The 121,990-nt window shown below is 38.7% G+C and overlaps 3 protein-coding genes across 6 annotated transcripts; 1 reads left to right on the plus strand and 2 right to left on the minus strand.

The window, feature by feature from the left end:
• The first annotated feature begins 2,155 nt into the window (after positions 1-2,155).
• OSBPL11 (oxysterol binding protein like 11) lies at positions 2,156-61,957 on the plus strand. 4 transcript variants are annotated; one of them, XM_070949310.1, is made up of 14 exons: positions 2,156-3,041; positions 22,358-22,426; positions 26,983-27,158; positions 28,687-28,787; positions 31,354-31,533; positions 33,793-33,828; positions 33,955-33,994; positions 39,375-39,520; positions 42,298-42,438; positions 46,644-47,142; positions 50,765-50,951; positions 53,179-53,361; positions 55,023-55,176; positions 57,026-61,957. In XM_070949310.1, the coding sequence occupies exons 1-14, from the start codon at positions 2,842-2,844 to the stop codon at positions 57,101-57,103; spliced, it is 2,190 nt and encodes a 729-aa protein (XP_070805411.1). In that variant the 5' UTR covers positions 2,156-2,841; the 3' UTR covers positions 57,104-61,957. The 4 variants fall into 4 exon arrangements, with proteins under 4 accessions (XP_070805411.1, XP_070805218.1, XP_070805331.1 ...); XM_070949117.1 differs by having other exon boundaries at positions 33,793-33,994; XM_070949167.1 differs by having other exon boundaries at positions 2,157-3,041; positions 28,687-28,766; positions 33,793-33,994.
• LOC139320899 (small ribosomal subunit protein eS27-like) lies at positions 36,992-37,297 on the minus strand. Its single transcript, XM_070949437.1, has one exon. It carries the CDS (start codon positions 37,295-37,297, stop codon positions 37,058-37,060), a length of 240 nt encoding a protein of 79 aa, XP_070805538.1. The 3' UTR covers positions 36,992-37,057.
• Positions 60,708-114,834, minus strand: TGFBR2 (transforming growth factor beta receptor 2). The gene is made up of 8 exons (XM_070934426.1): positions 114,603-114,834; positions 107,275-107,421; positions 79,370-79,520; positions 78,151-78,353; positions 70,838-71,649; positions 69,472-69,613; positions 67,193-67,320; positions 60,708-60,964 (listed from the first exon to the last, which is right to left on the minus strand). The coding sequence occupies exons 1-8, from the start codon at positions 114,832-114,834 to the stop codon at positions 60,755-60,757; spliced, it is 2,025 nt and encodes a 674-aa protein (XP_070790527.1). The 3' UTR covers positions 60,708-60,754.
• Positions 114,835-121,990: the final 7,156 nt, after the last annotated feature.

Consider the following 121,990-nt stretch of genomic DNA (forward strand, 5'->3'; position numbering starts at 1 on the left):
ACATTAACACAATAAAACACAGTAGAAGTCAACAAAATAAATAAGGCAGCATGTAAAGCGTTCTAAATAGGAAAGGCAGCATAAAAAGCTAATGAGGAGGAAGTAATTCCAGAATTTGGCGGAGTATCATAAACAGGAAGCATCCCACTTGGCAACAGCCACAACTGAGAAAAAAAAAAGCAGTACTAGAAATTCTGGATATTAATATTGTTAAAACTATGCAGTACTCACAGTATTTATGTTGTGATGAATTATATCTATTTACCTACCTACCTGTCATAAAACTTTTAAAATGACCACATGGGACATAAGAAAATTAGCTTGGCTGATAAACACTGGCTGAGTTTATGCATTGTATGGAAAGTTAATTATCAGATTTTAGTGCAATGTCTGAAATGTATTCAGGAGGATAAACTTCCTTTCAGTGAAGGTTGATATGGGGCCAATTCAGAGAAGGGGCTATGGGGGAAAACAACTCTGATACCAATGTAGCCCCTCTCCTATTGATACTTCTGTTGCCTGCATAAAGAAATTTCCACTATTGTAACCGGCAGGGCATTTTCATTAGCAACAGGCCCATAACGAGGGACCCGAGTTTACGAGACCGCCTTCTGCCATCAGTAGCCTCTCACCGACCAGTACGCTCCCATAGAGAGGGTCTTCTCAGGGTGCCGTTGGTCAAACTATGTCGACTGTCGCCCCCAGGGGGAGACCTTCTCTGTGGGGGCACCTGCCATCTGGAATGAGCTTCCCCCGGAGATACGGAGGATCCCGGATTTGCACACTTTCCACCGTGCCCTCAAAACATTCTTATTCCAGCAGGCTGGTCTGGCCTAACCTCCCTTTTAATTGCTTTTAAATTTGTTTTATAAATTGGGGTGTTTTAAATTTGTTTTGGGCCAAAGTATTTAATGTATTTTTAAATGGTTTTTTAACGTTTATGTGTATTTTATTTTTTGGCTGTTCACCGCCCTGAGTCCTTCGGGAGTAGGGCGGTATATAAATTTAATAAATAAATAAATAAATAAATAAATAAATAAAAATAAATAAATAAATAAATAAATAAATAAATAAATGTTTCCACCTGACAGTTTTAAGAGAAGAACGCTTTTTTTTCCTTTTTTTTTAAAAAAAGCTAGATTTGGGAAGCTTTAGAGAGCATATGATATTCTGCTACTAACCTTCCTACTCTGTGGGCTACTTTACTACCTCCACCACCGAAGGCAGCGAATGACCAACCATTTCGATCTGCATTTTTTTGGGGGGGGGGCTTTAACTAAATACATTAATTTATTAGAAACTACTTCCCAGTTTTTCTTTCTTTTTTTCTTAAAAAAGTGTTCTGCAGTATTTGGCACACACAAACACACACACACACACACCCGTGCTTACCCCCATTGCATCTTTCCTGAGCTGTATAGTCTAGAGAGGGTATAATTGTAGTACCGTTGCATGTATCTTGCAAAAAAAAAATCACAAAGACCCTTTTTTTAAAAAAAACAAATAAATAAAAGCACGGCTATTTAAAACTGATTTTCTGGAAGGCGAAGCTAAAATTAGATACTGGTGGTGGTGGTGGTTGGTGGGGGGGGAAGGAGCTCGGTCCACGAAAGAGGGCTACACAAGAAAGGACCCGCCCCCTTCGCGAGCTCTGGAACTCCGCCCGACCCCCTTTTTTTTTCCTCCCCCCCCACGTTGTGGCCAGAAAGCCATCACGTGCCGGGCACGGGAAACTGCAAGCCTGACCGAAGGGCGACCTCAAGTCCAAAGAGCCGCGTTCACAGCCTTCCTCCACCCCATCCCCCCAAAAAATACGCACCAAACGTCCCTCCACCGCCCTACGATACGCGCCTACGTTTCATTAAAACAAAAAAGAAAAACCACGCGCTGCATTTTGGCACGCGCAACAAAACGGGGGGGACGCTTATTTCTTCGCTCGCGCAGCGTGAGGTGGGGTGGGGGCGGGGTGAGCGTGGCGGACTCTGCCCTTAGCGAACATGGCGGCGCCGGCACCACCTTCCTTATTTCTCAGGCGGTGTGGGGTGGGGTTTAAGGCTATAACCCGGAAGGGGTGGAGGCCTGGTGCTTGCTTGCTTCCCTGGTTCGGGGAGCGGGAGGGTGGGAGAGGCAGCTCGGCCGAGCCGGGCTCTCTCTCTTTCTCTCTCTGTATCTCTCCCTCGTTTTCTCTCCTTCCTTCCTTGGGTGGATCTGACGGGGGGGGGAGGGCGTGAGGAGCGGGCTTCCTTTGCCGGGCGGAGGAGGCGAAGGCGGAGCTGTTGCCCGAGGGCGAGAGCAACCCACCGGCCGCTTCTGGGTTAGGGTGGAGAGCCGCCTCTCGGTCTCCTTGCGCCGGGAGCATCCTTCTCCTGGCAGGGGCGAAGAAGAAGAAGAGCCGCCACCGCCCTCCTCCTCCTCCTCCTCCTCCTGTGACTCCTGCCCAGCTCTCTCTCTCTTTCTCCCCTTCGCCTCCCCACACTTGTTTACACATCCCAGGGAGCTCGGGCTAAGCCTCCGCCCCGGCCGCCTTCCTCGCCGGCGTTGCTCCTGAGCGAACTCTTCCCTTTCCCCGCCATTGAAAGGGAAAAAAAAGAAACCAGTTTTTGGCTTTTCTTCTTCTTCTTCTCCTCCTGGGGCGACTTTCTCCCTCGAGGAAAAGTTTCCTTCCAGGCTGCGGCTGCTGCTGCTGCTTGCTGAAGGCTCGTGTTCCTTTTGTTTCAAATTGATGCCATTTTTGTCGCCTTTTGGCCTGCCCGGCTGTGGCCCTAGTGTGCAGCAGCCCTGCCTTGCCTCCTCCCACCCCTCCGGTGGGCGGAGGTTGGCGGCTTCGTTTCTTCCTTTGCCATGCAAAGCGGGGAGCCCATGCCGGCAGCTACGGTGGTTACAGCGATGAAAGTGTCGGAGAGCGAAGGCAAGCTGGAGACTTTCCTCCCGGCCCAAAACTGCTCCAGCAAGTGCAGCAGCAGCAGCAGTAGCAGCATCGGCGGCGGCGGCGGGCTTAACAGCAGTCGAGGGGGAACCGGCAGCAAAGTGTGGCAATACAGGTAAGGGCTGTGCTTTTCGCTGGAGCCAGGTGGGAACAACAGTTTAGGAATCCCAATCCGGCTGGCTGGCTGGCTGTGATCTTGCTTTTGTAATCTGGGAGTGTGAGAGGGTGAGCACAGGCGCCTTTAATAAGAAATGGTGGCCATGCTTTGTCCCCTGCTCCCTTCAAAATCCTACTTGCATTATAATTTATAGGTCATGCTCCTTTCAAAATCTTATAATTTATAGGCTGTGCTCCTTTCAAAATCTTATAATTTATAGGTCATATGCTCCTTGACAGAACAATAAAGCCAGTGGAATGGCTTGCCTTCAGAAGTTGAGGGTGGAGGCTTTCAAAAAACAAAACAAAACCAAAAAGGCCGGACAGCCATTTGTCTGAGACCTCTATGGAGATTCTCTGTCATACGGGGGGTCCTGGTTGTCCCAAAGGTGCTTTTTCGAGAGGGAACTGGACTTTCTGGTTTTTCTTTGAAGACGTTTGGCTTCTGATTCGAGAAGCTTCTTCAGCTCAGAAGAAAAAGCACCTTTTGGGACAATTTGTCTGAAATGGTAGAGAGGGTCTCTAGCTTGAGCAGGGGCTTGAACCAGAAAGACCTCCAAGGTCCCTTTCGACTCCATTATTCTTTTAAATTCATTACTTTGTGCTTTTCCAGATGGGGAGCTGTATTTTCAAAATCCTTTTCTCTGAACCCCCAACAGGGGAAGTGTATTTTGAACCCTTCAATTCTCCCCACCTCCCACCCCCAGTTCAGTCATGTCCAATTTTCAGAGACTGACCTCGACAACTGTTGTAGTTTTCTTGGCAAACTTTTTCAGAAGTGGGTTGCCATTGCCTCATTCCTTGGTCTGAGAGAAAGTGACCGAGTTCATAGTCACTCAGCTGACTTTGTGCCTAAGACTGGACTAGAACTCATGGTCTCCCAGTTTTTAGCCTGATGCTTTAATCACTGCCATTAAACAGGCTCATTTAACTTTCAAAGTTACTTAGTAGGTCTGTATGTTTCAAAAATAAAATAATTAAAGCCAGTCACAAATGGTAAACAGGTAAGTGAGAAGCTCTAGAGAAAGAGCAGTAGGACAAAGGGCTTTGATGTGCTTCCCATTTTTCAGAATGAGTTTGATTTAAAATGTCAGAACTATTACAGGAAGTAAAACGAATCCATTATAATCAGTTAACGCTTCTTGCTGTTATATATAATGTTTTTTTTTCCAGAAATGCCATTATTCAGAGAGAACGTTTGTATAAATATGTTGAAATATGATACATGTCATATGTTTAATATATTTGTAATCGCAGTATGGGGCATTTAATTACTATATATTCGACAGACGCCAATATGGGATGGTCCTTTGCCTTTTCATTGTAAGAGTCATAGATGTTATATGCTTAGGTGTGTTAATGAAATATAAATGAAATAGCAGTTTGTAAACCTATAAGCTGTATATATATTTTATGCTAAATCACAATTTCCTTTAGATAATAGAACGATTGCTAAATTTACATATTGTGTGAACCAGAACCAAATTAATTTTTCTTGGTCATTATTCAGGGCAGCTAATCAGGGAGGTGTGATAGAACTGGAACTACTTCTTGAGTATATGTTTGTGAGTCACCAAATCTGGCATTGGAATTTTTGAAGTAGGTCAGTGTGCCTGCTTTCAGCCAAAGCTCATTTTCAATTTGCATTATTTATATTTTTCATATAATATGGTAAAATACAAATATATTTTTGTGTAATGGATTAAAAACAGAATGAGGAATTGTTCTTCCTTAGGAATGAAAATCAGCTGGGTGACCTGGTCTACTCACTTTCTCTGGACCGAACACAGCTCATAAAGTTGTTGTTGTGGAAAAGAATATTATTTGGTTCCTTGTATAGTACAAAGAAAATAAGAGTATAATATATTTTTTCTATTTTGAATGCTATAGATATGCCAATATAAAATGCAAGTTTTACATGCTGCATTCACAACTGTATATTCTTCAGTATTCTGTAATCTCACAGCTCTTTTGAGTATCAATTTATTTACTATTTCTCAAATTTTACCCAGCTTAAAATTTAGCCATTTCTATTAAACTTAAGCCAAAATGATTTAAACAAGCATTTGTAATTTGATTGTTTTCCTATAATGTGGGCATTTAAAATATGAACACATTAAAAATTCTGCCAATAAAATATTTTCAGCTACTAATTAACTTGTTTTAAAAATTTGAGATTTATGTTAAATAATCATTTTCCTTCCTTCTAAATATTAATATATGATGCCCTTTTCCTTGAAGAGAAGAAAGGAACTCTTGTCAATGCGTGCCTTTTTATTTATTTCTAACTGTTAGACTATTGACTAATGTAGCTGTACATAATATAAATCTCATGTTTTATAATGAAACAAAGCAGATACTTTAAAACACATAAAATATTTTTATATAGTATTAAAGTAGCAATTAAAACATGAAAATGAAGCCATCAACAATTAAAACGCTGTTAAAGTATGTTTTAAAGCCTTTTAAATTGTCAACAAGGTTAATCTCCTTACTTTAGTAGAGAGTGCATTTTAGACAAAAAAGATGAGTATAGAGAAGGTGTAATTGAAAAGTTGATCATTTAACATTTATGGACACCTATATGAACCAATCTATTCCATTATGAATTATAATTTTATCAGAAGTTAAGTAAAATTAAAATGGTTAAACAATCTAGATTAGATTAGATTAGCTGCTAGGTTTGCCTGGCTTTTAAATCAATGCTGTATGCATGTTAGTTGTAATTTCAAAAATACCTGTTCAATTAATTTCTAAATTGTAAGGTTACAGTTGTTAAAGATTACAGTCATATCCACATTTGCTTGGTCCTACAAATCTAGCAAAATTTAATTCTGAATAAAAAGGAACAAGTTAAATATTAAGGCATGTCTACCTTTTCAGAGAATACATTATTCCCTCTGGGATTTTTTTGGTTAGATTTGTTGTTTAAAATAGTGGTGAAAGAGTATTCTTAGGAGATGAATAGGAAAAAATGCTGGGATATTGGTTATATTCTAATTTGGCCTTTCTACAGCTTGTTGCTTGATTATATGCTGTCAAGTTCCTCTTGATTCTTAGTAATCCATTTCTGCCTAAAATGGTTTGCAACATAATACAAGTAATTACCAGTATACATAGATTAATAGATACAATCAAAATTAAACTTCTCAATTCAGTCAACATCAATTAAAACAATACAAATAAACTGCAATAATTCATAGCTTCATTGATCGGAAATAATGAAAATTGACTAATTTCAGAAAAATTCTGCAGAGGAAATTACCCCTCCTTGACAATACTACTATACTATACTACTTGTCTATGGTAGACTTCCCCATGGAGAAGAGACTTGGATTTCTTCTGTCTGGTTAACAATGGCTATGAGAAAATAGTTAATTTTCCAATGAGACTTAAATCTCAGAGGATTTATTATGAGCCAATAATTACTCATGTTAAACTATTTTATTGAATTTCTTATAGCATGTGAGCTATTCGGGAGTTTTATAAAAATAAAAGAATATCCCATGGTTTGTTTTTGTTTTTTTAAATCTCAGAATAGTGAATCAATTAGTGTACAAAATGGATCTAGAGGAATGTAAAACAGAATACATACAGTACATTTCTGAAAAAACACAAATGTTTTACTTATAATAAATGAAAACTATAAAGAAATAGTTGCTTGTGCAATATTATTTGTCACAATATGCCCCAAGTCAAAAATGAAATGATGTTTTCAGTGCTGTGTCAAAAAAATACAGTATGATTCATGTTTAACTTGTCTGGTAATTGAAAGTCAGTTTAAGCAGCCTGTCAAATTTATCAGCAATAGGTGCTGTTAAAGAAAAAAAAAACTGTTGTTACACTTGAATGCTCTAGACATGAGATTAGAAAATCTAAAGTCTGACACCCAACGCAGTTCCTAAAATAGCCATCAGCACTTGCCTTTGATTTACATTTTGAGCAAATATCCCATGTGAAAAACAAAGCTAGAGGGGGAAAAAAATTCAAAAATAGATATTTGATTGTTTTTTCTAACTTGAATGCAAATAGAAATTACAATAATGTAGTTACAATAACTGTTCTGTCGCTTTCAGACATTTGAACATACATACTGCGAAAATAACTATAAGGGACCATAATACAGTTATATTAACTTGAATCTATAATTTAATATGCTTTTGATATGAAGTATCTCGGCATTTACCTGAAATTGCATGACATTGAATCAGAGAATGTTGAAAGAGAAGCTTACTCTAACTTTAATTTTAAATAAAAGCCCATCTTTGAATTTAAAAAGATTGTATGATGTTACAACTCTGCTTAACACTTTTCAGGAGGACTATAGATGCATTCTATATAGTTGCCCCTAGTTGTCAGTGGATATGACTAAACTCATCAGAAATTGAGTGTGAGGGGGAAACTCTTTTGTTTCAGAAGCGGAATTCCTACTTTATTACTCCCCAGATAAACCAGAATCTGAAACCATTGTTTGAAATGGATTTCTAATTCCTGAGTTTGTTACAAGAATGACAAATCAGGATATTGTGTTGATCATAATGAGAGTTTATCGTTCCTGAACAATTTAGCTTTATTTGATGGTGAAAAGAATTAAACCAGAAGGATTAGACTATGTTCTTGTAAACAATAAATCCAAATTCATTTTGCAAATTTGACAGTTATGTTGTGTATGAAGCTGCTGGATCGATGAATTAATTTCCGACTATTTGACAATGCATGTTTCAGTAAGGCTTAATAAAGAATGCTGGTTTCATCTTTTTTTGTTGTCAGGTTCCAACAGTTGTGAATTATTTCCCTTTGGGATAGATTAGTTCATTGTCATAAAAAATGCTAAGGATTACAATATATAATCCAGGTTGACAGTATAGCATTTCTATGCACCATGTTGTTTGTGATTCAACACAAATGGTAGAACTCAAAATTTACCTGCAATGGCCAAAATCTTACTATATTTCAATGTTATTACCAGAAAACCTGTAAGATTTTGGATGAGTTTTATCTTCCAAAGTTTTATGAATATTCCAACTTTCTCAGTTAGTAAAGAAACTAACCTTGTTTATGAGTCTCATGTGAGCATAATTTTTTTAAAAAATTGGTCTTGTTTTTTACACCATAGACACAGCAAGTAGCCACATGGAGGAACATCAGTAATGTTCAGACTACAGGATGGAAAGAGTTGTTTTATCTCATAAACTATAATTAAACAAACCATGGCTTGACACAATATCTGCATCATATCAGGCTGTGCTAGTAATAGCAAATCTATGTTATATTTATCGTAGGTGGCAGGTCATAACATTGTGGGTCAGATGGGAGTATTCCCCAATATCCAGTGACAATTATTCTTGAAAACAGCCCCATTATCTTGTGAGTTTAGAGGCTGTGTGAGAAAAAGGTGGCAGCCTTTGGACCCTCGTGTGTGTGTGTGTGTGGGGGGGGGGGGGATGGAATTGTTTCTCTTTGTTCAGGGGTGTACATGGGGGGGGGAGCAGCAGTGTCAAGTTAGGCATTTTCTGAATTTTTACCCACTGAACCCAAAAGCTTCCTTATCACAAGCATAAGCTGTGTCAAGACTTCCAGGAATGTAACAATGATATTTTGTAACTGAATTTGCTTCCTAAAATCAACAACTTAGTATCAATTGAAGGCATGGCAGAAGTCAATGACAGTTAGTTGACTATCTCTATATACAATACATTTTTTCATTTTAGTAGGCAGACATTCCCTTGTTGCTCTTAAAACCATAGCAACGTCTAGAAACGTACTTATATGGATAAACATACTTTATCTATTTCAAAAAATATATCAGTTTTTAAATGTTCCTAACATTAGCTCAGGCGTGGGAAAAGATGGTGTCCAAAGAAGTAAAGAAAAAGTTACAGCAATATCAGCTAAATTGTTACAGTTTTTTCATTGGCAACTGCTTAAAATGCTGTCTGCAGAATTTGGTAGACTGCAGATACTAGAAGACACTATCTGTTTACTGCAGGCAACCATACATAAAAATACAGCCTTCCATCTCTACATGAACAGCTTGCCAGCATACAGCCTGTGAATCTGTAAATTCCTTCTCTGCAGTAGGTTCAACTAGACATACATTTGCTTTAAAAGAATGCATAAAATGGTTCTTAAAAACAAAATACTGTAATGCAGATTTCTAGCTTTTGCTCCTGTGATGCTTATAGTTACATGGCTTGGTTTTTTTGCTACTATTTCTGATGAGCAGAAAGAATTGTTATTCCTGTATCTTAGATTATTTTTAAGAATCATCATATTTGGACTTAATTGGTCATATACTGCAAACTGACCTTGACAAAGGTTCTTGAACAGGTGAAGTTCTTAAATAGATGTTTTAACTTGTGACTGAAAAGAAAAACAAAACAAAGTAAGTTCTACAACTTAAAATGCTCAGTTTCTTCTCTTTAGAGGAATGCATAGTACATGTAGTCCTCAATTTAATGACCACAATTGAGTCCAAAATTTATGTTAAGTGAGTTTTGCCCCATTTTATGACTTTTTTTGCACTGCTGTTATGAGAATCACTGCAATTTTTAACAATTGTTAACATGGTTGTTAAGTGAGTCTGGTTTACCCATTGATTTTGCTTGTCAGAAGGTCTCAAAAGATGATCACATTATCCCAGGACACTGCAAGCATCATAAATATGAGCCAGTTGGCAAGCATCTGAATTTTGATCATGTGACCACAAAGATGTAGAGGTCATAACTGAAAACTAGTCATGTCACGTTTTTCAATGCCATTGTAATTTTGAACGGTCACTAAATGAACTTTTGTAAATCGAGGACTACCTGTATACAGGAATTGACCTTTGGGAAATGGCAGTATGTCAATGATACAACATAGATTTTCTACATAGAAGGCCCCAGCTTCAATCTCTTGCATATTTGGGTCAAGTAGGAATACCTTTGAACAGTCACTTTAGTTAATAAGTAGAATAGGGAAACTTCTGACTTAGAGGAGCTTCCCATTTAACCTAAGTAGAATTTCTCCTCTGCACACAGGTAGTCCTGTACAGGTAGGGATGCTCTAATGGCCGTAAATGTGAATAATAGTTATAAGTCACTTTTTTCAGTCCGTTGTAATTTCAAACGGTCACTAAATGAATTGGAGTATGTCAAGGACTACCTGTAGTGATCATGGAGAAGAGACTCAGGTTTGTTCATTTGTTTTTTTCCATCACCATATTGTCTGTATGTAGCTTTGTAAAAGGCAGCCCAATTCTCCATGCAGGAAAAAGAATAGAATGCTCTAAAATGTAGAGGAAGTTCAGGGTTTTTTTAATTCCGTGGGCATATTGTTTTGTTTCTGTGACTGCAAATAAAAAAGTCCTTTCTCCATACAAAGATAAAATATTGATTCAGGTGTGAAGAAAATGTCTTGTTCTTGACAGTAAAATCACTGTTTCCTCATCAGTAGTTTGAAAGAAGCTTTGAACTAGACAGTGATATCATGAAACATTTGGGAGGTGTCCTGTGAGTCAATGAGCCGTACACCCCAAAACAGTTTTTCAAGTGAGGTTAAACTAACTGGACAGTAGTTTGACTCAACATAAGGCATCTTCATATGATTTCATTCCCCATCTGGCACTTTGAAATGTCCTTTGCCACTGCTATCTGAAATTATGTGAAATGCTGGCAGTGCATATTAGAGGTAATATTGTGAGTCATTAAAATCTTCCAAAGAGATTGCTTTGTGTCTTTGTATATTTCTCATTTACAAATGACTTGTTATTGAAAGATTGATGTTAACCTTGGAGATATGAAACATAGCAGGAAATATGTCACAGGGAAGAATCGTGTGGAGTCCATATTGATTTATGGCTGGATCATATTAGCTTTGCAAACATGCCTATAAAAATTATTGGGCTCATGCATTCTTTTTGTTCGGAGGCATAAAGAAAAGAATAGATCTTCATAGTATGCAAAGGCTTCTGAAGTTCAGAGTACATGAGGAGAAAACATACTTTTTATCTATTTCTTTTCTATCTTATGCAAAACACCTTTTCTACTTTTTCTCACCTTGTAAGTCACTTATATAATAAGCGTTAGCTCTGAATACCAAATAGTCCAGTGTGCAGGTTCTCATTTCTGTCTCTCTCCCTATTCACTTCTCCTTCCCTAACACACATTGCTTAGAAATGGAAGAACAAACCAAATCACCTCATTATTTGTATAGTTTCCTGGTCTATAACAGAGTGCTCATTTTTAAAATGTCCCTAAGGGCAGAAATGACAATTGTACATAAATTTACCATTTTAGTGTAGGTTTATTTTAGCATCGGCATGGCCATCTCCAAAACAGCAAACAGAAATCTTATTGCATCTGAAAAGGGCAGTTGTTTTTGAAGTTGTACATTGGAAGAAAATTTTGAGAGTAGGTTACAGTAAAAAGTTAAGGTGAAGGATTCCCCTGTCCAGTTGTGTTTGTCTTTAGGGGCTGATGCTCATCTCTGTTTCTAGCCTAGGGGGACTAGGGTTGTCCTTTCCGTGGTCATCTGGCCAGCATGATTGAACATACAGGCTCACGGAACGCTGTTACCTTCCCACTGAAGTGGTACAAATAATCTGCTTGCATTTGCCTGCTTTTAAACTGCTAGGTGGGCAGGAGCTAGAGCAAGAACGGAGTTTACCCCATCACACATACTTGACTTTCAAACTTTCAGCTTTCCAGTTGACAGCCCAGCATCTTAATTGCTAGGTAGTTCTTTTATTTAATCAGAGATGATAAGAGAGGTTAGTATGATTTCCCGACCAAAATCATGCTTATAAAAGATTAAACATATAGTAATCTGCATAGTTGTTTCCTTAGTTAGCTACCATCTAACTAAAATCCAGTATTGAAATGCATTTTGAATCCTTACATATAACTGACTTCAGTAACTGTAACAGAGTTGGAAGGGACCTTGGAGGTCATCTAGTCCAACTCCCTGCTCACGCAGGAGACTTGTACTAGGGATTCAAACTGCCGAACTGCCGACCTTTGTGATTGACAAGCTCAGTGTCTTAGCCACTGAGCCACGTAGTCAGACTTGTGTTCAGCTATGTTGCATTATTTAACAAACGCTCTTTGGGATGAAATAAAAAGTAAAGAATAAAGCAATGTCTTGGCTCCAAACAATTAGGCATATCCTCATTTTGAGCAAAAGTTTGGATGGAAAAGGAAAAAAAAGAACTCCATATGTATCAAACACTTCTATTTAACTGAAGGCTTGACATACGTAGCTCTACAGCTCTCAGAGGCAGCTGCAGTGGTGATGCCAGCAGATCCTACTAATGAGGCATTATCAATTTTTCAGTTTCTTGACTCTACGGAAATAAATAACTATCCATAGAATGTGATCTTCAGGTTGTATAACACTTAAACTTACATTTCTGAGCGAAGATGCTTAGATATTTAGTAATTCAACCTCTAGGTTATCTAAAGATGGAAGATATTCTCTGTTATCTTCTTATTTGCTTGGGTTATTTTTGTGTAACCAAACATAAGCAGAATTTAATAGCGTACCTTAGATAGGTTTGAGAAGTGTAATGTGTTATCCATTTTTTTCTGTCATGGAGGATAAAGTTATTAATGAGTATTAGTGATAATAGAGTTACTCATTACCTCGTGGTTCAGAGATAGGATGCCTATAAATAAAAATTGCTGGAAAAAACTAGTTGAATTGTAGTTTTGAATCCAGTTGTTTTTGGGGTTTCTCAGAAAAAAAACATGCACGCCACCTGGAAAGGGTGGCTACTATTTATGGACTAGATAACCTTTGGACTGATTCAGCATATTGAAATTATATAGAATATTTTAACAAACAAAGTACTTTTTAAAAGTTGCAGTATTGATGAATGTATTTCTCAAAGTATTCTAAAACTTAAATTAGAAAATCAGTTGTATGAGAGGTGTAACTGCAAATCTGATTTTTCTTGATAGAGAATTGAGGTGAATGGATTCCCTTTAATTTGAGTCTTCATAGGGTTGCCTGTGATATTGTTGATAGTTTAAAAATGAAGTCATTTGCATTCACAGAGCAGCATAAAATGAACTGAGCTGAATAATTTTGGAAATAAATAAAGACTGGGGGAAAAAAGAATCAGAATTTCATGTGCCAACTCTGCACTAACAAGTTACTTCATGGAATTCCATAGATATGACATGTTCAGTCTTCTGATACTTTTATTTGAGCTATAGGTCATATTTGTAAATTGTGCTAAAGCTTATTCTGGTTTGCTTTTCTGTGACTTATTTCATGTCCAAACCTATTTTATGAAAGAATCTAGGATGTATTTTTTGAGTGAGAAACTATGGCTTATTTTATGTATGACTTGGCATTGCATGGACAATTTCTGTGGAATATGGATATTAAATAATGTTTATATGTTAGATTGATTGTTAGAACACAGAGAAGATTTCAGGGTTCTTATGTAACTTTCTCTACAGTATCCAGGGAAGAGTGTCAAGAATTACATGAGAGATTTTGATCATTTTATAATTTTATATACTTAAAATAATTCAGCTTTATGTTATAGTGGAATAAGATCCCAATTAATCTAGCCCATCCCATTGTATCATGCAGGGACCAACTGAATTCATTTGGGAAGCTCTCAATTGTTTTTTTATAGCAAGCTGTACATTTGCTGCCTATAATTCAGTAGCAATAAACAACCATCAGTATTGGAATTCATTGATCTGAAATAACTAGCCTGGGCCCTTTTAAAAACCATCCAGACTGGCTCTCATTATTATAACTTAATTCCATAGTTTAACACATAGTTTTATCTTGCTTAATTGCTAACATTTATTTAAATATAATTGCTGGATTGCTTTGCTCTATGCATCCTGACAAGCATTGCTCACTATTCGCAAAGCTGTAAACTTAGGCTGCAATAGATAATGAAGCTGAAGGAAGGCAAATCTCTGTAGGGGCGCATGATTAAACAGTTGAAGCTCATCTCTTTGATCCCAAGGAAGTACATTGAATGTCCTGTAACAATAGCTTTGGTTTGCATTGTTCTCCTCTAGCATTTTCTGGAGATTTTCTGGGAAACTGTCAAATCTGCTTTAAAGGCATCTAAATTGTTCCTTCACGGAATAAAGGCAAATGTTGTATGCAGGTACAGTCCATTCTGATATTGTGAAAAATGGACAATAGTCCCATTCAAAAAAAGTATGGATCACTCTCAATAATAGGAAGAAAGGAATTGACAATACAATAGATCTGGGTGAAACATAATCACAGTCAAAAGTGTATTCCTTAAGTATGTTAACTGAGCATTGTATCACCAGCGGGGGCATAAAAAGTTTGTGAAGAAGCATTTCCTTTTTTCCTCCTTGTTCATAGTAAGAAAGGAAGGGTTAAGAAATCATGCTATCCTGGGTCCTAATGGCATCTGCTTGAAAGAGAAGGGGCTCAATTTCCCTTGGTGTGTGATCTTCCAAGCATAGCCAGAAAAAGGCCATATACTGAGTCTACACATGGTATGTTTGGGATAAGCAGGAAATTATTTCGGTGAGCTTGTATTTGTACTACAGTTTAGTTGAAAAACTAAGGGTGATCGGAGCATGAGGAGGGAGTGAGCAGAAGTGGAAGAAAATATAGAATGGAGGACAAGCCAGCAATTTCATGTCTAATGCAATAAATCAGAATGAACATAAAGTACGAGTTAATACTAGATTTGAATATCAGTAAAGGAGAATATTTGTAGCTCAGGGTCAAAATGAGGTATGAATATATCTATTGTGGGAACTGTTAATAAAGCTACTCTCCATGAATTAATCTAAGGACCTGTAAAAGGTTTTAGCCCCAAACTATGAATTCCATGTTATACATGTATGGTGAAATGTTGAAAAATATTTATTTGTTTTAAATGAATCATTATTATTTTGGCCAGTATTGCAAATAATGGAAAAACCTTTAGGTACTTATTCTGTATCTCCATGTTATTTTTTCCTACTTTTTAATATGACTTTTGATTTTGAGAGAAAGGCTTTAAAATCATATTTTTGAAAAGAGCTTTACATTCTTATACAGAAGGATTTTGGGTGCCCCCCCCTTTTCTTTTGCCAGATCAGATTTTTGCCAGATCAGGTCAGATTTTCAGAATCAGACATGGTGAAATAGGTCTGTGCCATAGGCTTTTTTATGCTGTAACATTACGATACTATTTTATTTTCATTTCATTTTCTAATGGTATTCCATAAAGTGGAATGCACACCTTTTTTTAAAATTGTTGTAGAATTTATATTATGCAATTATCTATGACTATGACAAAATGTCTTCCTTTGGAATCACAAACAGTAAATCCAAACCTGGCGAGATTATTTTCCTCCTGTGCATGTTTTCTTTGGTCTCAAAGAAATAAATAGAAAGATGGAATAGACTCTTCCTTAAAGGAATACGAAAATTGAAACCTTCATAAGAAGGTGTCGTGTGTGTGTGTGTTTTAATGTTGTGAATCATATATGTGATCAATTGAACATAACTAGGTGTGTGCTTTTCAGGAGATGGCATATAAATATTTTTAACCCTAAATTTCATTAATATAGGCCAGAAGAGGTGAATTGGCATGCTTGGTCTAAGAAAATAGTAGAGATATTATGGATGTAACTGAAACCTGGTGGATTTGAGAAAATCAGTGGGCACCTGGTTACAAACTATATTAATAAACATGTGGATAATGGCAAGTCAGTAAACACATTTGTTTTGTTTTTTTAAAGCCTATGATAAAATACCTCATCAAATACTTTTCAGTTAACAGCCATGGAATAAAAAGTAGATCCTCTTTGAGTAAGCAATTGGCTGAAGCATAGCAAACAATGAATAGGTATACAGGTAGTCCTCGACTTACAATCACAATTGAGCCCAACATTTCTGTTGCTAAGGGAGATGGTTGTTAAGTGTGTTTGCACCATTTTGCCACCTTTCTTGGCACAGTTGTTAAGGGAATCACTGCAGTTGTTAAATTAGTAACACGGTTCTAAAGTGAATTTAGCTTCCCCATCGACTTTGCTGGTCAGAAGGTTGCAACAGGTAATCACGTGACCCCTTGGACACTGCAACTATCATAAATACATGCCAGTTGCCAAGTGTCCAAATTTTGATCCTGTGATCACAGGGATGCTGCAATGATTGTAAGTGTGAAAAATAGTCATAAGTCACTTTTCTCAGTGCTGTTATAACTTCGAACGGTCACTAAAGAAATGGTTGTAAATTGAGGACTATCTGTAGATGAGCTGTGGTGGCCCAGTGGTTAGAATGCAGTACTGCAGGCTACTTCTGCTGACTGCTGGCTGCCTGCAGTTTGGCAGTTTGATTCTCACCCGCTCATGGTTGACTCAGCCTTCCATCCTTCAGAGGTGAGTAAAATGAGGACCCAGATTGTTGGGGGAATGACTCTGTAAACCGCTTAGAGGGGGCTGGGAAGCACCATGAAGCGATATGTAAGTCTAAGTGCTATTGCTAAATGGACGTTTTTTCACAATGTAGGGATCTAACTAGCAGGGGGTTCTGTCACAGGGCAAGTGTTTTTTAACATTGATAAATGATCTGGAATTGGAGATGACTAGTAGAATAACCAAGCTTATTGATGACATTCAATTGTTCAAAGCGGTAAAAACAAAACAGGGACTGAGAAGAGCTTTGGAGAGACCTTTGCATATTAGGGGGGAGTACGGGTCAAAATGGCAGAAGTTGTTCTCGATGAGCAAATGCAAAGTGATGCATGTAGATCCCAAATAGCCTAACTACTCATACAAGTTAATGGGATCAGAGCAAGCAGCGACTGATGAGGAAAGAGATGTTGGAGTAATGGTAAACAGTTCGATAAAGGTGCCAATAAAGTGTGCATCCACTGTAAAAAAAAAAAAAAGGCCAATGGTATGTTAGGCTTAATAAGAAATTGTACTGGAAATAGAGATGCCATTATTGTAATGCCCTTATATAAATCAATTATGTGGCCACATCTGGAATATTGTGTGCTGTCCTGGTCAACGCAGCTCAAAAAAGATATAGTGGAATTGGACAAGGCTCGGAGGAGAGCAAAGAGGATCGTGCAGCTTCCCATGAGGAATGCTTATGACAATTGGGATGTTTAGTCTAAAAAGAAAGAGAATGAAAGGAGGTAGGATTCAAGTGTACAAAATCAGGCATGTAGTGGATAAAATGAACAAAGAGAAGCTATTTCTCCTTTTTCCAAAATATTAGAACCAAAGGCTAACCCATTTTTTTTGATAATTTATCATTCAGATTTGGAATTTGTTACCATTAGATGATTACTTTCAAAAAGCTTTTGTCTAGCTTCAGAAACTGGTTTGACCAAGTCATGGAAATCATGATGGGAATATGACTGCTTTTGAATCCATTTGCTGGGATACTCGGAGGCTTCCTTCTGCAGTTGGTTGGCCACTGTGAAATGTGTTAGACTAGATGAGCCAGGGGGTCAAATCCTGCAGGGCACAGTGTACGCATTGTTATGTTCTTACCCAGTGCATAGGATTGTGCAAGTATTAATAATTGGACTGATGCAGATTGAACTTTTGAAGTTTTGCCAAAGAATCCATTAAATTGAGAGCTTTTGATCTTCTGATGAGCAAGGTGATTGGTATATAAAATTTGCGGTAGCTTGCTTTCTTTTATGCTTTTAAAAATAGCTAGGCTTCCTCCACGTCTGCTTTTTTTATTTGTACCATTTACTCTGTGTACCGTGCTGTGTTCCAATGTTGATTTAGAAAAGCTCCTATTGGATCTCATCTGTGCAAATTATTGAATATCTTTATTTGTTTCCATGATTAATTTTGGAGGTATTTCATTTTCCAAATCATTAATATAGCATCATAGTATTTCTGATTTATTTGGTCAGCAGAAGTTGGTATAGGAATGTAAAGGAATGTAGAGATGACTTTGATAAAGGAATGGATGAGCTATTAAGGGCCAAGAAATGGTAATTCAGTCTTAGGAAAGTGGAAAGCATAGGGGTGGGGGGGGGGGAAATCAAAAATAACCCCAGTTTGATTCTGATTGGTGTAAGATCAGGCAGAGAAAAACTTAGAGAGGCTTTCCAAATAGATGTTACCTTTTTAAGGTAGACAAGACTCAGAACTGCAAGGATTCCAGGAATCAACTGCTACGTTATTATTGCAGGTTATAACAAGAATCTTGAAAGCTTGTCAGAGTTTCTAGGTGCCCCATTTTATATCAGAACCAAGGCAGGCTTACACATTCCTTCACCAAGGTTATCTCTGCTGCATTCCTTTTCAGGATAAGACTGGGCAAGGCTGGCTGTTGGATCTACAACTCCTGTCAGCCAAAGCAAAATTGACAGTGCCAAGGAATGATAAGCATTCTAACTCAGAATATTTGAAGGACATCCCTAGATTAAGGAATAAAATGCTATTCTATTTATACACTGCATAACATTTTGTTTTTTTGATCTTTACAACCTTTAGATCAGCTTCCTATTTGCAAGTAGGTCAGCTGATAAACTGAAAAATAAGAACTATAATAGTGATCTTACGTATGATCCAACTTTTATGATGAATAGTTTAAGACTTTAGATAGACACAAGTTCTCGACAGCCTGTGCCACAATATTACTATATGAAGGCTCTTTGTTTCTTCCACTTTAAGAATACTCACCTGATTATTTTGTGTTGAGGCAGACATGGTTGAATGCTCTCTGCTTGCTTTCTTCTTTCCAGTTCTGCTAATTTTTCTGTGCTACTTCTCTGAAATTAGCTTATAGTTGGTTAGTAGGATGCATTGTGACATCAACAAGAAAGCTGCCAATCAATGAGGTGCTCCCTCCTCTAGTTTCATTAGATTTCAGTTCTGATGATTTATTGGTTGAAATACTTCTGTAATTATTTGGGAGTTGTTTTTAAGATGGTATTTTTTGGAAAATTTAATTTCAGCTCTGCCCCCCCCCCCCCCAATGGCTCATATAGTACAGGAGACATCAAAGGAATTAAGCATTTTTTAAAATATGCAAGCATTCAGTGAACAAATATAATTGTGTATAAAATGTATTATAAAATACTGAATAATTTGATTCCCATGAAATAAGAATTCTTTGCATTCTACAGAAATAATTGAAATTCAAAGAGAGTGATTGGCTCTCTTTGTGGTAGGGCCTGCTCTCTGGAACGATTCCCCCCCCCGTCAATTTATGGACCCAAATCTGTTGGCGTTACTAAAACATTAACAGCCTGGAGGTTTCCTTTGGTACCAGGGCTGGGATGATGGGAATCCTGTCCAGAGGAGACTTAACATTTGCATGTTCCTGCTTGCCAATTACTTGCCAATTAAGGGTGCTTTCATTTAAGTTGCAGTGTTTGTTTTTGGTTATTTTGGATATTGTAAGCCACCCAGAGTCAGGATGCTTATGGTGGACGTACATATAAATAAATAATTAGCCTCTGAAACTAATTCTACAGTATTTTAATCAGGATTTGAATTTAATCACATTTGAGTCTGTAGAAGAGGCTCTTTGTCTTCTGTGGAGGATTCTGTGTAGGATTTTAATTAAGTGAAAGTCCTGCATAGCTGATTATGAAAGCCATTTATGTGTTTAAATGGGATTAACTGTGTACATTAGCAAATGCAGTATCATTTTTACAGTTTTGCAGCCCTAATGTCAGTACAAATGAGCTTTGATAGAAGAAATAATTTTTGAACCAAAATTCAGATTTCAGCCAAGCAGCTTGTTTCATGACCACAAAAGTTTTAAAAGCATACGGTAATTTCTTAAAATTGTTTACACTACTGACATTAAATTATTCTGTAGCAGGCAAGACTCGGTTTCATCTCAGGATTATTCTACGGAGAACAAAAAATCAGAGTAGGTCCTCCTTCCTAATTCCTCCACAGTTTTCTGCCCCAAATACGTTATCCCCTGCTTCCAGATTTATGATATACTTTCATTCTACTGAGCATAGGCAATTAATTTGGTCTTCTTCACCATTCATAAATTTCTCACTTTCTACATGAATTATTCTGAAATAACTCCTTAGAATAGGTGCACAATCAGCAATCAATCTGTGAATTCAAAGGTATTATTACATACAAAGATATTGTCTGTGGAGAGAAGATATCAAAAATAAATATATACTTTCAGATATGCTTTCAGAAATTGTGACAAAGTGGCTCCTGCTGCCTCCTGGGAGGACATTCCTAGGTATCTGGATATTATCATTTGGGTTATTCAAGAAAGTTTTGATATATTTCTTCATTATTAAGTAACTTAAAATGAGTCATATTTCTGAATCCTTTCATGCCTTTTAGTTATTCAAGTACATTGTACATTATTCTGAGAGACAGGTCTGTGACATAGACTTCTGAATGAAAAATAGGTTAAATTGACATTTAGCAGGCATTTTCATGTAATTATTGCAGTTGCTTGTTTAGGAGGCAGTTTCCAATTGTATTGATTTATTTTGTTGAAAAGCCTAGTAAAATACGGTATCTCCATTCATAGCTATTTATTAAACTTTAAAACAATTTTATATAATTTGCTGTTGATATCTAGATGTGGCGATGTGATTAAATCTCTTGGCTGGAATAGTTTCTCTGACCATTTAAGGTACTTTACATAGATCAGGAAATAATGATAATTCAGATTTGCAAGACTCATTTGTAGCTTCTGATTTCTAAAATTTCCTTCAGGTGTAGCTCTACTAGGGGTGCTAATCTGTTATGAATTAATAAGGGGCTTAGATGTTTCTGAGATTGGCTTTAATTCTTTGAAATCCCTTCTTTATGTAAGGCCCCGCGTTCCCCGAGTTGTGGAATTTAAGAAAATAGTCATGTCTTCAATTTCCTAGAGGAATGCTCTGCTGCCTATAAAGCTTCTTGAATGTGATGCAGGAATATTTGTTCTTTGTGGTCTCCTGGGCAGAAATTAATTTTGTGTATTTTGAAGTGTGTGTGGTTGTGTGTGAACATTTTTCAAGGACACCTATCTTTCTTTCTTTCCACTTGTCGGCACCTCATGATTGTTAATAATTGCTACTCCACTAGATGGCAGCATCTAACTGGCTTTGAACTCGAATGGCAAACCACTTCTCTATTGCTACCCAGAAGGGGACAAACTTTGTTTGAGGGAGACATTAATATAATTCCTATGAAACTGCAAAGATGTTGTATAGGAGGACATACATAACATGGAGTAGGTCTGCTCTGTGATGTACATACTTTAGTGAAGGGTCCTTGGTGTTCTCTGAGCTGGATTGTTTTCTTGCAGATATTTCATTACCCAAACTATGTAACATAATAAGTGCCAGTTATTGGCACCTATTTTAGTTACTCGTTTTGGCTGCTGGTTGCATTTGGAAATTTGTTTGGTAGGGAGAATTTGCACATTTATAAAATGGCTTTAAAGGGGAAGTGTAACAGTTACCGTATAAAGCACTGTTGGACAAATGTCCTCCCTTTGTATTGCTTAGTATATTTTTTCCTAGTATATTTTCCTGTAGTTCTGCTTAACTTCTATTTAAGTGCATACCACAAAGAGAAACACCATTTTTATTTTCTATGGATGTTGGAAATGGAATATGAGGGAAAAGGTGTTTTTGGAAATAAAGGTGATTGAAAACTGGAATTATTTTTTTTTTTTGCATTAAATGTTGCTTTAAAACTAAGGGTTTTTTCATATTAAAAAACAGATCAGTACACCAAGAAAAGCTAGATGTGGCACACAAAGCAAAATAAAAGTCTTTAATTATGTTGATGATTTATGATAGATACTCAGGAGTCCAAGAATTGTGTATCATTTCAAAATTTTAAATGTACTTTCCCTTAATTAATAGTGGCCACTGATTTATTTGTATAGTTCAATTTTAAAGATATTCTTTTAACCTTAATCAACTTCCATTTTCATAATGAATAATAGTTAAAGAGCCCAAAAACCTTTCCTTAAGGTTGGAAAGCTGAAGGGTATTTAGTAATTTAATCTTTAATATTGAAGCTTTATAAACAAGAGGTGTCCAATAATTTGTTACTGATTCCAGTAGTTTATGCATCAGTAACGTGGGTCCCAGTTTTCAGATTGGTAGATGATTTAAAGCATCTCAGTTCTAAATCAATTCTGCAAAGACAAACAAGGAGCAAGAGCTTGCAGGAATTTCTGTTTTAAAAGTCGTTTGAGATTTGTGCTGAGTTACGAAGTCTCTTCTATTACTCTATCAAATATGAAATTACGCAGCATGTATGTGAGGTATTTTAATTGTTGTTATTTGCCTATAGCTGATGAACTCTGTTCTTATATTTGCCACAGTGATCACATGGAAAACATTTCTGGCTATTTAATGAAATATACAAATCTTGTAACAGGATGGCAGTACCGGTAAGTTCGATTTTCCAAAACATCACTATTTCAGATGGAATAGCTTTATTCATAAGGCAGAAATTGTTAGTAATATTCTGATTGTTTTAGAAAATAATATGTGAATGAAGAATTGCTTTAGCAATAATCTTTTGTTTTAGTGCATGTATTCGATTCCCTGAATGGTAATTTTTAATTGAACCAGAGGGCTTCGTGTATTTTACCCTTCAAGATAATGCAAAGAAAAATACAGCTATGAAATATATCTGAACACGGAGGGCATAACACAGTTGCTATTATAAGCAACAGAAATGATTTTGAATGCAATATTGACTTTTGATTAGTCATAATATTTACAAGATTTTAAAAGATTGCAGCTCATATTTTGAGATTTCTGAAAGTATAATTACAATAAAATTTTATCTGCCGCATGTCTATTCAGAAACAAGTTTCATGGTTTTGTTCTGTAGTTTAATTCCTAATATGTAGGACTGTGTGTAGGAATTTGCAGACACAGTTACAATTGTCTTTTTTTTCTAGTGAATATTTGTGTGAATTTGAAAATAAGATCTGAACACTTGAGTTTTTCAAAGTTTGCAAAGGCTCTGGGGAAGCTACATTTTTGCTCTCGCTTACCTTCCTCCTGTCTTTCCTTCTGTAATAAAAATTGCTATGATATGACATTATCCTGGGAATGCTTATTCTCTTTGAAATACTCTCTGAAGCATGGTCTTAAACAAGAAAAAAAAAACCATTCATGTTTTTCCTTCAGTCTATTTAACACCCCCGCCCCCCCCGGGCATGCTTTGAGTTCGGTTTGTTGTACATTAGGGATCCATATTCCACCTGTTCCTGATATTTGCAATGTAAATTGATTCTTCGGTCTAGGAGCAAAATCTCAAGGACTTGCATAGTCTTGTTGAGCTACAGAGGCTCATTTACAATTGGTTCTGCAGTGATTAAACTATGCCCATATCAAACCATTGCATCTTTGGTATCCAAGGAGTAGTAACTATCTTGATCTTAGAGGCGCTACCATTGTAATAAAATGGAATCTTCATAAATAACACAAACATGTTTCCTTAGCATAGGTTTTATTTGGACGTTGTCAGTCCTCTTATTGGTCCACTGAAGCTAAAAAATATTGTACCATTATCATAACAATAATAAGCACAGAATCATTTGCCTAGTCAAAATTGCCCAATACATCTGCCATGTTGTATGACTCGCTGTTACTAAAATAGGGATTTCTTTCAAACAGCGATTGCAAGTTAGCTCAAATTAGGGGAAAGTTTGGAATGTTACTTCTACTTATGAGCTGTGGTGGCGCTGTGGTTAGAGTGCAGTACTGCAGGCTACTTCTGCTGACTGCTGGCTGCCTGCAATTTGGCAGTTAAAATCTCACCAGGCTCAAGGTTGACTCAGCCTTCCATTCTTCCGAAGTGGGTAAAATGAGGACCCAAATATGCTGACTCTGCAAACTGCTTAGAGAGGGCTGTAAAGCGGTATATAAGTCTTTTTTAATAAAAAAGTTTTTATTTTCTGATCAAACAAGTATACAATATAAACAATCATTCATACTATCATCAGAAAAAAAGAAAAAAAAATCAATTTGGTAAACTCAATCTTCAACCCCTCCTCACCACCCCCGACCCCCGACTTCCCAGAACAAAAACAGGGCATAGATTTCACCAAACATTCGCTAAAATAAACTAGCTAACTGCAAGATTTAATAACTCCCAAGACCCCTTAACTCCCCTTTTACAATTTCATCAACCTCCCTTTATATAAACACAAAGTAACATGTAATCCAATAACTCTAAGAATTTTAAAACCATTAACAAATCTTAAACATTCAAACCTAAAAACATTTTTCCCCCTCCTACTTTTCTCAAAGTTCAGATATTTTGAAATCTCATAACAAAAAATAAACCTTAGATATTCACTAATTAAATTTCTACATTTTTATAATTAACCATTAGTACATTAACTAGAAAACCAAAAAAGATTAATCAACCATTAATACATCATATTTAAAAATCAATATTCAACTTTATACTTTTTCCCCCTCAGTAGTTATAACACCTAAAACATAATCAATTTAAACCATGAATAGAACAACTGCAAAGCCAAAAAAAAAAAAAATAATAATCTTCCATTCTTGGTTTCTTATTTTGAAATCTCATAACAAAAAATGCTGCTCAAAAGGATGGCTCTGACTTTATGATTTTATGGTTGTGGGAAGAAAGAAAATTTCTTTAAAATAAAATGGCTTCTAAGAAAGGAGATCTTGAAAGTGCTGGATGCTATTTGGAGGTGTCAGAAACGAAACAGTTGTCTGATTTACAGAGTTGTAAGGATTTTGATGCAGAACTTACAGAATTTATAAAAGAAGCCATGAATAATCATACTGCAGCTATAAGTAACCAAATAGCAATTCTTAAAGGGATAACAACAGAAATGACTGAGGAAATCAAAACAACTACGGAGCATGATGACAACTTAGGAGATATTGCAGCAGAGAGGGTGGAAGAATTTTCTCAAGAATTTTCGAGCTTACTCTCTGCTCTTTTCGGAAAAATTGATAGAATCCTTCAAAATTATGACTTGGTTTGGAAAAAAGTAGTAAATGACCAGACTTTCGAAGTTTCAGAAGATGAAGGAGACTTGTCAGTGGCATCTATACATTTAATAGAAAAGAAACAATTGAACTTTTCTTCACAAACTCTTGACAAACTTTGGTTTTACAGACGAAGGAATGAACTGATTTATATAAGCATGAAGAGGCGATTTGGGGGCTCTAAATCAGAGGAAACTTTTTTAAAAAGGGGACAATTTTTGCAGTTATATCAACCTCAAATTAAAATGAAAAACCTCCTCAAAATAGAAGTAGGAGGGATGCAGAAAGATTGGAAAAAATATAAAAAGAAAGCAAGAATGGAAGATTAACCTTTTCTTTTGGCTTTGTAGTTGTTCTACTCATGGTTAAAAATGATTATGTTGTAGGTATTATAACTACTGAGGGGGGAAAAAGTATAAAGTTAAATATTGATTTTTAAATATGATGTACTAGCGGTATATAAGTCTTAAGTGCTATTGCTATTGCTAGTTATTGGTGTCTTCATTGCTTCTTTGTTATTTAAAGACCTCAGCTAAGAAATAGGGATACATTAGTAGCCATGCCTCCTGATTCCTTATGATCTCTGTAATTCCACCTTCTTCTGTTTATATCAAGAGTTTTTCAATCTAAGGATAAAAATCTCTGAGAATGTGCAAAATCCCATTTAAGAAATGAAAAGATGAAAAGTCTCTGAACATGTACACAGCCTTTGGGAGTCAGGCAACATACAGATTTGATAAATACATGTATGAATTTTTCCTGTATGTGTTAGGAAGGCTTTCTTGCTTGTACCAAAGTATAAGGCTCCTCTACTAAAATTTCCCAGCTTCAGCTGGCCGTGTACCCAGGAACATTGCGGCTGATGAGTCTGAATGGCAAGCCATACCACACTTTTGGATTTTTGAATTCTTTTAGCAGAGGCCTCAGTGATAATAAAAGCTTCAAAACTGAACCCAGGCCTCTTTTTCCTTACAGGCCATTTTAATTTTTTTTATATATTCCAAGTATTTTCATCCTTGTCTTCATTTTTGAGAGTTTTGTCTTACAATATATTTGGTTAGTTTTGATGTAGTGCTTCATCATTTGCTTCCCTGTTGTTTTTCCAGGGGCATTATGCAAACATTGCAGAAAACAGAAAGCTCACCTGCTTAATCCCAAAGGCTGAGTCCACATTTTTCCATCCTCCAGTGGAAGATGAAAGAATGGCAGAAGGCAGCTTTTTCTCATTTGGTCCTCTCCCTGTACAGTACCCAATGCCACCTTCCACAGATTATTTCCCCATATTCTGGCAAAAACATCATTGGGCACAAATGGCTGAGAGATGGTTAAAAATTAATGTCTTTTCTCTATAAAATATATTCCATATATCCACTCTCTTTCTTTAAAAAAAAAAAAAAAAATTCAGAGCGAGGTAGGTTCCTCCAAGAAGGAATTAAGTCAAGATCCAGGCTGTATATGATTTCTGTTTAGATCAGCTCAGTGTTTTTTGAATTTGTCAACTTTAAGATGTGTGGACTTCAACATGCAGAATTCCCCATTTCCCATGCTGTCTGGGGAATTATGGGAGTTGAAGTCCACCCATCTTAAAATTGACAAGTTCAAAAAACACTGGTTTAGGTTATAATTTTTGCAATGGTATTGCCCATACACTGGACAAACAGCAAGCAGCTTTCCTCTCTCTGAATTGTGCGGTAATGTCACAGAACAGCTGGACAACATGGGCTCAACCTCAAAGTCTTCCAAAGGACTGCAGCCTTTCACTATTCAGCTTCCAGCTCACATCAAAGCATTCAGGGCTTTTCAAAAGCTGTCTGTGCAGATAGTCACTAGTAGGAGAAGATTGCGGCCTCCTGGATTGAGATCTATATGTGGGCATATTAACTGAAAAGGACTCAAATTTGGAAGTTTGAAAAAGTGAGGGGATTTTTGAATTTGTTTTTCTCTCACCATTTTACAGGTATTTTGTCTTAAACAATGAAGCTGGCCTCCTAGAGTATTTTGTGAATGAACAGTCCAGAAACCAGAAACCTAGAGGTACCTTGCAGCTGGCTGGAGCTGTAATATCGCCTAGTGATGAAGATTCTCATACTTTTACAGTGAATGCTGCCAGCGGAGAACAGTATAAACTGAGAGGTATGGGTTTTTTAAAAAATAGTTCCATTGCTTTTTGTTCACTAGGATGCAATCCTACTTCTTTGGTTTGTGGTCTATGTAGGTAGTTCTCGATTTAGGACCACAATTGAGCCCAAAATTTCTGTTGTTAAGCGAGACATTTGTTAAATGAGTTTTTCCCCATTTGACGATATTTCTTGCCACAGTTGTTAAGTGAATCATTGCAGTTGATAAGTTAGTAACCTGGTTTGTTAAGTGAATCTGGCGTTCCCATTGACTTCGCTTGTCAGAAGGTCGCAAAAGGGAATCACATGATCCTGGGCAGTGGTGGGTTCCAACCGGGTTCACTACTGGTTCTCTTCGTGCACACGCTTTGTGCGTGATCGCCATGCAAGCGCAATAGGAATCTGCCCAGCTGAGGTGCGGCAATCCAGTCTGCTGCACCTATCAGCTTAGCTAAAAAAGAAGAAATAAAAGGTAAGAATAACGTGGGGGCGGGTGGGAGGGCCCAGCTCCCAGACAAAGAGAACCGGTTTGGTGATGTCATATCGTCACCGCATCGTCACTCGGCCGAACCGGGAGGAACCCACCACTGATCCTGGGACACAGCAAAGGTCATAAATATTAACCACTTGCCAAGCATTTGAATTTCGATCACATGATCATGGAAATGCAGCAAAGGTCATAATTATGAAAAAGGGTCTTAAGTTTTTCAGTGCTGTTGTAACTTTGAATGGTCACTAAATGAACTGTTGTAAGTCGAAGACTAACTGTACTGGCCTTTGCTTTCATTCTGTCTGAATTCAGGCAGGGTATTTGTTGATACAGAGAGAGAAGCAAGCATGTCCTGGAAAATAAAATCCAGGTATTTATTTCATTGAACTAATTCATAATTCAGCAAGAGAGACTTCTGAGAAACTTAAAGAGTGCAGGTTTTTATAGGTTTTATATGTAAAACAACGCAGTGGTTGGTTCGAAATAGTTTGAAGATATCTGCACCCAGATCTTTATAAACACTGACCAGCTTGTGTAAAATTATGATAAAGTTTAGTGTACACATTTGTTTTTGTTAGGTGCATTATTTTTTGTTCTGTCATCTGAAAATGAATGCAATGTTAAAGACAGAGTATGCTTTTTGTTATTAGCTCTTATTGTTGTTATTTTACTTGTGTTTTGTCAAATACTTTGCTGTATCTTTTGCAGTTGTAGCCATTGAGGTTGAGTCTGTCATTAAATTTTTCCAGTTTAGTTTCCCTTGAGCAAAATTTTATGCTTGAATGTTGCTGCTAGCAAAAAGTAGATTTATTCAGTGGTTTTCATCACGTTTTTTCCTCTGGCAATCTCCAGCATAATCTGTTTGCTGTTTAGTTTAGGAGTTTTTCACATTCTTCTGGAAAAAAGTTTTTAGGAGAGGTGGAAATAGCCTGCCATTCTGCTATGATGATGGTGGGGAACTTCATTTGTCCATTTTCAGGAAGCTAGACTCTTTCAGTATAACTGGAATTGAAACTGTATTGTGAAAATTCTTCTCCTTTTGCTTTTTATTCAGCTACGGATGCCAAAGAAAGACAGCATTGGGTCAGCAGGCTTCAGATATGCACACAACACCACACTGAAGCAATTGGAAAGGTATTGTCTGTAACAAACACTGTAAGTCATGCAACAATAAGAATGTATAATGCCTACAAATCATGTGGACCAATAGACCAACAGATCATACTTACATTTACCAAAGAAAAGAAAACCTGATAGAGAACAACAACAAAGTCAAGATCAATTAGCTTTAATTTAATTTGAAAAACAGTTCTACAGATTAGGGGGTCAAACTTCTTGTAGCTGATTTATAGGTTCCTCTTTCCTTTAAAAAATGATACAATTTAACAAAACAATTTGAAGCAGAAGATTCCAGTTATTTTTGATAAACAATCTCATTAAAAAAAATCCTATATGTGCACATAGTTACTTTTATCTTTATAGGAACTGAAAACAATCCAAGGAGTCACAGGAAATTATAGTCCTTGGATTTAAACAAGCAATAAATATTAAATTATTATTTGAAGTTTAGATGAAACATTGATGAAAGTCATGTTTTGAAAGATTTTCTGTGTTGTTTACGGCTTGTCCAAAGAGAGGATCAAAGCAACTATATACACCCCCAGAAGTCCTTTTATTAATTGGCTTATTAGTCTGATCAATTTATATGAGCCTCTGTAATTTTCTAATTGTTTTAACTTATTTGATGTATAATTGTCTCTTGGAGCAGTTGGGAAATCTTGGATCTGTTTTCACTTGGTAAAATTAAAAGCCGCAATCCTGTGTTAATATCTGGGAGTAAAGTATACTGAATGCAGTATGACTTGTTTCATAATGAACATGGGTTATGAATGTGTTTGCTCTTGCAGAAATGAAAAGGTGGATAATATTTATCTGACTATTTATCTGATAGTATTGACTATCCTGGTTAATGCTCAGTTAATCGTGCAATCGTTGTGAGTCAGCAGCCGGCATGTGTGCAAGTGGTTGTCACTGGGATAGCTCAGTAAATCTCAAATGGAGTTTTGTAACATTTTGAGGAGTTCTATTAAGTGATTCATCGAATAAAATGAATTCTCTGTATCTTGCAGTTCCTAAATGTGTTGCTGCAGCATGACTGATAAACCAGTTTTCTCGGTTGCAAAATTAAGCTTGTCATGTCCTCTTTCAGTTGCTCATAAACAGTGGAATCTGGCTTTAAGCTGTAAGCATTATCATTAGCCAGCCATCTGGAAAAGAATACTTGTTTTGACATAGTGTTATATCTTTGCCAAAATAAAATTACTGAGGCAGATTCAGTCTATAGAAGAAGCTTCCCCCGTTCCACATGTTTATGTTTTTATTTTCATTTTTTGCACTGCCATAATGTGCAAAAAAGACAAAGTGCAAAATAAAAACAAAAGTATGAAAAAGGAACAGCAAAACAAAGGCAATAACCTAAAAATATTTACTATTAATAAATAAAAGCTAATCCATTTTAAGCAGATAACTAAATCTTGTTCATAGAATCATACTGATTAGTCTTTTTATTTTGTTAATTCAAAGCTGAGAGTGAATGTATTACTTTAGTCCAATATTTAAAGTCTAGAGTTTATTCCTTTGCAAACATCCAAATTTTTCTTTTTAGCTGCTCCATAAGCTTGATGTCCCAAATTCTTCATAAATTTATAAAATTCCATGTTTTGGGTATATAGTTCAACATTGTATTATCATTTTTAGACTTTACTTGTCTTCTCCAAATAATATTAACAATGATAAAAATAGTATATTAACTGTAGGCTTAATATGTATAAAATATCTTCAAATTTGTTAGTTTCAGGATAAAAAGATTTATAATGGTTAATATATGCTGAGATTAAACAAAAATATTTTGATGAATTAATCTATTCTTAACATAACAAATTCATTTTACATTCTTTTAAACATTTAAAGTTTTAAATTTTATTTATCTTAATAGGGTATTCTAATTCTGATTTCAAAATTCTTGCAAATTAACTGTGAGTTTAAATTCATCTAAGATACCTTCCAACAATCAAATAATTGGGAATTTCAAAAATAGCTAAAACATCTGAGCTAAACTGAGAAATAAAAAACGCTTTAACTGAATATATTTAGATCACCCCGAGTGTTTTTACACAGGATCAGGTTAATTAAATAATAATATGCTGCACTAGAATGTTAATTTTTTTGGACAAGTATTAAAACAAAACAACAGCCACTTTTATATTCAGTTATCTCAGACTATCAGTTTTTCACATAAAGAGAGATAGAACTTCAAGTTATGGTTAAGAATTTTCCAAGTATGTCTTGCAACCTTGAGTGCTAAAAAACAATTGAATTTCTGCAAAAAGAACAGTATCTCCTGCCCTCTGCTTCATTGTAGAGCTTTTCTAGAATTAATCAGATTTTACTATATGAAAAGTGAAATACAAACACCTAACAACCATACTGTAATACAGTACATTGTCTTCCATGCTGGGCCTGGGGTCATAGCCCCTCCCCCAAAATATTTAATACATGCTCCTAGTTGTATTAATAATTGCATTAGAATATATTATCAAGAATTTAGAAGCAGTTTAATAAGGGAATATTTAAGTACTTCAATAAAATGGGCAAGTTAGAAGGATGGACATTTAAACAATTAGTTTTCAAAGATTTCCTAATACATATGTTTGTTCACCAGAACAATCCTCCTCTGAAATCTCGCAGCTTCTCTCTCGCCTCTCAAGGAAGTGGCTCTCCTGGTCTGCAGAGAAGACCCAGCCAAAATGCATCTTCCTTTTTCAGTGTTGGCCATCACAAGTTGCCAGCTGGGAAGAGAATTCCAATTCTGCAGCCAGATCATTTAATCGATGTACGAGAGGTTGGTATGGATCCTTGTTTTTCTTGATTCCCTTGGAAGAATGGTTTGCCTTTAGAAGGTGAATGTGAACCTGTGCCTTCTTAAAAAATCACGATTATTTTCATGGAAAAACACTGGGACCCTATCAGTTTTGAGAACTTATTGAGGCTTGCACTTCTCTATATAATATGCACTGATATTTTAAGAAAAAACACATTCTCATAGTTCTAATTCAGATTGGAATATCACAGGATGCACAGATACAACACGTCCCCTTAAGCTGAATATTTCTATTTGCGCACTGTAGTTGCATGTTAAAAAAAGTACACATTTCTCTCTATATCTATGACATTCCTTTGCTAGTTCTGTTACTAATAAATTTATATGCAGCCCAGCTTCCAGCAACATGGTTGATTGTTGAAAATATATCAAGGAATATTTTGCCTACTATTTGCTTAGGCTTATTTAGAAGCTACTTTCTTGTAATATTTTTTTCTAAAATGATACTGTTAGTAAAACATTTGAACTAGTGACTTGGCAAAAATCTGTAGCACAGGCTTGAATGACCTACTAACTATTTTGTATATCTTGTACATCAGCTTACATCAGTTAGATGTTGCTTTTCATCATATCTTGAGATACTGTTGTAACTGACTAGAGCAGTTTGTAAAAGAGTGTTTCTAATGTTTATTTGTTGTTGCATTAAAACAAATCTTGATTTGTGAGAACAAAGGATTGCTGTATAAAACATTAAATGCATGTAATTTTGGACAGGGCTGTATGCAAATTAAAAACTAAAGTTGTGAGAATTCTGCAACCCTGCATTTCAGTTTTCCTTTTTCATTATAGATGTTAGTTAACAATGGGTGAAAGTCAGGTACAGTGTAGTCACTATGTTTCTTGATTTCTTAGGCATAGCTAGGATCCAAAGAATGCCCAGTTGACCTCATCTACTCATTTCTTTTTCTCTTCTTTGGCCCACTGACTTTTCTCATTATCCTTCTATACATCTCATCCTCCATTCTCTTTCAGCATGATCTATGTATGCCTTTACATCTCAACATTGCTAAATGCTGCCATTCCTTAATGCACTAGAGTAGAATTAGAAGCAGAATCCAAATACTGATGGAAAGCTGACTGGATTAATATTTGATTCAGCATGGATGGAAAATGAACTTATTTGACGTTGTAAAAGACTTTAAGTAGGGGAGAAAAATTTGAGCATGTAAACCGGGTGTAAGAGAACACAAAATCTTCTATTTTGCATGAAAGCTAATATCAAACGCAGCCAGAAACGTTCAATGGATTCTTTTGTATTCAAATACTTTAAAATCCAGTGAAAAAGTCTAAATATTGGAGGTTACCAAATGTAGAACATTATTCCTTTACTTTTTCTTATAGCTCTGCAATGAAGGCAAACTTTAAGAATCGTGTTTGAGAACTCTTAGAAAGTTGAAGACAAACTAATGAGAATATGCATATATGGTGCCTGGATATAAGAGTGGGAAAACAACAATCTTGAGTTCTGGAAAAAAATGTTGGCATTAGCATTTCTAATAGGTTGTGTTGGAGTCCTGCTTCTTTTATTGGTTTGGAGTTGATTCCAATCCTTGGTTTCTCAGATGCAAGAGATAGTATAATATTCATACATATATAATATTGAAGTAATACATAAAGTACTTGTGCTGGATTTTGACTATGTAACAAAATACTAGATGCCCTTACTTCTTTAAATTGTTATTTTTTCCACTTGGATGAATTTATCTCTCCTATCACATTTTCAGAAAATTCCATCCTTTGAAATGGGAAATAGATTTAAATGCAAAATATAAGACAATTATAATTAATTTATATACAATATCCAGTATAAAATCTGAGAACTTGTTAGAACTTTGAAATCTTAGGTAAGAATCAAAGACCAAGGAAGTATATTATACTGAGAAGCAGAGAACTTGGGTGCTGATTACTGAGGCTAAGAAATTGAATGGTTTTGGATTTTAAAAAAACCTTTAACTGATTCTTCTCTTTACTATCATTTCTTATTCATAAGTATGAAGACTAGTTAATAAGTTGTCAGTTATTATAGTGACACCTGTTTCTTTGCTAGAGAGTAAATTACAAATTTTTACAACCCTTGTAAGGAACAGTCAGGTTTGACTAAACTATAAGGAATGCTGTTTTCACAAAATACCATTTTGACCATGGACGTGTTTTAAGTTTTAAAAAAAAGTTTTCCATGTTAATGACATTGTAAAACCTTTGTGCCTTGATTAACTGCAGAAGATGTCTCAAGCTGAAGGACAGCAGAGAGATTTGGTAAGAAGTATTGAATGCCTTCCTGCCTCCGGTCATCTTTCCTCCTTAGACCAAGACCTACTGATGCTCAAGGCAACCTCCATGGCAACAATGAATTGTTTAAATGATTGTTTTCACATTCTCCAGCTGCAGCATGCATCACAACAAAAGGGATCCTTATCTACTGGTGAGTTATTATCTTTGCTCTGTTTGAATAAAAAGGTTAAAAACAGAAGTTGTGCATTTTATGTCAAACTCAAAGGCCCGGGGGCTGAATCTGGCCTGCAAGGTACTTAGATCTGGCCCGCAGGGCTGTCCTGGAAATAGCAAAGGACCTGCCCGCAGTACCTCTGCCAGCAAAAACGGAGCTAGGAGGGCTGTCTGTGGCCCTCCCGAGCTCTGTTTTTGCTGGCAGAGAGTTGCAGGAGGCCGTCACAGCCTAAAACGGAGCTCGGGAGCCTGTTTTCTCTGGTAGAGCATTAGGGCCACCACAGGTGCCCCCGACACAAGTGACGTCGAGCTGGCAACGCCCATCCCAGCCACGCCTCCACCGCTCCCTGACGTCAAACAAAACGCTGATGCGGCCCTCAATAAAATCGAGTTTGACACCCCTGCTCTAAGCAATCTCTGGTGTATTCCTCTTCAGAAGGTGGATTCATTGTGGGAATTTACTCTCAGTGTCATTTGGACTTATATTTGGAGAGAAGTTTCAGACAGTATTTATAGAGAGCAGTACTGATAAAACAAAAAAATGCACGCCTTAAATTAATTGCTTAAGCAGTTATTTGCTAGAACTGTAATAGCTGTAATCTTTTTATCTCTGTTCTGTAATTTGTCTCTGACTTTATGGTCGAAGTTTTGCATACACTGCCTATTCCTAAAGACAGATCACATTAAATCATGTCAGATCACACTAGAATTACCATATACGCAAACATATTTTAAATGAATGGGGAAAAATTGCTGAAGCAGAATTTATTTAGTAGACCCATTAAAGCCATTGATTGGATAAAGCACTCTTCATAGAAGCAAATTTTCAATTGCTAAAATTGCTGTTTCCTCAAGTAAAGCCTGTCAAACAAGGACAAGACATGCTTTAGCAGTTCACTAGGATTTGGTAACTTAGAAATTATCCACTCTCTCTGCTGACATTTGGTTTTCTAATAGGCTTATACAAAAGGCTGCGGGGCCAATGACTCATAATTCAGTTACACAGTTTTGTTCAGAATCCTGTAATATTTTTGATCCATGAATTGAATTTCTGATTCCAAAGTTGACTTCCAGAGGATAAAATCCTGAATTCTGCATCATTGAGTGGAAAGGCTGTGTAAAGAGATAATACAGAATACATGATGTATTGTTTCAAAACTGCAGCCTTTACTTGAAGTCCACCCACTGCCCTCTAGTGGGGAATGGTGTAATACTTCCTTATGTATAATTGTTGACATGTCTATCTCTGAAGTCGTTGTAGCACAATAAGTATGATTTCATCCTTAGCAGGGGTGAAATGCTCCTGGTTTGGACCAGCTCGGGCGAGTAGGTAGCGATGGTGGCGGGCAGTTCGGAGAACCGGTAGCAAAAATCCGCCCCCCATGCCCAGCTGAGCCGCGTGACCATAAGAGGCTTTTTTTCTTTTAAATGCCTCTGACGATCCCAGCTGAGTTGCCTGATGGCAGAGGGCTTTTTAAAAACCCTCTGACGATCAGGCAACTCAGCTGGGATCGTCAGAGCCTTTTGAAAGCATTTTTTTACATCGTTTTACATATAAAAAATGGTTTTAAAAGTAAAAAAAAAATTGGCCACGCCCACCCAGTCACATTACCCACCACCACCAAGCCACGCCCACAGAACCGGTAGTAACAAATTTTAGATTTCACCACTGATCCTTAGTATCTGCACCTTGCTCTATGGCACCGTGGGAGAAGAATTATCATGATCTTTTCAGTCAAGGTTCAAACCTGAGTATAGGACAACAATCCCAATGATAGCACCGGTGGACAATCTGGATAAGGGCCCTTCCTGGTCCTCTTAGAGATTTACTATGATTTCTGATTTCATCAATCATGATATTCCTCAGGAGTACCTGCACTGGAGCTCTGCTTCTGTTTCTTCCTGAATGATGGTTTAATCAGCAGTAGTCCAGGAAAAATGATCTTCTGCTCCCACTGGTTGCTCCAGTGCAGGATACTACAGAGTTCTTCTCTCACCCCTTTGCTGCTTAATGTTTACAGGAAGCTATCAGTGTGGGATGAGTTGATCTTAGTTGCACTGATGATACCCAAATATATTTTGACACTCCCAGCTAAATCAGTAATGAAGTGGAGGTCTTTGTTCAGTCCCTGGGACTGTTAGGATTTGGATGGGAAAAGTTTAATCCCAGCAAGGCTTGAGTTTCTATTTACCCTTAAACCATTTGGCACTCCATTCCAGTGGTAACTGGGGAAGAGTAGCAGTTCTACTGAAGGACTAGTCTACAACTTGGGAGGCCTCATAGGTTCACTATTATTGCTAGACAGATAGGTAGAAGCTGTAGCTAGGAATCCTTGGCTAATATGTCAGTTACATCATTTGGCAACATTTGGTGCCTCTGGATTAGATTGCTGAAATTCACTCTTAAGCATGGCTACCCTTGAAAATTACTCAGAACCGGCAGTTAGTTGGTCTGTAATGCTTCTGCCCACTAGGTGAGCGAGAGCCACTGTATGTCCAAAATTTGGGGCTGTGGCAGGGGTGAAATCTAAAATTTGTTACTACCGGTTCTGTAAGCGTGGCTTGGTGGTGGGGGTAATGTAACTGGGTGGGCGTAGCCAACTTTTTCTTTTTTTTTTAAAGCATTTTTTCTACAACCTCTTCGGCCGAAGAGGTTGCAGAAAAAAATGCTTTTAAAAGCCTCTGATAATCAGGCAACTCAGCTGGGATCGTGAGAGACTTTTAAAAGCATTTTTTCTACAACCTCTTCAGCTGAAGAGGTTGTAGAAAAAATGCTTTTAAAAGCCTCTGACAATCTCAGCTGAGCCGCACAATCATCAGAGACTTTTTTTTTTTTTTACTTTTAAAAGCATTTTTTCGGCTTATCCAATAGCCATCATTGGTAGCAACTCAAGCCCTCAAAAATAACTATATGTTCCCCAAATCCACTGCATAATATACTTCCATCGGTTCCCCAGAGAAAGTCAGGGTCGCAACCGGCAATTGTTCCCATAGTTCCCAAACCCATCCTGTGCCAAGTGTCCACTGTTTAATGTTGCTTTCACCAGAAAGAGCACCCTTCTGTCAACCTCGCCTTTCCACCAGTGGGCTGGCACAGCACAGTCGAGCAGCTGACACACAACACAACTGTCTGGGCGTGATTGAAAACATTGGTGATTTTGTAGCAACCTGGGCACTTGACATCCATGAAGTAGGAGTTGGGGCTCTGCAGCAGGCGCTTCTTCTTGTGCTTCCGCTTCTCTTCGGGGGAGGGGTGCAGGAGGTCTTTCGCGAGCGGCATGTTTGCGTGGAGGCATCTGTGGACAAAAAGCCTTCCTGTAGATCAGCATAAGATCCAGGAGAAAGCAAAATCATTCTGTTTCTCTGCATGGATGCCTATCCTATAAAAACAGTCATCCACTGGAAATTCTTAGAGTGTCCTTGTTCGAAAATCCTTAAAAACTGAGCTATTCAGAAATACATTCAGTGTACCTATTAGTATTCTTATCTTTGATTTTAATAATTTATGAATAGAATAGAATAGAATAGAATAGAATAGAATAGAATAGAATAGAATAGAATAGAATAGAATAGAATAGAATAGAATAGAATAGAATAGAATAGAATAGAATAGAATAGAATTCTTTATTGGCCAAGTGTGATTGGACAAACAAGGAATTTGTCTTTGGTGCATATGCTCTCAGTGTACATAAAAACGCAAGGTACATTCGTGAAGAATCATAAGGTACAACACAATGATAGTCATAAAGTACAAATAAGCAATCAGGAAACAATATCAATATAAATTCTAAGGATACAAGCAACAAAGTTACAGTCATGCAGTCATAAGTAGGAGGAGACGGGTGATAGGAATGGTGAGAAGACTAATAGTAATAGTAATGCAGCCTTAGTGAATAGTTTGACAGTTTGAGGGAATTATTTGTTTAGCAGAGTGATGAAAGGCTTTGATAATTTTAAGGAATATTTCTGTATTATTGTTGTGGGGTTTTACACATTGCTGGAAATCAATATATAGTATAGTGGTATTTAAGACAAATAAATGCTTTAAAAATGTGTCCTTCAAGAACTAGAATGGGGTAATATAAAGCTTTGCTTATATAGTTTTGTACTTGTTGGGACTAGAATATCAAAGCATGAGTAGCTTATTTATAAATGATTTTGCTTTTTCCTCTAAGTGGGTAAGGATATGTTACCTGTCTGGCATTAAGTCATATAATAAAGTCCATTATGCAAACCGGCCATCATGGCATATTCAGTTAATAGTGCTTAAGCCAACCATGACTTAATGCAGTCTGTAAACCAGGTCATAATTAGTCTGGGATGGTCTTTGGATCCCAGTTCTTGGAAGATGTTCCTTTTTCAAGAACACATTTAATTTATATAACTTAATGCACTTGAATTTGTGTCTGTTTTCTATGCTTTAGAAGTTTTTAATATGCCTATTTAAAAATATAGGGATTAAAACAATGCCCACCATATAGAAATGAGATTATTATGCAAAGTGATAAGTGTAGGGATTTATATGCAAAGTAGGACATACACACTTCTCCAATAATTAGAACTCCTGAGAGACTTCACTGCAGTTGGCTTGAAGTTTAAGTACTGTACATAAAATATGTTCAATCTATCCAGATAAGTACACTATTAAGTGCATTTTTTTTAGTAAATAAGCTGATGCAACAGGGTGTCAGTAGTGTCTGAACCCAGATGTTTCTTTATTATCTATATGCTTCTTTTTAACAGGACTTTATTAGTTTATGTAAACACTATCGTTTGAGAACAGAATGGAACATTTTCATTATTGATAAGGAAATGTATCCATTCAGGAAGACTGACTGGGGGTGGAGAGGTAATTGGAGATACCAGCATCATTACATAGTTTTTTTTTAAATTTTCAAGCAACTGTAATTTATATAACAGAGCAGGCCATGGTGACATTCTTTTTGACTTAAACTTGCATTGTTCAATTTTGGTTATATTTCCTTCTCCCTGTTTTAATTACATGCCTACAATGTTGATTCAGCAACCTGTCTTAACGATATTATATAACAATCTAGTCTTACTGGGTTCTTCATCTAGTGTCTGATTACATCTTTCATAACCCCATCTCCTTCTAGTCGGGAACACGTTCTGTGTCATCATTGCCCAGTCATAAGCCTCATTCTAATGAGAAGAGAATGAGAAGGTGGTGTTATTTTGCATCCACCTGTTTTCTCATTGCTGCACAGCAAGTTTTAGTTGCCTCCAGTGTTTTGGAAGAGAGGGCGTGACACTTTTGAATGGCAGAAGCAATTTTAGGAAAAGCTTCGATTCCTCAAATATGAGCAAATTTCACCGTAAGGTCTCTTTTCCTTCAGGAACAACAATCAGCTGGTTGGAACCAAAGATTTCTTTGCCAAATCACTTCAAAAATGGAGCTGATCAGAATTTCCCTGCAGATCAAACGAAGCCAGAATCAGTCAGACAGGAACAGTCCAGTTCTGAATCTGATCAGCTAACCAGGGTAAGCTTTAAAACCTTAGCTCTGCATGGTGGTTTTGTTTTTTCCTGTTTTGTTTTTAAAGAAAAGGACCGCTCTTGGAATATTCAACTAGGGTTAGAAATATCAAGAAAAGAACAGACTCTGTGTGAGTAGAGTTTAAACTTAAAATAAGTATTGTTTCTTACTTTTTGCTGTTCTTTTAAGCAATAAATGTTGCTGAATATTGGGACAACTGAACATTAGTGAAACTTTAATTTATGTAGCTATGTATTCTTTTAAAGTAATATGTGGGCTAAACCTGAAAACTTTCAAGGAATGCAAATCAAGAACTTCCAGAGGAATTTAACAGTAATTTGCTTTGCTTGACCTAGATAAAGGGATATTTTGTAATATTAATGAGCTTGGGAGATCACATTCCATCACTACATTTTTATTAAAGGCAAATGGAAAGGATGTCCTAAAATACTAGGTTGTTCTAAAATGCTAGGTTATTGAGGCAACTACTGTATATATAGATGGATATAAACTTTTTTGGCATGGCTGTTTATTGCAGGAATTGTTTTCAGAAGCGTCCCTATGAGTAAACTTTATATAGCAAGGGAATTTATTATTCCTTCCTTTCTCTATCGCTAGACATACATCAGTGGAGCTCTTAATAGACAAACAGGCATAGTAGATATTGATGATCTTGCTCGGGTAGTACTCAACAAATGCCAGCACTTGAAGGGAGGCTGTTTCCATTTTAATAGCTGCTGTTTATATATCTTTTTTCTCATTTTTGCTTGTTTCTGCTTGTGATATAATATAATCCAGGAAATGGTCACTGTCTGTGGCCCTTCTTGCTCGTAGCATTTGCAACCACCTAGAAGAGCTGCACTGGAAAAGACTTAAATGCCCAACTTCTCCTTCAGTGAAGGAGAATTATCCACACCCAAACATTCCTAACTTATGAGCATAACAGAGCTGAGAATGCAGCTTCAGATCATAATATAGTGTGTAGTAAACATTTCAAAGAGAAGGGCGAGTAAAAGTATACTGTAAGTAAATAATAAAAGTTAGATAAATTATTTTGGGAGGATAAAAGTAGAGGATTTATTGTATTACCTATAAAGCCCTCCATGGCACGGGCACGGGGTACTTGCAGGATCACCTCCTACCGGCCTCCCACCGCCCAGTGCGTTCACATAGGATTGCCCTCCTCCGGGTGCCATCGGCCAGACAATGTCGGCTGATGGCGCCCAGGATGAGGGCGTTCTCTGTGGGCGCACCGACCCTCTGAAATGGGTTACCCACTGAGCTCCGGACGGCCCCCCGATCTCTGCTCTTTCCGCGGTGACCTGAAGACATGGCTTTTCCAACAAATTGCCTGATCTGCTGGGAGTCTTAGTTTTAACTTCTTGGGGATTTTAATTGGATTATTTTAGTATTAATTTTATTGTTCCGTTGTTTTATCTTTGTGAGCCGCCCTGAGTCCTTTAGGAGAAGGGCGGCATATAAGTATGAATAAATTAAACTAAACTATTAGTTTTGTAGCTGCTGTTAGTTGCTTGTAGCTTTCTTCTCTTCAGGCTACTCCTCTGGCTATTATTTCTCCTTTTTATCCCACGTAAGATGGTTGCTAGAGTACAGAAATAACTAAGAAGCAGAGCATGTCTTTCAGCCTACTTAGTTGCTCCATTTCTGCTTTCTTCTCTTGGCAAAGATGGGGTGGTTGTGATTACCATCCATCATAATTCTGTTCCATGGAAAGGCAACAAGTGGCTATATATTCTTCTTTGCACTTAGTTTATGAGGACAAAATCTCCAGAAGTGCTATTATGTTGTTTTAACGATTCAGTCATGTCCGACTCCTGGCGACTTTATAGGCAAGTGATCTCTGTGCTACCCTGTCAAGCACAGCTTCTTTCAGTTATTGGATGTTTACCTTTGTATCAGCTTTGACGTTATCAAGCCAGTATGTTCTTTGCTTGCCCCTCCTTCTTGTTCCACTACCCATTCTTAGCATTGCTGACTTCTCTGATGAAGTGGCACGCATGACATGGCCAAAGTAAATCAGGTGTAGTCTTGTGATTTGGGAAGTTCTCTTTAGCCAGGCTGTAATAATTGCCAGCTCTCGGCTTCAGATGGCTGAGAAGGATCTGGATAGCTATTGCAGTAATAAAAGTATTCAAGACATCTGCACATGGACTATAGCCTTAGGAAACGACATATTTGTCTGGAGAAGTGAAACCAAGCCACATGTTATAAACAGAACGGAATAAATAATGAGCTTGAATTGTGGAAAAAATTCTGATAACCCGGTAGAGTGGTAAAGTGATAGAATCTAGACATGTGTGTGCTTGTTGGGAGAATGTAAAGAGAAGATCAGGGAAAAGAAATAGAAAGTCATACTTTACCTACAGCAACAGCTCCCTCTGGAAGGCATGACATCTAGATAAAAATAGGCAGCTTTCTTCTATGGGTTTATGTGCAGAAGAGATTTAATTATTGTTTGCTGCAAAGATTATTTGATGCAAATTCCACATTGTAACATAATTAAATATGTGAGCTAGTTGCATTGCCAGTACTAAAAAAAAAACCCAAACCATTATAGGACATTATAGTCTATAGCCTCATCTGTAGGTAGGCTAAAAGAAGGAGAATGTATACATATGGAGCTTGATATCATTTGTTGTTTAAGTAAAGAAACATTGTTTGTAGGATTTAAGAAGTTGCCTGTACTGAGTTAGGGCAACAAAAAAGTTTGGAATACTAAAGTGTTTTAAATACCTTATGTTTTTTTTTGAAATTTATCCCAGGAACCAGAAGAAATAAATCCAGAAGATGAGTTGGAAGACACATGTGAGAATAAAGAGGATGACCTTGGAGCTGTGGAAGAACAGCGCAGTGTTATCTTGCACCTTCTTTCTCAACTCAAACTTGGCATGGACTTAACAAGAGTAAGTTACTAAATATTGATCTGTATTAAAAGAAATGCAGTCCTGTATTAAGAGAAATGCACTCCTATAAACTGGAGTTCGTCTTAGCTATGTCATGTTAGAGTTAGTTCAGAGAACCGGCTTGGGATTCAACCATGATATTAAAATCATTATCTCAAATGTGATGTTTAGGATTTGCCCATTAAGGGATCTGAAACGAGCTGCTTGCTCTACTTTCGAAACTTATTGTGGTTTGTGAGTTTTTAAGACATGTTCATGGTGTAACTGTATAATTCACACTGTTGCATATTGCTTGTATCCTTTTTGTATGTCAGTACATTGCAAGTACCTCCTAATTGATGAGATGCAGCAACAGTTTTTTGACTTACAAGATAGCCTTACAGGCCCCAAGTGCCTTAGAATACTATGAGTCTGATTGGGGTAAAATTGGCCTTTGGTTGCTCTTGTGAAATACTGACCAAAAGGTGTCAAAACTAACCCTTGTGGCCCTTGCCATTAGCAAAGAATGCTGGGAGTTGCATGGATATTACTCAGGCTCATAACCTTCTCTATTTTTCAAAAAAAGTAAAAGCATCAATTGATTAAGTCACATGGGTTCATGTGATTACAGAGACACATGAAAAAATGTGACTTAGAAAATAAGTAGAGTAAATGGCAAAGAATATGAATTCAGGAATGAAAGGGGGGGGGGGAAGATATGCTGTGTGTCTGTGATACTGAAAGAAAACTGTAATATATTAGAACAAAAATGGCCTGGTGTTGTAGAGTAGAGTTGATTAATAGATGCAGGAAGTCAAGCTTTAAGATTAACTATAAACAAAAGGACTAGGATGTATGTCAGAAAGTATGAATTAGTGTCATCTAGATCAGTGGTCCCCAACCTTTTTATCGCCGCGGCCCGCTGAGCGCGCGCAGGGGTGGGGGCACGGCCCAGGAGCTTTTGCGCACGGCCCATTGCGCACGGCCCAGGAGCCTTTGCGCTGCAGCGTTCATGTCCCCCGGCCGCTGCGCGGCCCGGTGCCAGGTACTCCACGGCCCGGCACCGGTCCGTGGACCGGGGGTTGGGGACCACTGATCTAGATTATGTGGGTGCCTATGACAATAGGAGTCCATGGGTTGCGATAGTTGCATAATGTTTTGCCTGTGTGCTTAATTGTAAATCTATTCCTATGTATCCATGGAAAAGTAGTGAATGAAAAAGCATGATTGACTTGATTCTTAATGAAAGATTCTGAATATGTAAATCAGAAAAACTGGTATTTTTCTATTTTTTGCTTATTAATAAAAATACAGCATGATAAACGAGAAATAAAATGAAAATTAAAGAGATTCGTATATAGATATAAATTCACATATACTTTGTTTCTTTCTTTAACATGCTATAAATCAAAACAGATCTTATTAGTTTTACAGCCTAAAGACATCTTAGAAGTCAACAATCCAAATAGCACATGTTCTAAATCCAGTCTTTAATATGTGGGATGTCATTTTCTTTTATCTTCAGAAAAAGATTCTTTTGGGGGGGAAAATTGATATAGGAGAAAAAGAAAGAAGTGAAAGAAAAAAAAGTGAAAGTAAATTAACTGCAGGAAGAGAAAGTACTAGGGCTGTATCAAAAAAAATTAAAAGGTAGATTATTCTCTCAAGAATAAGAAAATAAGGAAAAAGAATGTGAAAGCTGCTTGGAACAGAATGAAAGGAATTTTGTTTCGGCACCTCACAGAAATGTGTGAAGTTTTGCTAATGGAAAGTAACAAAAAGAATGTTTGACGCAGCAAGAAGCTGAAAGAGACTGTTGATGAGAAAAATACACGAGAGAATGAAGGCTGTAAGTGGGAGAGTGTGGGATTTGCTGTATAGTGTGCATAAAACAAAAATAGTTCCAGAGAATTAGATTAGAGAAAGCAAGGCTTGATTAAGATTAAAAGAGGATGGAAATTAAAAACGTTGATGGGAATTTAAAAAATAGTTTTGCAGTGTTGGAAAGAAATGTCCTCCTGGGTTCGATTCCAAGTGGGGAAAAAGACACTGGAAACATGGATACTGCTTGGAAAGATGATTTTAATGGTGGACAGGACCACATGGCTTGAGTTCCTGAGCAGAAAAAGGGCGATCACATCCTTCAAGATGTTGGGGGAAGGAGAGAAAGGGCCGAGATGCTGACAGTGCCTGAGTTTTATACCCTTTGTTGGGCCCCACCTCAGAGTTTCTTGTTCCTGTATAAGAAATGTATCCTGATTGGTTGTCAGACTCCCAGGGGGCGGGGTCTTAGCTAACTTTGTAGGTTGTCTCCCAGGCAGATGAACTGGCTCAGGCCTTAATGGCCCATTGACAAAGGTGGTGGGAGAATGAGTTTCTGCCTCTCTTAATATTTCATTTTCTAGGACGGGTGGGTTTTAACTTCCTACAGCAGATATGTGGAAAAGGGCTAAAAAAAGATCCCCCAGCAAAGCTGATGGAATGGAATTAAAAATGAAATTATTTGGGATGAAACTGAAATGGGAAATCCTAGAAAGAGATTGATAAAGAAATGAAAGAGATACCGGTATATATCCCAAGAATGAAATTGAAATAAATGCTGGAAAAGCCTTAGTGTAAAAAAAAAAAAAAAAAAAAAAGATTTTAAAAAAATGCTCCAAGAATCTTTAAAAATAGCAATATTGCAGAAGTAGATGTCATAACTGGAAACATGTTAATATGTTGATATGATTTTGTGAGTTTTGTAGTATGTGTATGCATGTGCACATGTGTGTACATTTGTAACTGATGATAGGAAGATTGAAGTGGTTCTTTTCCCTCTATAAAAAAAAAAGTAGCAAGACTGAATGCAAAACAACAACAACAACAACAACAACAACAGAGCAATTAGTTTGTTAAGTCTGCCTGGAAAGCCGTTCGACAGAATTTTGATTGTCACTAAGTAAAATAAGCTCAGTGTGGCTTTGTGCCAGGCAGAAAGTGTCAGGTTTGATTTTCAACAAATCCTTGTCAAATGTACAAATGTGAGAAACTAAGTTTATTGTATGTTTGTTGACTTAGAGAAAACATATGCTAAGAGGAATTATGGAAGGTTTGGTGTGACTATTAAATTTAAGGTTGGTTGCTGAAGGCAACAAAGGCAGTATGTGATGATGAAAGTAAAGCAGGTGTGAGACTAAATTGGAAACTTAATGAACTGTTCAGTGTAGAACAGGGAATGAGACAAGGATTTGTGATGTCCCCTTGGCTATAAAGATATATACAGGGAATGCACGTGCAAATGTTGGAAGTGATTGGGATGTCTGTTTATACAAGTGATAACATGTTACTGAAGTAGTTGTGTTTGATGGGGAAAATGGAGTGAGCAATTGGAAATTATATGTATTTAGTGAAAAAAACTGAAGCAAGCAGTGACTTTGTGTGCCCTGGTAGAATATTTCTTAAAGAGGGAAAGATAGCTAAATCAATTTTAAGACGTGAAAAGGCTGGTTGAAAAGTAGTAGGTAGCATGTGTTCCGTTGTCAAAAAATAGCTAAGAATGTGCTATGGCCTACACGTGAGTTGGGCGTACCAAAAGAAACTTAAAAAATAAGTTGAATGCAACTGGAATGGGTTGCTGAAGAAGCATGTGTGACATAACACAAAGGTGTAAGGTCAAGACTAAATGGATCCTAAATGAATTTGGATTACAAATATTATCGTGATCAATGAAATATGTAAAACTTGTACAAGCCAGGCCAAAGCAATGATTGCTTACAAAAACAGAGTGTATAGAAATATATAGTGAACAGTATAACAGTATAAACTTTCCTCCCCCCCCCCTCCTCCTCCTCTTCAGCACTTGGACTCACATACCAGTTTACAGTGCTTTACAGCCTTCTTTACACAGTTTACAGAGTCAACATATTGTTCTCAACAATCTGGGTCCTTGTTTTACCGACCTTGGAAGGATGGAAGACTGAGTCAACTCCCCCTACTATTACTACTCCTCTCCCCCTCCCCTTCTCCTTTAAATGTCTTGTGGAAGCATAAAAGCACTGTGTATGAGAAAATATAAAAAACACTAAAAGCCAGAAATGTACAACTGTCATGTATACCATTGTGCCTTCCATTAAAGCCTTTCTCTCTTCCCCACCCCCTTTTGTTGGTGCTCTAAAAAAAGAAAAGAAAAGAAAATCTGAAGGTCATTATGTATGTTTCTGTAATGTCGTTTTCTTTTATTATAGGTGGTTCTTCCCACTTTTATTTTAGAGAAGCGCTCTTTGTTGGAAATGTATGCCGATTTCATGTCCCATCCAGATCTGTTCATTTCCATTTCCAATGGCACAAGTCCCGAGGAGAGGATGATCCGTTTTGTTGAGTATTATCTCACTTCCTTTCACGAAGGACGCAAAGGGGCAATTGCCAAAAAACCATACAATCCCATCATTGGGGAAACATTTCACTGTTCGTGGAAGATGGGGAAGAGCGATGTACTGAATGGCACTAATAGTAACTCTTCATCTCATTCTGCCTCCGAGCAAGTGCCTGTTTCAGAAGAGAGCCAGGCTGAAGAAGAGTCAGACTCTTACACTGTCCGATTTGTCGCAGAACAAGTGTCTCATCATCCTCCGGTCTCAGGGTTCTATGCCGAATGTGTGGAGAGAAAGATGTGCGTTAATGCCCATGTTTGGACAAAAAGTAAATTCCTAGGCATGTCAATAGGAGTAACCATGGTTGGTGAAGGTAAGTGGAAAATGTTGCAGTGCTCCTTACACTCTTTGGGCAGTTGCGATCTACAGCTCTGGAGAGCTGCATTTTAGAAAGAATGCTATCATTCGTCGACCTGAGGTGTTTTGCTCATCCTTTGACACAGCCTGTTCCAATCTAATGACTTCCTAAAGTGTTGGATAATGGGCTGGTAATTATTGGTAGTCCTTGACTTACAACCACAATTGAGCCCAAAACTTCTGTTGCTAAGCAGGGCACTTGTTAAGTGAGTTTTATCTCATTTTATGACCTTTTTGCCACAGTTAAGTGAATCATCTCATTAAGTCGGGGTGGGCAACTATGGCCCTTTTATGACTTGTGGACTTCAACTCCCAGAATTCCTGAACCAGCCATGTTAGCTCAGGAATTCTGGGAATTGAAGTCCACAAGTCATAAAAGGGCCATAGTTGCCCACCTCTGCATTAAGTGAATCTGGTTTCCCCCATTGACTTTGCTAGTTGGAAGCCAGTTGGGTAGGTTACAGATGAGGAACACATGACCTTGGGACAGTGCAATTGTCATAAATACAAGCCAGCTGCCAAGCATCCAAATGTTGATCACTTGATCATGGGTATGCTGCAAGAGTCGTGTGAAAACTGGTCATGAGTCACTTTTTAAGTGCTGTTGTAATTTCAGTCAATAAAAATGGCTGTACGTCGAGGACTACCTATATGGGAGTTAAAGTTGAAAAGAGACCTAAGAGATAATTTAATGTGGTCTCTGCCTAGAATGGGAATAACACTGTGGCATCCCTAACAAATAGCCATGCAGCTACTAGTTAAATACTTAAAGTGAAAGAAAGATTGCCACCTCTAAGGCAGTCTGTTGTTTAATAACTCCTATCCCTAGGAAGTTCTTCCTCATGACTACTTGTAAACTATTGCTCTGTAATTTATACCCTTAATTCCTTATCTATCTACCTGAAAGGCCCCTGAACAAATCTACAATGTCTTTATGTGACAGCACTTCATATACTTGAATACAACTATTATGTCTCCTCACAGTCTTCCCTTCTCCAGAATAAACACATACAATACCTCAACCTCTTAAGTTTTTCCTTCCAGGCCCCTTATCATCTTGGTTGCAATCCTCTGGACATACCCTGGTTTGGCAATGTCAATTCCTCAGATACAGCACCAAGAACTAAACATGATGCTCTAAATGTGCTCTTACCAATGTAGAATCGAGAAATGGTGTCCTCTCTTGATTAAATCCTTCCGTTGATGCAGTCTAGGATTGAATTTGCTTCTTTTGCAGCTGTATCACACTATTGTTTGCTTCTAATTCATCACTTCCTGAACTCACACCTTTCATTTTTCCTTCCCATATGAAAGACTTTTCATTTATCTGTGTTGAAATTCACCTTCCTGGATTTTCTCTTTGTTCTGGTTTATCAAAGCCCTTCTGATCTTGGTACTGCCCTCTTTGCCCCTCCTCATTTTTATCTCACAGGAATTTTTTTCTATTTATAATTTCTATAATTTCTCTTGCAAGTTGTTTATAAATATGAGGGCCTAGAATAGAACTCTGTATAAAATTTCTCTTTTAGTGACAAATTCCACAGCTATGACAGTAATGAAAAAGTAACTTTACAATCAATCCTCTCATGACCTTTGCAGGTCCATAAACCAAAGGAAAACTGAAGTAAGATTATAAACACAGGGGCATTTTTGCTTAGTGATCGTTTCACTTAACAATGGAGTTGCAGGTCTCATTTGTGGCTTCTCTCATTCTGCTAAATGAGAACTACTTGTAATCATTCCATCTTGACATGATTCCCTTTATATATTTTTGTGTGAGTATGATTGTTCTGAATCCAACAAATACCAGTATCGTCCAGTCCGTATTTTGCCATATTTTCCACTATGATCTCAAGGGAGGCTCTACTGAATGATTTGCTGAAATTGGGCCATAATAGTCTACCTCATTCCTGTAGTTAATTTAATTGTTTATTCTATCAAAAAAGGAGAGAGACTGGATTGAGTTGCATCTCAAAATGCTAGATCCTGCCAAACAATGCATTTTGTTCTTGTCTGAGAAAAACCAGATTTAAAAAAAAAAAATGAAATATGAAGTGCCTTGTAAGTGCAGACAAAGACAATTGCTGTTCTAATTAATTGTAATAAAGGCTTCTCTAAACCACGAAGGAGTTAGGAGAAATGTTTTGAGAGTTATAACAAGCTTTGTAATAGAGCTGGTATATAGGTTTTTGTTTTAGAAGCAAGATGGCTTTTAGATTTCATGATTGAAGAGATAATTAATGTTGCTTCAGTCTCCACAGGTTTCCTAATTTCCATATGTGTTTTTTTTTTCCTGATCACATGTTGTGTTTCATCCAGGTTTTTCCCCCCAGTTTTTCTTCTGCTTATGCATTCCCATTTATGCCACATCTTAGCTCTGTAAACCCTTTTCGTGAATCTGTAATATTACCTATAAATAATTGGCTTTGATGGTAGATGCATATTCAGTTCAAGACTAGCAGTGAAAAAAGCCAGTTTTGCTCCACATCTCATGTTTGTAATATGAAGCTATATGGGAATATTTATGAGTTTTTTTTGTTTTTAATTAGAATTTTTGTTGATCCTGTCTTTACTATCACCTCAGAAAAGCATAAATTTAAGAGAGTGGGAATAATAGAAATCACTGCACAAAAGGCAAGATGTTCCCCAGATGTCCTGGACTACAGAGCTAATAATGCTAACCCAGCAGAACCATTTGCCATAATGGCTAAGAGCAGATTTGGGCATTCTGTGGCCCATGGGCTTCATCTGGTCTGTTAGGGCCTGTGGGCCACATCTGATCCCTTGGCTGTCCCTGTCTGGGCCGCAGCAGTGGCCAATGGCAGCCCTATTGGTTTGGCCCTCCACAACAGTCCCAGTTTCCCATGCGGCCTCTTTGGAAAATTAATTGCCCGCCCCTGGCTGAGAAGATTATGGGGTTTGCTGTTCATTTTGACACCAGGTTGAGGTGGCCTTACTTTGGGGCTTTCAAACTTTCCCCAGACTTGGAAACGGTTAAAAAAAAAAGTTCCCCAAACCTCTGGTCTAGAGAGGATGAGTTTCTAAATGTTAGTGACAAGCTCCACTTTTTCTTCTGCATTTTAGTGATTTTTTTTTTAAAAAAGGGGAGTGGTGGAACCCTCCCCACAGGGGACTAAGCTTTTTCATATTTTTTCTTAATCCCATGGAATCTATTCCTCCCAGAACTGTAAAGTTCCATGGAATTCAGTTTGAAAAACCCGATTAAAACTGATCTCATTTTTTTGCATGGAAGAAAAAATATCTATAAATGAATTGCTTAATTTATCCCTGTTGGACAAACTGCCCAAATCCTGGTTTTTCTCTCTTTACAATGAATATGTTCCCTCAAGTCAAGTTTTATCTAGTGGTACAAAGATGAGATTATTTTTGTTTGCTGTCATTTAAGTAATCTTGCATTGCAAAACTGACGGTTAACACAGAATGAGAATGACGGCAAAATGCAGGATCTGCATAGAGGCCCAGCATAGACCTCGGCAACATCTTGTGATGTAATGACGGAAAACATAAGTTGCTTTTAGTTAATGTGGATTTCATATTTATTATTTCCTCCCTCACAGGTACTTTAAGTCTTCTGGAACTTGGAGAGGAATACACATTCTCCTTGCCTTGTGCATATGCTCGGTCAATTTTGACTGTCCCCTGGGTAGAACTGGGAGGGAAAGTCAGTGTTAATTGTGCAAAAACGGGATATTCTGCAAGTATTACATTTCATACCAAGCCTTTCTATGGTGGCAAACTTCACAGGCGAGTATTCCTGTTTGACAGGACTTCTTTTTTTTTTAATTGTAGCGCTGTGCAGTATTGTAAATTGATTATGCGTGTTTCTGAAATGCTCTTGAAATGGGATACTAGAAATTATAGTACTTATGCCTCAATTCATCTTTTTGTTTATGCTGAAGACTTGGAAAATGCATCGAAAGAAGTCAAATGATTTTTGTAAAATGCTTTTAAATTTAATTGCGAAGTAACCTTCAACGGCTTAACAAAATTCTACAAATTTTGTCAGAATTAAATTCCGAGCAAAAACAAGTTCCAAGCTTATCTTGACTCTTAAGGCTATAACTGCCAAACAGTATGTCTGGATAGGTATTTTCTTAGCTTTTTTAAAAAAGAGGAATAATGGTTTTTTCAACCTTATTTGAAGAACCTTAATGTATCATCTGGAGCATGTTCATCCAAGAAACAATACAGGTAATCCTCGACAAACAACAGTTCATTTAGTGACTGTTCAAAGTCATAGCAGCACTGAAAAAAAGTGACTTATGACCATTTTTCACTCTTACGACCATTGCACTATCCCCATGGTCAGGTGATCAAAATTCGGATGCTTGGAAGCAAGCAAAGTAAATGGGGAAACCCTAATTGCTTGACAACCGTGTTATTAACTTAACAGTTGCAGTGATTCACTCAACAACTGTGGCAAGAAAGGTTGTAAAATGGGGCAAAACTCAGCAAATATTGCTCATTTAGCAACAGAAATTTTAAGCTTGATTGTGGTCATAAGTCGAGGACTGCATGTAACTGGTTTCAGTAGTTTTAGGAATACTTGGAAATGGTCTTCCCAGTCCAAGTCTGAGAATTCTACAGGTATCCCAAGTTACATTCTGCAGTTTTCTGCAGAAGCTGATTTTCTAGCAGTCAATGGTGTATCAAGCCCGAATCAAGGTTTTCCAAGGGAATTATGACACTTAGTGTATTACTTAGCAGCATAGAATTAGATTAAATAAGAAAACCAACCATTTGATCTATTCATTCAAAATCTAGAAAATGTTTATTGTTGAGTTATGCAAATATACTCACCGTTCCAGTGACTGTGATTCTTGAGAAATCTGTCTTTCAGAAGGGGATTGGTTATGGTGTTCTGGATGTAGTTTGGTCCTAAGTCATTCTACAGTGATATGATCATAGTTTGAGAGAAAAACAGAACATTCTAGAGGACACTGGGATGTTCCATACCCAGAACAAGTTTATTGAAATTAGACCCTTCCTTTGCAAGAAATCCAAATATTATAACAGTGTTGCACAGCAGTATTTGGAAGTATGTGTATGTCTAGCTCACAATTTCCATAAGGCTTTGGTTTCTTTTTTTTCCAGCTATTTTGTTTGTCCTTAGATATCCAACAGAGATGGAGAAAAAAGTATTCTTTAAATACTGCTGTAATAAGGAGTGGTATTTTTCAGAACTTTCTCAGGCATTTTACATTCACTGTACATTTCATAGGAAATATATTGCTAATGGCCAAAATTCTGCAACATGAATTGCTTCTTTGCTTAAATAACATTTTGTGATTTATTTCCGGCTGTGGTAGTATCATTTGTAATTGTTTATACTAATTAACTGTATTATTCGAATAGTGTAAATTCTGTAGAACATTATATAAAATGAATTTAATTGATTGATACTGTAGGTGGAAAAGCAAGCTAGATTTCCCTGATCAGTGTATCAGAAAAACTTGCAGGTTTTTTTTTTTATCCATTCTAAATTTTACTGTCTTATTAGAATGTATAAGGAGTATAATATATCTCTTTCAGAGGAATTCGTAGTCTCAGCTAAACACTATACTCTAAGCAAAAATACTGTTTTAGTGGTATTTTAAACTGGTCAAAGAGCCATTGTTATTTTATTCATTATACTTTTAACATCACTTGATATACCACATGTTTTTAACAGTATATTTATTATCCTGTATTGGTGATTATTAATACCAAAACCAATTTTATTTATTTTAAAATGCAAAATTCATTTTACATAAAGATCAGTGAAGAAATTGCAAAAAGTGAACAGTTTTCATTAGCATCGGAAATGCAAGTTGTTTTTGTTTTTTTTAATAGGGATGTAAATAAGATTGCAGGCATTGGCCATTTATAACTGTGCCAAGTTCTGCATTATTTCTTGTTTATATCGTTAAGCAATATATCATTGTCATTTCCAGGTTATTTTTTATCATGTCTTTTTTTCTGCTGCTTTCAGGGTCACGGGTGAGGTGAAGCAGAATGCTACTAACACAGTGGTTTGTAAAGTACAAGGTGAATGGAATAGTATCCTTGAGTTCACTTACAGTAATGGAGAAACTAAATGTATGGATTTGTCAAAGTTGTCTGTGACACGGAAAAGGGTGCGGCCCATAGAAAAGCAAGGGCCATTCGAGTCCAGGTGAGAGAAACTGGTTTCGAAATTATCTCTTAATGGAACATATAACTTTAGACGCCTATAGTATGTAGCTCAGACTATATGATTCCCCTCATTTTCAACTGAAGATCATTATTTGACATTCCAGCATTTGTACATATGTTTTGTATGTCTGTTACAACAGGCAAGTTATGGCCTGCAAGGAGCTTTCTCCTCAGAATGCATTTAATTTTAGACTGTTGGATCTCGGAGGAGGGGTCTATGTTAGCTGCTTTTAAAGAATAAAACTGAAAGTAGTTTGTTGTCCAGAAGCTTTTTGCTCCCATTCATGAATATAAAAACCTGAATTGCACCTTCCAAATAGGCTGGAAAATTGGCTGTGCCCCTTACTGGGATGTTACTGTTTTTCTGGTGATGTACATTCCAATGTCTAATTGTTTGGAGGAGCAAGATGCAGCCCTTCGCCAAGGAAAAGCTGCTTACCCCTGTCCTAGGATTGTTCATCAATGCAACTTGTTCATTCAGTGCCACGGTCTGTTTCCAGTTGTATCTGATATATAATGGCAATAATTTACTCATCTTGATCAAGTGTGTCCAGTTGTTAAATATTGAGTTTTCCAATCTTTTTTTTTTAAGGGAGATATATCCATATAGGAAATGCAGGGATATCTTTAAGTGAGTGATAGTTTCATTCTAGTGCACATTGAAATATAACCAAAAGTTGGGCATTTCCTTGTGTCTCTCAATCCCCCTTTACATAAATCAGAGAGGAGTCATCCGTTCTCTTAATTGGGAAACTAACCACAGATACAGCTATCACATATGGCTCCTCGGTGACACCAATTATTCTTGGAACATGGGGTTTGTGGTGATCTTGAAATACAATGCTAAATTTGTCATTTTGGGTGGGGGCCTGGGGGGACATACAGTAGTTTCTTCGACATTGCAGGAGAACACTGGAAGAAATTACAGATGGGCTGCTTGTTTAGTGCTACCGTGAGATTGCAGGTGTTAGTTGGCTAGAACTTTAAAAGGTGACCTTCTAATCCAGTGTTTCTCAACTTTGGCAACTTTAAGACATGTGGTAGATATCAACTCGTAAAATTCCCCAGCCGGCATGCCTTAAAGTTGCCAAGGTTGAGAAACTGTTCTAATCCTTTGCCCTTATAATGATTGTTTGAGCTGAGATAGGTCTGAGGGGGATATTTGTAAGATCAGGGGAGCCATTAGCAAAAAAAACAAAGGATGAAACAAGTATTCATTCTGGTTTAGAGGCTCTATTTTTAGACAACAATGAAGAAGGTGACAATACCAGTTTCTGCCCCATGAGATGATAATAAGTGAATTATGAGAATGGGAAAGGACTGAGGAAAATTTAAAGGGAAGGGAAGAGTAGATAACCCATAATTTTAACCAAGAGATAAGAAAAGCTTGGAAAGAAGCAACTTCTTTTCAGTCTACTAATCATGCAATACTTGAGAATTGACAGGTTTTTTTGGTTCAAATAAATTCATGATTCCAGTAACCTAAGGACAGCAAGGGCAGGTTCCTGGAGTATTCAATAAATAATCTTTCTCGCCTCATGCCACCTTTTTACACTCACTCTGGTTGTACTCATGGTCTTGGATTTAGTAAAGGTGGCAAACAGGCTCAGCTTGAATTCCCTTCCTCCCTGTCAAATTCAGGAAACTGTGGCAACACGTGACGGAGTCCTTGAGGCAAGGGGACATCGAAAAGGCCACAGAGCATAAGAAAGCCCTTGAAGAACAGCAGCGAAATGAGGAGAGGCTCCGGATGGAGACAGGCACCCCGTGGCAGACGAAACACTTTGTTAAGGATGTAAGTAATGAAACCTAAACAGAAGAGCGGAAAGGTGAACCTTCAAGCCCCAAATAGGGCCATTGCTGCTTGCTTAGCTTTGAAATACCACGGAGGCCTCAACCACTGGTTCCCCTGTATGAGTTTCAAGACCTGCAGCAGACATGAGGGTATCTTTCCAGGAGGACACTTTCTCGCACCTATTTTTTTTATTTCTTGGCATTGCACACCGTCTGTTATCTAAACAGAAGAACAATGCAAGATAAGTTCCTTCTTCCATAGATATGAGATGGAAACTCCTCAGCCAGTGCCCGGCAGGCTTCTTCAGATATATTCAGATCCTCTTACGCTTTTTTTCCCTCTGCTCTGGACATGTTTGCATGTGCAAAGGAAGCTGAGAAGAGAGATGATGGCAGTGAGCGGGTTGCAAGCGTTGCTCTCTCTTGTTATTGCTTCTATTCCTCTTCCACCCACTGCCCCAAGTATATTTTTCCTAGCCCCAATACAGATTCACACCTCTTCTATTCGTTTTACACGTTTTCAAATGTAGCTTTGGTTCGGCTTCTTTGTAGAATCATAGCGTTGAAAAGTGTGGGAGGGGGGGGGACAGTTCCAGCAACAATCCTCTGTCCAGTGCAGGGATTTGTTTTTTAAGGCTTGTGAAGATAGATAGTTGGGCACATACTTCAGAGGGAAGCTTAGTAAATGCTTCTTTGTTTGCTTTTCTGGCTCCTCCTGAACTGAAATCTACCTTGTTGTAACCCAAGACTATTATCCCACTCTAGACGGGGTCATGGCTTTCCTCCAAGCGATATTTCTTCAGGTGACAAAGTGTGATCACCTCATTTGCCCCTTTTACCAAGGCTTATCATGCCCATTTTTCTTAGACTCTCCTAAGGTCCAGTCTTTTGCTCACCTGGTCATTCTCATAGCCCTTCCCTGCATTTTTCGTATAGTAGTTCTAGAACTGAACACAGTATTTGGGGATGAGGTTTAAGCAATGCGGAATGTAGGATAATACAATAAGTGTTCAGAGGTAGGTTTTGGTCAGCCTGGCCTGTTTACTTCAGCATTGATTCTGTAAGAATTAAAATTGATTATATATCTCAGGGGAACAGATAAAAGTATACATTAATGTGAGGAAGTTAAAAGCCAAGTTGCTAAAATTTTACCTACTTCCTATATGCACACAGCATGGACTACTTAAAATACATCACAATAACTGACATAATTCCTTGTCAAAAATTTAAGTTGACAAAATGCTCTTCTCTTTATTTCTCTTTATTTTTATTGTAAAACTGCAATATTGTAATATACTTCATCTGTCTCCTTTCTTTCACATTTATTCCCTGAATTGCTGATGGAGATTGGCAGTGGCTAAGAGAGCTCTTTAACAAGGCAGCTATGTTGATTTACAACACAAGTCCAAGTCGTTAGTGCAAGTGTAATATACTGGATAGAAAAATGTCTCAAAACTGACACTACACTACACTAGATTTCCTGCTGCTCTTTGAAGGTTCAGATAACCCCTTAGCTCTTTTAGATCGAATACAACCCATCGTTTTCTTCTGTGAGAATAAGGTCACGGTATCCTGAGTTCCAGTAACCACTTTTTTTCTGTCTCCATTCATGTCCACCAGAGGGCAGACTTCCCTTTAAGTTTTAAACTATCCACCATGGCCTACAATGTCCCAGCTTGGTCTGCTGTGGCTTTCAGCTACAGTGAATGGGAATAATCAAGTTATAGTTTGGGATCTTATGGGTTAATGATATACAAAGATACAGACTATTTGATGCTTAGGGCAACTTGTGTTTGCTGTTGGGTTAATGTGGAAACCATTCAAGTATTCAATCTGTTCTCTCTTTGCAGGGAGATGGCTGGGTTTATTATAACCCTCTCTGGAAAAGGATGCCTGCAGTACAAAATCATGAAGTGGACACTAACTAGACACATTTCTTCATAATAATTCTTCTCTTTTGTCTAATCTGTACAACTTCCAAAATGCTGTATCTTGACTATGAGTCCTTTTGGATTTTTATACAATTGCACAAAATTAAATAAGCAGAAAAAGAATAAAACTTTTAGGGCACTTTAAAGTTGTAGGAAATCAAAAGGTAGGAGAAAGGACATTTCCGGCTATGTTTCTGCTCCCTCATTTAAAAACCAACCACCTTTATCTGGTACTCAACATTTTATTTGGACATTGTCTTTTTAAGCACACTCTGCAAAAGCTGCCTAAGATTTCTTTTTAAAAACCCAACCAACCAACCAACTTAGATGCAGAGGCATTGAGAATTTGCTAGGCTATTTTGCTCCAATGGATATACATCCGGAATAAAACCTGAACAGTGTTTTTAAAATCGGGGGTTCAGTTTGCACCCATATCTGAACTACTTTAGTGCTCCTGTAAAGAGAAGCCACTTTTTTTGCTGCTTTGGATTACCCTTTGCTGAAAATCATGAAGAGGAAAACTTTTCATAGATCTGACCTTGGAATCAGTGTTATGAGATGCCTGGATCAGAACTTGATACTAATTTTTAAAGTTGTTTCTTGGAGGGCAGCGCGTGCATAGATGTGGAAGAATGGGGGATTCGTGTTAGCTACATCATATTTAAAACATTGTAGTGTAGATTAGAATTTGTTAAGTAAGAGGTTTTTTTTCCCTCCTGCCTGCAAAAAATAAAGTAAAATAAAGTGGAAGAGGAAGATGGGGCAGAGGGTAAAATTCAGACCAATTTCCAGCTGATTTTTTTTCCAGCCTCATTTCCTTTGTGAGCTGCTTGTAATTGTTTCACGCTGTAAATACCATGAAAATATTTAGTCTCCTTATAAAAGAAGATTGAGACTTGAATTATGCAACTTTTTTTTTTAATTACTTTATCTCTGCCCCTCTATCTCCTTGCTCCTTGGGTCATCAGCAAAAGTGAGTTAGTGTTCTGAGCTGTCCAGGCGAGTAATTTCCTTTCTGTTCTCTGTTCAAAGTCAAGCATTTGTATGTGCCCATCGAGTAGAAGGATTGTACCTTTAATTTTTCTATAGTACCTGAAAAGGCTTGCTTTTTTTGCTATGGGGGTGCATACAAAACCAAATGCAATCTGATATCAGGAACCCATGGTCAGGTAAATGTACCCCTTGTTTTTATATTACCAATATTTTATTGAAGTCCAAGAATTGCTGGCAATTAAGAATAGTACTGATTTATGGCTTTCATTCTTATTACTATGAGCTACCTTAATTTTTCTAAGAGTTGTGCCTTACTCTATTTCTTATGATGTAGTCTTCCAATCAGTGTATATACCATAGTCAACAAAAAACAAAACAGCCTCTCCCTTCCATCATGAAAATGTGTGCGTATGTGTGTTTGTCAAGTGCTTTTATTTTTCTTCCATACACAGGGATATATTAATATATACCCAAATGTGGTTAAATAACCACACTTGTATTCCACAAAGGCTAAAAAGAACTCAGAGGAATGAGCTGCATACAGGTTGATATTCCCTTGTATTTCTTTTTTTTTTTTGTTGTGAAATGCACTGAAACCTTAACTGTGAGTTGTGTATGATACCATGTGTGATTAACGGGGAGGGACAGAAATAAAACGATCAAAAGGAACTTTTTGTTTTCTCTGCTTTAATAATAATGAAGTAATCAGCACTGATTGTACTTGGGGTGCAGAGGGTGGATGCTAAGTTTCCTTATGGCTTTTAATTGCTGATAGTATCTCTCTTCCTCCTCCCTTTGAAAAACTCACATGCCAATTTATGGTGACTCTAGGTAATTGAATGAGATCTTGTAAGCAAGCGCTCAATTTTTAGGATCTTTAGAGTTCTGTTGAGTAACAATGTACTGTATTTTTCGGAGTATAAGACGCACCAGAGTATAAGACGCAGCTTAGTTTTTGGGGAGGAAAATAGGAAGAAAAAATCTGCCTACCAGGTATTCATCTGGCTAGCGTCCTTACTCTGGTGAGCTTCAGCACATTAGTTTGCTAGTTTTTTATCCCCTGCTTGGGGATAAAAAACAGCTTCTAAGGCACAGCTGAGAGGAAGCAGCAATGAGAAAAGCAGGCAAAGGGGGGGGTGGGATCGCTTCACCCATCTAGGGCTGAAAAAAGCTTCTAAAGAATAGCTGAGAATGGAGCAAAGCATGGAGATTGCTTCACTCACTAGCGCCTCGTTAAAGCACAGTGGAGAGTCAAAGTACAGTGGAGAGTCGGCTAGTGCCTCATTAGCGCCTAGTTAGGGCTGAAAAAAAGCTTCAAAAAAGCTACATTTGGAGTATAAGACACACCCAAATTTTCAGCCTCTTTTAGGGGGGGAAAAGGTGCATCTTATACTCTGAAAAATATGGTACTTGGAATATGTGAATGGGGAAAATGGGAAAAAATACGTCAGACAGTTCGTAATTTTAAACAAATTTATCCCAAAATAAGTTTCATCAGTTTCAATAGAACTTCATTTTGGTTACAATACGCATTGCAGACAGTCATATATATGTAAATAACTGAAACTTATGTATGTAGAAAGTTTTATGATGTAATCCAATTGTAACTCAAGCTTTATATCAGTACTGGTCCAATGGGTGCCCTGAATTCACGAGGAGAATTAAGGAACTTGGATGAGAAGGATGTTTGTGATAAAAAGTCCTAACTTCTATTTAGGGGTCTACATGAATTGGCTTGAAATTGATCATTTGTTTATGCTTCTTAAATATAAAAGAAAAAAGAATTAAAGAGCAAGCGATTCACATTTTCTTCAGTTAAAATATGGACTCTGGCTGTAATGGTGGAAAGATTGTTTCTAAGCAAAATTCACAATAAATTACTTCAGGATTGAGCTAGCAGATTTAGATTTTGGATTCATATTGGTTAACAGATTTTTTTAAAATGATGTAACAGAATAGTTCACAGCAAAGACATTGGGTTAATACATTCCAAGAAGTGATTTCTAAACCCATAGTGGCATGGTTCCTACATATGTAAGTCATAAATCATGGTTTATAAGCTGTGATGGTGGTTTTTACATGTCACATTTAAACCAAAGCCAAACTGTAGTCTGGCTTTGTGCATTATCTGAATCTGTATTAAAACTAGCAAATCTCTGAAAAGAATTTGTTTTTTAAAAAATAAGAAAGCTCAGCTTTTACAAAGTTAACTTCTTTTTAAAAAAAGTATTCTTTAGAAAAAAGATAGACTGGGTCAATATTTAGTCCATCTGGTAGAATTAATATTTAAGAAGAAAAATGTTTTAAACGCAAAAACAAATGCCTTGTGTATTAATGTATCTGCTTTAGCACAAGTGGTCTTTATTCACACAGCAAAGTTTACCTATGCAGTAGCCTTTATAGTACCACTTTCCATTCTGCTGATGTGAAATCAGCAGAGCAATTCATTCTTGGAGTCCTGTTGCATTTCACTGTACATTTTAAAAAAGTATTAAATGATTAATATTCTGTGTTGAAGGAAACCTTAATATAATCTAATATAAATGGGTCTTACACATTTTTTTATCTGTCCAGGAGACTAAATGATGGAGCTGATGATATATTTCTTGGAAGACATGCCCTATTTGTGGTTCTGTTCTGCTTTCATTTCTCTAGTCATTGGATGTTTCTGTCATTATTTTGGTTCTCATCTCTTGAACAATCCATTTTGTTTGCTTCATTGTCGATGCTGTTGTTGTTGAGAATGTCATCACAATCTGTTTGTTCCATCAAGTTGAATCGCTCTGCGACACAATGGGCTGTAAGTCTAGCTTCGGGGTCATGATCCCAGCATTCTGTGATGGTGTCGCACAGAAAATGCATTCCCTGAAATGAACAAGTAGGAAACTATTGTGTAACTTCCATTTTTAAAGCTGATCATGCTGAAAATCCATAAAAATAAGATTCCTAGATCAAACTCTTTTACTGGAAATTTCATGCAGGTAAATTTGAAATATTTAGACATTCTAATTTCATAATGGTAATTTTGTGACTAGGATTTAGTCAGTTGCACCATAAATATGGCAGGATGAGGGTTCAGTGCAAATACAGTAGCACCCATGCTTAATCGTTGCCAAGAGACATCTCGTCCATTTTCAACCTCTCTCCAGTCCCTTCCCTGGTGTAAATTTGCATTTGATAAAACTGTAATACTCAACCATTCTACAATCTTGTTCCACAATTAAAGCTACAATTTAGTTGAAAGTGCCATATTTCATTTTAAAAGACAATTGCTTGAATTCAAGACTATTCCCTCTCAACCATTCCAAAATCAGCCAGCCAATCTAACAATACAAACAAACCTTTAAATGTCCACCATCCCACCTTGACAATGACAGATCCTCATTTTGTTGTCTCCATCTTATCCCCAACTTCCTGCTAAGGCATCCTAAAGTGGTCTTCATTTATTCTGGGTTGGAAATGATGTTTTCTCTCCCCAAATGCAAAATTTCTCATGGATAATCTGGGGTGCTTCATTGACAGGTTTGGAGATAGCACCTCCAGGACCATGATCTACACTGAATTCCAACTTGAATTCATATTTTTCAATGCATGTTCTTTGGTTCCTGGATGCTGTAGGAGTCAAGGCTAAGTGGAAAGCACATGAAAGTGTCTATCTGAATGTAGAGGGCAGAAGAAATGACCACGAAGGATACAAGAAATAGCCCCTACCAAGGCAACTGTTAGATACGTGGAACTTGAGCCCAGGTTAAGAAAATAATTTGAGAAAACATCACTCAAAAGACTGGGGGGAAGCACATTTAGACTTGCAAGTTTTTGTTATTGTAATTGCTACAATAAAAGTAATGCTGACCTATCTATTTTTTTAGTCTGGTCTCCTTTGTAAAGCTGACATGGACCTGAAGCCACAGTTGAAATCAGTCTTTGAAAGTCTTCACCATCTATCTATATAAGCACGCTTGCACGTGTGTTGTATGTGCATAGATTCAAAAGCCACACTTCAGAAATGAAGAAGCAAGGCAGAGCATAAAAATACATTAAGCAAATTACAACCTATACATTATTTTGTGCTTTCAAGTCCATGTGGATTCCTAGTGACTGTCTGGAGTAGTTCCTGCAGTTTTCTTGCCAAGATTTTGTGCCTAAAGTGGGACTAGAAATGAAAGTCTCCCAAGTTTATAGCCTAGTGCCCTAACTATTGCGTGCAGAGGTGGGTTTCAGCAGGTTCTGACCAGTTCTGGAGAACCGGTAGTGGAAATTTTGAGTAGTTCAGAGAACTGGTAGTAAAAATTCTGACTGGCCCCACCCCCATCTATTCTCTGCCTCCCGAGTCCCAGCTGATCAGGTGGAAATGGGGATTTTGCAGTAACCTTCCCCTGGATGGGACAGAATGGAGATTTTACAGTATCCTTCCCCTGCCACGCCCGCCAAGCCACACCCACCAAGCCACACCCACAGAACCTGTAGTAAAAACATTTGAAACCCAACCACTGATTGCGTGCCTCTGTAAAATAATCTGCCTTATAAAATCCTCGTGTGCATATCAACTGTTCTGCCTCTAACACACAAAATAGGCTTTCAGATACACTCTGCTTCCACCTCCTAATAGTAATAGAAAGCATGAAAATGGAAAAGGGTGGCTGCACTGAGAAGGGAAGAAAAAAGAAGCAAAACTGGACAGAGATGAAGTAAGGGGCACTCATGTATTAGAGACGCGGTGGCTAAGACGCTGAGCTTGTCGATTGAAAGGTTGGCAGTTCAGCTGTTCAAATCCCTAGTGCTGCGTAACGGGGTGAGCTCCTGTTACTTTTCCCAGCTTCTGCCAACCTAGCAGTTCGAAAGCATGTAAAAAATGCAAATAGAAAAATAGGGACCACCTTTGGTGGGAAGGTAACAGCGTTCTGTGCGCCTTTGCTGTTTAGTCATGCTGGCCACATGACCACGGAGACGTCTTCGGACAGCGCTGGCTCTTCGGCTTTGAAACGGAGATGAGCACCGCCCCCTAGAGTCGGGAACGACTGGTACATATGTGCAAGGGGAACTTTTACCTTTACCTTACGAATTAGCAAAAATTTAAAATTCAGCAGGCAAATGGCTCTTTCAAAGCAGAAAGGCTAATCTTTAAAGGCAGCCAAGCGTTAATTCATAGGTACCTGGGGGTTTCCTTTGCTTATCAAATCTTCGGCTGCCTGAAGGGACTCTACTAGTCCCTACTAGGGGAAAAAAAGTGATGGAAAGAGAGGATAGTTTTGAAAGAACAGAAAAATTAAATAACTAGCTGTGCCTCACAGAATGCTGCACTCCAGCTTTTTTTTAAAAAAGGAGTCTTTGTACTAATAGCTAATTTTAGGATAGAATTTTTACAAAAAATTCTAGCCTAGATGATGAAATGATACAGATGTTATTTCTGCAGTTACATATCAGTATCAGAGAATGGCAGCAAAGCTGTCTCTTAATCAGTCATTGTAAGCAAGGCGAGTTTTCCATTTTCTTCCTTTTCAAACTGCACTTCTTTATTTTGCTTGCTGAACACAGGCTCAAACTAGCCTAAGTTCCTGCCAAAGACAACAGACACATATTCCACCTTCCCACTGTGATGTCCAGCACAACGTATCCATATTCTGCTATCATGACAGACAGTGTTTTCCCATTTGGATTATACCCAGGTTCAACATTGCAGATACAGAGCATTCAGATTGTATTCAGACCTCTTCACTTTTGTCGATTTTGTTATGCTGCAGCCTGATTCTATAGTTGTTGTAATTTATTTCCCCCCCTCAATCTATACTTGGTAACTCATAATGACAAAGTGAAAACAGAAGTTTAGAAATGTCTGTAATTGTATCAAAAAGAAAAAACTGAAATATCATATTGGCATATTTCTGTTTTTTCTTTTTTGGGGGTACTATGTCAGTGGTGGGATTCTGCCGGTTCTAGGGAGTTCGGCCAAACCGTTTGTTAAATTGCTGGCTCGCCCTGCCCCTTGCCCCGCCCCTCCGCACCACTATTTATTGCCAATAAATAGTGGTGGGCGAGGGGCGGGCGAGCCAGCAATTTAACAAACGGTTCAGTGTTTTTTTGTAATTTTATTGGCCCCTGGAGCTTCAGCATAGGCTAATTAGCCCTTGATTAGATCGGCTCTGACTCTCAGCTGATTTGCTCTCAGCTGTTTTGCTCAGGGCTCTTGCTGGAGCAGATTTTTTTCCCCCTAGCTATGCTGAAAAACGAAACTGAAAGTAAAGCAGGCTGTTGGCTTTGCTGTTGCTGCAACGTTAGAAAATTAGACAGGCAGATTTCTTTTCTTTTTCCTCACCAAAAAAGATAGGTCCAAACAATGGGAAATTTAGGGAAAAAGAGGAGAGTTCAAGATTTTAAAACACAAAAGAAAAAAAGCTCTATTTAACTAGGGAATTGTAATAATTGAGATACTATTAATTGTATATTGTGTTGAAAGCAGAAATGGTTAAGTTGTGGTTTGGAGGAATATATGGGGGAAATTATTTGGTTTATTATTATTGGTAAATATAATTAATAGATTTGTAAGAAATTGGATTGCATGGAAATAATTGGAATATTCATGTTCATATTGATTAATATACAAAAAAGGTAGTTTAACTAATCAATATAACTAATTGATTTATATTAAAATGTTGAATTTATATTAAACAACTGTAATATTACATAATTAACCAATGTGAGGATGGATATAAAAATAGATGACAATGGGAAGGGGTATAATATAGAATAGAAGGGAAAAATTGAATTTGATTAAGATTAGAGATGAGGATGAAGGGTAATATTGGTTTTTTACAAAAATAGATGAGGAATAAATATGGCAAAAAGGAAATATAGAAATTGTAAATTTAATTGAAATGACTAAACACTGTTAAAATTTGTGAACCGGCCAAATACCCTGTTCAAAGAAAATACATTGTTTGTATGTATGTTTCTAATTATTGTTATTTATTCATATTTGTTCTCTTTTATTCTTTAAAGTTTAACAATTCATTCTTTATCTTAATATCTTTATATTTGTTTGGGGTTGGCTTTCTTCCCTTTCATCTTTTTTATTGTACAGCAATCTTTCTCCTCAAACCTACCACCTCTCTCTTTTCTTTCCTTCTTACTTTCTCTTCCTCCCCCTCTTCTTCTCCTCCCTACTTCCTCTTCCTTTCTCCTTCTCCTCCTCTCTTCCTCCCTCTCTTACCCTCCCTCCTACTCTAATTTCCCTTCCCTTCCTTCATCCCTCTCTATTGCTGTATCCTTTTATGCATATGGACTACTCAGGGCTGAAAAAGTTATTTCTGACTGGTCCTCGCACTTTTGACCAGTCCTCGAACTTACGACTGTCCTCACATTTTACGTTTTTGCCCTATCTTGTCACCATGGTGAAGAGAAGCAGTTGTGAAATGAGTGACACGGTTGTTAAGAATGCTACAATGGGCATAAATGATGACCAGTCATAAGTGCGAAGACCGGTCAAAAGTGCGAGGACCTGTCAGAAATCACTTTTTTCAGCCCTCTGGGTAGTCCTTTTGTGCATATGGACTACTCAGAGGGCTGAAAAAGTTATTTTTGACTGGTCCTCACACTTTTGACCAGTCCTCGAACTTACGACTGTCCTCACATTTTACGTTTTAGCCCTATCTTGTCACCATGGTGAAGAGAAGCAGTTGTGAAATAAGTGACACGGTTGTTAAGAATGCTACAATGGGCATAAATGATGACCAGTCATAAATGTGAAGACCGGTCAAAAGTGCGAGGACCAGTCAGAAATGACTTTTTTCAGCCCTCTGTAGTCCCTATGAAGATAGCCACACCCACTGGTCACATGACCAGCTAGCCACGTCCACCCAGTCACATGACCAGCTAGCCACACCCACCCAGTCACATGAATACCAAGCCACGCCCACAGAACCGGTTGTTAAAAAAATTGAATCCCACCACTGTACTATGTGTAGCTGCTGTAGGTACTATCCCTAGCGCTGCGTAACGGAGTGAGCTCCTGCTACTTGCCCCAGCTTCTGCCAACCTAGCAGTTCGAAAGCATGTAAAAATGCAAGTAGAAAAATAGGGACCATCTTTGGTGGGAAGGTGACAGTGTTCCGTGTGCGTTTAGTTATGTGGGCCACATGACCATGGAATTGTCATCAGACAGCACTGGCTCTTTGGCTTAGAAACGGAGATGAGCACTGCCCCCTAGAGTAGGGAACGACTAGCATGTATGTGCAAGAGGAACCTTTACCTTTATGTGTAGCTTAATGAGAAGATGATTTTCAACAACCTCATGTATAGTTAGATATATAGTATAGATTATTTCCTCATGCTGATGACATTTTTTGCAACATTGGATAATTATTTCATTGCCTAACTTGATACAGATATTTCAACAATTTGTTAAATAGTCAGGTTATAAATTAATTGGAAAAATTAATTTAGTTTCTTTGATATATGAAAGATCACTATAAGAGGTTGGCTTTTGCTTTCTGTACAGAATATATTAAATAATTAGGATCACATACAGCAAAAACATTTCAAAACACGTGGAAAGTAATATGGTTAATGTTATAGATAAGATTGCTATGGATATTAATAGATGGATTAAAATTCCATCAAGCTGGTGGCCCAAGATTAAGGTTATTAAAATTAATGTTACTCTCAAGCAGATTTATATTTTAAGAGATATTTCAATGTTAATTAATTTTTGAAGGAATAATTAAACAGAAATGGGTTCTGTGATGCACTGCTTGTTTCTGCTGGCACTGGAATGGCTGCTCTTTTGAAGGGAAAAGAAAAAGGTACAAAAAAAAGCTCTTTGATAGTTAAATCAGATTGCCTTTGGCAAGAATTAACTATGGGTAATATAATTTCAAAGTAATTAATTATGTACTTACTTTGTAATTATATATCTATAAATAATTATAAGTAATTATTTTAGTTATATAGTTACATTGATCTTCTTGGTTTCAAGAAGGTGAACATTCAACCAAATAAAAGATTCTACTGGTGGATGTCCCATTACTATCTTTTAATAATTGTATTAAAATTAGCTATGCAGACCTCACATTGGTCTGGAATGACTTGAGAACTCACCTGGTGGGCCAACCAGTTTGTTGGGATCTCTGGCCGCTCTCGACCATACAGCACAATGTCTCTCATAACTTCCATACAAGGTCGTTCTCGGACCTTTGATCCGAAGGGTGGTTCGTAATTCTTCACCTCTACAATAATGGGAGAAATCACAAAATATGGCATTGCTGCAAATCAAATACAGTGAGGAAAAGCCCTACATGCTTATTTCCTACGTGCTTATTGGTTCCATGTTTAGACGCTATCAAGCGGCTGCAGATAAATCAACCAATTAAATATCTGAGCTTTGCCACTTGCATAGCTAGGTCCATGTCCCTGCTAGTTTCTTCATATAACCTGGTAGAATATGTGCAGTTGGATTCATGAGGCGATGATTTGTTCTCAGAGGAAGAGTCTTGTACCTGCTTCTCAGAAAAGGCAGGTGGGGTGCCCTCTCTGAGCTGCGATGGTGCAGTGGTTAGAGTGCAGTACTGCAGGCTACTTCTGCTGATCACCGGCTGACAGCAGTTTGGCAGATTGAATCTCAACAGGCTCAAGGTTGACTCAGCCTTCCATCCTTCCGAGGTGGATAAAATGAGGACCCAGATTGTTGGGGGCAATAGGCTGACTCTGTAAACCGCTTAGAAAGGGCTGTAAAACACTATGAAGCAGTATATAAGTCCAAAGTGCTATTGCTATTGCTATTTCATGTCTTGATAGCGCCATATTTAACAACTTTATTCTTGTCTGAAATTTCCTCTTTTAGTGGAAGTTTGTTGAGAAAGTGGTAGGCACTTTATTAACAGAATAACAGAGTTGGAAGGGACCTTGGAGGTCTTCTAGTCCAACTCCCTGCTCATGCAGGAAACCCTATATTGTTTACAAAGGAGTTTAGAGGAAATGAATTGTCTAGGTCTCCATTAGTTGGGATTCTGGCCTAATCATGGCATAGAAACAAAATTAATTACTTTAGTAGATGTCCTTCATCAGGACTTGGATGGTAGAAATACATCCTTCTCAGTAGACCTTTTAGCAGTTTTTGCTGTCATTTCCCATGATATCCTTCTGGACCACCTGCAAGGATTGAGAATAGGAGGCACTATCTTGTAGTGTTTCCATTTCTACAGTTTTTGGAATAGTCATGGGAGATAAGTAGTGGAGTCCTTGACCACAAACCAACGAACTTGGTCTTCTTTCCTGTATTATTTAACATATACTATATGTGACAACTGCTGGATGAAGTATAATCTGCTGCTGATGTTTGATTCACAGACTGATTAGGATTCAGGAATTTTTGATAAACAGCCTGCTCCTTTATCAGGGAAATGAACTGCATATCACCATTTCACAGGAACGCCTTTAGAAACAAGCTAAAAATATCTCTATCCAAATGTATTTTTGAATTCTGAAATTTGATTCTAAATTGGAAATAGTTCAGCTGCTGAAATTCGTCTTACAATCTTATCCATTACATCCCAATAAATCTTGCTAAAGAAGACAAATCTTGCTTGGAACAATTACTTGTGATTCAGACAGCTGCCAATGAGCCCCCACCCCAAAAAATGGTATTTGATTGTAAATCAGCAGGATACAGCAGCACTTTGAACTGGTGATGCTGTAGAAGTCTTGAATTACAGTCTGGATTCTTCCTTCCTTCCTTCCTTCCTTCCTTCCTTCCTTCCTTCCTTCCTTCCTTCCTTCCTTCCTTCCTTCCTTCCTTCCCCTACATCTGATTGAATATTTCCAATCCTAACCATTTTGGAAATTAGTAAGAGAGTATTATTGTCCCTACAAAATAATTTTCATTCATTCACTTCCGTTGAGATTATCATTGAAACAATACATCATTTAGTATCGTTTGATCCTCTTGACTGTTTTCTCCAAGTCTAATGAGTCTTGAGACTAAGGTATGTCAGCGAAGATGATTCTGAGCTCTGCTAAAGTGGAGAACAATTTTAATATAATTTAATGGTAACAATTATTTCATAGTGGGTAAGTAGTGCAATCCCATGTGAATTGCATGAAACTGCATTGCAATGAGCCAAATCACCCAGTCATTACTCTAATGTTGATTTCATGGTTCTTGGATATAGGTGACTTTTCAATTTAATGACCAGATTTTTTCTCTACTGAACCTGGAACGTCTTCCATTTCAGGAATGCATTTTTGCATGCCCTCTGGCCAATACTTATTGGAATAAGCAGATGGAAATAATATTTGCAATAATAATTTGAAAATGAGAGGTGATTCATTCCTCTCCTTTGGTCCAGAAAAAGACGATTGAGAAATGTTGATTGCCTTACCTCCTATAGCATCACATCTGGAGGCTATCTCCCATAAAACCAGAGCCATAGAATAGACATCCATTTGTTTAAAGGATTCCAGATCTTCAAGGTTCACTCTGGATTCCAAAACCTCAGGAGCCATGTATCTGGCAGTACCCACCTAATAATAACCACATACAGATTAAAACAGGTAACACGTGTGTTAAATGTGAGAGAGAAGCCATGTCAATTTAAAGGCAACACTAAAAGCTATGACGGATCCATCCCATCACATGAAATGTCTTGTCATAGGCTTTGGCTACAGAATAAAATACACTTTTAAATCACCATCATAAAATACGGAACATCTCCAATCTTTAATCTTCAGAATTCTACCCAAGGAATACATTAACCGTTTATGCTGAAATTTTGAGTAGTAGTGAATATGCAAAAAAATCCTCAGGAAATACTCATTTTGGTTTGATAAATGCTGCTCCATATCATTTGCTGCTTTTTTCCAAAAGACAGAAAAAGAAGGAAGTTATGGAAAATAGCATGGTTTTAGTCTGAGATCCTAACCTACTGATCAACAGAGATGATACTGACCTGGTGCCGAATAAAGAAAGTGTATGTGTGTGCACACATTGTGTGTGCATGAGTGTTGTATGTGTGTATGTGTGTGTGCATCAGAAATCAATCCATTCCATTGTAAACATTGCTAGCCACCATGTTACTACTCTGGGTAGAGCCAGCTCCAAAATAAGGAAACTGTGATGGACTTAACTGCTCATAATGAACGCAGGGCCAAGCAATACATCTGATCTAAAGGATTACCACATTCATTAGTACAACATTCATTGGATTGATTTCAAGCAAGAGAAATTGTAAACAAGAATAATCCTGCATGCAGCAGTATTAATTATTTTAATACTGTATACCATATCTTTATGCTGAGCATGAACATTTGCACAGGAGAACACACAACAGGGAGAGTTCTACACATGTGTGTTTCCATGCAAAATGGAACATGTTCCTGATCAGAAGGAAGCATGCACAGGATATCATTCCTCTTTACATATGCCTGCGTTCCAGGTGAAGAAACAAGTGGGGCGGAAAAATACAAGAATGTATGTGGGGGTGGGTGATGAACAGAACATATTAACAGAGTTGGAAGGGACCTTGCAGGTCATCTACTCCAACCCCCTGCCCAAGAAGGAAATCCTACATTCTACCTCTACCTAGGATCGAACTCACAACCTCCTGATTGTGAGGCAAGAGCTCCACTTCTAGGCTTTCCTTTTCCAACCCAATGGTGTGCTGGAGAAATGCGCACTGCCCTCTTTGCTTGAGTCAACAAGTTCTCCACAAGCAAAATAAACTCTTAGTTTTGTTTTTCAGTGCTCACCTGTCCACTGTTAGCAAAATCTCCCACGCTTAAAGATGGATCCAGCCTCAGAGCAATTCCGAAATCACAGAGCACGCATTCTTGATGGTTCTTCATAAGAACATTTGTGCTTTTGATATCCCGGTGGGCAATGGGAATTTTTGGACTGCCACTGGCAGTGTAGTCACTGTGCAAGTGGGTCACGCCACTCACGAGGGAACCAGCCATCTTCTGCAGGTCTCTCCAGCTGAGAATATTCCTGCACAGGTAATCCTTAAGATTGCCTTGGCTGTGATAGGCAGTGATCAGCCAGTATTCTTTCTGAAGTCCAGAGTGTCTCTCCTCTGCGGAAAGGAACCGAAGGATGCTGCAGTGCTTCAGGTTGGCATCCGTGAAGATCTGGCTTTCATTTTTCCAGGATGCAAATTCCTCGCAAGGGAAAATCTTCACGGCCACCATCTCAGACTTGCCCGAAGATGCGTGCTTTAGTTTGGCTTTCCAGACTTCCGCAAATTGCCCTTTCCCCACTCTTTCTTCCAGCTCAACCGGCAGGAGTTCGTTGATATGGTTGAGGTTGCCGGCACAGGCCGGGTGGAGAGCAGAATGATGATCTATTTTGACGGACAGGATCTCATCGTAAGTAGGGGCTCTGTTGAATTCTGGCCGCTCACGACACTGAGTGTGCTTCTGGGCCCACTGCTTGGACAGCCTCTTCTGCCGATGGGTTCGGCAGAGATAAAATATCACGGTGATCATGATAGCCACCAACAGGGGGGGCAGCAGGCTGATGGCTGCCACAGGGATGATTTCCTTGCTATGTAGCATGGAGTATCCTACGGAGAAAGGAAAAGGCAGAAATTAGCAAGAATGTTGCCACATATGCAGAGCAATTACTTTGCATAGCTGTCCCCAGGGACACATAAGTGTTGTACCTTATGATTCTTGATGAACGTATCTTTTCTTTTATGTATACTGAGAGCGTATGCACCAAGACAAATTCCTTGTGTGTCCAATCACCCTTGGCCAATAAAATTCTATTCTATTCTGTTCTGTTCTGTTCTGTTCTGTTCTGTTCTGTTCTGTTCTGTTCTATTCTATTCTTCTATTCACATTTTAACTTTTCAGCCCAAGACTTGGGGCCACAATCCAGAGGTCCTCTAATTTTAGCATCCAATTTAGGCAACAGTCCTATGGTGAATACTGTACAGGAGGTTCACCTTTCTCTCAATTGTTCTGGTGACATCAGTGAAAGGTTGCTCCTCCACCAGTAATACACAATTGTCTGTAGCAGGAGCCTTTCTTTACCTATGCCTGCTTTCACAACAGGAAAGGATTCCTGAGTTCCTGCTCCCATGGCAGCAGAAGATTTGGGAAGGACTCAAAGGCTCCCTGCTGTCCACCCCATCATTCTTCTCTAGCAACCTACAGTATTCAGTCATGTCCTCAGCATGACACAAAGAGGAAAGGGGCTACTTGCTCCTTCCCTATATCACCTGAAAGAGAGACTGTATAACCTTTTCACTGTTGTGCTTGTTGTTCTTATTTTTTTTTAAAAAAAGATTACAGGTAGTTCTCAATTTATGACCACAACTGAGCCCAAAATTTCCACCACTAAGCCAGATAGTTCTTAAGTTGAGTTTTCCCCCATTGTATGACCTTTCTTGCCACGGTGGTTAGATGAATCACTTCAGTTGTTACGTTAGCAACACAGTTGTTAAGTGAACCTGGCTTCCCCATTGAGTTTGTTGTCAGAAGGTTATAAAAGGTGATCACATGACCCCGGGATACCGCAGCCATCATAAATATGAGCCAATTGCCAAGCGCCTGAAATTTTGATCACGTGACTGCAGGGAGGCTGCAATGGTCATAAGTGTGGAAAATGGTCCTATGTCACCTTTTTCAGTGCCCTTGTAACTTTGAACAGTCACTAAACAAATGGTTGTAAGTCGAGCACTATCTGTACAGTACTCTTATCTCTCACTAGCTGGATACCCATGCTTCACTACAAAACTATGTGATGGGACTTGATAAATTGACACTTAAAACTTGAAAATTAATGAGTAGTTACGATCGGCCTCTCCTCTCCCCTTCTCTCCCTCAACCTTGCCCCACAGAAATGTCTCCTATCCTCCCCCCTTCTCTGCCTCAGCCTTGCCCCACAGAATCCTCCCCTATCCTATCCCCTTCTCTGCCTCAGCCTTGCCCCACAGAATCCTCCCCATCCTACCCCCTTCTCTCCCTCACCTTTGCCCCATGGAAACGTCTCCTATCCTATCCCCTTCTCTCCCTCAGGCTTGCCCCACAGAAGCCTATCCTATGCTATCCCATTCTCTCCAGAGTTATTTTCAAGTTGGGAGGGGGAGTAGAGCGTCTAACTAATTAGCATCAGAGTGTGTTGTAATAATATAGGAAATACTAATGCTCTGATGGTCATTTCAATAAATCCTAGAAGCCAAGAGGAACATACGTGGCGAATTTCAAAATTGTAGGTTTTATGTTTCTGGAGATTTCATGATTACAGCATGAGTGGTTTTTGCGTTTATATATATATGTAGATTCCCCAATTACAGTATAACGAGGCAGTTGTCAGAATTCCAAATAACACACCCATTGAAAGCAGAACTCTGAGACAGGTAGATTCCTCAAAGAATATCTTTATTGGATACATCATGTCGGCACAGCCGGTGAAAACCAACTCTAACATTTCCTGTGGTTTTCATCTAATTAAAAGAGTAAAATCCCACTCCTAGATGGCACTGGTCACATTGTCCAATTAGGATGGATGGCAGGCTCATCTCCTCCTCCAACAGCCACCTGTTACAATGACCTTGGTTCCCACAGGAAAACTTATTGTTTTGGCAGCTATCTACTTCCCTCCTCCCTTTCCACTCTCAAGCTTCGTGGCAACTGTGAGGCAACACAAGATGGCTTCAGCCAGGTTCATTTCAGAGTTGACAGCAGTAGCAAGCACCAGCCTCTTTCCTTTTCTTTTATTTCACCTTTAAGAGAGGTGAGGATGCTACAGCAGTGATGTCTGGATTTTCCAGAGGTCTTCTGGACAGCCTTCTGGGAAGGCATTTAGAAGCTTTTTCAGGACATCAAGATGCTGACTTGGATAGCCACTCCATTATACGCTGCACCTCTTGGGCATTGTTGCCCATATTAGAAAGTTATCTCTCAGCTACCAGGAAAGGCAGCGTGGGGCTGTTCCCAGCTCCCTTCCTGCTGCTTAGGCTCTCTGCTCTGTTTGACCTTGTGTCCTTTAAAGCAGGGGTGAGCAATTAATTTTCCCAAGGGGTCACAAAAGAAACATGGATTATTGTGGAGAGCTGAATTAATAGGGTTGTAGACACACAAACATAGATATATATAAATTGAAAAACAAACAAACAATTGGCTTGAAAATAAAAGCAATGCAGTTGTATTGTATATATGGCGTACACTTATTCACATTTTATTTCCAGTTTCTGATTGATCTCATATGGGCTGGCAGAACAGAAACTATTCTTTAAGACATCTGGAGAACGCCAGGTTGAGGAAAAGGGCAGTCGGTCAATAGATTGATTCAGCATAAAGCAGCATCTTGTGAACGCCACGTGGCTGAGCCAAATAGTTTTGCTGATGGAAAGTAATAATACTTGAACAGTTCCCCATTCTTGAACCCAAGAGACTGGGGATGGAAAACTTGGGTAACTCATTTGTTCCAGGCTTTTTGTTCCTGTTATTAATTATCAGGCATTTAAAAAAAGAAGGCATGAAACCAAAACGCTTTATCTTTCTGATAAGCATGCACTCATTTATGTTCACTAAGAAACAATATGGATTTTAAAAAAGTAGAAATAAGCCCTATGAAGCGTTGGTCCATTCAGACTGATAAAATCAAAGCACTTTTAAATGGAAAGGCAAGACTAACAATGCTTGAAAAGTCTAAGGAAACAAGTAGATAAAGTCTCTGTGAGTTGAGATGAACTCTTAGTGACCTCCTGGGCAGTCCATGTAGTTTTATGGGCAAAGAATAGAAGAGGTTTTCCATAGCCTTCTTACAGTTTTGTTTTACTCTTCTATTTAACCCAGTGGTCCCCACATTTGTGGCTTAGCAGTCTGGCTGGAGGAGGGGAGGGGGGGACTGGGACGGGCAAGTGGTGGGATGGTGTACATGCTTGCATACAGTTCGATTTACGGGACTGGTGGATCAGTGTGCATGCACATGGACTTGACTGCAAGTTGAACTGCGCACCTGCGTGCCTGCTGGCCTACCACTCACAGGAACTGCATGCACGCACATCAGCCTGCCTCTCATGTGCCCCGGTTACTAGTGGGCCGTGGGGACACTAGGGACACTGGTCCCCACCGGGGGTTGGGGACGCCTGATCTAACCAGCAACCTTGGGATTCTCCTATCCAAGCACTGACCAGTTTCTGAGCCCAGAGAAAGTCGCCATTTTTTGAGACAGGAAAACAAACTGACAGCTCTTCAATGAAAGTGATCAGAGTGTTTTTCTGCGTTTGATGTTTGAAAAGGAGGGAGCCATTGCTGAAAGGTCTCCATCAGTCTGCTAATGAACAGAAACTTCAATTTTAAAAAGCTCTAAAAAAGAACAATCCCATTGGGCAGAGAAAGTGATATGGAAGAGCTGGTCCAACTAGTATTTGGGTCTGAAGTATTTGGGTCTAAGGTAGGGTGCAAAAAAAGAAAGGCAAGAGCCTTAGAATTCATTCTGATCATTACTAGAACAGTGGTGTCATTTAGTACAAATGAGATTTTATCTCTTTGCCCCAGCATGGAGAAAGCTATACAGTAGATACAATAGAGAGATCTATTTCATTCTTACTCATGAAATTCAAAGCAAGGATTTCTTGCCCAATAAAATAGCGAAGGATGGGTCGTTCAAAACTATCCCTCAAGCTAAAGACTTCAGGGCACAACTTCAGTGGGTGAAATTTATTGTTCAGATCCTGGGAGTAAGAAAGCCAGACCCCTTAGCTGTTTGACTTGGCACTTTCTGTAAAGGGGGGGAAAAAGTCTGCTGCAGTTCATTTCTTTTTGTTTTTTTTTCTGCTTAAGCCGTGAATGTTTCTAAAATAAGACACCAAGTTCAAACCACAAGATCAACGTCAAATGATAGAATTTAAGTTTGTTTTGGAAAGTGTGAGGCCCCCGCTATCTTTTTCGGTAATGGACTTTCCTGATGGGCATGACAACATCTCTGAAATGGTAACATTCGATGGAAAACAGAGCCTTTTTTTAGCATTTTCCAGGGCTGCAGTGTGCAAACCTGAAGTAATGCCTCCTGGCTGCATTACTCCTGGGAACTGTTTAAATAAGTTTCGGTCGTAAATGCAAAGTCATCAATTTGTAGCAGTGATTGTTGCATGAGCCTAAAAAAGTTTCAGGCAGGCTGCTTTCTTTGAAAACAAATGAAAGAAAGAAAGAAAGACATTGCCTTGTATTTCTTTGTGGTTTCAAAGCTGGGTCTCTGCCAGAAATCTCCCCCCCCACTTCCGCATGATATATATAGGTTGGGTTCAGACAAGGAATGACGGCATCACTACATTTCAGTTGCTACTATAGCTTATAAATCTTGAAATTAGTCTGGTATAAAGGCTACTTTCCACTGGAAATCCTGGGCTACCCCAAAGTCCTTTTTGCTATCAAGGATAAAACAGAAAAACACTAGTTCTGCAAAGCTGAAAGTCAAATTCTGTTCATTAAATGTCTATTCTCAGTCATCCAGGTCATGGTTGTCCCAAAGGTGCTTTTTCAAGAGGCAACTGGACTTTCCGGTTTTTCTTTGAAGACATTTTGCTTCGTATAAAACCTACCATTCCTCACCATCCAGTCAGCGCTGAAGAAGCTTCTTGGATGAGAAGTGAAATGTCTTCAGAGAAAAACCAGAAAGTCCAGTTGCCTCTTGAAAAAAAGCAACTTTGGATCAAATTCTGTTTGTTTGATATCTGAAATTAGCAAAACACCTTATTGATTAGGATTGTTGCACTGTTCATTTGATCTCTGTAACTTCCTGCAATCAGTTATAGCACCCATGATCATTTGTTGCTCAGGTCTGTAATAAATAACATGAAACACGACTGAGGAAACACAGAACTCACAAAAAAAAAAAAATCCTTTTCCCTTTCCTCCAGTTTATAAAGGAGGATAATTTTCAGGAGAAGCCCTCAAGTTTTATCCTAAGGCTACAAGAAGGAGTGTTTATGTGCCAGATATCTGGTCAATATGGAGTGATCTTGTCATTCCACAGACCAAGATTTCCCTCCTCTTAGTAGATCTTTGTAGATCCACTACTGTAGGTCTCTGCCTTAATCTTATCATGTTAATTTTGTTTCCTGTTACAGTTTAGAAATAGAGATACCATACTGTCCCCAGTTTCTCAAGCATTCCACAAAACATTTGCTTGTCAGGCAAAAATATAAAAACAATAAAAGTAGTTGATGAAGTGGTATGTGTTACACAAATAACAGGGCTTGTGCTGGGTAAAGAATAGAATAGAATAGAATAGAATAGAATAGAATAGAATAGAATAGAATAGAATAGAATAGAATAGAATAGAATAGAATTCTTTATTGGCCAAGTGTTTATTGCTTTGTCTTGACATATAGATGTGCCGATATGTTTTGCCACAGGGAGGATTCGAACCCATTAAACATTAGCTTGCAGAGCTGTTTCCCAGAGTAAATTTCAGCCTCATCCAGAAAGCACAAAATTTGCTTGAAATTTTACAGCCATGTTCTCGGTTGAAAATGTGCAGACTTCCAGTCAGACCAGCAGAGATTGGGAAAAATGTCTGATTCCCACAAGTTGTTTCTTTCCAGGCTGATATTTTATTGTTTTTATATTTTTGCCTGACAAGCAAATGTTTTGTGGAATGCTTGAGGAACTGGGGACAGTATGCTATCTCTATTTCTAAACTGTAACAGGAAACAGATCCGATTTCTTGTAAAACTAACATGATAAGATTAAGGCACAAACTTACAGTGGTGGATCTACAAAGGGTCTACTCTAAGAGGGGGGAATTCTTGGTCTCTGGAATGACAAGATCACTCTATCACAACCCATATTGATCAGATATCTGGCACATAAACATTCCTTCTTGTAGCCTTAGGATAAAACCTGAGGGCTTCTCCTGAAAATTATCCTCCTTTATAAACTGGAGGAAAGGGAGAAGGGTATTTTTTTTGAAAATACCCTAATTTCTCTGGAGACCACATATCCAGCCTCTCACAGATTGTCCTGTGGGAAAGAGGAACAAGTGAGAAGTCAGGAATATCTGAATGTTCAATCTTCCAGCTATGTGCCGGTCACCAGTCAAGCAGACTTACCATTGATATGATTCTCAAAGATAAGCTTGTCATTGCATTCCTGCTCTTTCACACAACCACAGATGTAAAAGACGCCATCCTCATTCTGCTGCCGGATCATGACACACTGTGATGTGTTATATCTTGATATCATGATATTTTCCACCGGCAGCTGTGGGTTGTGGCAGAAAGTGTTTACTTTTATACTTGCATTGACTTGTTTCCTGAAATGACAAGAAAGATATAGATATTAATGTTCAAATAGTAATATTATCATATATTTTGCTTTCCATTTTTGTCGTTCATTTTTTAGAGCAGAAGACCTGGTTCACACCTCACACTAAGCTACATTTTCCTTAACCACGGTTTGTTAAATAAAACATAATTGATCGAGATTATCGCAGGATAAACTATAAATCAAACATATTATGTTATGGTTTAGGGCCGTGATGGCAAACCTATGGCAGAGCCTTCTCGGTGAGCACATGAGCCGTCACCCCAGCTCAGTTCTGCCTGCATGTGCGCGTGCTTCCCACTGGCGAGCTGGTTTTCGGATCTCTGCTTCGCATCTGGGGGGCAGGGCGCATGTTTTTTTTTTTTTTTTTTAATTTGATTTATATGCCGCCCTTCTCCGGAGACTCAGGGCGGCTTACAATGCGTTAAGCAATGGGGGAGGTGCACATGATGTGTGGGGGCAGGGCTCATGCCTGGGGATCACGTGTGCATGAGTGTGGGCAGGGCACACATGGGGGTCACTCACACATGCACGGGAGGATCATGCACACATTGCATTATGGGTGCACGCGCGCAAATGCTTTTGGCTCAGTGCCGAAAAGGTTAGCCATCACTGGTTTAGGGTAAGGAATGATGCTACTCCAAACATACTAATTTTTTAAAATTGTTTAGGAAAACTTCCAGCCAAAAAATTGATAATTACAGTGCTAATAAGTGATCACTATAAATATTATTATTGATTTCTCTACCTCCCTCCCTCCCTCCCCCCCCCCCTCTCTCTCATAAGCAGGCAGAGAGGCACACAGATTTTATCTGTGATGATTGAATGTAGGTTATGCAAAATGTTGTCCTTTTGTTTCCATGAACTGCTCCATTTTTGCAAATGCATCAGTGTAAGATTCCATTAAGTCAAATACCAGAGAAAAAAGGGCTACATAGGAATCTACATAATAGACAATTATTTTAGGCTGTCGTTCTTGGGAATTTTTAAAAAATGTTTGCTTACCATAGAGAAACACAGATTTCTTCTGGTTTTTCACAATAGGAGCTAAAATTACAGTTGGTGTAGCACACTTGATTTTCACAGATGGGGTAGGTATTGTCACACCACTTGCAGACATTGCTGTTCACATTCCTTCCAGCTTGGCTGGTGCATACTGTGAATATAAAATTGAACAACGAAGTTTCAGCATCGGCACAAAAACCTTTCTGAGTCTTACTTGACCATGTGAGCTGAGGTATGCTTTTCAACACTGTCTTCCATCGACTATGAATAGTTAAAGAAGGGCCTTAGGCAGGGGTATCAAACTCAAGGCCCGGGGACCAGATCCGGCCTGCAGGGTGCATAACCCTGGAAACAGCAAAGGATCAGCCCATGTTACCTCTGCCAGCAAAAATGGAGCTTGGGAGGGCCGCGTGCTCTGTTTTTGCTGGCAGAGGGTTACAGGGGGACATCCTAGCCAAAACAAGAGCTCACGAGGGCCACGCGGGGCTCCCCGAGCTCCATTTTCACTGGCAGAGGGTTGCAGGAGGCTGTCCCAGCTGAAAATGGAGTTCGGGAGCCCGTATTCACTGGCAGAGCGCTTGGGCCCCAACAGGCGCCCCCGACATGAGTGACATCAAGCTGGCTATACCCCCCCCCCCCGGCCCCCTGAGATCAAACACAACCCTGATGAGGCTCTCAAGGAAATTGAGTTTGATACCCCTGGCTTAAGGTGATGCACCGCAGGAGAAGAAGTGTGATTTAAAAATGGACAGATGTGAGCATCTTGGAAGAAGTTGATTGGAATGGTGATCTTAAGCCTTGCAGAAACCTAATATATCCATTTTGCCTTCCTAAATCCCAACAAATGTCAAATAAGAGCAGAAATATTTGGCCCAATACACTCAAGTGCAAGGAGCTCAGCTCCAAAGGATTGATTGCACCAAGAGTGCATTTGAGCTACATCTAATTCACACTGTTCTTGTGTTGTGTGCCGAACCTCCTATAATTCTGTTCATCCAAACATGGCTTCTGGGAGAAACACAATTTTGTATGATATACTGAATTATAAACAACTTGTATGAGCTTGTACAACATGCTAGAAGATTAAGCAGGCTGTCAGTTTCCATTCCTTATATAATGAATTATACACAATGAGCAAAGCACTCAGTTGAGGTGGCCATGCACTGTACTATGGACAAACCATCTCTTCGAATCAGTCAATCCGACTGATTACACATTAATTGCATTCAGATATTGTATTAAACCATGACCTATCTAATAATGATTTATATACAAACTACATTTGACTAGATTTGTGTTACATGCTGAATCATAAATACAGTTTTTAGGTATTAAGGCTGGTTTCACATAATATTCCAAATCGCACAATTAAACAAATCACTCTTAAGTTCAGAACAAGATGTTAATTTAGTCACATATATCTAAACAGAGAAGGAGGCTGTATTTTGGCTGTGGAAATACACACTGAACTTATTGAAATAGGTTGAGGGGTCATTGCAATTCAACATGTATGAAGAGTACCAATTACTGCCTAACAAGACTTTTAGGCTTTGTTCCAGGTACATCATTAACCCAAATTGCCAGTAACCCAGACTGGGCTTCGACCATGCAGTCACAACCAACATCTTGACTTCTTGACACACAGACACAGACTCCATTTTTGCAATGGAGCACCTTGTGATCCCACATCTTTACCTTGCTTTCTTCATATCTGAGAGGTGACTAGGTTTCTGGAGTCACATAACAGAGCATGACTGGAGGACAGTGTTTTGATTCACTAAAGAGGCTGGAGTGATTCATTTTGTGTCCCCCAACAGATGCAGAAACCTGTATAAAATGCTGGATCTGGAAAAGACCATAGTAAGTGTGTTGCATAAAAGCCACTTTAGCTTTGGCAGAGGAAGTGTTAATCATCAGATTCTGAGGTTCAGATTTCTGAAAGGGACAAAGACAGAATTAAGGTTGAGGTAACCTCAGTATTGCATCATGGCATAAAAAGAAAGTGTTGAGTCCCCATAGTTACGACTCTTGCCGGGCTATGTTGATTGGTTCTGACGCGAGCAGCTGAAGTGGAGGGAAATTGCTGCTCGCTCATTGGTTCTCGCGTCTGACAGCTTACTATTTAAGCGGCTGTCAGGAGTCGGGCTCTGTTCTGTTGCTTGCCATCATTGGTGGTTCTTGTTTGGTGTTCTAGTTAATAAAGTTAAGTTCAAGCAACCAAGCCTCCGTCTGTGTTTGCCCACTGGACATTACAGAAAGGAATGTATGTGAAAACTTGGAGATTGAATTCAAGGGTTCTGTAAACTAATGTTAAGTTTTATATGTGGGCTGCCTTTTTCTAGAAATCTGACATAAGCAGTGAAATTAACCACCTATTCAAACATTGTAAGCTAGATCTCAATCAAAGCTTGATTGGACATCTACTGAAATAAAAATGTCATTTGTCTTCAGTTTCATTTGTTTAATGGAAAATTGAAGTCAGGTCTATGCTACAATTACATATAGGTAATCCCTGGGTTATGAGTGTTCCCTTAGCGAACATTCTAAGTTACACGATCAGCGCCCCCCAGTATTTATGAACAAATCCCAAAACTACAAATCTTGCAGCACCATGGCAGTTGTTTGTCCTTACAAACAACTGCAGAGGTTCTGCAACATTCGTCCTGCACTTTGCTGACCAAAATGGAGGTTAGGGTTAGGGCATTTTTCTGGCCAAACCAGAGCTCTGTTTAGGCCTGCACAGGCCTCACCCAGCATGTTGCAGGCCAAATGGAGGTTCGGAGGGGCGCAGGCCTAAACAGAACATCAGAGGGGCACGTGCAGCTGAGAGGCTGGAGAAGAGACGGCTTGCTAGATTTTCGCATGGTAAGTGACCTGGCGCAGCAGGCTGGGTGAGGGGGAAAGCAATTGTGAGGAGCGTGAGGTATTTCAGTGGGTTGGGGAGGACTTGGGTGGCCTTAAACTGGTGGCCTGTTCCACCACTAGACACCCCATGACCTTCCCCACCCTGAAATACCTCATATGCAGTTAACAAGCCCCCATTCGATTAGCAAATATGTGGGTGAAAGGAGGGAGTGATTGCATTCAAGGTACAAGATTCACTCCCACGAATCCTTGGGTTACGAATGGAATGGACATTTCATTCGTAACTCAAAGACTACCTGTATTTACTTCCTTCAGTTTGGTCACCAGTTAGGTTTGCTTTCAGCTTTTATAATCCTCAGCCAGTACATGTTAACAGAGAATGATGGACATTTATGTTCAATATTTCTGAAGGGTACCATGTTGGAGAAGGCTGCTGTGTATGACATGGTGGGTGATTTCAAATATTTGTCACCTTTGGAAATAACATGTTTTGTTTTGTTTTGTTTTGTTTAAACATAGGCAAAAAGTAGAGTGTCAAGCAAAAATGAAGATATGGTTGGACCTCATTTGGCAGATCACACAGGAAGGCTTTCTTTCACACAAACATTGTTAATGATCCCACTCCCTTCTGGCAGATTTCCCAGATCTGGGAAAGATCAAAAGAATGGAATGACAAACTAAAACAACAGAGTTATGTCAAAGATCAAAACAGAGCATGAGAGGAGATGAGAGGCTAAGCTTCCCAATTTTTTATATAAACTCTTGGATTTTCCTGACAGATGAAAAATGTGATTTTTAAACAACTTTCAGATTGTGACATTATGATCTTTTAATTTTGCCTTTTTTTCAGTTGGGAATATTTTCAGTCATATGTGTGGAGAATAGATATGGTACAAAGGCATGAAAGAAGCAAGTAAGCAAAACAAGATCCACTTTCTGCCTCTCTCTCTCTCTCTCTCTGTCTGTCTCTGCTGAAATTAAACATTCTGGTATTTAATATATTATCTTAGTATTCTCCCTCTCTCTCTGTCTCTGATCATAACATCAGAGAACTGAAAGTGGCCACTTAGGAGACCAATGGATGCTCAGGGCAGGGAGTCTTCCCAGACAGACAGCTGTTTAACCTCCATCAGAAAATACCCAGCAAGGTACTTTTGAGTGACTCATGGCTGACTGAAGATGTCTCTACAAACAAGAAATACCAGACTTGTCCTTTGAGGCTTTCTAGAGAAGGAAAGAATGGGAGATCACCAGAAGTCCTCTGAGGAGACCATAAAACAGTGGTCTCCCAAGGGTTTGAGTATCAGAACCTGAGTGAGATGACTTCTTTGCTCTCAGCAGCAGTCGATCTTTTGATAAGGACCCTAAGTCAGCCAAACTCACTTTTAATCACATTTGGAAATGTTTGATTTAACCACATTATGGATATTAGAGACCTTCTAATCAGCAAGTTTAAGTTTGCCATCCTGTTGAGTTCCACCTTCATCTTTGAATGTAAGGCATTTTAAACAGTCTTAACAGTTTCAAATACAGTAATATACAATAGCAAAAAAAAGAGAAAAAAGCTACCTTTTTATTGAAGAAAATTTCAAATGGACTGGGAGACCAGGGAGGTTTGGAATATTGATTATTTTTTCTGTAAGATTTGAAAAACAACTATATAATTAAATAATATACTCATGGGATACAACTGGAATGGAACTAAAATGATGTTAAGAACTAAGGCTGGAAAGTTGCAAATGGACACTAGATGGAACTAAAGGACCAGATAGAAAAGAATTAAAATGATTAAGCTGTTTATAGTTTTTAACTTCTCTTAAAGAGTCCTTCAAAAAATTGAGTAAGATATTAATAATGATTTCTCAGAAATGATATGGATTTCAGTGGTTAAAACTTTTACAGGATGATGAGAGAAAATAAAACAATTCTTACTTGACACAAACATGAGAGACTTTGAAAGCATGGAAGATAACAAAATTGAGATTACCAAAATAGGAATAAAAAAGACAAATCAAGAAGAGGATCTGGACATGGAACAGCTGCAACAAGAAATCCTGGCTCTTTATGGGATTTACAAAACAGGCTGGTGAAAGCTTTCAAGACTTCTTTTGACTGCCAGATCAAAAGTTCAAATCCTGTGATGCTGTTTAAACCATTTAAAAGTCATGATTGTGAGAGGAAGCAATAAGAGGAATACAAAGTTGGACTATATGATCAAGGATAAAATACCTGAAAGTCCTAAAAAAGACTTTTTTTTTTCTGAACCAAGACTGAAAAGATGATGATTTGGGGATTGCACACAGATATTATGGAAAGAAGAATTTTTTTAACTTGAGAATCTTAAAACAGGATGAAAAGTTAACAATAGTAGCTTTTCTGTTCTATTTTTAAAATTTGTTTCCCATCTCCAACTCCGCACCTTCTAAACTTTGTTTCCCCCCCCTTTTTTTCCCCTTCTAATTTAGTTCACATTAGTTTTTACTTTGTTTAATACAAATTTCAATAAAATTATTAGAAAGAAAGAAAAGCACCCTGGTAAGGAAGCTCACTGCATCTCTGCCTAATTGATACAACTTCTGAACTGTTTTTACTGTCAGACAATTTTCCCTGAGATTGTATAACAGTCTGCCTTCTGTTTCCAAATATGAAAAGTTGCTTGATTGGTTAATTAAAATAAAATAATTTCCAAGCAACCAGTCAGGAAAACTGTTATTGAAAGTTGGGTGTTTTTATTTTATTTTTTTTTTCATTTTTAAAATGGTGCACCAACATCTGCAGGCAATTGGCTGCCTGAAAGTATTGAGGAGTACCAACAGTGTAGACCAGGGGTGTTAAACTCATGGCGTCATGGCGTCGTCACGTGATGTATCGTGATTCCCCCCCCCTTTGCTAAACCAGGCATGGGCATTGCCAGCACGTGACACATCAGGCCCGCAGGCCATGGGCTTGGCAACCCTGGTGTAGACTTCGCCAATTATTCAGCCTCCTATTATTCCCCTTGTCATTGATGGAAAATAATCTGCACATAACTTGGATGATTTGAGTTTTATGAAAATTTTGTTGGCGAGGAAACCATTATTTTCTTTTCAAACAGCTAACTACAGTCTAGGGAAGTGGCCTATCGAGCAAGAAAAAGGTATGTGTTATTCAATTGTTGTATTTTTGGCACATCACATTAAACCCAAAGGGAGAATAGAAAGGGGATTAGATGAATGCTCTCCAATTAATAAGGAAATTATAGTTTCAATGGGACTAGTAAACCAGTGTTTCAACTTCTAACATATTGTTGAACGTTTATATTAAACGTATAGTGAAACAATGGCATAGAAACTTGCTTAATGGTTTCTTTTTTTGCAAGTTACAAAAGCATTTCTTTTATAGTTTCAAAGAGAAGTTATCTAACAAGATCTTAGAGGAGATCTTAAAAGAAAGTTATGGCTAAAATTATGACTTGTGGGAAAGATTAATGGAGAAGATATTCTAAAGAAAAATGGAAAGATCAAGAATACTACAGATCTGAAGACTGCCAGTTAAATAGGGCTGGTGAGGAAAGAAGATACGATCAAGCTGTGAAAATTTCCAAGTCATCCAACCTAGCCAATGCTAGGGACAAACATTGTACAAGTACAATTGTACAACTGGCTTCCTTGCAACCCTCCTGAAATCACTCCTCAGAACTCTCAGGAAGAAATGTAAACAAGAAGATGTCTGACTTGCTGAAGAAAAACTTTACATTTTCTCTGAGGTTAACAAACCCAATTTGCTATTTTATCCCTCAGATAATAGCAGAGGACAGCACTGACCAATCTTGCCTGGGCTTTGTAGCTGAATAGAGTCAGTTCCTTGGATGGAAGTTGAAAAAAAAAAATCTTGGAAGACAGCAATGGCAAATCACTCCCCTACTGTTGCCAGGAAACTACATGAATATTTTTTGAAAGTCACCAGGACTGAAGCTTGACCCAGAAGAGTTTTTAAATTACATTTAACCCATTTTATTGTGAGAAGCAGAAGCATTGCTACGGACCACTCAAAATAAGATTGGAAAACCACTTTTTTTAAAAAGCAGTTTCTCCTCCTTTCATCTCCTGTGGGGAAGTAGCTAATAATTATGCCACAAAGAGATCTCACAGAATATGAAAAAGACCAACATTTTAAAGAAAGGCATTTAGCCATGTAATGCAGTGGTGAAATTGTTAGATTGGCGCAGGGAAAAAGAATACGTGAGCAGCGAGTGGTCCATTCAGCACTTTTATTTAGAGAATCAGAACAGCCAACTGTGCTGCCAGGCTCGCCTTATAAAGGGAGTCGGCAGGCAAGCCGGCCAACAACAGATCTTCAAATCTCCCGCCGGTGGACTAGCCAATCCGGCGGGGATGCCCATATATGGACATAACACCCCTCCCCTCCTAGTTTGTAGTCCGTCTCTCTATTGGTCACGTACGTGATGTAGTTGCGCAGGTAGGCAGGGCACCTCCCCGTCCTATCTGACCTGCGCAGATTACTTCTTGCCTCGCTGTCGACCCGTGCAGACGAGGCTCTTGTCTCTCCCGGTTCCCGCCTTGGAACTGTCTGGAACTCGTCCGTCGAGTGTGCGGGCTCCGGCCCAGTACCTCCGGCTGGGTTCTTGGAACTCCCCGGCGGCCCCGGGGAATGATGCCTTGGCCACTGCAACTCGCCACTGATCAGGACTGGACGCCAGGAACCTGGTAAATCGATTGTTCTTTTCCCTTCACTCTGTGGCTGGTTTTCGGCGCTAGCGGCGTCCGCTGTCGTCTGCGTCCTTGGTCTCGGTTGTCGCTGCAGCCGTCGTGATTGTCGTTGTGGGTCCTCGCATTCCAGTGGTGGTAGTTGGCCTGCTCCGAAAAGGCCGAGGATGGGTGCTGGGTCTTCCACCGGTTCCTGCGTTGGGCACCTACTGAGGGCATCCGCGTTACTGATGGTTTTACCAGGTCTGTGTATGAGAGTATACGAATACCCGGCGAGGAAGATGGCCCAGCGCGTCATCCTGGGCGACATGTATGTCGGTGTTTGTTTGTCGCCTGCGAAGAGTCTGAGGAGGGGCTTATGTTCAGTGATGATTTCCAATGCCCTCCCGTAGAGGTATTCGTGGAAGCGCTTGATGCCAGCCACAATGGCCAAGGCTTCCTTATCCAGCTGGCTGTAGTTGCGCTCAGCTGCCGCCAGAGTCTTAGAGAAGAATGCAATGGTGGCGTGAGGCTCCTCCTACCCACCTGGGTGTCATTACTTCCTGGTTAAAATCCTCTGCGCATGCACGGCGTGTGCACTTCCGAACTGGTAAGGAAGGTAAGTAGTACATTGTAATGGTATAGGATTATGACTAAATTGGGGAAGGGGAAGGGGAGGGGAGGGAATGGAGGGGAGGGAAATCTGTCAAGGGCAGCATCCAGGGGGGACCAAGTTGCCTATTATTGATGTGGAACCTTCACTTGGAATGGATGAAATTCCTCCATTTTACAGTATTAGGCAAAAATTAAAAATTGGTAATACTTCTGGCACACCACAATGATCAAAAGTCTGCTGTGAGAGGTCTCCTTGGTGATGGCCTTGATATTATGGGCTACGCTGTTCCCAGAGTCTTCCTCGCATTCTGAAAAGCATGGACAATGTTTTTTTTTCCAGTGGACAATCAGACACTAATCCAATTATGGTTGGGTAGCCATTCAAGGTTGTTTTGATTGGAAAGGGGGGGGCAGTTATAATTTGAAACATTTTAATTTTAAGCTTATTTTGGAAACCACCTGCCTATATAAATGAGCAATGTAATCTTCTTTTTTAATAATAAAACTTGTTCAACAATTGAAAAATCCTGGGATAACATTATGCTTGGATCGGACGAAAGGTTGGATGACTGCTGAACAAGAGATTCAAGATGACACTGGATTTGACAGTGTTTGACCTGCTAACTTTCTATCACTTGCTACCGGACCTTGGGAGGTTAACAAAAATATTTCCTGGTTAGAGAACTGGAATAAGATAGAATTTAGGGACTTAAAGCCTTGAATAGTGATATATGGAGGCCGTTACCTCTCTCTCTTTCAATCCAGTGAGGTCCTGCCAATGGGGATCCTTTCAGAAGCTGCAAAGAAAACTAAGACCCTGGTTCTGATTATCAGAGTCAATATCCATTATTTTCCATTATTTGACTTCTTACTGTTTTGAGAAGCCCTCTGTTCTGGCATGACACCAACAGTAAGTCTCCCGCCCTACTTCCTGATGCCTAAGAGTTATATTTTGCATGACAAAAGAACCAGTGTTTGAAATAAATTGTAGAATTGGTGAATTCACATGAGTGTGAATAGCGCATGTGTCACTTTGCAAGAAAGCTGATCCGTGGCATTGTTAATCCCTTATGTCTTCCATTTATTCTTGGAGAGCGAATTGCACTTAATTAGCTTAGAGAGCCAATTCCATGTTTTCCTTTCCCACTTTTTAAAAAGTTTTTATTTTGATGTGTTGCATTTGCCTCAGCCACATCTGGAAGCTTTTTGAAAAAAGTTTGCTGGTACTTTAACTGCTTGTGCAGCTTTATTACATTATCTGCGTATTAGCATTGAAAGAATTCATCTGGGTTTAATTAGGGCTAAGCTGAATGATGTGGCAGTTAAACTAAGTTAATGGTTCAGGGACATAACGTTCTAATAGTAGGTTTAGCAACTTTCTTACTCTACTTTTTCATTAATTAACAACACATGTTCCATCGCACAAAAAAATTGCCTTAAAAAAAGATAGAGTGGCGTTTCATCATTGCAGTATTCTTCCACTGAAAGTTTTTGAAAGAAATGGGAATTTATTGGAAGATACATTTTTTTAAAAAAACTTTCCTTAAGTCAATTCCTGGTGACAAAATGAACATTTTATTCATCAGCTTGTATATTGCCTCAATCACAAAGTATTTACATCCATGAAGCTTCCTTGGCAACAATGCAGAAATTGTTTGCCAATGCCATTTTTCAGATTTTTTTTTTTTAAAAAACTTTCTCAAGTCTTCAATCTTGGGATTTTCTGGTTTTCTATCAAACTGCTAACAGAGTCTGAATTGCTTTAGCACTTTCAAGATTACTCTCAAGGTTATGTAACTCGTTGTGACTCTCTCCCATTTTGAGTCAAGATTTTGGTTCTAAGTATACTTGGGTGAAATTTATCATTTTAGCAATTGCCTTGGAAATCAGCATATTGATTGAATGGCTGGATTAAGCAGCCCTAATCATGATCAGCCATGCCCTGGTCACTTCCCAGTTCAACTATTGCAATCTGTTCTATATGGGGCTGTCCTTGAAGAGCATCTAGAAACTTTACCTGGAGCAAATGCAGGGGCACAAGCAGTTGTGTTTCTGGTAGAGCACACTTACACCTCTGTTGCACAAGCAGCATTGGCTACCAGTTTGTTTCCAGGTTCAATTCAAGATGCTGGTGTTGACCTTTCAAGATGGCATGAGATCTTTCCCTGATTTCATCTGCCTGTCGCATCAGATTTCCAAGAATGGATATGTTGCAGGTTCCTACATCTAGGGAGCTATATTTGGTTGGCCTTATGGGGAGGGCCTCTTCTGCTGCAACGCCCGAATTGTGGAATCCCTCCCCCGGAGAAAATCTGCTTAAATTTCTAGGAATTGAAAACAACCTGATGGCACATATTCAATCCATCAATCAATGACATCCCTGGGGGGGGGGGCAGTGGTGGGATTCAGCCAGTTCGCACCACTTCAGGAGAACCGGTTGTTAACTTTCTGAGCAGTTTGGCAAACTGGTTGTTGGAAGAAATCATTAGGGCAGAGAACCGGTTGTTAAATTACTTGAATCCCACCACTTGGGGGGGGGATGTGGATTCTTAGTTTATGAGGAATTATATTTGTGGGCTTGATCACCATGGTCCATTAGAGAACTGACTGGTTCCCTGATTTCTCACTCCCATTAGCCCACTCTTTAATATAATTTTCAAATTGCCTCATTATCAACCATCAATCCCAAGGGACAACTCAATCTTCCAGTTGTTCTACACAAATGTATCCAGAAACTTTACAGCCAAGGGAAAATGTTACCATGGAGCAGGCTCTACACCTGGGATATATTTCTACCTGCAGACCATTGGAAAGAGTACAGCTGTGACAACAGCAAGGGGATTCTGATGTGTCTAAGCTCAATCTTTTCTCTCCATAAAGAGAGAATTAAAAGGAAGCATTCAGTCCACAATGATCGAAAGAGTCTGATAAGACTGGTGGCTGACTGTGCTTATATTAAAATGATTATGCTAATAGCAGATTTAAGTATTAAATAGAATAAATATGATTGAATATGACAGAGGGCGCATGAAAACCTGGATCTCATATTTTTTTTAACCCAAGGTTATCTAAAGGGGAGCGGAAGAGGATTCTCTCCCCCACAAGTTTTCAATATATGTTTGAGTGTTCTTAATACAAATGTTGAAAGTATGGATGCTTATTGCAAATTTCCTGGCTTTTTTCTGACTCAACCCTACACCAGCATGGGCTCTTCAGGCATTTGTTTTACACTGGCTTTCTGTTGAACATCTGTGATCATTTGGACTAATCAGATTGTTTCTGGAAATAATTGTACCTCTCCTCCACAGGCTATAAATAAATCTGAAATGAAATTCAGTTAAGGGTGTTATGAATTTCAATTGTTTTAGTTCAAATATCTGCATTGGTCTCTTCTGCCCTATATTCCAGAGCAGATTAACCACAGAGAGAAAGAATGGGCTAGAATTGCCTCAAAAGAAAAATCAAATGTTCCTACAAATTTGAAATACCCACCCAGATCCATTGCATCTCTTAATGATGACTTCTCAAACAGGGCAGCAGGGATAGCTATCAACGGAGAAGGAATTCAGACATTGTGTTAAAGCCACAATGGTTTGTTGACTAAGACACAATGTCCAGGTTCCCCGCAAATGCTAACCTGTAGGTCAGGTGGTTGCTTTTATTTCTGTTTGGTGTGTTGAATGAGTTTAACTCCTATGACTACCGTGTGAAGAAAAGGTTGGTTCTGCTTGGCTGAAATTGAACAGCATGTTGGTTTCTTTGATGAGGAAGAAAGTAACTTGACCAAAACCAAAGTAATAAATGTGTTTTCCTCAGGGACTAATTGAACAGATCCTGGCCAAGATATTGTGTTGCCTGAGACTGAGCAATCAACTGTGCCCTTCCCTGCCTCTTCTGCCATCGTCACCTGCACTGGACCTTCTTGAAGGGCTAACCCATGGGAAGTACATGGTAATAAATTTTGCCTTCAAGTTACTGTGGCATGTGTTACCCCTGGCCTCTATGGAAAAACACAACTGGATTATCAGATGAAGTTGATAATAGCCCCTTCTTGCCACAAATGTTGGGCAACCGTCCAGCATTGATCCTGGATTAGGAAATTCCCCAGATTACAAACTTTTTCCTTGAGGGAGAGGATGACCATATTGCAGTGGTGAAATCCAAATTTATTTACTACCGATTCTGTGGGTGTGGCTTAGTGGGCATGGTGTGGCTTGGTGGGTGTGGCAGGGGAAGGATGTTACAAAATCTCCATTCCCACACCACTCTGGGGCCAGCCAGAGGTAGTATTTGCCAGTTCTCCGAAATGCTCAAAGTTTCCGCTACCGGTTCTCCAGAATCTGTCAGAACCTGCTGGATTTCACCCCTGCCCTATTGAGAAGAGGCATTCCACCCAAACCCTTCAATCCAGCCCCCATAATCAGCAGTGGCTCCATCTGGTCTGAATTTAGGTTTGGCTTCTTTGCTCATATTCAGCCCTATATTGCCATGGGAAGGCTCTTGGAAAGCCCAAACTTGAATTCACAGGAAAGAAGTACAGCTAGGTGTCACCATCATATTGGTGGCATTTGCCACCTTCTGAATAGGACCCAGAGATGAAGAGGGTGATCTCTTCATCTAACCCTAACCCTAACCAGGCAATAACTCCTTCCTTCCACTTCTTCAGTGGGTTAAAATGCAGTTAAAATTATTTAAATCTGCTAAGAGAACCAAAAGTAACAATACTGTTGCACTTTTCTTGTCTGTCTTTCAGTACAGCCAATATCATCTCTGTGATATTCTGAATCCATTGCATTGAAAACTGCTTTTCCTAGTGTGAGAGCTTGAAAAAAGCATTTTGACAATCAGTTGGAATTCTGAATAAAATTTTCTGTGATTGTTAGGTCAGAAAATTGGGTACACAAGTAGAAAAAGTTCTGGATAGATGCACATGGGTGAATTAATTTGATGGTTGTTTCTGTTGCTGCTATATTATTGTTGTTGTGCAAGCATCACAATCTAATCAACTGGATAATGATGCCAAGGATTCAGTTCCTGGCCAAGAACTTAATATTGGAAATCTCTCCACAAAATGTATACTCTTCCAACTGAAGGAGTCTTGTGCAAAATTAGTGGTATCAAATCCAATAAAGTTTAAAATGTCTGAAATCTGGTGAATCTTTTTGGTAATGTAGCATGAGTTTCAGTGACCATCAATATGAAAAGTTATTTTTTCCTCTACCTTAAACTTTTGACTTTAATTTGTAAATCATAATGTTTTGTTACTTTCTCCAGTTGTTTTCCAGCAATTCAACTGCCTTCCAGTATTGTCAGGTCAATGGATCACACATTCTTTCTTTCTATAATAATAGTGTCTAGTTATTATATTCTGACTCGGCCTGTCAATATGAATTTTGAAATCCCACAAAATGTTGATTGCTTTTGTAAAAAACTTTTCAGACACATGCTTCCAATAGTTTTAGCTTTTGCAAATAATAAAGCCAAATTTTCTACAAAAAATTCCAATGGACAGTTCTCGCAATGTTATCACAGCATTGTAAATTGAACTTTTTGCATGATACAGCTACCAATAAGCTAATCTACAGAATTCTTGCTGTTGTTGATGCTTTCTTGGGTTTTCTCCAAAAATAATTTCAAGACAGTTATATGAGAGTCTCCATTTTATCTCTCAAACAATCCATGAAGTAGGCTGAGGTGAGAGTGAGGGACAGGCCCAGGGCCACCCAGAGTGTTTCCATGACTACAGATGGACTAGAATCTGAAACTTTGAATCTTATTTCAGTTCTTTAGCCACTATATTACACTGGACCTCTATATTACATGCCTGGTACATTATAGATCCAGTATGAAGTATAAATGCTGGATGGTCGATTTTAAAGGGGTCGGGTTGAGTTTCATCCAAGTGGAAAGAATTCAAGATCAAGGGGAATAATTCAGATCAGAAGCAGATTTAGCTATGAATATGTAAATAAATCAAGGTTTCTTTTTTCCTGGAATAGTGAGACCTCATATTAAGTCTGTTAGGTTCCTCTGACAGAATTGATATATTAGATCTAAAGTATAATTTTAATTGACAGTAGGTTTCCAAAGTTACTTTCTGGGGAAAATTATATGTACTCATGTTTCTCCCTGCAAAAATTTGATAGACGGTAAAGTGAGAAGCCACTCAGTCCTAAGGCTGTCCATTCAGTTTACATTGTTTCATTAAAATGAAATGACTGTAAGTCTTCCAAAGCTTAACATAGATCCAGATGTAAATTTGCGAACTTGGATACACACACACATACACACACACAAATGTGGAGAGAGAGATTAAATGCAAAGTTGTGAAAATTTAGTTTCTGCTGCCTGTTTCTGCACAATTTGTGGCCGTAAGTCCATGTAGGATGTTCCAGAAGCTTTGGTTCCTCCAGAGACCCTAAAGTTATTGACCAATTATTAATTTTAACCCTGGAAAATCAACTCAGCCAAGATTACAAAGCTCCAAAAATTCTTTAGTGGTCTTACTGACCGTATTTTTTCTGGAACATTGAAAAAGAGCCAAAAAAAATTGAGTTTCCTAGATCTTATCCTATTAACAGAAAAAAAGCTAGTTGAAAAAACTAAAAACTACGGGAATCTAAAGAGCAGAATGATGCAAACCATAGTATTCCCTGTGACAATTTATGGAAGCAACAGTTGGACTTTAAACAAGCAGGATAGTAAGAATATTTGAATCTTGGTGCTGAAAAGACTGAGAATACCATGGTCTTCTCCAAAGCAGAGACCTCACCCTGCCAACAAAAGTGCGTATAGTCAAGGCTATGGTTTTTCCAGTTGCAATGTATGGCTGTGAAAGTTGGACCATAAAAAAGGCTGAGGACCAAAGAATTGAGGCCTTTGAACTATGGTGCTAGAGAAGACTCCTGCGAGTCCCTTGGACTGCAAGATGATCAAACTGGTTAGTCCTAGAGGAGATCAACCCTGGCTGCTCTTTAGAAGGCCAGATCCTGAAGATGAAACTGAAATACTTTGGCCACCTAATGAGAAGGAAGGACTCACTGGAGAAGAGCCTAATGCTGGGAAAGATTGAGGGCAAAAGAAGAAGGGGACGACAGAGAATGAGGTGGCTGGATGGAGTCACTGAAGCAGTAGGCGTGAACTTAAATGGACTCCAGAAGATGGTAGAGGACAGGAAGGCCTGGAGGAATGTTGTCCATGGGGTCGCGATGGGTCGGACACAACTTCCCAACTAACAACAACAACCATGGTCGTGGTTCACCAAGAAAACAAACCAATGGATCATCAAAGAAATCAATCCAGAGTTCTCATTGGAGGCACAAATGACCAGGTTCAAATTATTCCATTTCAGTTAGATTATGCAAAATTCCAACTCTATGGAAAGGCTCTAATTCTGGAAAAAGTGGAAGGAAGTGAATAACCAGCACCAAGCTGATGAGCAATCTCTTGGAAGTCCTAAAAGAACAAGTTAAGGATAGATCATCATGGAGAAATTCCATCTATGTGATAGTGATGAGTGTAGATTTAATTCCATGCCTGGGCCTGAATCTAGCTGAGAACGGACCAGGTAATCTGTTTTTTCCAGGGCCCTCTGTTATTGCAGGCCCATCATCTTCTCAATGACTTCCTTAAAAAAAGGAAAATTGGAAACCAACTGATAGTTTAGTTGAGCACTAGCTTCTCCTGGATGCACAACTACCTCATTCAAGGTAGGAAGTACTACCCACTCATTCACTCTCTCACTCAAGGACACCTTTGTCATTGCTCTGACTCAGCCTCCCATTATTTTCCTGGAGGTGTTCATGAACCAGGAAGGGAAGAACTCTAGACTGCAGATAGTGGGACTGAGAACTTGGAGAATCCTGTCCCCTTCCTCAGGACCAGCAGACTTCAACTCATCCTTCATAATGTTGCAAAATGAAGACTCTGTCATCTCTACTGGATCTGCACAGCTAGATCCAGGGTATATCAAATATTAAGCGGGTGTCTTCTCTGCTTACTTTAGAATCAAGATAAATGTAGTCTTATTCCCAGGTAAGCGGATATGCACTATGGCAGTCCAAGTAATAAATATGAGTGGTAATTAATTCAATTCAGGGCTCCATAAAGCTCAAGTTTACTATAGTTTCCTCTCATACTTTGATTTAGGACGAAGATTTTACTGAGGCATAAAAAAAAATCAGACTAGTGAACAAAGCAAATCCTTAAGAAAGTGGGAGGAGTATTCATATACTAAAGAAATGAAAACCAAGAAGCATTTGACCCCTGGCCTGCTCTCAAGCCTGTTGGTACTAGCAGAAACATTCCCACTGACTTGGGTTTTTTTTAAATTAAATCCGAAGAAATATTTCAAGATAAACATCAGAAAGCAAACACTTGCATCCAGACACAGGTTTAAGCAGGTACCATTAAATGAAAACAATTTATATAACCTTCAAGCTGTTCCAAATTGATACTTGCACGGCAAGTGGTGAAAAGAGTTAACATTTTACAGCATCAACCCCAAATTATCCCTTACAAAGAATTTATTTGTGTGATTAAAAAAAAGAAACAAAATGTCTTTTCAAGCATTTAAACTATGAGATAATAGAAGACACTAAAAATTCCCAAATCATGGAGATAAATTCTGTCCTTAGTAACATAAAAGGAAAGAATCTTATTTTGGGTTGATGCACTGAGCTAGTGCCAGGATAGACACAGTCTCCCTCCCTCCCTCCCTCCCTCCCTCTCTCTATTTATCTATCCCATCATAACCAGCTTTACAACTAAATTTATTGAAGAAGACAAGGTTTACTTCCCTTTTCCAAGTCTGTCAGTATTCTAATTGAGGTGGTAAGAAATACAAAGCATTTCTGTACAATAAGGGTTTTTTGGGGATGTTGTTAGGAATTTTTAGGTTTTGTCCTTATTGGATCTCTCAACACCCTAAGCGATATAAGAGGAAATAAAGAAGAAGTCCTTACTGGGACTGGGAATCATAGAGTTAATTGCATGCATGGAATTATCTTTTCTTTTGCATTTGTATAATTTAGGAGAAGGCAACCTGCTGCCCTCCAGTTGTTTTGGACCAATCGCTATCAGTCCCAGTCAGCATGGGTCAATGCCAACAAGATTGTGAGAAGTGTAATTCAAAATGTCTTCAAAGGCACCATGTTGCCTAGCATTAAATATTTTTGATTTATTGCAACTTACACTCATAACACTATTAAAAACATACCTATTTTGGGCTCTGTTTAAGGTTTAGCTTTCTTTAGAAGAGAGAGCACTTGGGACTTGTGGTAGCTAGTAATATTTATTTCATTTACAGCTATATAAACTAAGCACATTGGAAGTGAACAGGCATCTTCTCAGCAAGCTGCAGAACTGACAGCCCTGCCTAGAAGTCATAATATATTTAGGAATGGCTGAACGGTCCCCAGCCCACTCTCCATATCTGATATGTTATAAATATGGTCTGGCTTTGAGGATAGTCAATAGGTATGCAGGTAATCGTTCAGTGGGGTTGAACCAAATCCAATATTTGGGAAATAATATCTCTGTAAGTAGAAAATGACCAGAAGGATCATATTTAGAATTGAGATGAAAGCTATAGCATTTTAAAGTATGAGAAGCAACCTTGACTCAGATATCATCCTTATATATATATATATATATATCAGTCTTGGGAGGTAAGGAAAAGAATTAGACAGATTACAGTCAGGACTGTATTCTGCAGTTTTTCACCCCTGTAGTGACTGTGCAGAAGTTAAATATGTTTATAGATTCGCCTTTTGTGGGGAGTACAAGATGGCTTACATATAGGTCTTCTCACACAAACAATCCTGTGAAGTATCCCAAAGGTGCTTTTTCAGGAGGCAACTGGACTTTCTTGTTTTTCTTTGAAGACGTTTCGCTTCTCATCCATGAAGTTTCTTCAGCTCTGACAGGATAGTGGGGAATGGAAGGACTCCCCACCATCCTGTCAGAGCTGAAGAAGCTTCTTGGATGAGAAGCGAAATGTCTTCAAAAAAAAACAAACAAACCAAGAAAGTCCAGTTGCCTCCTGAAAAAGCACCTTTGGGACAGCTATGACCTGACAACTATGACTGAGAATCTCTACAGACTTTTTAACCCCGTGAAGTAGATTCTGCTGAGAAAAAGTGATAGCTCCACAGTCATCACATAAGCTCCATGGCTGAATAGGAACTTAAAACATTCAGCTTCATACTCCTACAAAGACAAACACACTTCATCTGGAAGGAAATCTCACTGACCTCAGTAGAATGCATTTCAAACGAATGGATTCTAAATGATCTATAGGAAGGTTGAGCACTAAAGAATGGATGCTTTCAAACTATGGTGTTGAAGAAGACCTTGGGAATCCCTTGGACTGCAAGGAGATCAAATCAGTCAATCCTAAAGGAAATCGACCCTGACTGTTGTTTGGAAGGAAAGATACTGAAACCAAAGCATAAATACTTTGGTCACCAAATGAGAAGAGAGGACTCCTTAGAAAAGACCCTGATGTTGGGAAAGATGAAAAAATATAAGGCAAAAGGAGAAAGGAAGAGCAGAAGATGAGATGGTCAGATAGTGTCATCGATGCAATGAACATGAATTTGGGCAAACTCTGGGAGTCAGTGGAGGACGGGGGGACTGGCATGTTGTGGTCCATGGAGTCGCAAAAAATTGGACATGATTGAACAACAACACACCAAATGATGTGTTATAGAACGTGATTTTTTTCAAGTGGAAATCCTGTCATGGAGACTTACGTTGCCTAGAGTTTCTTTTCTCTGCAGAAAAAGATCTGTCCAAATGGGTGGGAAAGGATTGCATAGAGCAACATAAAGAGATCTAGCCTTATCTTTGGAACAGTAAATATGGCATAAATGTTATGTAAGGTATATAACATGTGAGAGATGGGGGCTTCTGCTGTGTTTTAAGTGCAAATGGGTTACTGCTGATTTAGATGAATCGCCTGGGGAGTGTTTGGAAATTTTTCAGGCGCTCCATTGACCATCTGGTGGGGCTTTGATGAGCCAACATAGAGACGTCAGAGTAAGGCAGCTGCTGTAACTCAGAGATCCAGTTCTGCAATCCAATAAACTAAGAGTTTTTCAACTTGTTTTGTTATAGTAATGAACCTTATTCTTAAAAATGCCACTAAATTAGAAGAAATGAAGAGAGGGGTGTAATGATCTTTAACAGCAATAACAACAAAAATCAGATCGATCCAGGAGCAACCATATTTTTTGCATCTGATTCAGTTTTCAGCTGATTACATTTCTATCTTCCAGAAATGTTAAATTATATCTCAATGTTAATAATTAATTAAATTGATCAGTGTAATTGGTCCACTGTTTCTATGCAAATAGAGTTTCTTGTACACTCCTCTCCCAATCTGTACCTCTCAATGTGTCTCCGGTCCAATTTCTAGCAGATTTTGAGAAGTCATAGAAGGACTGGGGAGGAAGAAGAATTCTATCCACTTCCAGCTCTGAAGGAATGTACTGTAATCTCAAAAACTACAACTGTTATAGGCATTATCTACAGATATGTCATATGCATTAACTACAGAGACTCTGGAGAAACTTGGTTATCAGGAGCTCTTTACAGAGTTTTATTTTTGACCAGAAGTCAATCTCTCTCTCTCTCTCTCTCTCTCTCTCTCTCTCTCTTTCTCTCTCTCTCTCCCTCTCTCTCTGTCTCCCAAAGTGTGTACACTATCTTATAGCAATTCTCATACTCTGAAGGAACATAATCTCAAAAACCACAACTTCAAAGCCATTATGTTTATTTCTTTCAGTTGACACAAGTTTAGTTTTCTTGCTGTAATGGCTTTCCTTCCAAAAAGGAAATTATCTGCTTGATTTAGAAATACATGGGGCAGAAGATTAGGGTGTTGTCTTAATCCAGTTGTTGGGACCTACAGTTTTTGATTTACATTACTGAGCTTTTGCTTGTTACTGTACATAAGAATCAAGTGGCATATACTGCAATATATATGCAAATCTTAGGCTAAAAATCCATTTCTGTATCCTTTTATCTGGAAGTAAACTAGCTTTAGGCCATGCATAAGTACTATCCTATTCTCAGTCTAGCATACCTGAGATTTTGCCATTTCACATACAAAGCTGTCTGACAGATGCAATTTCAATAGAGAACTTCCTTACTTCCGAACTTCTCTGAAAGCAGTCCTATTCTGTACAGCCACTAATTCTGAAAACATTTTGCTTTAGAAATAAAGCTTGTTCCAATTTTATTTATTTATATTTAGGCACATTCCCAAAACCATTTTGCTCGTCCTTCTTGTTTTGATTCATTTTGCTTTGCTTTATTTTTTTTCCAGTCAGATTTATGTGCCCCTAACATATTTTGGTTTGTTCTGGCCTTAACATGCTGGAGACTCGGAACAGCTTACTAGCTAATTACAGTGATAATATTAAAAACCATAGCAATAACAAAGAATGAGCAAACAACCATGATTAAGTCTTCCAACAAGAATAAAAGGCATTCCACAATTTGGAGATAATTCAATATTCCATCTATTCATCTCAGCCTTTTCAAAAACTAGACAAGAAAGAGACAGTCTTGATATCTGAGAGAAGGTTGCTCTGAAGGAGCCGAGGTGGGGGGTTATATTATTGAAAAGACATGAGAATACAGTCACTTAAGGTAGTCTTCCATCTGCAGAGAGACCCTTAACATTAACATGCCTTCTCTTGCTCAATGTACCAGATGGGGAGATTCCACTCATAGTAGGCAAGCTCTGAGATAACCATTCCCTTGGCAACTTCAAGGCTTGTGGACTTCAGCTCGCACAATTCTTCAGCCAACGATGCTGGCTGGAGAATTGTGGGAGATGGTCCACAAGTCTTAAACTTGCCAAGTTTGGAGAACCCCTGTCCTAAGCCATAGAAGACTTTAAAGATGGTGCCCACCATCCTGAATTGCACCAGAATTATAGCATTCATTATCAATAAAAGTCTGCTTCTGGTGGCTTATAGAGTTCTGGATGACTGTATATGAAGTCAGACTAGAAATAGGAATTGGTCTCTGATTTCCAATGTGTCTTTTCTGAAGGAAGCCCGGTCTTTGCATCCTGCCTGCCGTATCTCTCTCTGTCATCAGAACTTCAATTTTTCATCCTCCTCTTTACTTCTCTCTACTTTCTCCTCCCTTCCTCCCTCAGGACAATTAACAGTGAGATCCACCACACTCCTCTGCATCTACCAGGCTTTCATTCATATCCCAAGATATGACACTCTTTCAGTGGCTGCTCTTGATTGTGTCACTCTACAGGTATCTCAATAACCATCCACATCACTTCTCACTAACACCCCCTTATCTATATAGCTCCCAAAAACATCCTATCCAACTAGTCTCTATCCCACCCCCCATTCTGTACTTACTTAGGCCTCAAAGAAGCCTATCCTCAATTACTGCTTCTCACTTTACTGTTTAAACCACTACAGTAATTCCAACCTTTTTCCTGTTTCTTCAACCTTTCTCCTTCTTCCTCATCAATTCCTTTGGCCTTGGACGGGTTTCCTGTTGTTCTCTAGCTTCTACTTACAACTTTATGGTGGCTTGCTTGCAGGCTGCTATTGCAATGTTGGCTTCCTTTTTGGAACTCATCCTTGCTGAAAACACCTGGCATTGCAGCCATGACTGTTGGAATACCTAAGATGTCTTCCTGTTAGTGCTGCTGCATCTATTGTAAATGATGTTCCACCACCACTATCATCTTGGTGCCCCTCACTACCTCCAGAAGATCTTACCAGGCTTTGTCTTTACATGGCTTTCCACTGCCTCAGTTCCTCTTTGCCAACCATCTCTGAGCAAGATCTGCAGCCAACCTTTTCAGGATTTCAGGCTTCAGCCAATACTGCAATTCCTGGCTCTCTCAACCTCTCTCTGTGTTCTCATATTGTTTGTGTTCCATCTCTCTCCTCACATGCCTAACTACTCAACTCCAATAAGAATGGCTCATTAGTAGGGAAACACCCCCTCCCCCACTCCCTTGTTTTCTCCCTAACCATTTTCATTTCACCCAGATAAACATATCCCTTTACTCAGTGCCACGTTAAAACATAAAAAAATATTCTTTCACTGTTCTGAGCCACTACATTGTATACTTAGTTGTTAATGTAAAATATATGCTATACTTTCTTTTAAATTTGAATATACAGTATGTGTATTTAATATTGTATACCCTCTGGGGATGAAAAACATGGCAGCATCTCCTACTCAGTGCCATAGGACTAAAAAAGATGTGTAAGTGACTGTTTAATTATTTGGTGGTCCAAAATTGTGTTGTAATATTATACATATCTAGTCAGTCCTACTAATAAATGAACTGTTCCAACTAGATGTTTATATAATAGTTTATAAAATCTTAAAACATATTCAGATGAAATTTCATTATAGTCCTTCAAAAGCCAAAGAGTCTCCAAAGCTTCCAAATTTGAAAAATTTAGTGTTGACTGAAAAAAAATGCACTTGGTTTTGATACCAAAAGAGGGCTGTAGAAATATGTACAGACCCCTCACATCCTGGACATAAATTGTTTCAACTCCTACCCTCAAAACAATGCTATAAAGCACTGCATACCAGAACAACTAGACACAAAAACAGTTTTTCCCTAACGCCATCATTGTGCTAAACAAATAATTCCCTCAACATTGTCAAACTATTCATTAAGTCTGCATTACTATTACTATTAATCTTCTCATCGTTCCTATCACCCACTTATGACTGTATGACTGTAACTTCTTGCTGTATCCTTACAATTTATATTGATTGTTTCCTAGTATGATTTGATTGCTTATTTGTACCCTTTGACTATCATGAAGTGTTGTGCCTTATGATTCTTAACGAATGTATCTTTTCTTTTTATGCACACTTAGAGCATATGCACCAAAGACAAATTCCTTGTGTGTCTAATCACACTTGGCCAATAAAGAATTCATTCTCTCTCTCTCTCTCTCTCTCTCTCTCTCTCTCTCAGTCTTGCTTTCAAGTACCGTATTTTTCAGAGTATAAGATGCACTTTTCCCCCCAAAAAAAGAGGGTGAAAATCTGGGTGCGTCTTATACTCTGAATGTAGCCCTGCCCAGTTTCTCAAACGGAGGTTTCAGAGGCTGAAAAAAGCATCAGAAACGAAGCTTCAGAAAAGAAGCCCCCAAACAGAGCTTCAGAGGCTTTTTTTCTGAAGCTCTGTTTCGGAGGCTTTCAGAGCCAAGAAAAAAAGTTTTTTCTGAAACAGAGTTTCAGAAGTTTCAGAGGCAGAAAAAAAAGCAAAAAAAAGCAAGGCACAGAGCCGACACCAAGGAAGCTGTTGCTAAAATTCACCTCTGGGAACAGCTGATTGGGGGTATTCCCAGAGGCAGAACCACCTGCCCATCAGCTTTTTTCTTATTTTCCTCCCCAAAAACTAAGGTGTGTCTTATACTCCGGTGTGCCTTATACTCTGAAAAATACGGTAAAAGAATTTGAAGAATTCTGCAGTAAACATTGGATCTTTGATTGAGTCTGGTCTTCTTTTTGGACGTTACTAATATAACAACACAAGCAATATACATGTAAAATACAAACATATAAATGAAAAGCATTATATTAGGACTGTTGTTTTGAATTTTTAAATATCTACTTAAACAAAATTTACATGTCCTTTTTCACTTGACATAGTCTGAGTTATTTCTGTAGGAAACATAAGTCAAAGATCTCTAATTACCTTATCTTCTTTTTCTATTTTTTAAATAATATCAACAAACTCTAGAGGTAGACACTACCTAGTTTTAATTCTTCGAAAGTGCTATTTTCCAATAGCAACTAAGCACAATTGCCCAAAAACCAAAGATTAAAACTCAGGTGATTGATGAAAAGCTAGTTGGACAAATGGGGAGAGCAAGGGATGCTGATGGAAGTACCATTATGGTCACCAATCAAGAAAAGCAAATCTCTAATGACTTTTGTGAATTCTATATAAGAGATGGAAGTCATGACGTCCTCCAGACAGAAAGGAAATCCTGTTGTGCTAAGCTGGGCTTCTGCAGCCTGCTACAATGAGGTGCTAACTAAATCAGGAATTTTTCCTGATAGCTACTTCCTCCCTAGTGAAGAACAGACCTGTTTTGTACAATCCTGATTTGCCTTCGTGACTAAACCCCAACCAAATGGCTTCACAAAACACACCAAACCATAACATCTTTATCTTACTGTGATGCGTTAACCTATAGTGGGCAGAAACAACTCAGCCATGTTCCTCATGCAAGTTCCTCATCAAGTATTAGAGAAATAAATATATTATGGGAATAATCAACATGGTGTCCTTTGGCTATTTTAGAACAGAATCCACACAAGGGTTTTGCTCTTGCCAGCTTTCTCAGGTTGACAGATTGAGAGCCGTTGACTTCAGTGGTGGGTTGCTACCGGTTCTCTCTGGTTCGGGCGAGCTGGTAGCGGAGATGGTGAGTTGAGAGTGAACCGGTTCTCTTTGACAGTTAGCTTGGCCTTCCTGCCTGCTCCTGTGTTATACATACCTTATATTAGGTTGTTTTTAGCCCAGCTGAAAGGCACGGTAGAGTAGATTGCCGCGTCTCAGCTGTTCTGTAATACACTGCGTTTGTGCAAAGCGCGCACGAAGCACGAAGCACGTGCATGAAGCGAACCGGTGGTTAACACTGGTTGAAACCCACCACTGGTTGGCTTCATGTCCAAAGTGGGACTAGGATTCACAATCCCTCAGTTTCTATCCTAACTCTTAATCACTGCACCAAAGTGGCTCTCAATTTGGGCCCGGTGGCTCAGCAGACTAATAGCATTGTGATTAACACTAGCTGTCTGCAATTACTGTAACTTCGAATCTCACTAGGCTCAAGGTTGGCTCAAGCCTTCCATCCTTTCTAAGGTAGGTAAATTGAGGATCCAGTTTGTGGGGGCAATAAGCTGACTTTGTATAAATATACAAAAGTATGAAGGCTATTGCTTAACGCATTGTAAGCTGCCCTGAGTCTCTGGAGAAGGGTGGCATATAAATCAAATTAAAAAAAAAATGTTTGTTCCCTTTTCTTCTGTTCAATCGGGTCTAATTCTTTGAAACTGCCTCGACAAGTCCCTGCAGTTTTCTAGGCAAGGTTTTTCAGAAATGATTTGGCATTGTCTCTTTCCTAGGGCTGAGAGAAAGTGACTGGCCCGAAGTCACTCAGGTGGCTTTGTGCCTCTACTTATCTACAAAGGGATGCATTCAATCCCTTTGAAAGGGGGATTGCATATGTCAAGTACACTGATTCAGGGCCCCTCATTCTATCAAAGTTTTCTGCTGGAAGAACCTAAGTAATCCATGTCTTCTTGCTTTGGGAAGGACTAGATAATTTTCTTTTGTGAAATGGATTGAAGATAATGATGGTGATGGTGATGATGATGATGATAATACTGGTGTGTAGGGGAGGAGCAGATGATGATAATGATGAGAGAAGAAGTAAAGCATGTGCTACACGGAGAGCTATCCAAAGACTATCTTCCTGTACATCTGGTGAGAATATTCCTCAGCATTTTCCAGTGACCCTGGAAAGATGCCCATTTGCAAATTAAAGACAGAAATTAAAGTTCTGGAGGCTTAGCTGATCTTATATGATTGCCTGTTCTCTATACCTGATTTGCTGCGGAGATTGAATTGATTATCCATCTACTAGAGACATAGCCTCTCATCCTAAGTTTACCTAAATGCAAAACATTTCAGATATGAATAAAATTACTGCTTATTTTTATCGGTATTAAGGGTGTGTTTATTTGATTGATCCCATGGTATAAAACACAATTGTGGGCAGCTTGCGAGAAAAATAAAAGCAAAAAACCCAAGTGCCTGACCCACCACATCCAGTTCATCTATCCATACAATCCTCAGGCTCCAAGCTTCCCCATACACGTGGGGAAGAAAACAGGCCTTTGTGGCTTTCTGAAAGGGGAAAGAGGTGGGGGATTGTTGGATCCCAGGAAGAAAGTTCTTCAGTAGGGCAGGAGGTGCTGTAGAAAATGCACCCTTCCCAGGTCCCATTGGATAGGAACACTTAAGGGCAATACTAATGGGATGTGACTTGATATAATGGGCAGTAGGTGAAATCCAGCAGGTTCTGGAGAACTGGTAGCGGAAATTTTGAGCAGTTTGGAGAACCGGCAAATACAACCTCTGGCTGGCCCCAGAGTAGGGTGGGAATGGATATTTTGCAATATCCTTCCCCCAGGAGTGGGGAGGGAATGAGGATTTTGCAGTATCCTTTCCCTGGAGTGGAGTGCGCTCAAATGCCCGATTGGGCTTATTATCAGGGGATGTCTTATTTTGGGGAATACAGGGTATATGGACAGCTCTGTATAGGTTTATGCGTATAGGTTCCTACGCGCAATGGTTTATCACCAATCTGGTTGTCTAGTTCAGCAATCAAGGAGAAATATGAAATATGTGCCACAAAGAAGCTCTCCAGCTTGTGTAGGATTTTGGTTGGCAGGAATGTATTGTAAATGATGCCAACATAGCTGGACTCTAAAAGATCACCAAACAAGAACTATCTGTAGAAAACAGAATAACAAGAGTTTGAAAGGACCTTGGAGGTCTTCTAATCCAATTCCCTGCTCAAACAGAAGATCCTACACCATTTCAGACAAGTGGCTGTCCAGTCTCTTCTTAAAAACCTCCAGTGATGGAGCACCCATAACTACTGAAAGCAAGCTGTTCCACTGGTTAATTGTTCTCACTGTTAGGAAATTTCTCCTTAGTTTTAGGTTGCTAGACTCGTGGCCTGTTCTTTCAAAGAAGCTGGAATAAGCAGCACATGGAATAGCGAAGCTTTACCCGTAGAACACTGAACGCATAGGATTGGCACACCTAATAGTTAGGAAGTCCTTTCCTGGAAGTTATCCCCTGATTTCTCAGAACTATGAACAATCTGGTTTTAGTGGAAATGGGGTGTGTCAGTAAAATATACAAATTCCATATAAATGTACGTATTTGCAGGTGTTACATACCTTAGGCTACGCACATCTGAGAAGTCTGTATACTTTTTTTGACTTGCATATGGCATCTCTGGGTGAGTGCCTTCAAGTTATAAACCAAGGAAGTAGCCTTTGTAGTATCGTGGGACTGTTTTTTTTTTTTTTTCTTTTCCAAAGTCTGGCATGAGAATTGTAACAGACGATTATAGACATATAAACAGAGCATGTGTAACTAGGAATTATTTGCTTATGTGCTGGCTGCGCTGAGCTTCAAATAGTTACGATGCTGTTGCCCAAATGCGCCTTTCACTTCTCAACTGTGTTAGTTTACTTAAGCTTAATTAGTTCTCTGCCTAAATCTGTGAAAGTGCATGGGAAAAAGAGGGTGGTGAAGAGTGCTGCTGGAGCTATCTCAGCATTCAAATATGCCGAACTTGCAACCAATCGTCTCAGCTGGATTCAGTCTGGTTAAATACTGTATGTCAACAATTTTGAACTGTTTCTAAAAAGTTGTTAAAAAGTTTTCTTGCATAATACTAATGCCAACCCAGACCTGGCTATGGAAGTGACTGTTTTGCCTTCAAGAACCTGAAGAACTGAAGTGAATTACCAACCACTTGCTGAAAAAGAAGCACAGATTGGATTTTCAAGTCAGCTCTATTCTAAATTCTCCAGCCTCTCTGCCGTCTCCTTCAGCTAATCCCCCACAGAGGAGAACGGAGCTTGAAGAGAAGGAAAATAAACAGTGAAAGTTAGTTCTTTACTTACGGAACTGAAGCAGCAATAGCAGAAGCTGAGGAAGCCTCCTCCAGTAACCCATTTTCTGGATCTTGCCAGCAACCAAATCCCAGTTTTGCAGTGCTACTCGGTTTATCCTCCGCCAACCAGCCTGTCCAGGGCTTGTGGGGCTCCTCGCTAAAAGTGAAAGGGAGGCAGATCCAGCTGTTTCAAATCCAGCTGTGTGAGTGTGTGGGGTCCGCCCAGGAACTGAAGTTTCTGAGCCGACGAATGCTGGCTCGTTCTGAACGCACACAAATATAGGGGAAGGAGGAGGAAGAAGGGGGAAGGAAAAGTTGGCACAGAGACCAAAGCTTGATATAAAGATGACAACGCCGAGCCATTTCAGGAACAGGAAAGAAAGGAAAAAAAACCTTGCCATTTTAGCCGGCCTGTGAGATTAAATGTACAAATCCTTTCTTTGGAAGAAAAAGGATGAAATCATAAATCAAGGCATATACGGCAGCTCTTTTCCCATCAGACCTCTTTCCATTACAAAGTAATGTGGAACAGATCTAGAAATTAGGAAAACCTCTGTGCATTTATTGCTGTCTCTGCTTTGAGGCCATCATTCCACTTTGGCTCTGCTCTTCCTTGCAGTCGCTGCTCAAGGCAACTTTTTTTTTTTTTTAGAACAAAGGGGGAAAAAAAACAGTAAAGCTATCAGCAAGAGAAAATACACTCTCCCCAAACAGATGAAACAACTGTATAACACAAAATTGTACAAATGCAATGATGCTACACAGTCCAACAAACAGCCTGTCTGTCCTTCTATGGAGGGAAGGACTCCTAGAGACACTATTTTCCAGCTCCAATTTTTTACTTTCAGAATAACAAGAGTTGGAAGGGACCTTGGAGGTCTTCTAGTCTAACCCCCTGCTCAAGCAGGAGACCCTATACCCGTGATGGCGAACCTATGGCACGCGTACCACAGGTGGCACGTGGAGCCATATCTGTGGGCACACAAGCGTTGCCCTAGCATGCGCATGCGCACGCTGGCCACTGATTTTCTAGCCTTCTGGGCCCACCGGAACTCAGGAAACAGGCTGTTTCTGGCCTCCAGGGGACTGGAAAAGGCCGTTTTTGCCTTCCCCAGGCTCCAAGAAAACCTCTGGAGCTTGGGGAGAGTGAAAAACGGGCCTACCGGGCCCACTGTTCCATTGTGTGCCAAAAGTGGGGGGAATGCGGGGGGGGGTGTCGCACGTTGCACCCTTGAATTATGGGTGTGGGCACGCGCACGCATGACCCCCCGCACTCCCCTCACTTCTGGCACGCGACGGCAAAAAGTACACTGCCCTGTACCATTTCATACAAATGGCTGTCTAATCGCTTCTTAAAATCCTCCAGTATTGGAGCACAACCTCTGGAAGGAAGCTGTTCCACTGATTAATTGTTCTCACTGTCATGAAATTTCTCCTTAGTTCTATGTTGCTTCTTTCCTTGATTCAAAATAGGGATGAGCATGGCCTCTTTTTCTCTCTTTTGCAAGCAAGCACGATGGGGTCACCTGGCTTAGAGCCCTTACTCCATGGCTACTACCCTGCCAGATTGCTAACATTGCATAAAGGAAAAGTGCATATCTGACCTAGGAGTGCAGACCACAGGGCAAAATAGTATGCCCCTCACTATTTCATGAGTTTGTCACCAGTGACCTTATGTGGATGAACCTTCTGTGGTAATTAGGAGTGTCTTTCAAGCCTAATTCTGCACACAGGGTTTCCTAATCCAGCTAGAAGCTGATAGAACCATCCACTTTCCAGAAATCTTCTCTTTTTCTCAGAGCCCTCATTTTAGTCAATTCCTCAGGCCTTGCTCTATCTTCAGGATCTCCAGAGAAAAGAGGAACGAAGCTGATGGAAAATAACTTTTTCTGACTTTCAGAGGGTTGAAAAGACTTTTTGTTGGCATCATTGGTGTGTTTGTTAGAAGCAGATAAAGATGATGCATGCCTAGGTACAGCAACACGACTAAAGCAAAGTAGATCTGATCAATTGCCTTAGAGAGGTCACATCCATCTTTATTTGTCCTCTTTATTTTGTGTGGCATTCCATGGATGAAGAAAGAGACACACGTCCAGGGGTGGGCTGCTGGGGGTTCGCAGGGGTTCGGAAGAACCTCTAGGTAAGATTCTGTGCAGTTTGGAGAACCCCCAAATCCCACTCCTGGCTGACCCCGCCCACCCTGCCCCTCCCAGAAATCCCCATGCAGCCCGTTTTGGATGAAAGTAAGTGCAGGCCGCATGCGGAGGCTCAGGCAGGGTGAAAAATGGGCCTACGGGAAGTTCGGGAAGGCCGAAAACAGCCCGTTTTCGCCCTCCCGGAGGCTTGACAAAAGCCTCCAGAGCCCGGGGAGGACAAAAATGCTCCCCCACCATGGTGCAGGAGGCTGACTAGGCCACACCCACCATGGCCACGCCCACCCAGCAACCGGGCAGAGAACCCCTTGCTAAAATTTTTGAAGCCCACCCCTGCACACGTCATAAAAACATACATGAAAGCTTTATAGTTTTTTTGCAACGTGAAACAAAATAATGACTAGACATATGTTAGTTTGGTCTGCCTTTTTGTGGGGGCGTTTCCATGACACATATGCTGTCAACCATAGTTTAGCCATGAATCTACTGGATGACTCAATAATCCAGTTGCAACCCAGGTCTTTGTACTTTATTTCGGGTTATTAATTCCATTCAAAACACACACAGAAGAAACCTACGAGGAAAACAAACATCCAGCAAATGGTTCTTCTGACCAAAAGCAATCACTGTGTGACATTTGCGGCTAGAAAATAAAGCCACAGATGAGTGCTTGGTTTGCAGCTCTGCTGCTCATGGAGAGGAAGCATCAGGCAAGCAAATCGTGACTGGCAACCTGGAAATGTGTGAACATATCCAGTGGGAGATAAACACATACTGACGGGGCTCCCTAGGAATCATTTCTCTATGAAAAGTCTACACTGTAGGGAGCTTCTAACTTCTTCTAGGGGAAAGCTGAGAAAGTGAAGACAATGGCCAAGAAAGCAAAAGCCTTGATGACTTCAGCTTTTGTTTACACAATGGAGTTCATTGCACAGTTTCAGTGATAAATCATAATAAACTTTTGGGAGGCAGAAGACAAATTACACTGGCTTATCCCTGTTGACTCATTCATACTTTGGATGTGAGAATATGCTCTTGCACAAGATATGGGGGTGGGGGTGAGCAGGGAATCCTCAAGCCCCAGAAATGGGATTTCACAATTTTTCACTACATTTCATTCTGAAGTACTAATTGCGAGGATTGGGAGAATTGAATTGGTCTATGTCCAATTTAAGGAAGGAGTCAAAACTGCAGCATTATTATGGAGGTGTTTGTTTGTTTATTATTTATTATTTATTTGTTTGTTTGTTTGTTTATTATTTATTATTACATTTTTATTTCCCCATCTCTCCTATAAGGTGACTCTGGGTGGCTTACAAGTTATTCTACTACAGGTAATTGTGTTTCACAAGTCAGTGTCTGAGATGGTTTTTTCTTTTTCACTTGGATATGAAACTGCCATTGCTTTAAATCCCTAGAAATTAAGCAGTGGCACAGGGAAGGAAAATGCTTATTTTTGGAACCTGAGCAGAATACCAGATTTGCATAATTTCCTTATTTGTGATTTATGGCATCTTCCAATTATCCCACCATTGCTGTGAATAGCCACTTTATGCCGCTTTAGCCTTTAGCACTATTAAAGATGGTGCTTTGAAGATGCTTTCAGTCCCTAGTGGAGAAATGGCAAAACCTTTGTGTGATGGTATAAACTCATATTGTAGGGTGCCCATTTACTATTAATCTTCTCATCGTTCCTATCACCCATCTCCTCCCACTTAGGACTGTATGAGTGTAACCTTGTTGCTGGTATCCTTAACATTTATATTTACTGTTTCCCTATGACTATCATTAAGTGTTATACCTTACGATTCTTGACGAATGTATCTTTTCTTTTATGTACACCGAGAACGTATGCACCAAGACAAATTCCTTGTGTGTCCAATCACACTTGGCCAATAAAGAACTTCTATTCTATTCTATTCTATTCTATTCTATTCTATTCTATTCTATTCTATTCTATTCTATTCTATTCTATTCTATTCTATTCTATTCATGAGCCATTTAAGCAGGTGTTGAAACACCTGAATTGTTTTTCAGTTGAATGAAGGCAAATATACATGTCCTAGGATAATGTTGTAGGATCTAATCTGGATCGGTCACCAAGATCAGAGGTTTAGTCTTCCAAGCTTTCCAACTCTTGCTGGAGCCCATCCTCAGGGAACTTCTCTCTACTGGAATGTGCAGCATATTATTTTACCTCCTTTTAGCTTACCCAAATCTGGTTTGCATTTTGTTATCTCTTCCATTTTGAAGATAATCTAGGAATTCTTTCTGTTTCTACTCCTCTGAATAATTTAGTATCATCCATATACAGTCCCAACCATATTCACTCCAGCCTTAGAGTAAGGGATTTATGCAAATCCTTGCAGGCTTCATTTCTTACACACCTCCATTGTGTATGTCCATTGTTTATTCCAGTCCTGATTTTTAATCATCCCATAAAGGGGTTTTCCCGCTTATTTTATCCCTCTAATTTTATTCCACTAAAACCAAATCTTATTCAAGTCAGACTTTCATAATGTTGTGGTTAAAGTCAAATACCACACTACTCTATGGTTTAATGATTTTTTTCTTGTTAATTAGATTTGGCTTATACAAGATACTAAGCCAGGAGTCATTCTTTTATAAGCTACTGTGTTTAATCTCCTGCAATGGGCTATGCCAAAAGCAAGTTGATCTCTCTTGTGACATGGGACAGGATGTGAGCCTACTCTTTCCTATTAGATCACCTCTTCCTGCGTTTATCTCTTTTTGCTAAATTAGGAGGGCATCTTGAATACTTTGAATCTGGAGTCCTCAAAAAACCGACATGCCATTGAATCCAGCATCATGACCTACTTTTCCTCCTCTCCTCAAAGAGGCAAGAGACATAATCAAAAAATACACAAACAACGATGAAGTCGAAAAGTCAGCCTGCCTCCAAATGGCTCAGGGTACCGTAGACATTATGCCAACCATGACTGCTTAATCAAAATGTAGGATCCAAGGCTCAGAGTGAGCTTCAAAACAACTTGACCTGTTTTTTGGTTTAGAATCACAACTTTCAGCTGAGGTCTGCTCACTACTGCATCGTATGTAAGTGGCGCAACCACAGTAATGATGATTTATCTCTTGAACTCTTCTGCCAAACCAAGTGAATCTTCCCCCAAAGATTTGGATTTGTGTTGCCTCCTCCTTTGCGTCTTCTCATGTTTATACAAATTTTTATTCATGCAATCCATGTGGATATCTGGCTTTTTTCAAAAGTCTGTCAGTTTTTCCACATTGGTGTTTATGGGCCAATTTCCCCTCCCATTATTTTTTTCCAAAAAAAGAGAATGAGAGAGAGCAGCACATTTTCTTCTGACTTTAGAACTGGCAGGATAGGGGTACTTTCTTTTCTCTGAAAACTTTCCAAGTTTTTTCTATTTTTTTAAAATGTGTTTGTGTTTCTCCGTCTGGGTGCTTGGCTCAATGTTTGGTTCTCCTCCTGCTGTCTTTGTGGCCTCTGCAATTTCTCTGATCACATGGGGAAGCATCTTTGATGTTTTCTTTTTCGGTCCACTTGTTTCTATAAGGTCTTGGCTCCCCTTGAAAATGCTTTTGTGGCTGGAAGGGGCCACCAAAGTTTATTTACTTTTAATCACTGACCAGTAGGATTATTCATACCATATCGCTTTTGCATCATAAACCCTCAATGTATTTGTCTTCATTACCATTATGACAATAAATTAACAATATGTCCACGACTCACAGCATACCAGAATGCAAGAACGATTGATTAGAAAAGATAGTACATTTGTGTGTGTGTGTGTGTGTGTGTGTGTGTATGGAAAGTAGAAGAATTTATGTCCAATTGATAAACATACTGATCAGCAAAATCAAATTTGTTGTATCTTTCTTTAATGGTAGATAGGTAGTTAGGTATTAATTGTATCAATAGTATTAATTGTTGATAGAAGGCTATGAGTTATTACTGGATAACTACCAGAACTTCCTTGGGAAATTTAAAAGCCATTTTGGCAATCCCATTCAAAGGATCATAGCTGGTTAGAAGATTCAGAAATCCAAATAGGACAACAGGAGAATAAGATTGTTCATCGTAGATTTTTAAACTATTGCCCAGAGATGTCACATGTGGTGAGGTGGCCCTTATTGACCAGTTTAGTGAGGGGTTGAAGGATGACCTCTGAGATGAACTGATAGGACAAGCAACCCCAGTCACCTTGGATGAGTTGTATCAGCGTTGCATTGTAACTGATGCCTGACTAGAGGAACTGAAGCAGAATTGTGGTGTCAGAGGCAGATGTGACCAGGGCCGGATTTTCCTATAGGCTAACTAGGCTTCAGCCTAGGGCCTCAAGATCAAGAGGGGCCTACATTCAAATTGTTAGCAAAATTAAAATTACACTATTCTAAAAACAGTGAACACTAAAACACTGAACCGAAAATAAGGAGAAATTCTACGCATATGACTAATAAACAAACATAAAAACTTAAAAATGGGAGGTGAAAGGGCCTCATAAGTGGAATAGCCTAGGGCCTCTTTTCATCTAAATCCGGCCCTGGATGTGACGCATGGGTCTCTCTTTCCCTCTTGCCTTTTCGTCCCCAGATCCAGAAATGGGGGAGCCAATGAAGATTAAAGTTGTCAAGATATTTGGATGAGAGTCAGGGATGATGAGATTTGGTTCTCTGTTTTTATTCTAGAGCCTCTGGGCATATTGTCAGAGAACGCCTGGCAAAAAATCCAACGGCAGGGGTTAGAGCATCAGAACAACTTGCCAGCAAACACCCACCTTTGTCCACAGTGCAAACCAGAGAAATTCCATCCATCCTTCATGAGAACTCACAAAAGGGCTCATCCAGCAGACAAGGAGAGCTCATGAAGAGAGAGTTTACTCTCTTATACTGAAAAAAGATACATGCTAATAATAATGAATTACCATAATTATAACCATCTTACCTCCAGGATCCTTCTCTTATGTAAAAGTCTGTAGAGATTCTCAGTCATCCAGGTCATGGTTGTCCCAAAGGTGCTTTTTCAGGAGGCAACTGGGCTTTCTTGTTTTCTCTTTGAGGAGGTTTCGCTTCTCACCCAAGAAGCTTCTTCAGCTCTGACAGGATAGTGGGGAATGGAAGGATTTATATTCCTTGCAGACAGCTGGTCATTTGCATCCTTTTATTTAGAGGGTCGTCGAAGCACTTGGAGGTTTATCTGTGTCCTCAATGTCACCTGAGTTGTACTCCTGGTTCCTGTAGTCTGCAATTTTTTTCCTCTGGAAATCTATTCCTACTTCCACACCATTCAAAGGGTGTCCATCCCAAATTGTATAGCTAAAAGTCTGTAGAGAATCTCGGCTATCCAAGTCATGGTTGTCCCAAAGGTGCTTTTTCAGAAGGCAACTGAACTTGCTTGTTTTTTCTTTTGAAGACATTTTGCTTCTCACCCAAGAAGCTTCTTCAGTACATAAGAGAAGCTTCTTCTCTTACTGTATGTACTTAATTGCTGTCAAAAATACAGGAGGGCCAGATTCTTTGGGTACTTGAGTGTAGAGGTGCACTAAAAAAGCAGCAGGGCATCAGTTGCAGCCGCCATCTTGACTTATTTGCTTTGTCCTAAAGATGCCTCTGGGCCACAGTATTTTTAAACTGTTTTCCCTATTTTTCCCTAAATAGTTTCTTCTCCTGAACATTTAACTTAGGGGAAAAAAATACATGTGTATTTTTGCTTTTTCTCATGTATACTTTTTCCCCACAACTCTATTTAAAATAAATGGCTATTTAATTTGTGAATGCTTTAAGTGTATCTGGTGCATTAATCTCTCGGATGTTTGTTGTGTGTGTAGGTATATTGCAACAGATCTCTTGGGTCACTTGTATTTTTTATTTATATTTTAAAAGATGAACGTTTTGGAATTTTCTGAATCCACACCAGTGATACTATTTAAATAATTGCATGCATTCTAAATAAATCTCATTATTATTACAGCTGGATCCTAAAGCTGAAGTGACTGGTGTTCCAATTTCTCTTCTTACCGACCCTCTTTTAACTTTCTTACCTATCAATATGTCAGCATACCTGTTGTTGAGGTTGCTCCATTTTCTTTATAGCATTTATCTTTGGACTAAATAGTAAGGGTGAATATATTCCCTTGATCTCTCTCTCTAAGCTATGCTTCAAATATTTGCATGGTTGATTGCTCGACTTAAAAAATATTGTCAGAGAGCACCTGGCAAGAAACCCAACCGCAGGGATTAGAGCATCAGAACAACCTGCCAGCAAACACCAGCTTTCACCCTTCCAATGGGCCTGTTCTAAACCTGCAGTTAACAATAAAGGAAAAAAAAAAACCCTTGTGCTTAAAAATCTGGAAAGAAATTGTGAGATGTAAATGCCTTATTCCCTAATGTGTAAATAATGTATATATGGGACATCGGGGGTTAACTTATTCTTTGGTTCCTAATGTATTCATAATTCACCACTCCCATTCTTGGCTCCACCCCTTGTATATATAAGGAGCCACCTTCACCATTTTCCTTGCTTCTATCTGTGAATATTCAGTGAATATAGAATGCCTGTTATAATTAAAGAGAAATATATTTAAATCTCTAACTCTTATTATCATTATTGAGTCTGATCCTGAAAATATTGCAACAAGCTGGTAGCAGAGGATGGTTAATTGACTCAATAAATACTTAAAGATGTCTAAGAAAGATAGGCCCAACACCAGGGCCTACAGCAAAGAAATAGAAACTGAACAAGAAATAATCAACGAATCCGAAGAATACACCACTGAAGAAGAAGAATTAATAAATGAAAATAATGACCAGGAGGAAATTGAAATAGAAAATAACGAACTCAGGTCAGAGATATTAAAACTATTAAAAAGCCAGAAGAATGATGAAAGCCTCATCGCGAATCTCCAAGAAATGCTGAAAAACAGCGGAGCAGCGAGAGAGAAAAACATTGCTAAAGAGAAACCCAAAGACCAAAAAACTGTGAGTGATATGACTACAGAGAAAGTCGTTATGAAAAAGAAAAGATGTGATCCCGCGCGAAATTTTGAATGGCAGCCATCTTGGTTCCAACAAGCCTCCAAAGTGAGCGAAGCAGAGCCAATCAAAATGCTCAGTTCAAAATTTCTGGCGCGAAAAACGTTATCAGACAACGAAAGCGAAAAGGAAGATTCAAACTCTTCAGAAGAACCAGAATCAGAAAGCGAAGACGACTTAACGAAATCCCAAGTAAAGTCAGCAATGAAGACGCTTTTTGCTGCATTTGGGCCAAAATTAAAAATTTCCAAAGTGACAACGAAGAAGCTAGAGAACAAGCCGATACCTCAAGACCTGCACGCTCCCATCCTGACTTCGAGAGCGACGACGCCCGAGCCCAGAGAGCCATGTCTATTCCGCCCTACACCGCAGACCGGATCAAGTACCAACGCACACAAAAGAAAGAAAAGAGCAGTCGCCGCCATCAAAACTCCTAAAACCGAGCCAGAAACCGACTCGTCTGAAGAGGAGCGGAGCGAGCGAGCTGCAATGGAGAGAACCTTCCACGACGACGCCAAAGAAGAAATGAGCAACGCGCATGTGCGAAACTACGTAGACGGTCCGGAAAGACTTGAACTGGCCAGAGAACCGCGCAGACTCGTTGCGAGCATCCCCATGCCGTTTTGCAATTTCCTGCACTTGCGAGACCACGGACTACCTCAGGTTGTAAGTAATGAACAAAATAATGTGGGAAACTTACCCAGTGACTTCCCAAAACTTAGAGTTGATGGCATTAATTTGCAAGAATGGTATCAACAGCTCCAGGTTGTCTTTATGAAAGAAAATTTGCTATTCTTTATCACTAGTCCTCCAAGAAGACCTTGGACTTTAAAAATAGATTGTTTACATCATAGAGCATTTTTCTTAATAATATCTAGCGTGTCTCCTACAATGTATCATAGCATCAAACCAAACCTAACTGTGTCAGAAATAATTCAATGCATGTTTAATCTGTTTCACAGCGATAGTGTAGCTACCACTACAAGAATGTCTAAGGATTTCTTTTCTTCCAGAGTAAAACCAGGGGTTTCCATAAGTGAGCATTTGATATCTCTAAACAAAATAAGAGCTGAGCTGCATTTGAGGGGGGAAGTGATTTCAGATCAAACAATGAAAAGTGTTATTATCAATTCACTTGATTCATCATGGGATAGTTTTATGTCACACTTAGACACCATCAATCTAGGATATTTATCCATAGAAAGTCTATCTAACAAATTGATAGCAGAAGACAATTCAAGAAAAAATCGTTCCAGCAATCACACAGAACACAAATCTTTTAGGAAGGTAGCTTTCCAGGAAAAATACAATGAAGCTTTTAAATGCCATAATTGTGGGTCCAGGGAACACAATAGAAGAGACGGTCCCAAAATCTCAAAGGAGAGACATAGGTCAGAGTATAGGAGCAAATACAATTATAGACAGTCTTCCACAGATAGACATAAATATAGAAGCCCACCAAATTACAGAGATAGTAGAGGGGGTAGAGAAAATTCAAAAGAGAGAAAATCTGGTTCACTGAATGGACTAAATAAACAAGACAGCACTAAAACACAACAAAATGAGAACAATAATTGGCTTATTGATTCTGGGGCAACCAACCACACCACTAATAACAAAAATATATTGTCTTCATTTACAGAAGATAAATTTGTAATAAAGGTAGCTAATCAAGAAAAGGTTCAAGTATTAGGCAGAGGAAATGTGACCTTGCCTGGCCTAGGAAAAATAGAGGGGGTATTGTTAATTCCAGAAATACCTCATAACATACTAAGTGCCATAAAACTAAGCAGAGATTCTGACATCAATATAGTTTTCTCAAAGGGGAAAGCAACTTTAGAGAAGGACAAAACAAATGTAGGCACTGTGATGATTAAAGGAGGCCTACCCTATCTAATAACAAAAGAAAGATGGTTACATAACATTGATTCAAATATGGAAGATTGTATTGAGACAGATGATGAAAATGTTAGTAACAGTGACAATAATGAATGTAAAATATCTCATGATCACGCAAATACACACAATGAGAAGAAACCAAGAATAGGTAAACCAATTCATGATGAGTGTGCTCACATCTTGCATAGGAAGTTAGGACATGCAAGTTTTCCTGTAGTACAAAAAATGACTGAACACGCAGAAGGTGTCAAAATAAAAAATTGTGAAAATTATTTAGAATGCTCAGTATGTAAATCCACTAAACTAAAAACTAGTCCCAGACCAAAAAAATCCAACAGATCAACTAACAAAATTTTTGACTTAGTACATATGGACCTAGTTGGTCCATTAACTCCATCAATCACTTATAGAAAACGTTACTTCCTAACAATAGTAGACGATTACAGTCGCTATGGTTTTGTTTACACATTAAAACACAAGGATGAAACCTTTCAGAAATTTAAGGAATTCTACAAACGCATAGAAACACAACATGATATCAGAATAAAACAAATTATGACAGATAGGGGATGTGAATTCATGTCTAAAGAATTCTCCCAATGGTTAAAGGATAGAGGAATGCTACATTTCACGTCTAGTCCATTTTCTGCGTTCCAAAACGGGATTGCAGAGAGAAAGAATTCCACACTACAAACCATGATTAGGTGCACATTAGAGGATGCTGGTTTAGGCAAACAATTTTGGTCAGAGGCCTTACATTATTCAAATTACACTCAAAATAGAACCTGGTCCAGTATTGTGAATAAAACACCATATGAGGTGATGTATAATAGGAAACCCAAATTAGCACACATGCACATATTTGGAGTCACTGCAGACGTACACATACCTAAGCAGTTGAGAAGAAAGGGAGAAAACGTATCCAGAAGATTAAGATTTATGGGATATGAAACTGGCACCAAAGGGTACAGATTCATTGATAACAATAACAAATTTATAGTCTCCAGAACAGCTGTGTTCCATGAACAGGCCAATTGGTCTAAATTACATCTTAATGAAATATTTCCAAATAAATGCAAAGATACAAAATCTTGTGAGGAAGGGACAATAGAAAATCAAAATATCAACAAAAATAAAAACAAAACCAAAACTTGGACAAATAGTCAGCACAAAATAAAGACAGACACATTAACAAAAAAGGAAGCAAGATATTTGCATGATAACCATAGCAAACCCGAAAGAGCTATTAGAAACAATAGAAATCAAGTACCAAATAAATACAGAGATTACATAATGCATATGGATGGTGAACAAATGACACCTAATACATATGAGGAAGTATTAAAACTCCCTCGTGAAGAAAAGGAAAAATGGGAACTAGCTATGAAAAAAGAGATGGAAAGTTTGCAAGGATTAAATGTGTTTACACCTGCGATTGCACCTAAAGATAAAACGATTATAGGTACCAGGTGGATTTATAAAATTAAGAATCTAGAAGGAGGCAATACTCTATACAAAGCTAGATTGGTTGCACAAGGTTATGCACAAAAATATCCGGAGGACTACACTGACACATACTCCCCCACAGTGAGAACAGAGAGTGTTAAAACAGCTCTAGTAGTGGCATCTGCACTCAATCTTGATGTATTTCAATATGACATACAGACTGCGTATTTACACGCAAAACTAGATAAGGAAATATATGTAAGAGCACCACACAGTCAATACACTAATAAGAATGAAATTTGGCTATTGAACAAGAGTCTATACGGATTAAAGCAATCTGGCAAAAGATGGTACGATTGCTTGGTAAAAGTACTTAAGACCATGGATTTCAACGCTACCACTGCTGATAACTGTTTCTTTGTAAAAAAGAGTGATGATCATATTGAATTTGTATTAATTTATGTAGATGATATTTTATATATAGGAAAACACAAGGAGAGAAGAGAAACCTTTGTAAATAAGCTAAACGAACATTTCTCGTTGAAATCTCTAGGTAAAGTAAACAAATACCTTGGTGTACAAATTAACAAAACTAGAAGGGGATTCAAACTTACTCAGAAAGATAAAATCATTGAACTTCTGAACAAATGCAATTTAAACAATGCCAAACCCTGTGACACTCCTATGCAAACTGATTTCCTTAGAAACACTGATGAATCTTCCCCTGAATTCAAGGATAATACATTTTATAGATCAGTCATAGGTTCACTTCTTTATATATCTAATTGGACCAGGCCAGATATTGCATTACCACTCAACTTATTGTCAAGATATGTTAGCAAACCAACAATGTATCATTGGGAAGCAGTCAAAAGAATTCTAAGATATCTGAAAAGTACATTAGACTTTTGCTTAGTATTAGAACCTAGTAATGATAAAGAACCAAAACTTACATGTTACGCAGATGCGGATTGGGCTGGAGATATATCATGCAGAAAGAGCACTTCTGGTTATATTTTTCTATTAAATGACTGTCCAGTTTACTGGTACACTGGTAAACAAGAACTGGTAGCCACTTTGACCACAGAAGCGGAATATGTTTGTTTGTCCAAAGCTGCAAATAACCTTGTATGGTTTAATGATTTGATTTCAGATGTTTGGAAAAAACCTGCTTTGCCTTTTGTTATGCATGAAGATAATAAAGCAGCCATTGAAATATCCAGATCCGATGCCATTGGACAAAGGTCCAGGCATATAGATATAAAATTTAAGCATGTGAGACAATTGTCTCAAGATGGATTTATCAAAGCAGTGCATTGTGATACCTCTGAACAATTAGCTGACATATTGACGAAGCCTTTACCTTCTAAACAGCACAAATATTTAACATCAAAATTATATGTCTTATATTGTCCTGAATCTGAATGTAATTGGTGTTGTATAGCGAACCGGCATTTAGAGGGGGATTTGTGAGATGTAAATGCCTTATTCCCTAATGTGTAAATAATGTATATATGGGACATCGGGGGTTAACTTATTCTTTGGTTCCTAATGTATTCATAATTCACCACTCCCATTCTTGGCTCCACCCCTTGTATATATAAGGAGCCACCTTCACCATTTTCCTTGCTTCTATCTGTGAATATTCAGTGAATATAGAATGCCTGTTATAATTAAAGAGAAATATATTTAAATCTCTAACTCTTATTATCATTATTGAGTCTGATCCTGAAAATATTGCAACAGAAATGCTGCCGGTTAGGAAAAATAATTGGAAGTTTCTATTATCTAAGTATATTATTGAACTGCATGTTGTTTGTACTGGAGAAATTCAAGAAATGTTTAGTTAACAGTTTATGGAAAAGTCTTGAGTTTAGCCTGAAGAAACCGTATGGATTTTTGTATATAGGGGGAATAGGGGAAAAAAACACAGAAAAAAATGGATATACTTCTGTTCTCGCTTTTATTATCACTTCTCTAATCTGATTATACTGTTGCTTTCGGAGTGGGGCAGCGTTTTTAAACGGTTTTATTACACGTTGGAAGTTTTTATTTATTTATTTTAATGTTGTAAAGCCTTGGGGGCGCGGAAAGCGAATTCAAGCACTTTGGCTTCCTAATTCTGTGAAAACGGTGTGTGTGTGTGAAAACTCTCTTGGTAGGGAGTAGCCAGATCGATTGCGCCGAGTAAGC

This window comes from Pituophis catenifer, unplaced genomic scaffold (assembly GCF_029215685.1).
Source record: "Pituophis catenifer annectens isolate HBS135680 unplaced genomic scaffold, rPitCat1.0.hap2 SCAF_1, whole genome shotgun sequence".
NCBI classification, from domain to species: domain Eukaryota; kingdom Metazoa; phylum Chordata; class Lepidosauria; order Squamata; family Colubridae; genus Pituophis; species Pituophis catenifer.

What these genes read in the sequence shown, in the direction of transcription:
- OSBPL11 (XM_070949117.1), top strand. Translation starts at nt 2,842, where the DNA reads ATGCAAAGCGGGGAGCCCATGCCGGCAGCTACGGTGGTTACAGCGATG. An exon ending in GTAACAGGATGGCAGTACCG is followed by an intron (nt 22,427 to 26,982) that starts GTAAGTTCGATT and finishes ACCATTTTACAG; the next exon opens with GTATTTTGTCTTAAACAATG. An exon ending in AAAGGGATCCTTATCTACTG is followed by an intron (nt 33,995 to 39,374) that starts GTGAGTTATTAT and finishes CTTTTCCTTCAG; the next exon opens with GAACAACAATCAGCTGGTTG.
- LOC139320899 (XM_070949437.1), bottom strand. Translation starts at nt 37,297, where the DNA reads ATGCCGCTCGCGAAAGACCTCCTGCACCCCTCCCCCGAAGAGAAGCGG.
- TGFBR2 (XM_070934426.1), bottom strand. Translation starts at nt 114,834, where the DNA reads ATGTCTTCAAAAGAAAAAACAAGCAAGTTCAGTTGCCTTCTGAAAAAG. An exon ending in CAGATGTGATGCTATAGGAG is followed by an intron (nt 67,321 to 69,471) that starts GTAAGGCAATCA and finishes CCATTATTGTAG; the next exon opens with AGGTGAAGAATTACGAACCA. An exon ending in CAAACTGGTTGGCCCACCAG is followed by an intron (nt 60,965 to 67,192) that starts GTGAGTTCTCAA and finishes TGTTCATTTCAG; the next exon opens with GGAATGCATTTTCTGTGCGA.